This window comes from Natator depressus, chromosome 19 (genome assembly GCF_965152275.1).
Source record: "Natator depressus isolate rNatDep1 chromosome 19, rNatDep2.hap1, whole genome shotgun sequence".
NCBI lineage: Eukaryota > Metazoa > Chordata > Testudines > Cheloniidae > Natator > Natator depressus.
Window position 1 is genome coordinate 11,029,613 of NC_134252.1, and position 121,896 is coordinate 11,151,508.

At 50.5% G+C, this 121,896-nt stretch overlaps 6 protein-coding genes across 13 annotated transcripts; 4 read left to right on the plus strand and 2 right to left on the minus strand.

The window, feature by feature from the left end:
* The first annotated feature begins 1,391 nt into the window (after positions 1-1,391).
* On the plus strand, positions 1,392-19,010 carry LOC141974563 (digestive cysteine proteinase 1-like). Its single transcript, XM_074934350.1, has 11 exons — positions 1,392-1,524; positions 2,797-2,853; positions 4,372-4,464; positions 9,641-9,813; positions 10,498-10,738; positions 11,848-12,049; positions 12,912-13,105; positions 13,613-13,704; positions 14,296-14,457; positions 17,177-17,366; positions 18,276-19,010. Exons 1-11 carry the CDS (start codon positions 1,473-1,475, stop codon positions 18,461-18,463), a joined length of 1,644 nt encoding a protein of 547 aa, XP_074790451.1. The 5' UTR covers positions 1,392-1,472; the 3' UTR covers positions 18,464-19,010.
* A 684-nt stretch (positions 19,011-19,694) lies between these two features.
* Positions 19,695-33,630, plus strand: LOC141974613 (ryncolin-1-like). Of its 6 annotated transcripts, XM_074934450.1 has the most exons (9): positions 22,728-22,742; positions 23,577-23,677; positions 24,811-24,951; positions 26,026-26,079; positions 26,496-26,531; positions 27,761-27,894; positions 28,995-29,124; positions 29,959-30,093; positions 31,881-33,630. In XM_074934450.1, exons 3-9 carry the CDS (start codon positions 24,882-24,884, stop codon positions 32,126-32,128), a joined length of 807 nt encoding a protein of 268 aa, XP_074790551.1. In that variant the 5' UTR covers positions 22,728-22,742; positions 23,577-23,677; positions 24,811-24,881; the 3' UTR covers positions 32,129-33,630. The 6 variants fall into 6 exon arrangements, with proteins under 6 accessions (XP_074790549.1, XP_074790552.1, XP_074790546.1 ...); XM_074934448.1 differs by lacking the exons at positions 22,728-22,742; positions 23,577-23,677 and adding an exon at positions 19,695-19,869; XM_074934451.1 differs by lacking the exons at positions 22,728-22,742; positions 23,577-23,677 and adding an exon at positions 20,741-21,552.
* Positions 33,631-36,806: 3,176 nt separating this feature from the next.
* Positions 36,807-43,275, minus strand: IFI6 (interferon alpha inducible protein 6). Its single transcript, XM_074934391.1, has 5 exons — positions 43,087-43,275; positions 41,776-41,882; positions 38,922-38,984; positions 38,393-38,554; positions 36,807-37,044 (listed from the first exon to the last, which is right to left on the minus strand). The coding sequence occupies exons 2-5, from the start codon at positions 41,846-41,848 to the stop codon at positions 36,938-36,940; spliced, it is 405 nt and encodes a 134-aa protein (XP_074790492.1). The 5' UTR covers positions 41,849-41,882; positions 43,087-43,275; the 3' UTR covers positions 36,807-36,937.
* Positions 43,276-50,441: 7,166 nt separating this feature from the next.
* Positions 50,442-52,394, minus strand: LOC141974756 (heat shock 70 kDa protein 1A-like). The gene has a single exon (XM_074934730.1). The coding sequence runs from the start codon at positions 52,392-52,394 to the stop codon at positions 50,442-50,444; it is 1,953 nt and encodes a 650-aa protein (XP_074790831.1).
* A 9,414-nt stretch (positions 52,395-61,808) lies between these two features.
* Positions 61,809-81,611, plus strand: FAM76A (family with sequence similarity 76 member A). Of its 2 annotated transcripts, XM_074934341.1 has the most exons (10): positions 61,809-61,973; positions 62,533-62,597; positions 64,178-64,232; positions 64,776-64,928; positions 65,990-66,147; positions 67,094-67,180; positions 67,860-67,991; positions 75,655-75,790; positions 76,910-77,011; positions 79,657-81,611. In XM_074934341.1, the coding sequence occupies exons 1-10, from the start codon at positions 61,893-61,895 to the stop codon at positions 79,741-79,743; spliced, it is 1,056 nt and encodes a 351-aa protein (XP_074790442.1). In that variant the 5' UTR covers positions 61,809-61,892; the 3' UTR covers positions 79,744-81,611. The 2 variants fall into 2 exon arrangements, with proteins under 2 accessions (XP_074790442.1, XP_074790443.1); XM_074934342.1 differs by lacking the exon at positions 67,860-67,991 and having other exon boundaries at positions 61,813-61,973; positions 79,657-81,610.
* A 16,438-nt stretch (positions 81,612-98,049) lies between these two features.
* SESN2 (sestrin 2) lies at positions 98,050-120,909 on the plus strand. 2 transcript variants are annotated; one of them, XM_074934307.1, is made up of 10 exons: positions 98,050-98,480; positions 110,740-110,805; positions 113,639-113,836; positions 114,760-114,942; positions 115,440-115,652; positions 116,633-116,783; positions 117,277-117,395; positions 118,095-118,285; positions 118,747-118,891; positions 119,507-120,909. In XM_074934307.1, the coding sequence occupies exons 1-10, from the start codon at positions 98,391-98,393 to the stop codon at positions 119,591-119,593; spliced, it is 1,443 nt and encodes a 480-aa protein (XP_074790408.1). In that variant the 5' UTR covers positions 98,050-98,390; the 3' UTR covers positions 119,594-120,909. The 2 variants fall into 2 exon arrangements, with proteins under 2 accessions (XP_074790408.1, XP_074790407.1); XM_074934306.1 differs by lacking the exon at positions 98,050-98,480 and adding an exon at positions 110,436-110,551 and having other exon boundaries at positions 110,745-110,805.
* Positions 120,910-121,896: the final 987 nt, after the last annotated feature.

The window sequence follows — 121,896 nt, forward strand, 5'->3', positions numbered from 1 at the left end:
TTGTTGTCTCTTGTCTTATTCTTAGATCGTAAGCTCTTTGGGAAATGAACTGTCTTTATGGGTGTGTATAGTGCCTAGCACAACGGGTCCGGGTCCTTGGCTGATGGCCAGATGCTCCCACAATACAAATAGGTTAGTATTAATTCCTGAGGATGCTCTTAAAATCAACAGCTCAAATTTTCACTTTCACCTGCACTGCTGTAAAGCCCAAGTAACTCCATGGACTTCAGCGGAATCACACCAGCTTTACCCTTGGGAACCAGAGCAGAATTTGGCCTGAATTTCTTATGAGCATAAGCATGAGCTGGGAGGATCTGGTCGAAAGAGCAGAGTTCTTATCTCCTTTGTTTGGGGTTCCAAGGAACATACTGACTCAGCTGGCAGTGAAAGTGTTTGCTGGTGACCTTGGGATGGAAACCAGCTGTAGCAAGTGGAGAGAGCGAAGGTTACCTGAGAATTAGTTACTAAGCGTTTTCCCTTTTCTGCATTCTTTATCAGTGCTTGTTTATTCTGTTTTTAAACCAAAAAAACCCACATAAATGGCCTGACCAGCTGTTGCCACTGACTGAAAGCTGAGAGATGAGTCAGACACAAAGTGTTCATCATTTCTCCAAGATCGGGGTTCATGGGGCGTGGGGATCAACCTGGATGCTTCTACAGAGATTCTTAGCATCCTATATTGGACCCCACATATAGCACCAAGACACATTGCCACAGGGGGCCATCGATTTTGGGTGCCCAAGCACCTCAGAAAACCTATGGTGTCTCAAGTTGCCCCCCTCACCCCAACTGATATCCCCAAAATGTCTGCTCTTAATGCCTAGAGAACTGGGTAAGGCCAGGCTGCAGAAGGACAAATCGCATTCTCCTCGACTGCTGGTTCTAACAGCAGATGCAAACAAATTGTGTGGAGGAGAGAAATGAGGTGGGGGTCTTGAAGGAGCAATATCCTGGGGTGACACCACAATCTAGTTGTCTCCGACGCCCATCACTGTAGTACTGAAACACCGGGCAAGTGAGATCTGCACGGTGAGATCCAGAACGGGCGTCGCAGCATGCAGAGATGAAAGCAAAAACGATGCAGCACTGCCAACTTCTAGAGCCTGTTCATCCCCGCCAATGGACAGATCCAAGGCCTTCCAGTTGACAGTCCCCACACACACCACTCCCCATCCCAGGGACGGCATCTTTTGGCCTTGATCTGTCCTACAATGATTGTCTTTCAGTGGGAACATGCTGAGCCACTGCTTCAAACCCTGGACCTGCAGCAGCCAACAGCCTGGGTGCAAAGAAATGACCAGGCCCTTGAATTCAGTTGCATTTCTTGAACCCACCCACGGGGCAGGGCCGACTTTTCCCATTGGTTGACAGAGTGCCGATGATTTACATCCAGCCTCTTTTTTAGGGGGCTTCTGGGAGGTTCGACTTGCAAACAGGGACAGAGGGATTGCCTGGCTGCACGTCCTGCACCCATGGCGATCCTCAGGCGGATGCTGATTCTTCTGTTGTGGAGCTGTTGCTCAGGTGAGTTTATTTCCCTGCTAATCCCGCCCCACCCTGTGTATTGGAGGCTACTGGAAAGGCACCTTTGCTGCCCTGCCGTGAGTGCGGTGCTGGGCCATCTAGCCTAACGCCAGGGTGCTTGGTCCAAGAACCCCGGGAGACGGCGAATGCTCCCTTGTTCATGGTGCTTGCAGTCCCTTCCGTGACTCCAGAGGCGAGGCAGCGTGGGGGCTGCGTCCGACTGTCAGTCTGGGAGCGAGCAGCTGCGAGTCCCACGGGGGCTGTCTGCCTCCAGCAGCCTCTGTAAAGAATCTCCCTTTGTAGCCATGCCCGCCAAGTTCTGTCTCTTCTCTGCCCTGAGGGCCATGGCCTGCCCTGAGGCCAGTGGGACTCGGGGTGTGGTGGGAGTTTTCCCCGGCAGAAAGGGGGGCGGGAAATCAGGAGGGAGCAGGGGGTAGGAACTGAAAAGCCAGGGATTCTCTGGGGCCTCCCTCGTTCTGGCCTGGGGAGAAATATTGCTGTCCACACTAGGTACAATTGCTTGCTGGGACAGAGAGTGCTGACATGAAGCAGCCTCTATCCACCGATGGTAGCCAAGGATTTAGCCCACACCCCAGATGCTCGCTGGCCTCTCTGGGAGTTGCGGGTGCGTGAGATCAGCGGGACTGGTCCCATTGTGCCCTCGGACTTGGTCTGGGGGAGTGGGACACAGCAGGCATGTGAATTAGGCATGGGGTGTAAAGTAGTTAATTCTGGGGTATAGCCCCTGCGCTGCTTTGGGGGGAGGGAGTTTGGGGGGAGGGAGTGCCCTTCCAGAACTCTAGCACCCTGTTCAGGCCATGCTCGTCTTCTCTTCCCTTGTCTGCATGCATAGGTGCTGGAACTAGGGGTGCTCCTGCACCCCCTGGCTTGAAGTAGTAATAAAAACCCAAATCCCTGGCTTCTGCCTTCAGCACCCCCCCCCTATAAAAATTGTTCCAGCCCCACTGTTTGCATGTGAGCCCCAGGGATCTGGGAATAGTTTTGGGAGGTCATATCCCCAGCTCGGGATGCTCAGGGGGTCAAGAGCTTGTTAACAGGTCACCCCACGTGATAAGCCAGCAGAGTTTCCTTCCCACTCAGCTGTCTAACTCACTGCCAGCGGGACTGCTCTTTGCACCTGGCTGGGATAGACACTGTGCACAGCCCCTGCAAAGCTGTGAAGGCTTCGGGTCCTTTCATCTTCCCTCAGCTGGTCTTGGTAGGGAGTGAAGTGGCTGCTAGTCGGGGAATAAGATGACCCTTCTCTTCCAGGAGCCGAGGGCAACCTGCAACCACTCCCCAAGTTTGGAGATGTCTATCACGTTACAGGTAATGCTCCAGGAGGGGGCTTGGCCCTGCGTGTATTGGGGGCTGGGGGGTGTCCCGGGGTGGTGGTGGGGAAATGTCTTAAGGATGGGAATTCTGAGGCTTAATTAGCATTTGCAAAGTGCTTGGAGATCCTTGGCTGGAAGGTGCTGTAGAATCACACAGGGACAGATTTTCACAGGTATTTAATGCAGATAGGGGCCTAGTGGGATTTCCGAAAACGCTCATGTAGGTTTGGTACCTAACTCCCACTGGAAATCAATGGGAGTTGGTTAGGTGCTTATCTGCAGCTGTAGGCACCTAAATATCTTTGAAAATGTGGCCTGAAGTACTTTGGCAGGGCAGAAGTGGTGCTCAGCTCCAAGTCAAGTTTAGCCTGGGGTCTGGGTTCAAGGGTTGGGTGGGGAGGGGGTTAGCTCTTCTCTTGAGATGTCAGACATATCTGGCTTGAGAAATCAGTCCCCTCCAGGTTTGGGATGTGTTCCAGCCGCCAAAGCTGCATAGCTGGGTCTCAGATTCAAATCAGACCGCCCCCTCCCCAGCCACGAAATGCAAAGGAGTGCAGATTTAAGGCCCTAATCCCTACCTGATAGAATACTGTCGTCCAGGTTTGTTCCATCGGTATAGTCTGAAAGACAGTTGCATCTCCTCTATTTACAGGGGACCGGCCGAGGTCTGTGTTTGAATGCCACGCTCCCATTAAGAGTCCAAAGAGTAGGGAGGAAAGTAATTCTGTAGAAGCCATGATATCACCCTCCACAATCAGAGCTGCAGGCTTAAGTGCCACAAAGGCAGGAGGGGGCTGGTGTGTTCCCTCCCCACTGTTCTCATCAGCTTGGTTTCCAGGACTGCTCACATTATGCACTGCAGAAGAGAGCCTTCAGCTCCCATTTCTCAGTGCCCTAGGAAGGAGGTGCATATAATCTTGTTCAACGACATCTTGAAACAACCTTAGATCCCCCCCGTCCCCACCTCTCGCCCCTTTTGGAGCCTGGCAAATGAGCTTTTTTCCCCTCTGAAGTGGTTTGGCTAGGACCCCTATTGAGATGAACTTGCAACCTCCTAGCTGGGCAAGTGCCCTGGGCCTCCTCCCAACGAGCTCTCACTAGAAGGGATGTCTCTGGCCACTGAAATTTACCTCCGTGCTGCCCTATCCCCCCAACCCCACTCTGTCGTGAATTCGCAGCCCTTAACAATGATTTGCACTGCAAGTGCTGAACCATGAAACCAGGTTAGAGAACACTGGGGCAACCCCTTACTTGGCTTTTATACCCTCCCACTAGCTTCAGGGGGAGTTTGCCTGAGTGCAGGGTGAGCCGTGGCTCAGGATTAGGCTCCTGTGTTTAAAATCAACTGGTCGGTTGCTCTTAACTTCCCCTGCATTTGCCCTGCAGCTGGCGAGCCCTCTCTGACCGGATGGGCGGGGCACACTGTCTCTAAAGTGATTAACTGTAAATAAGATCTTGTCCCTCGTCTCTATGGGACAGGCTAATCTGGCTTCTGTCACCTTGTGTCCTGCAGGGGTTATCAGCCTGCCCTATGCTGAAATCAAGGAGCCCTTCGAAGCCTGGTACAACCTGACCGGAGGCCAGAGCCGTATCCAGTATTACCATGGCAAGTTACCGGGGTACTGTTGGGGTAGCAGTCCAGGGAGGCAGTGTCCTTCTCCCCTTACCCCCATTGAATGGATTGCCCACGTCTGGCTGCACAGCAGGGCTCTCTCCTCTGAATGCATCTAGCGCTGTGGATATGTCTCTGTCATAGCACGCCTGGAGAGGCAGCACCTGGGCCAAGGCCCCAGAGGCTAAGCCTAGATCAATTTGTGCTCTGGGGTGCAGATTCATAGATATTAAGGTCAGAAGGGACCACTATGATCATCTAGTCTGACCTCCCGCACAATGCAGGCCAGAGAATCTCACCCATCCACTCCTGCAATAAACCTCTCACCTATGTCTGAGCTATTGAAGACCTCCAATCATGGTTTAAAGACTTCAAGGTGCAGAGAATCCTCCAGCAAGTGACCCGTGCCCCATGCTACAGAGGATGGCAAAAAAACCCCAGGGCCTCTTCCAATCTGCCCTGGAGGAAAATTCCTTCCCGACCCCAGATATGGCGATCAGCTGAACCTTCAGCATGTGGGCAAGATTCACCAGCCAGATACCCAGGAAAGAATTCTCTGTAGTAACTCAGATCCCATCCCATCTAACATCCCATCACAGGCCGTTGGGGCTATTTACCATGAATAGTTAAAGATCAGTTAATTGCCAAAATCATGTTATCCCATCATACCATCTCCTCCATAAATGTATCGAGTTTAATCTTGAAGCCAGATAGGTCTTTTGCCCCCACTGCTTCCCTTGGAAGGCTGTTCCAGAACTTCACTCCTCTGATGGCTAGAAACCTTCATCTAATTTCAAGTCTAAACTTCCCGATGGCCAGTTTATATCCATTTGTTCTTGTGTCCATATCGGTACTGAGCTTAAATAATTCCTCTCCCTCTCTGGTATTTATCCCTCTGATATATTTATAGAAAGCAATCATATTCCCCTCAGCCTTCTTTTGGTTAGGCTAAACAAGCCATGCTCCTTGAGTCTCCTTTCATAACACAGGTTTTCCATTCCTCCGATCATCCTAGTAGCCCTTCTCTATACCTGTTCCAGTTTGAATTCATCCTTCTTAAACATGGGAGACGAGAACTGCACACAGTATTCCAGGTGAGGTCTCACCAGTGCCTTGTGTAATGGTACTAACACCGCCTTATCTCGACTGGAAATACCTCGCCTGATGCATCCCAAGACCGCATTAGCTTTCTTCACGGCCATATCACATTGGGCAGCTCATAGTCATCCTGTGGTCAACCAATACTCCAAAGTCCTTCTCCTCCTCCATTACTTCTAATTGATGCATCCCCAGTTTATAACTAAAATTCTTGTTATTAATCCCTAAATGCATGACCTTAAACTTCTCACTATTAAATTTCATCCTATTACTATTACTCCAGTTTACAATACTTCTCACTATTAAATTTCATCCTATTACTATTACTCCAGTCATCCAGATCCTCCTGTATGATATCCCGGTCCTTCTCTAAATTGGCAATACCTCCCAGCTTTGTATCATCCGCAAACTTTATTAGCACACTCCCACTTTTTGTGCCGAGGTCAGTAATGAAAAGATTAAATAAGATTGGTCCCAAAACCAATCCCTGAGGAACTCCACTGGTAACCTCCCTCCAGCCTGACAGTTCACCTTTCAGTATGACCCGCTGTAGTCTCCCCTTTAACCAATTCCTTATCCACCTTTCAATTTTCATATTGATCCCAATCTTTTCCAATTTAACTCATAATTCCCCATGTGGCACCGTATCAAATGCCTTACTGAAATCTAGGTAAATTAGATCCACTGCATTTCCTTTGTCTAACAAATCTGTTACTTTGGTTTGGCATGATCTACCTTTTGTAAAACCATGTTGTATTTTGTCCCATTTACCATTGACCTCAATGTCCCTAACTACTTTCTCCTTCAAAAATTTTTCCAAGACCTTGCATACTACAGATGTTAAACTAACAGGCCTTTAGTTACCCGGATCACTTTTTTTTCCTTTCTTAAAAGTAGGAACTAAGTTAGCAATTCTCCAGTCATACGGTACAACCCCTGAGTTTACAGATTCATTAAAAATTCTTGCTAATGGGCTTGCAATTTTGTGTGCCAATTCTTTTAATATTTTTGGATGAAGATGATCTGGGCCCCCCGATTTAGTCCCATTAAGCTCCGAGGTTCACTTCTACTTCAGATATGGTAATATCTACTGTTAGGGGGCTTATTCCTTCACCCACTTACTTCCCTGGTCCTTCTCGCATGAACAGAGAGCAACAATATCTGAAGTCCAAAGGTGCAAACAATTCAATGTTTATTGGGGTGAACTTCCAGCAAGCATGAGTCCAGTTTCCTTCCTTAGTGTCCCCCCTTCCCAGCTCTGACACCACAGTGCCTTACACCTGTGTCCCTGTTCCCATTTCTGCCCTAAGCCAAACATGATTCCAATTTTCCCCCCGCCCCCATTCCCTGTTCCCATTTCCCCCTTTAGCAAAACATGATTCCAATTTCCCCACCCCCATTCCCTGTTCCCATTTTCCCCACACACACACACTTCCTGATTGATTGCAGACTATATAGTAAAACTTGAGTTCTGCTTAGCTATACCTTAACCAATCATTTTCCTGAAATCTAACTAACCAATCTTAACATATTGTAACATGATTATTTAACCAATTATATCCCACCACCTTAATTAGTTTACAGCCAGCAAAATTAATTATACAGCAGACAGAAACAATCACAGAACCAGACAGAGATTATACAGACAAACAATGGGGAAATGGGGACTACAGTGATAGAACAAACACAGAAATGAGGATTTCACATCCCAGCTATTGATAAGTGAGTTCTTGCCAGACAGGATGCTATCAAACTAAGTTTCCTTTTACATTTTCTAGGCACTTCCCTTTCCCTGGAGGCGATGGCCATTATCAGGACAGGATTGTATTCCTAACAGCCCAATAGCACCTTCTTTCAATGTGACTAGGTTGGGATGTGAGGATGTGACCGGTCGCTTCCCAGCTTATGGCTGCCTCTGCTGCTTAGCCAAAGGCCTTAGCCTAAGCACAGGGCCTCAGACTGTCACAGTAAGAGAAGGCCCTTACACCAGCAGACAGTGATTTTGATTCTTTCTTTTATACCTCTAGAACTAGCCAAGTGATAAGAATACACCTACATTCTTCGAGTATAGGCCTTTACAGACAGGCCTGAATATCTATATCCTAACATCCACCTCCATATCCTCATTCCCATTTGTCATGCTACCATTATCCCGAAGATCCTCTTTAGCCTTATTAAAGACTGAGGCAAAGTATTTGTTTAGATATTGGGCCATGCCTAGATTATCCTTGACCTCCACTCCATCCTCAGTATTTAGCGTTCCCACTTCTTCTTTCTTTGTTTTCTTCTTATTTATATGGCTATAGAACCTTTTACTATTGGTTTTAATTCCCTTTGCAAGGTCCAACTCTACTGGACTTTTAGCTTTTCTCACCATATCCCTACATGTTCTGGCCTCAATAAGGTAGCTTTCCTTGCTGATCCCTCCCATCTTCCACTCCCTGTAGGCTTTCTGCTTTTTCTTAATCACCTCTCTGAGATGCTTGCTCATCCAGCTGGGTCTACAACTCCTGCCGAAGAATTTTTCCCCTTTCTTGGGATGCAGGTTTCCGACAGCTTCCGCGGCTGTGACTTGAAGTAATCCCAGGCCTTCTCCGCCTTTAGATCCACAAGTCCTTCAGTCCAATCCACTTCCCTAACCAATTTCCTTAACTTTTGAAAGTCACCCCTTTTGAAATCAAAAACCCTAGTTGCAGATTTATTTTTGTTACTCCTTCTGTTCAGTTTGAACTGAATTAGCTCATGAGCACTCGAACCAAGGTTGTCCCCTACAACCATTTCTTCTATGAGGTCCTCACTACTCACCAAAACCAAATCTAAAATGGCATCCCCTTGTCGGTTCAGCAACTACTTGATGAAGGAATCCATCAGCTATCGCATCCAGGAAAATCTGAGCCCTATTGTTATTTCTAGCACTTGTCCTCCCATCTATATCTGGGAAGTTAAAGTCTCCCATGATCATGCAGTTTCCATTAGTGTTCACTTCATTAAAAACAATAAAAAGGGCTCTATCCATATCCAAATTAGATCCCGGCGGTCTATAGCACACCCCAAGCACTATCCCAGGGGAGGCTCTAATAGTTTTCTTCCCCAACATAATTTTTGCCCAGACGGACACTGTCTTATCTATTCCATCGCTTCTTATTTCTTTACATTCTACCTCATCATTGATATACAATGCTACTCCACCACCTTTACCTTTATTTCGGTCTTTCCTAAACAGCACATACCCTTCAATACCGGTAGTCCAGTCATAACTACTATTCCACCCTGTTTCTGCTATCCCTATAATACCTGGTTTCACTTCCTGCACCAGGAACTCTAGTTCCTCCATTTTGTTACCTAGGCTCCTCGCATTGGTGTACAAACATCTTAATTTTTGCTGTTTGGCCTCGGTCACATTCTGTACCCGATTAGGCAAGGTCATTCTACAGCCACTATGACCTATTAGACTGGTATCCAGATAAACTGGGCTTCTAGCGTTAGCGACTATCTGCACCCCCGAGCACAGGATCTGGCCCCAGCATGTTACCAGAGCTGAGGTCCTGATGCAGGCAGCCCCCACAGTGAAGGCCGGGGGCGTCAGAGAGGGAAATCCAAGCCAGGACGCTCGGGCTGAGGCCCACAGTGCACAAGGCTCTGGTTTATGCCGTGATTCTTTGCTAGAGCGCGGTTAACGGCTTCAGGTCACAGCTGCTGCAACTAAATTGGCCACCCTCCCCTGTCCAGCAAGCCTGTTCTCCTCTCCACTCCTGACAGCGGCATGCCAAGTGCTGAGCAGGAGGGGAGCAGGAGGGGAGCACCAGGGACTTGATCCTGCAGCAGTGAGCACCCCATTTACTCCTACTTAGCAACCTGGGGGAGTCCCACTAGTCCCACTGCCGTGAGTGCCGGGGCATGGGAGGTTACCTCTAGCCCCTGGCATGGCCCGCGTCTTCCAAACCCCCGTCACTCAGCACAGAGTGAAGGTCGCCTCTGTTACGCTTCCCCTTGCCCTCAGGGAGGGCGTGAACGCCTGCAGCACTGTTATAGCCGTCTATGGTAACTGTTTGCCCTGGGTGCGTCCCTGCAGGCCAAGTGATCACGTACCAGCTTGGCTCTCTGGAGCCATTCGGCGCCAGTTTCAAGGTGACCCCAGAAACCACAGAAACCGAGGCAAACGTTCGGAAGTGCTTCCGGATCAACGGCACGGCTGGGGATCTCATCAGCCCACAGAGCGTCTTTCCCCGCCTGGACGGCTTCAAGGTGAGCCCATGTCTCGCGGGACCAGCCGAAGAAGGGCCCCAGATGCCAGGCATCCTGCTCGGCGAATGGGCTCTCCTTCCCCCCTGGGAGACCCTGTAGTTACCTCACCCCGCACCATACCACAGGGCCACTGGCCTTACAAAGCGCACGCGCCATGGGGCTCTGCGGCAAACTAGTGCATGATTGAGCCAGCACACCCCTTCCCCTGGCAGCGATGTTACAAGCACAGGGCCAGATCCAGCCCTGCCCTAAGAAAGATGCCTCGCCACTCAAGTTGGTGGAGCTTGTGCCAGGGCTGGCTGGGGTCAAACCGTCCCTCCCAGGGGTGCACAAGTGGAAAGGGGTCCGGGGAAGCCTACCCCATCCCCCTTGTACACCCTGAGCAAGGGCCAGGGATAATCAGCTGAAAGGGGATGGGGACTTCTCCCTTTGTGCACCCCCGGGGAGAATGTCCCCCAAGAGGGGAGGACTGACCCGCGTCTAGACTTCCAGCCACGAGGCGCGAGCTTGGCCTGACTGCTGCACAGCGAGCCTCCGTCCTGCGGCTCAGAGCGCGCACAGCTGCTGGCCAGAAGGCCGTGGGCAGCGCCTCGTGTTTGCACCGCGTAGGATCTCTCTTGTTCCGGCAGTTAACTGCCCCATCTCATTCGGAAACACTGCCCCTCACGCCCGCTGCCTCCCCAGCCCGTGCGGGAGGAGTCCTACAAAGGGCAGCTCTGCACCGTGCTGCAGAATGTGTCCTACTGGGGCCGGAAGAAGAACGTCTACACCTTGTGGGTGGCCAGCTCCGCCGACGGCCCCGTGCCCGTCCACTACGAGATGCGGGGCTTCAACAGCCTGCTGGGCTCCCACTACGACAAGTACGAGATTGACTACAGCAGCTTTGCCCGCAGCTACCCAGCCGGGGTCTTCAGCCTCCCACACGGTAAGCGTATTGCTGCCCTGGTCTACAGGGCTTCCGCCATCACACCCATCACAGGCCTGTAGATCCAGGTGAGACACCGCCCATCCCCTCCATACCATGCAAGCGCTTCTGGCTACAGCAATACCTGGCCACGCCGCAGGCAAACACCAGGCAAAGGGGTTGGTGAATCAAGGGACTTGAAACCGGATCGGTGCCTGTGTGGATGGCACTGGTGTCCTCACAGAGCACAGTCTGTTGGTGAAGCCGTACAGACTGAAAGGAGAGCCCGTGCCATGCAGACCCTGGTTGGCAAATGCTAGATGTGAACGTACTGGCGCTGGCAAACCTTGCACTGGGCAGAGAAGTGTCAACTTTCCATACAGCCCCTCAGCTGGTGTGAAGCAGCATAGTTCTGCTGAGGTCTGTTTACACCTGTGACAGCCATGTGGCCCTCCAGAGCCCGGCTGGCTAACCCGCTAACTGATGCCAGGCTCCAGGTGCCTCAGCTTTTCTGACGCCCTTCTGATGAACTGCCCTGGCCCAGCCTGCGCCCTGGTGTCACGCCATGGTGTGGGTCAGGTGCCGTTACCACAGGCAGTGCCATTGGCTTGCGTGGGGAGGTGGGTCTGAGAAAAAAACAAGCTCCGGGAATTTCCGAGATGATAAAGATGCTCCCCCTAACCAAACCTCCCCATGCTCGACCCTAGGGTTTGAAAACTTAACTGGACAAAAGTCCTAGAAAAAAGCTCTCCATTCCTTACTTCTGACCCAAGGACATGGGGAGGGCCCTCTGTAAGTGCCTAACACAGTGAACAACCGGTGCAGGGCCAGATTCTGCCCTGACCCTAGATTTACACTGATGTAACCCTCCCCTCCCCCAACTCTAAGGGAATTACTTCAGTTTAACAGCCGTGTACCAGCAAAATCTGGCCTACTCCTTACCTATAGGCCAACCACAACTTTATACTGCAGCCAGAAGTGAACTGGTGAAGATGCAGCTTGATTTATGATTGATCAGATAAAGTCAATCCTGCTCTTGATAACCTTTGCCCTGCCAGTCTGCTCCAGGGATAATCTGTGCCTGCCACAAACTTGTCCATGACTGTTGCTTCTGCCTCTGTCCTTTCTAGGTCTAAAATGCGAGCACTGGCCTGGCGCAGGGCCGGAGCACCAGATCCTGGCCAATCCAATGCAGGAATTTGTCGGGAGAATTAGAGAAATAGACAGAGTCCATCACCGGCTGTTCCACCGCTACAAGGAGAAGTTCAGGAAGACGTATAGCACCGAGAAGGAGATGGAACACAGGAAACGAACCTTCATCCACAACATGAGGTATGGAGCTATCTTGGAAAGGACAGGACAGGAAAGGAAAGGACAGGAAAGGAAAGGAAAGGAAAGGAAGAACAAGAGGGTTTGTTTAAGCATCTCAAGGAATGATCCAAAGGACCAGCAAAATACTGGTTGCTTGATAGAAGCGTCTTCTAATCACAATGGAAGAGACTCCTGCCTGGCCTGTGTGGGACTGCGCTGGGGTACTCTCTTGAGAAGGGAGGATGCCTGGTAAACGTGCCCTCACGTATGGTTGGCTGCGTCGTAAGCCTGGAATGAACCCAGGACACAGTTTGAGTGTGATTTTGGTTGCTGTATTTTGGGCGTCCAGCTCGAGAGTTCGGGACACTCGGCCCATGCTGAAAATCCGCCCTGAGCGTCTCCAGCTGGGCACCCAAAAAATCCAGGGGTTGGGGCTGGAAAGTTTGGCTGCAAACCCCTGGCCTCTCCCACCACATGTGGGGCAGCCCCAAGATGAGGGAACTCCCCAGACAGCTAGAAGTGATGCAGGCTGAGTCTCTTGCATGACATTCCCCCGCAAGAGCAGCTTAGAGGGTAAGTGCTAAGGGATGACTGCTCTGCATCACGGCCCGTGGAACCTGACCTAGATACTGTCCCAGGCCCTTCCCTCTTGTTACAGGCCTGAGCTTCTCCGGGCTCCAGACTAGGGGCCTCCAATCAGCTAACCTCAGCAGGTGGGAGGAGGAGGTAGCTTCTTCTGGGATTGCTTCTCCCATGCGCCCTGGCATGGCTAGGAGCCACCCATGCCGGTTATGATTGTTTGGTTTTTTGGGGTTACTGGGTAGCCACAAGGCAGTGCTGCCTGCTGTCCAGCTCCCTCTTCACGGCATCCATCCCCTCCCAGGTACGTCCGCTCCAAGAATCGGGCCAACCTGCCCTACAAGCTGGTGCTGAACCACCTGGCCGACCGCACCCCGGCAGAGATGGCCGTGCTGCGGGGGCGGCTAAAGAGCGGGGCCCCCAACAACGGGCAGCCGTTCCCGTCCGAGGGGTACAAGAGCCTCGTCCTACCGGAGAGCCTGGACTGGAGGCTGTATGGTGAGTGACACATGCCGTGCTCTGCCGCCCATTCTAACCTCCCAGTGGTGCAGCAGGGAGTCCAAGCCCTGCCCAGGGGGCTCTCGTCTGGAGCCGCTGCATATGACAGCCTGAGAAGGGAAACAGATCCCAGAGAAAACTAGCGCTGATGCACTGCACACCCCGGGCACACCCCATCCCTACCTTCTCCTGACCAGAGATCGCGTAACCCAGACTAAGGGTACAGGCCTACATGCCTCTCTAGTGGCCGGGCCGTAGAAGAGATTTGAGTCTCGCGTGGCCTTCACCTAACGGAGCAGGTCTTTTAGCTCAGGCAGTAGTGGTGGCTGTTTTTAGCTCTGAGGGTCCCAGGTTCAAGCCCCACAAAGGGCCAAAGTGGGGTCCGTTACTCTCTGCGAAAAGGAACTTTTCTGCAAAATGGCCACTTTCCCATGGAAGAATGTGGGAAACGTTAAAAACCCCAAACTACCTCACTGCAAACCGTCCTGTAACCCCTTCCCTCCCCAGGCGCTGTGACCCCAGTGAAGGACCAGGCCGTGTGTGGCTCCTGCTGGAGCTTTGCTACCACCGGGGCAATGGAGGGTGCCCTGTTCCTCAAGGTGAGAGCCCAGCTGCCTTGCGTGTCTAGGGAGGGAGCAGTTCAGAGTCTCCGAGGGAGGCTGGGCCATCTGAGCTCACACCCACTTGTCAGGCTCCTGCCACTAGTCTGGATCCTCTGGGCTGCTGGGGTGGAGAATCCACCCCTCCAGCCGAGCTGCACAGGGCTGGAAGTTAAGGTGGGAGCACTGAAGGGGAACATGGCCTTGCTCCATGCCACGGGTGACCTCTGGCGCCTGATAAAGACCAGCTCGGAGATGTGGAGCATGGTGTGGCTGCTAGACACAACATGCCTGGGAAGTGGAGGCCACCCCTCACTGGGGAGAGGAAGCAACGCGGGGGGTGGGGAAAATCATCCTTGAATGGGACAGGGGGCAGCCGGGCATGCTCCAGTGACCCCCCTCTGCTCAGGCCCTGGATGGAGGCAGTGCCCAGAGGGAACCTTTGGTGCTTTTGGCTGGAGGAGGGAGACAACTGACCCCTCCTTGAGCCGGGGGGAAGCCCCATCCCCCCTCTCCTCTGGGCTTTGTGCATTACCCGGGACTCCGGAGCTCTCGGCTGGAACCCTGACTTTCTCCCGGCTGCCCCCCCAGACCGGAGTGCTGATCCCGCTGTCCCAGCAAGTCCTGATCGACTGCTCTTGGGGCTTCGGGAACCACGCCTGCGACGGCGGCGAGGAGTGGCAGGCGTACGAGTGGATGAAGAAGCACGGTGGCATCGCCAGCACCGAGTCCTATGGGCCGTACATGGGCCAGGTGAGCACTGGGCCGGCGGCCGAGGAGAGCACGGAGCCGTTTGGCTTGGGGGAGCTGATGAATTTCTTCACACCGGTGGGAGATTCTGGGAGGGCCTTCAGGACACTGGGCACCCTCGTGTCTGCTGTCTCCATGGGGGTTGAGGGTGCTTCGTACCCTATCTGGGGCATGCACAGGCCACTTCAGCCACTGCCAGGCCTGTCAGAGGCAAGACGGCCTTGTGGCTAAAACACTGGATGGCAACCTGGGTTCAATCCCCAGCTCCACCAGGCTCCCTCTGTGATCACAAGCAGATCGCCCCTGGCCAGACTGAGCAGGGCTGGATTTCCACTTAGGCACAGTAGGTCCATGCCTAGGGGCGCCCTACCTCTCCAAAACTGTGGGCAACACAAAGGGCAGCTGTAGGCAGCAGGGGGCGCTGAAGATGCTGTGCCTAGGGGTGCATAAGTTGCAAATCTGGCCCTGGTGCTGAGCAGCTGCAGCGCCCACTGCCGATGGGGTGCTGAGCACCTCCAGAAAGCAGAACTGCCGCCCTCCTTCCGTGCCTCAGCTCTGCAGCTGTAAAACGGATTCAACCCTGCCCTGCGTCCCAGGCTGGCTGAGATGTTACAGTGACGGGGGCTGCGTCAGTACCCAGACAGGAGAGCGGCGAGGCTGGCACTCCCACCCTGCAGCCCCTCGTGCAGGAGAGGGACTTCTCACCTGTGAGCCGCTCCATGGAACTCAAGGAGATGATGGCTGTGATGGTCAGGGCCTGCGCGACAGCTGTCACTAACTCATCATAACCCTGGCAGTGGCTGGAGCGGCCTGTATAGATCCAAACCCTGAGACTGTTCGGCTGGCGCAGGGTGGGGGAGATCTGGGTGTGATGGGTTGGATCACAGAAACCCCTTTGGGAACTGCCAACTGGTGTGCCAAGACTACTTCTGCCCCTGCTTTCCCTGCCAGGCTGGGACTCCAGCACCCTGTCTTGCCAAGCCAGACATGCCCGTCTGCTCCAACACAGACCCAGGGTCTGAACCATGTGCCCCAAAGCTGCAGACTTAAAAAGTGTTCCTGTCTTTAACACTCAGATGCTCAACTCCTGATGGGGTCCAAACCCCAAATAAATGGGGTCCAAACCCCAAATAAATAAAGCTTATACAGAGTAAACTCATAAATTATTTGCCCTCTATAACACTGATAGAGAGATATGCACAGCTGTTTGCCCCCCCCCCCCCGCCCACCCCCGGTATTATTAATTAACCCAGGTATGTATTAAGTAAAAAGAGATTTTATTAAATACAGAAAGTAGGATTTAAGTGGTTCCAAGTAATAGCAGACAGATCAAAGTGAATTACCAAGCAAAATAAAATAGCGCACACAAGTCTATGTCTAATACAGTAAGAAACTGAATACAGATAAAATCTCACCCTCAGAGATGTTTCAGCAAGTTTCTTTCACAGACTGGAACACCTTCCTAGTCTGCAAAAAGAACAGGAGTACTTGTGGCACCTCAGAGACTAACAAATTTATCTGAGCATAAGCTTTCGTGAGCTACAGCTCACTTCATCGGATGCATCCTTTTCCCCTGGTACAGCCCTTGTTCCAGCTCAGGTGGTAGCTAGGGGATTTCTCATGATGGCCGCCCCCTTTGTGCTGTTCCCCCCACTTATGTATCTTTTGCATAAGGCGGGAATCCTTTGTCCCTCTGGGTTCCCACCCCTCCTTCTCAATGGAAAAGCACCAGGTTAAAGATGGATTCCAGTTCAGATGACATGATCACATGTCACCGTAAGACTTCATTACCCACTTGCCAGCCCACAGGTATGCAGGAAGACTTACAAGTAAAACAGAAAGAAAAGGAGGACTTGTGGCACCTTAAAGACTAACCAATTTATTTGAGCATAAGCTTTAGTGAGCTACAGCTCACTTCATCGGATGCATACTGTGGAAAATATAGAAGATGTTTTTATACACACAGACCATGAAAAAATGGGTGTTTATCACTACAACAGGTTTTCTCTCCCCCCAACCCACAAGTACTCCTTTTCTTTTTGCGAATACAGACTAACACGGCTGTTACTCTGAAACCTGTTATTAAGTAAAACAGAGCCATCTACAGGTAATTGTCCTGGTTAATGGGAGCCATTAAGATTCCAAACCACCACTAATGGCTCACACTTTGCATAATTACAATAGGATCTCAGAGTTATATTTCATATTTCTAGTTTCAGATACAAAAGTGATACATTTATACAAATAGGATGACCACACTCGTACGCTCAAATAAATTGGTTAGTCTCTAAGGTGCCACAAGTCCTCCTTTTCTTTTTGCGAATACAGACTAACACGGCTGCTACTCTGAAAGCTTTGTAATGATACCTTACAAGAGACATTTTGCATGAAGCATATTCCAGTTACATTAGATTCATGCTCATTAGCATATTTTTATAAAATCATATAGAGTGCAATGTCACACTGGGTTTAGTGTTTCTCCAATAGGACCAGTGAAACTCCCTCCTTAGCCAGCGGGAGTGTTAACAGACTGGACAGCCCAGCATTGACTGGCTGCCACTGGGCCAGCGCCTGCCTGGTCTGCTCTGCCATGGTCTCCAGATGGTGCCATGAAGGAGTCTGGGCCTAGGGCGGGAAGAAGAGATCTGGCTGAGGGGCTGGGCTCTGGATTTGACTGCAGTAGCCTTGTCACCCAGTTCTTGCACCTGTCTTTCCCCTCCAGAACGGCTACTGTCACTACAACCAGTCTGAGCTCATAGCCAAGGTCGCTGGCTACATCAACGTAGACCCCGGGAACGTCACCGCCCTGAAAGCAGCACTCTACAAGCACGGCCCGGTGGCTGTGAACATAGACGCCTCCCCCAAGTCCTTTGCGTTCTATGCCAACGGCGTCTACTACGAACCTGCCTGTGGTGAGTCTGGGGGAGCGCGAGGGGCTCTGCTGGGGGAGGACTTTGCTTCTTTCAAATTGGACAAAGCCAGGTTCCCTGTGGGCAGAAGCCGGGGCAGCTACATTGATTCCTGCCACTGCTAGATCAGACCCATGGTCCATCTCGTCTAGGATCCTGTTAATTAATCATAACATCACACAGCTTTGTTCTCATGGTTGTGTTATTTCCCTTGGCCTCCGTGTGTTCTTAAGAGCTCCAGATCTAACAGAGATAACTGCTGAACATGAGACTAGCCGCCAGGGCCAGGTCCTCGAGGATGCAATATAACGTCACTAAACTTAACTTTAAATAAAAATAAAGGCTACGATCCAATCCGCCCAGCTGCCTCAGAGGAAGGTGCCAGAAACTCCCAATAGAACAACCTACACATACAGGGAAGCTTTTACCCTAACCCCATACAGAGAGTGACTGCCTAATGTCCTAAAGCAGGAAGATTCATAACTCTTATCTTTTACTCTACCTAACCTAACTGTGGATGTTCCTTCTCAATGTCCAGTCCTCTAACTTTTGCTAAACTCATGGCCTCCATGATATCATGTGGCAGGGAGTTCCGCAGGCTAATTATGCATTGGATTAAAAGGTATGTATTAAAAATGTTACCTTTTTTAATTCATTGGGCATCCCCTTGTTCCTGGGTGGCATTGACCTTCCCTGCCACTCATTATCTTGCACCCCTTTTTATAGCCCCCTCTTATTTATTCCCCTTTACACGAACTCCTATAAGGCAGTTACACGATGAACATAGGAAGACATGTAGGGTGGTTCCTCTGCGCAGGGCATGGCCTGCTGGCCTCCTCTGCATGCAGGAACCACAGCCCAGTCTCTCACCTCCCAGCAGAGGGAGACTAAATCTCCTCTCCTTTCTCCTAGGAAACAAGAGCACAGAGCTGGACCACGCAGTGCTGGCCGTGGGCTACGGGGTCCTGCAAGGGGAGAGCTATTGGCTCATCAAAAACTCCTGGTCCACCTACTGGGGTAATGACGGCTACATCCTCATGTCCATGCGGGACAACAACTGCGGGGTGACGACGGCTGCAACGTACCCCATCCTGGCCTGAGCGCTGATGCTGTGTGCAGGGCCTGTTCCCCCAGCCTTGCTCGAGAGACCAGCTAGCCCTGGGGAGAGAGACCTACACAGCTGCCTTTGGCTGAGTTCCCACTAGACTCCAGCTATGTGAATCGGCTGGAGGCCTGGCAGCAACTCTCTGGCTGGGGTAGGTCGCTCCCGGAGTGTTGCTTTAATACCCACATATCTTCAGCACCACAACGGGGCTGGTTCCCTCAAGGCCCTGTGAGATGCTGGGTGGCCTCCAAGCTGAGGGGCCCCCTGCGCCTCGCACCACCTCGGCACAGAAGCTCCGCAAGGCGGGAGCCATGCTGATGTGTGTCTATGCATCAGGCAAACCTGCCACCGTCACAGTGCTAATAACATGTCAAGCAGAGAGTGGGGGGGATGGCAAGCCACAGACGCTGGGGGCGGAGGGAGAGCTAGGCATGGCCACTGATGAGTGTTGGGTAGAGAAGCCAGCACTGCTAGGATCTCTGCTACACTGCGCAGCAGAAGGCTGCTGAATGCATGGAGAGCGCCAGGACAATAAACTCTAGGGAAGAAGTTTGCTGTGTCTGTGTGTTTAACGGGGTGGGAGCTGGGGGAAGCAGGGTTTAGCCATGCCTTGCCTCTATGCTGCCCGACATTGCCCCAGGGAGTGGAGCAGGGCACCCGTCCTGCTGGGGGCAGTCGCAAGGCGGGGCACGTAGCTCCTCTGAAACTGAACAGACACAGCCTGTGAGTCTGGGTTCAAGGAAACTTTCCAGAGTTAAGAGGACTTCCTGGGCTGGGGCTGAAGTAGAGGGCTGGGTGGATCAGGTGTCCTCAACAATAGTGCAAGCAAAGAGCAAGGCTCCCAGGAACACACCAGCAGAGCAGGTACAGGCTGGGTTCACCTTAAGGAAAGCCCACCTGTTATCAATTCAAGGAGCGACAGAATAAACATCCCAAGAACATTCCGGTTCTACCAAAATTACTCCCGCCCCAGCTCTACCTGCCACAGGGTCTGGTGCATGGTGCCACTGGTGTGATGAATATCACCCAAACCTCAGCCCACCAGTGGCTGGCTTATACCTGTTCTGGGACTGACCAGAACTTTGCATACAGCTCCCATAACAAGCACTGGGGCCAACCTCCCCAAAAAGGGAAGAAAAACCAATTCCCCTTCCAGCCTCCCCCAGCCTGGCCTGGCTCAGGACAGTAGATTTCTCTTTGCTCCCAGCACCTGAACTTTGCCCCAGCCCTACATTGCCTGGCAGCGTTGCTGACATATTTCCAGTAACAAAGGAACAGTGTGAGCACAGGCTGCAGCGACAGGGAAGCGAGAAAACCGGCAAGCTGCAGTGAGGAGTCCACCCCAGAGCCCCCCTCGTCCCCAAAATGCCCAGACCGACCTTCAGGCTGGTGCGTGCACAGGTGAGCAAAACAAAAGGCAGCCAGGCTGTGGGCCAGTTGCTGCTGCTCTTGGAAAAACAGAAATTCCATGTTTGTTCAGTGGAAACAGACAGTCAGGGATCCTCCCCCAGCCCAGCTGTACAGGTGTGGTGCAATCAATGGAGTAAAATGAGAACAAAACAGCAAGAGGCACCGAGAAGGAAGAAGTGGGGCGTGCACGGGATTTTTTCCAATACATTAGTGGGCAGTTCACAGCTTAGCACCAGCGACAGCTGTTGTATATTGGTAATGGGACAGGATCAAGCAGAAGTTTGTGCATCAGGACTCCTGGGTTCTACTCCCAGCTCTGCCACTGACTCATGCCCGGACTCTGCGTAAATCACATCAGCACCCCAGTCCTCAGTTTACCCATCTGTAAATTGGAGCTTACAGCTGATGAGATTTCTCAGGCTTGGTTAATGTTCCCAGTGGGGATCTCTGGCTGGAGCAGTAGATATTGTGCTGGCTTGGAGGAGAAGTAGCTGCAGTGAGAGCCAGCTGCCTACTCTGGTTTTGTTTCAGACCCTCCGGCAGGGCGTGAAGGGGCAGCAGGGGGATTTTGATTCACGTGGGCGGTGATGCTCTTCCCAGACCAGAAGCCGCTTTGAGATGCACTTTCATTTTCTTCGGAGAGGCTGCTTGTGAGTCACTGTCACTTTCCCTTGAACGCAAGTGAACAGGCAGAGCTGACCGTTGTGAGCGATAAGCAGCCGGCTCTATGTTCCACGCAGCCCACTGTGAAAAACACCCATGGATGTTCCGTGCTGGAGAACATGCCAGGCCCAGCAAACACACCCCAAGAAAGGGGACGGAGGGTTTCATCTGCTAGGCTGGCATCGTCTTTAACACAGGACAGGGGAAGGGGGGCGGATGTTAGAAGGCAGCTCCATGGGGCTGACCCCATGGGAGCATAGTAATCCAGTTCAGGCTCTTTCCCCTGCAGCAAGGGGTCTGACATTGTAGCTCCAGGGACACACACACATCCGCTGTCCTGCATCTTCCTCCAGCGCTCGGCTCCCTGCAATGTTTGCCTCTGCAGCAGGTGAGCCCTGGAGAGAAGGGCAGTGCTACCCATGGCTACTAGACAAGCTTCTCCTACCTTCTCTGAAACCTCCAGGAAGGACTGCATCATAACTCTGAAGGAGGCTGCCCATGTGGGCCTGATTCTGATCCCCCTTGCATGGGCTTTGCACCGGTGTCACTCGAGTGACTTTAATGGAGGGGCTCATGATTTACGCTGCTGGGACCAAGAGCAAGATCAAAGCCTGACCCCCTCTGGCCCCAGAAGGGGCTGCCTCAGTTGTGCCAGAGGGCAGCTAAAGGCAATCCCCCTAGTTCCCCACCAACTGGCTGGTACCATTTCCTCCCTGGCAGCTCCTCCTCCCCCCTCCCTCTGTTCTGGAAGCTCAGCCCTGGTCCAGCATCAATAACACCCCGAAATCCCCAGCACAGCAGAACTCCAGAGGGAGGGGAATTATCCCATACACTGAAGGGCTCCTTGCGCTCCCGCCGTCATCACTGGAGAGGTGTGAACCCAAAGCCACGGCCCTTCAGGCTGGGAGCTCGGCTGAGTGTTTATACAGCTCCTAGCACATTCCTGGTGGGTCCTTAGGCGCTACCTTAATAAACACGTAACCTCTCCAAAGCCAAGCAGGGGCCGGCTGGGTAAGTGCTTGACCAGACTTCAAGGAAATCCAGTTGCTGCAAGCAGTGGGGGGCTAGTGGTGTTGCGGTTGCTGCTCTTCCCTTTGCCTCAGTGCTGAGCCAGTCCCCTGGGGTCCTGGATCTGTGTGGTCATTCCAGATCCCATGGCACTTTCTGCAGGGGTAGGGGTGTTAAGTCTGGTGTCCTGACCCATTTCCAGTTTGCTCCCCTAAAATATTTCCTTGGACATGAGATTTCCTTCACTTCCTGTCCTAAACTCCGCTGTCAAACAGCCACCATGTTCCACCCCAGAGGTGGCTGCATGGGCTGCGTGAAGGGACGCCTGTCTACGTGGTTTGCCAAGGCCAAGGCTGTAGTGAAAGGTTCTTTACAAGTTCCAGATGTTAGATAGACAGATGCTGTCCTTGGGAATGACAGGCACCAGAGAAATGTAATACTAATACCTCCTGGCAAACCGTCCTTTTCACAGCGGCTTTGGGAGGGAGGCAGGAAAGCATGTGTTACCCATTTCTCAGATGGGGAAAGAGAGACACCCAAGGCTTCTCAGTGAGTCAATGACAGAGCCAAAATTAGAATTCAGGTGCTCTGGGGCACCCAGTCCTGACCTCATTCCTGCGAGCCAGGCTGCCTTTCAAACAGGAATGAACTTACCAACCACCAGAATGCAGCCAGCTCTGGGGTGGAGTACAGCAGCTGTTCAACAGCATGATCAACGCCACATAACAAATCAGGACAGGAAGTTCAGAAGAACCCTCCAGCTGCTTTTGAAAGAGCCGAGGGGATTTCGTTAGGCCGAAGCGCAAACAGAGGCTCGCTGATAGCGCGATATTGCACGCCGCCCATGGCCATTTGTTTGGCTCCAGGAAGTAAGCCTGTGCCTAGCTTTCGGGAACCTCTGAGCCTAGCTCTTGCGCCACATGCTCATTGGGAAAGGCTGGCCCCCGGGCAGAACAGGTGTTACACAATACAGGTGTTTGCCTGTCGTCGGGACTCCTAGCCGGGAAAGTCAGCAGGGTATATAAGCGGCAGAGCAGTCCCGGCTCCAAGAGGCACCCCGAGGGGTAACGGTGTGGGGCAGTGGGACAAGATGAAGTCTTGCAGGGGCCTTCTCTGCGCCCTGGCGTTCCTGATGGCTGCTGCTGCCCCCAGAGCGGGCTTTGCCCAGGAGACCGAGTCCAGCTGCTGTGCACGTGAGTAGCTGGGGAGCTGAGTCCAGGGCCGAGCTGAGAGCCCGTGGCTCCCATTGAAGTCAGCGGGGGCTGGGGGTACTCAGCACCCTTGGGGATCCCTTTGTGGGGTTTTGTTCTCCAAACCGGGGGCCAAACTCAGTCCAATGCTCATGGGCTCCAGCAGGGAGCAGGCTCTGAAGAGGAGCTGCAGCGGGACATTGCCAGGGGAAGCTGCATTTCTGAGGAGCTCCCCGTCGGACAGGCAGGATGCTCCCCGCCCTGAAAGGCGAGGCAAAGCCCCCTGGAGTCCATGGAAAGGACCTGACCTGAGAGGGGTTTGGATCAGAATAATGGTAAGGAGGTGGGGAGACACCCACAGCCTCAGGGGTGGAGTGCGGGGAAGCTGACTGAAGGGGTTTGTTTAAGCAATCCCAACCCTAGCTGGAGCAGAGGTTCATGCATGGCTGGGTTTAGCAGTGCTCGCCTCTGTGTCAGGCTGTCAGCCTCTCCCAGCCGGCAATTAATCCCTGTGGGCTGGGTTCCCTATTGCTGGTGCTGAGACGCTAGGAGACCTGGAGGGATGGGCTCTGTCTGGGGAGCACATAGACACTGCCCAGGAAGTAACTCCTTGGGGCAATGCGTGGGGGACATTTTGCCCTTGATAGCAAGTGTCCTGTCTAGAGAGTATCAGCTGTGGTCACTGTGATCTAACAGGCAGAGGATGAAGCAGGGCATCAGGACCATTCCAGCTCTAGCCTCAGAATCTCTGTGTGGCCCTGGACAAGTCACTGACTCATTCTGTACCTCAGTTTCCCCATCTGCCAAATGTGGCTAATGATACTTCTCTCCCTGAAGTCAGACACCAGCCTCATCCTCCTTGGCCTTTCTCCCTCCTCCTCAACATTTGCCCATCCACACCACCACAAGGAGCACCGCTACATTGATCATGTGACCAGGTGACAGCACCCCAGCCATGTTTGTCCTGCCTCTCCCTTCCCCCCCCACGCCCCCTCTTAGTCTGGGTAGGACCCTCACCTCCTCTATGCTGTTAAATATTGCTTGGGAGCCCACTGGGGCAGGGAAAGTCTCATTACTTGGTTGGAGAGGTGCCTAGAACATCTCTGGGGGCTCAGAAAATAGCCAGAGGTGTTGTGATGAACTCATTCCCACTTTCCAGCGAGATCCAACTCTCTCCCCTCCCCCAATACAGTTTGTAGTTATTACTTTAAACTTTCTAACATTTAAAATGGGCAGATTGTCTCCTGAGTTGGGAGCTTGGTCGATGCGCACAGGCAGGGATTGATCCCCAGCTGAAATCTGAAACAGGGCCCGACCTCTCCCCAGCTTCTCTATATTACTGTCCATATCAGATGAGCAGGGTGATATCTAGGGGTGAAAGCACAGGCTGGAGTCAGGAGAACTAGGGTCTATTCCTGGCTCCACCACCCGTTTGCTGTGTCAGCTGGTGCCAGGCACTTAGCCTCCGTGTGTCTGGGTTTCCCTCAGTCTGCACACTGGGGGTTCAGGTTTAATTTACCCACATTTGCCAAGTGCATTGTCACCTTCTGGTGGGGGGGATGTTTAATTCCAGTCTTATGGGCGGGGGCGGGGGGGGAATCTCACCCTTGGACTATCACTCCTGACCAAGCTGCTTCCTTCCAGTCACCATGGCCAACTACACCCCTAAGCCAACGAGGGCAGAGGTCTGGGCAGACTTCCCAGCCCTGACTGTTCAGTTTGGCTCTTCACGCTACCTGCCAAATCCCAGTGTCACATACTCCTTGTACATGGGAAATTGCAGGGCTCCTACCAGCAAGTCAGGCTGGGGTACCAGATATGGACAGGCTACAGCGCTTCCATCACGGAGGGAGACAAGAGATGTGTTCCCTGTAAGATACTTGAATACGCGCCCCGGTCTGCCTGGTACCGCCCAGGTTACACCTAGTGGCTAAATGTGATCATGCAGTTTCAGCATCCCCCCAGGTGCATGAGCCTTTCCTGGGGTCACTGTTACCGCTAACTTCAGGACTCCACCATCACACCGCGCGCTTGCTCCCCTCACTCCAGCCTGCTTCTCTGCCTCTTTCAGAGCTGAAGGGATTATCCCAGTGTGGAGCAGACAAGAAGATCTTTTTCCAGGGCCAGCCAGGGATCCCAGGAATGCCGGGCATGCCAGGGACAAACGGCCTACCTGGGGCTAAAGGAGATCCAGGCCCTCAAGGGCCCCCAGGTGAGAAGATGCTGTTAGGACTCAGCAACCACAGCCTCAATATAAAGCAGGCCAGAGGTTGTTCTTGCTCTGCCCAGCCCTAGTGACAGACATATGTATCCAGACAAGACAAAGAGACTGGCAGACTCCTTGTGAATGCTCGGGCCCTAACTCAGCTGACAGGCAGGGCACAGGCTCAGAGAGTCTGGGGAGCACGTTGCCAACCTGCATTTCAGAGGAGGAGAATGGAGAGCAGGAAATCAGCTCACGGGAGGCAAGCAGGACACTGCTTTGAGGAAGCTCACAGCCCTAGAACTCTGCACCAGAACAGAGTGCTCCTCAGGGACACACACTGGGGAGTCGGAGCGGCTGGACTGAGGAGCCTATCAGGCCTTGCGAGGGAAAGCAGCTTTTAGATTTGGGTTATATTTCAGCATTTGCAGGGAAAGTTTCAGACAGGTTTGCACAGTCCAGGTTTGAGTTCTGCAGTGCAGTCTGAGCTCTCAGGCTTGTGTTACTATTAACATTGATCATGTGTATTACCATAGGTCAGAGTGGGAGGGGGCTGGGGGCTGTCCAGACAGTCCCTGCTCCCAAGAGCTTACACTGTGAATGGACCAGAGAGGCAGTGGGGACAGAATAATGCGCAGGAGAAATGTCAAAGAGCTGGCAAGGAGCCTGTGCCCAGCAGATCTTGGCTGGTTGTCTCTGCTACTAAAATGCTGACACAATATCCCTTCCATGAGCGAGTGAACCATGTACGCAGAGACTAGCTGGGGGTGAGAGATGTGGCACCTTGGCCTACCCAATCCTTGGCCTCTGGTATTTTTTCTAGCACGGACACCCCTGTCCGCTGGGAACTGGACTGAGCTGCTCGCTCATTTCACCCGAGCCAATAAATGGTACCCACTGGGGCTGAATTTGAATCCATGACCTAGAAGCAAAAGGCTCCGTGTCCCCTTAGAAATCCCCATCCAGTCTGCTCCCCTCCCACAGCTCCCCAGCCGCATTGCCTGGCTTTAAAAGGCTGTTGTCAGGTAGCTCTAAAGGCACAATAAAGGGAACCAGGTCCATGCCTCTGCTCTCTTTCCTCAGGCGAGAAGGGCTCCCCTGGGGCAATGGGGAAGGCTGGACCCAAAGGAGACAAAGGTAACTTCAATGGGACTCTTTGGGGGAGGATGGGATGCAGGATTGGGCCCCCTGGGAAACCTCACAGCTCTATCCCCTGGCTGCACCCTGCTAACTCTCTTGACATGTCTGGACTCCTGCCTGCAAACTGGTCTGAGTGCTGCATTCCCTGGGCTTATCACCTTCCCCTCTTCTGCTCTGGAGAAGAGACATTGCCACTACCCCACTGGGAAGAAGGACTCAATGGCTGGGAATGAAAGCCTGGCCTCACAGAGGTCCACATTGGTGCCAGCACCCCCTGCAAGGCCCTTTCACCACCCCGAGGTGACATTTGAGAGCCACCCTTCTCCAGAGCATGTGGCAACCTCTGCCCTCTCATTACTGCCCAGCTGCCACACGCACCCCTCTTACCAATGGCTGTCTCTCTCTTCCCTCAGGAGAAACCAGCAGTTCTGCCAGCTCTCAGCAGCAAGGTACATGCCTTCCACAACCTCAAACCCTACCCTCGCGCACCAACACGGCTGTGAACACGCAGATGCCACAGGCCGTCCATGGGGATCAAACCCGGGACCTCCCACACCAAAAGCACAGACTGCTACCACCCCAGCTACAGGAGTAACTCCATCAGCTGCAATTTAATAGCATACAGTGAAGCCACCAAGTGAGAGTCCGGCCTCCCCCAAACAACATCCCCACCAAACACAGCTGCCCTGGCTAAGGCCATTTTCCTTCCTTTTCTCTTGCATCAGTTTACTCCTCCAGAGACCCAGAGCATCGTTAAACCCCAATTAAGGCCCCTCAAATGCATTTACTATCAGCTCCAGCATGAAACAGCCAGGCAGCAGCTAGTTCATTCCTCACCCCACCCTCACCACCTGCAGTTCTGATTTCACCCTCTGGTGTTTATTCAGTCCAGCTGGAGAGAACCCCCCCCAGCTGAATCACCGCTAGGGGCCAGCTCCGAATTTTCGCTGGGCACCTGCCTTTTCTGTGAAAAGAGCTGCTTCAGGGACACCAAATGGTTTCCAGAATTTTTGCTTCAGTCAAAAATGAAAACAAAACACCCCCTGACAAAACATGTCATTTTGACCCTTTCTAAATGAACGCCTGGATTTTTCGGTTCACACTGACTTCTGTGTCTCCAGATTTCCTTTCCTTTTATTCAGGACAGCCAAACGTTTAAAAAGGGTCAACCTCTAAACACAGGACCAACTGCGGCCTCAACAACGTGGCAGCAAATCCTAACCAACCTTCTGTTCCACCCAATCTGAAAACTTCTTTGACTTTTCAATTTGCCAAAAAGCTCCAGAAATTTTTCATTTTCAGCCAGTGAACAGGGAAAATATTTGCCCGGCACTGAGAGTCCCTAACCGGTGTGTGTTTATCGGTCAGCCTGCAGATGGCTGTGAAGGCCAATGTCATTCATTCTTCCCACTGCTCGGGGTAGGCAGTAGGCACCACATAAGATCCTTCAGTGGGGAGACAGCTGTTTGATGTTCACGGAGATCATCTGAAGGAGACTCACTGGGAGACACCCCCCGCCCGCAGCTTCAGCAGCCAGTTTGGGCCCTGCCAAGCTCCCTGTGTCATCCAAGACAGAGTGGCTGGTGCTCTGGGACCCCCATCCCAACCCCTGTGTCAGATTGAACATTCCTAACTGCCTTGTCCATAACGAACTCACCCAGCTGGTGTTTCCCCCGAGGGGCAGGTGCCAGGAACTGCAAGGAGCTGCTGGAGCAGGGAGAGGGGCTGAGCGGCTGGTACCTCGTCCACCCCCAACCGGGGAGGACGCTGACCGTCTTCTGTGACATGGAAACGGATGGCGGGGGCTGGCTGGTGAGTCCTTCTACTGACGGGGGCAAGCAGGCCAGGGAGGAGAGGATGCTGGAGGAAATACACCATTGCACAGAATGGGTCTGTGACCCCTCTAGTGACCAGTCCACATGCCATGTTGAAGACTCTGCTGCAGGTCCCGGTTTGGGGAGTTCAGGCCAGACTTTCAGACGCGCTCGTCTCGCACGTAAGCACCAGGTAGCCAGTCTTTCCAAAGAGCTCAGCACCTTGGCTGTTGTGGGGGGCTGAGACTCCCCGGAGTCCCCACCAGAGCCCAGGCCACGTTCTTTATAACATCCTCCCGCTGTTTGTAGCACACAAGAGGCTCTCCAGACAGAACAGACAAGGGAGGCCCTTTTCTCTCTCTTTCCCTTGACAGGGAGGGAAATCAGAAAGCAGAAATAAGGGCCGTCTCTTCAGCAGTCCTTCTGCAACCAGCCTTTTGGGGCTGTCTTTAGTTAGGGTCTCACTCCAGCCTGGGGCACCCTGTTTGACAGCTGGTCACTGCAGGGGCAGTGAGGCCAGAGACTGTCTCCCGCTTGGCTGATCTGTCTGCGTGGTCAGCACTCTCAGGGGCATAGCAGTGTTCGCCCTGTTCACCGCCCCTTCCAGGGCCCTCTTTTCCCTTTCTAAGCTCCCACCCGCCCCCTCCAGGCAGAGCAACCCTTACAGATGTGCCTCCTTAAGGGCTGAACAAGCCCAGGAGAGCTCATTAGTCTCCTCTCCCCCAGAGCAAGGGTGTGCTCCCTGGCCCCCGTCCCAGCTACCCAGGGCTTTGAAACTCTGGCTGTCAGCGATGCTACAGGAGCAGTGGGGTGCTAGTCCTTTCCCCCACGACAGGCACAGGGCTAGAGGCAGGTCTAGGGGTTGATCCCTGCTGGTGCCCCTTGGCAGTAGGCACCACATAAGATCCTTCAGTGGGGAGACAGCTGTCTGGTGTTCACTGAGATCAGCTGAAGGATGGATATTGGACCCGCTGGGAGACACCCCCCCACACACACAGCGTCAGCGGCAGGATTGGGTCCTGCCCAGCTCCCCATGTCATGCCTGGATTGCACGCAGGGCTCGCTGAGTTTGGGCGTGACTTGCCTCTTGCCTTCCAGGCGTTCCAGCGGCGACAGGACGGGTCGGTGGATTTCTATCAGGGCTGGGAGGCCTACAAGAGAGGGTTTGGAAACCAAGCATCGGAGTTCTGGCTGGGCAACGACAACATCCACCTTCTCACCCGCTCCGGTAAGGAGACTTCTCACCACCCAGCTGAGAAGGGAGCAGTCACAGGGAGAGAGCAGGGGAAGGCTGGACTGAGGCGTAAAATCACTGACTTTAATAGAGCTACCCCAGATCTACCCACGCATAGCAGGGATCAGAATCTGGCCCCGGGAGTTAACACGGAGGAAAGACTTTTCCTTATCAGCTTTGAAACCGACCCATCGCTGCTGCCCACGCAGCCAGTTCAGTTTGGCTCTAAGAGTAAACACAGCACGTACCCTTCTGAGCGCGCCCCTCCTCCTGGGACAGGCCGCTAACAAATCACCCTCTGGAAAGAAGAGAAGTCCAGCCTGCAGCAGCCAGAGGCCAAACGGCCATTTGTAGGGCTGGAGCAGCTTGTCTGCCCCAGAGTCTAAAGGGCCAGCTAGCCGCAGAGCATGCTGGGGTGGGTTCCTAGAAAAGGGTAAACCCCAAACAGAGCTCGGTGTTACCTAGTGAGCTCCAAAAGGAGACAGCTCAGAGCTGGTGTGATCATGGTGTCATCATGAAAGTCCAGACCCCTTTCAGACATTGGGTGCTTCCTGGGCTTAGTTCCCCACCTTGGCATCACAGCCCCTAGCCCCTCCTGTACAGCGCCCTAAGGCACCAGCCCAGGGGAGATTCCCACCTCCATTTCCTCCAGGGTTTCCCATTCTTGTGTCCCCAGGCTGCCCCTAACCCCCAGGGGGACTGCATCTTCCCACCGTGAGCATAGCTCCCGCTCCCACGTTGTGGGAGGAAAAGGTGTTGGTCTCGGGCCATGGCCGCTCTCTCCAGCAATGCCGGGACCTTGATGCCTTGCTGTCCTTTTGGCCTCAGGGACCTACCAGCTGCGGATTGATGCCAGGGACTTCAATGAGTCCAGCACGTTTGCCAAGTACACCAGCTTCAAGATGCTGAGCGAAAAGGAAAACTACACGCTTGCCTTGGGCTCCTACTTGGATGGCACCATGGGTGAGTTGCCGAGTGACTTCCACTCAGGCCTGCCTGCTGCTGCAGGGTGATCAGGGGCCAGCTAGCGGGCACCCCCTTTGCTATTACATTCTTCGTCCCCTCCTGAGCAGAGACTGGCAGCTGTGCTGCAGTGTTTCAGCTCGCTCTCGTGGCTTTGCCCTCTATTGCAGGGTGGAGGCCCTCAGACCAGTGGCCTCTCCAGTGCCTGAGCCCAGATCTTCAGATGGGGAAGGCTTAGTTCCATGAGGCTAGCTTGTCACCAAGGGGCAGCCTTTCCCTGGAGTGAGGGCAGCTGAGGATCTGTCCCTGAGCCTGCAGTCTCCCCAGGACCCTCTGTCAGAGCATTAAGGACAAGGGTAACAGAGCAAGTCACAGAAAAATCAAAGCAGCTGCCCCACCGGACCATGTGAGAGGAGCAGTGAGAGCTGGCAGGCAGAAGGGACTGTTACAGGACGGAGGTGCATTTGCAGGGCTGGATGGGGGAGCCCAGCCCTGGAGAAGAGGAGGAGGGTATGTGCAGGTCAGGACACCATTAGCAAAGCTGGGTGGGGGAACCACTGTCTCTGGATCCTGTCAGTGCCCTCGCTGCCCCTCGCCTCCATGACCGTTTGCGAAACTTTACAAACTTTACAAAGTCGAGGAAGCAGCGTCGGTTTCTCACGGTTATGGAGGGTCCGCCTGCACATGTGGGTGGGGCTGGCCTCCTGCTACTGCCCCGCCGGGGGTCCTGGGTACGTACTCGGGCGGCTAGCCATGCGACTACTTCTACTGTACTACCTCGAGCAAAGCTAGTGTGCCCCTCCCTGCGCCGGGAATCCCGGTGCGCAGCTGCTGTGCAGACGTCCTCTAAGAGTTTGTAAGCTACTGACTGGATTTCTCGGTCACAAGGATAACTGGCTGGGGGAGACGCCTCGAGTGGGGATAGGCTGCTGGGGTTATCACATAGGAAAGCCGCCACCGGTGGTTCCCAAGGGGTGGATAAAATACCAGCTGTGCGAGGCTGGGGGGCAGGGCTAGGATTCCTCAGCCCTCCATTGTGACTTTGTGTCAGCACTGATGAAGGGCCCCAGCCTGCCCCCACCAGAGCCCCTGCACGTCCACACACCAGGTCCAGCCGGGGTGGTGTCTGAAGGAGCATCCCCCCTCCCCCCTGCATGTCCACAGTGCTTCAGCCCTGGCCTGGAGGGACCAGCTCTAGGAGTGGAAAGGCAGCCCAGTGTCCATGGGCCGCTCAGGCCTTGGCTTCTCTGCTGAGAGTTTCCAACTAAAACTGGTGGAGGAAGGGGAATTTCTTGGCGACTTTATCTGGAAAACGTAACAAAATTCATCTAGTGAATGTATTGAGCCAGTGCTAGTTCCAGCAAGGGTGTGAGTGGGGCTGGGGGCTCCAGTGGTGTATGGGCACCGCCTGTCTCCTGTGACCCACCGAACTCATTTCACACCAGACAGCCAGGGGAAGGACTAGGGCCTTATTCTCCATGGTCCCTGCACCTTGGGTCTGCACTTACACCAAAACACTGCAAGATCAAACCAGTGTGAGCCTTTGCACAAGTGTAAATGACTGTGCAAGGTGGGAATCAGGGCCCCATATGTGATACTTCCTACTAATGACTAATAATAGGTAAAGAGACATGGGCTGGATTTGAACCAGTGACCTAGAGGCAAGACTCTTTGTTACGACTCCAGCTAGGGAAAGCCTTTGCCCTCATGCGAAGGCCGTGAGTTTGGCATGGAATGAAGAAGCTGCAGGCCAAGCCCTGTGTATATTTGCCTTCTTCCCCTTGCAGGAGATTCTCTCTCGGGACACAACAAGCTGGGCTTCTCCACACAGGACAAAGACCATGACACCTTTGGGGGCAGCTGTGCCACCCTCTACAAAGGCGGCTGGTGGTATGGGCAGTGCCACTCCTCGAACCTCAACGGGCTGTACCTCAAAGGTGAACACAGCTCCTACGCCAACGGGATCAACTGGTCCACCGGGAAGGGGCACCACTACTCTTACAAATACGTGGACATGAAAATAAGGCCCCAGTAGGCAGCCTCTCTCTCTGGGGACTGGGCTGATGCTACAGGGAACCTTCCCCAGGGACCTACTGACGGCTGAAGACCCCTTTTGCAGGGCTAGTAAACTGGGAACTTGCCATTAGCTGCGGTACTGCAGACTGCAATTCAGTCTCCTCTCCGGGCTTTAGCCCTGCAGGTGGTGTCCCCCCAGGGGCTAAAGCAGGAGCACCCCCCCAGCTCCTTCTTTTCCTTGGCTGGCCCAGTGAGAGCTCTACCTACTTAAACCCCTGCTTGTCCTGCTATAGGAAAGATGAGCTGGGAGTCAGGACTTCTGGACACTTTTCCCACTGACCTGCTGTCTGACCCTGGGACAAGTTGCTGCCCCTCCCTGCCTCAGTTTCCCCCGGCTGTAAAATGTAGGTGAGAATACTGGCCCATCTCACAGCTCAATATAATTTGCAAAGGGCTCCGAGATCCTAGAGTGGGGGTTGCTACAGAAATGCAAAGTGTTACTTTATTGAACGCTGGCCAAGCAGCAGAGAAATTGCCTGCGAGTTGAGCTGTACTCAGGCTGAATGCCAAGCTACTGCAGCAAAGGCCCTTTTGATGAGCCCACACTGGTATTTTACCGTTTCAATTAGCCAGTTTTCACCAGGGCTTGGCCTCCACAATGGGGGTCAAATTTTCAAGAGACCTCTGTGCAAAGTCTGGCCCTATGAATTGCAGAGGGAGCGGCTGACATCTCAAGGGTCTGGCCCCTAGGGAGGGTGCTCAGAGCTTGAGAATTTACCCAGTCAGCCTACACCCCACGGTGATTTGCAGGTAGCTTTGTATTTCTCTTTTCTTATTCTTTGGAAAAATAAAGTGCCTAAGATGTTTAGAACACGTTTTCACCCAAAGCTTTATTCAGTCCCTCAGCACAAGTTTTTGGGATTGAGACTCAACATGGTTTACATTACGGAAGGCTGCACGTTGTCTCTATGCGGCACTGCTCAGGCCAGGAGAAAAAAGGAGAGCGATGAAAGCCTTTTCCAGTCTCGCTGGTTTCTAGGGTCCCGAACGCAGAATGGGCAAGGAATCTCCCTAGAGAAGCTCTCGCTGTAAGCACCCTTGTCATAAATATAAAGGGAAGGGTAAACACCTTTAAAATCCCTCCTAGCCAGAGGAAAAACCCTTTCACCTGTAAAGGGTTAAGAAGCTAGGATAACCTCGCTGGCACCTGACCAAAATGACCAATAAGGAGACAAGATACTTTCAAAAGCTGGGAGGAGGGAGAAAAACAAAGGGTCTCTCTCTGTCCGGGTGATGCTTTTGCTGGGGACAGAACAGGAATGGAGTCTTAGAACTTAGTAAGTAATCTAGCTAGATATGTGTTAGATTATGATTTCTTTAAATGGCTGAGAAATTAAGTTGTGCTGAATAGAATGGATATTCTGTCTGTGTGCCTTTTTGTAACTTAAGGTTTTACCTAGAGGGATTCTCTATGTTTTGAATCTAATTACCCTGTAAGGTATTTACCATCTTGATTTTACAGAGGAGATTCTTTTTACTTCTATTAAAATCCTTCTTTTCAGAACCTGAATGCTTTTTCATTGTTCTTAAGATCCGAGGGTTTGGGTCTGTGGCCACCTATGCAAATTGGTGAGGATTTTTACCAAACCTTCCCCAGGAAGTGGGGTGCAAGGGTTGGGAGATTTTTGGGGGAAAGACGTTTCCAAACAACACTTTCCTAATAAAAAGAAACCCAGATAAACGTTTGGTGGTGGCAGTGGAAGTCCAAGGGCAAAGGGTAAAATAGTTTGTACCTTGGGGAAGTTTTAACCTAAGCTGGTAAAAGTAAGCTTAGGAGGTTTTCATGCAGGTCCCCACATCTGTACCCTAGAGTTCAGAGTAGGGAAGGAACCTTGACAACCCTCAATGCACCCCCAGAATAAGAATGAAAGGGTGAAGTCCATTGAACGGGCTCTGTCTTAAACCCCAACCGCATCTCAGATCATTTTGCGAGAGAAAATGTTTGATTGCAACCCGCAGGCGTCACATCATTCGTTGTAGCGTTTAGCAGCCCAAGCCATGCCCCACGAGCCCGTTGGGCCAGGCGCTGTACAAACAGCAAAAAGACAGTCCCTGTCCCCAGGGGTTTACAATCTAAGTTTAAGACAAGAGACAGCAGAGGGGAGGGGAGGTGTAAGTAAACAACGAGGCAATAGCTCTCATTAAGATTGCAGAGACTTTGGCGGGTCCATTGGGTAGCGTTCACGTACTGTATGCTTGCTACTTTCCTGACAACAGGTACAAACAAGGGGCCAGATTCTCATCTGCTAGAATGGTTTAACACCAGAGTTACAGCGGCATAAACGACAGCAGTCTTGCCCACGATCCCTAGGCTTGGGAGTTTATCATTTGAAAGGAGAGGGATAGAGGAAGGGTGAGCTGCAACAAAAAAATGGCAGCTAATGCAGCAGTGATGTTTAGCGTCTCTTAATAGCTCATCTATTTAAACAAGCTACGCTACATTGTTCACAATCCTCTGGGGGGCGGAGATTGAGCTTCCCAGTCCTCAGGGGAATCACTATCTGTTTTCTACGGAAACCAAACGAGTATTAAGGACCCTTGGAGCATTCACTCCTGTGGCAGCTCTGCCCTGTCTCATACAGGGCCTTGGGCAATCACTAGAACTGAATACCTTGCAGGGAGTCATACCGTAAACTCCAGCCTTCCCCAGCTGCCAGAGCTCCTAGTGTTTGGAGTGTGCACGAAAGCAGGTGGGGCACTTCTCAGAACACAGGAGATACAGTCTCATTAGGGACAGAGAAGACCCCGGAGAACTCCCAAGATGCTGGGGTTGTTGGAAAACTTGCCAGGTGAATGATTCATTTCTCTATCTAAACTGCACTCTGGTTTCTGAAGGCGAGTCATCAGCAGGGTTTATCTGGTGGGTGCTCCCATCAGAGCGAAGGCGGGGGGGCGGGGCGGGGCTGCTGTCGCATTCATTGGCAGCAGTGAAATGCCTCGGGTGAAGGAGTGTGGCTCTATGAGGTCTGCAGGATTGGGCTCCTGATCAGCCATGCCCTTTGGATGCTGAAGGGTCAGGACATGAACAGTTCAGTGGCCAGGCCAGAGAACAGGCACTCACACAGGCCGGAAGGGCCACCACTCCAGTTATGAGGAGTTGGTCCACGTGGTCTTGCACTGAAACTCATGTAAGACCCTGTGCGTGGCTAGGGACTATAGGCGCCGCTGTGTAGAGAACAAGGAATATTAGCCACTCCACTGGTAGCGACAGACAGGCAGGGAAATGATCCTGCCCTGGAGTAGCTACAAACAAAAAACTGAATCACCTTAAGGGCTGCATAGGTGCCCTCAGGAAGGGCCCAGGCTCACCAGTGGAGAGCGCGGAGGGGTAAATGGGGGGCATTGCCCCCCTAACTATACGAGGCAGAGGCATTCACCTCCTACTTCCTCCCAGTGGGAGGGAGAGGTGACGCCAGGAGCTAGATACCCAGCCCCTGTGATGAAAGGGACACTGATCCGCAGGCACAAGGCACCTGGGGAGGAGTTGCTCCCCCCCAACCCTCTTGGTGGGGCACAGAGGAACTTGGGGGAGGGCGTGAGCGGGTTACACAGGGCACTTACCTGTGCTGGTCAGTTTCCCTACATGGGCAGGGCTGTGTTGAAGGGGAGAACAGCGGTGACCAGTCCTTTTCAGTGAGCAGACTAGAGCCAGGCAGCTGCAGCTTCCCAAACCAGGCGAGTGCTCAGCTGCAAGTCCCAGCTGGGAGGGGGCTGGGGAGAGAGGGTTGCTGCTGGGCTGGGGGAGCTCTGAAGTTGGCTGTACTCCAGGGGAAGAAGCCTGGAGCACACCTTATTATTGCCAGGCAGCAGCTCCATGCACTGTTTAGAGCACTATAGGAACCATGTAATTCAGGGAGCCATGGGCACGTCCTCTGTAACTCATGCTGCTGCTGGCGTGGTGAATGATGGACATACATCATGTGTTCAACATGACTATCCAGATTCCTGTCTGCAAAGGTTTTTTAAATTTTTTCCTCTGCCTGTCCCTCACTCCCCAGCCCAGAACGGATTAAACCCCATAGCCACACTCTGTTCAGGCACTTTCTTCAGGGACTCTCCAAAGCTGCTTCCCCACCCCGCACTACCTGCCCCCATCACTCCATGGGGGAGGGTGGGGAAGGGTCATTGTGCAGGGAGCTGCCCTCCCCCAGTCCACCTAACCCCCATGCATTCAGATGCCCCCCCAGCACCCAGACTCACCCTGCTGTGCCCCAACCACCTTCATCTGGACCCCCCTCCCCACAGAGTCATAGAATATCAGGGTTGGAAGGGACCTCAGGAGGTCATCTAGTCCAACCCCCTGCTCAAAGCAGGACCAAACCCCAAATTTGCCCCAGATCCCTAAATGGCCCCCTCAAGGATTGAACTCACAACCCTGGGTTTAGCAGGGCAATGCTCAAACCACTGAGCTATCCCTCCCCCCCATTCCCATTCCCATTCCCCCTGCACCCGGAATCCCCCAACAAGTCCCTATGCATCCAGATCTCCCCTCCTCTGGGCACCCCACCGAGCAGCCCACACCCGGATTGCCCAGGGGGCTGGGGTAGGTATAGCTTTGTTGCTCAGGCGTGTGGATTTTTCACACCCCTGAGCGAAGTAGCTATACCGCAGTAAATGGGTAGTGTAGACCTGGCCAAACATGCCTATTTATTTCAGAAGGAATTACATCAAACACCTTCATACAGAAGTCAAACTACACCTATGCCCAGGCTCGGTATCAAGAGCCCAGCGGTAGCTTTCCCGACAGCCGGCGAGAGGGGAAAGGGGATTACTGCTTCTTGGACTTCCGTTTCTTGCCACAGATGAAGTTCTGGTGGGCAGAGTAGCCCATCTTGGAGCCAATCGATCCCCAGGCCATGCTGCCTGCTTTAGCCCCTGGAAAGAACAAAGGCTAGGGAATAGCCAGCGCAGACCCCAGTCAATCCAGCGGTGGACTGGGAACAGATCCAATGCCTGCACTGTCCAGGAGAGAAGCCAGCCTGGACTGTCGATATATTAGGGAGAGTCACAGGTCTGACCTCACCTGTTTCACGAGCGGGTGTCACGACTCCTGGCTTCTGTTCCTGGCTCCACTGTACATGACCTGGGGCAAGTGACTGCCACTCTGTCTCTGCTTCCCCTCCCACCCTCTGCCTTGGTTATTTAGAACAGTAACTCCCTGGGGCAGGGGTTCTCTCACTATACCGGTGCCACACGTAGCAAGAGGGGCGTTTGGTCTCAGTTGGGACCTCTAGTAGTAAAAGCCCCCGCCCCAAGTGCCACGACTCCCAGCCCCCTGCTCTTCTTACAAACCACCCCCCATCCTAGCGATCCAGAGGGAAAGAGGCAAACGAAAGGGGAATAAGCTCTTTAAAAGCCCACTCTGGGTTTGAAGTGTTCCTTGCACAGGGCATGTCATAAATATAAAGGGAAGGCTAACCACCTTTAAATCCCTCCTGGCCAGAGGAAAAACCCTTTCACCTGTAAAGGGTTAAGAACCTAGGATAACCTCGCTGGCACCTGACCAAAATGACCAATGAGGAGACAAGATACTTTCAAAAGCTGGAGGGGGGGAGAAACAAAGGCTCTCTCTGTCTGTGCGTTGCTTTTTGCCGGGACCAGAGTAGGAATGCAGGTCAGAACTCCTGTAAAGGGCTAATAAGCAATCTAGTTAGATATGCGTTAGATTCTGTTTTGTTTAAATGGCTGATAAAATAAGTTGTGCTGAATGGAATGGATATTCCTGTTTTTGTGTCTTTTGGTAACTTAAGGTTTTACCTAGAGATATTCTCTATGTTTTGAATCTGATTACCCTGTAAGGTATTTACCATCCTGATTTTACAGAGGTGATTCTTTAACTTTTTCTTCAATTAAAAGTCTTCTTTTAAGAACCTGATTGCTTTTTCCTTGTTCTTAAGACCCAAGGGTTTGGGTCTGTGTTCACCTATGCAAATTGGTGAGGATTTTTATCAAGCCTTCCCCAGGAAAGGGGGTGTAGGGTTTGGGAGGATTTTGGGGGGGAAAGATGTTTCCAAGCAGGCTCTTTCCCTGTTCTATATTTGTTGGACGCTTGGTGGTGGCAGCAATAAAGTCCAAGGGCAAAAGGTAAAATAGTTTGTACCTTGGGGAAGTTTTAACCTAAGGTGGTAAAAATAAGCTTAGGGGGTTTTTCATGCAGGTCCCCACATCTGTACCCTAGAGTTCAGAGTGGGGAAGCAACCTTGACAGGGCACGTCCCACCTACCGAGGCTCTGGAGCGTGGCCACGACTCCCCCTGCAGGCACGCCGCCTCCTGAACTTATGGCAGACCAGCTCATCAACCAGGAACCCACGGACTTGGCTGCTATGCCGGTGGCCTGGAACCCCAAAGCACCCACCAGGGCTGGTCCTCCGTACATCAGAGCAACTGGAGCAGAGAGACACAGATTAGATCAGAGGCGTTTCTGTTTCAGCCCCCTTTCGAAGCCCAAACCGCCCTGCCCGAGTGAGGCGTTCACCACAGAGGAGGAAGGCCCTGTTTGGTTTACACGGGGTCATGTAGCACGTTAAGAACTGTCTGCAGCATTAGACTTCAGCTGCTCTCCCCTCCCATCCGTGCCTTGTGCTGTGAGAACTAACAAACTCAGCACATACACATGCTCACTCTGCTACAAAACCATCTACTATTACCCTGGGCTGTATGGATGGGACTGCTCCAGAGTCATGCACCTTTTCCTCTGCCCCCTCCCTCCCACGCCCCCGGCCTCCATTGGGGAGGGGCATTAATAACTCACCTCCGCCCACGACCATGTATGGGAGAGCATCTATTAATGTGCAGCCATCCTCCTCTTCATCATCTAAAGAGATGGGCAGAGAAACAGTTTGAGCATTACTGGGACTTCTGGGTTAGAGAGGACATGTGAGGGGGGGCGTTTGTGTTTTAATGTTTGCTTATTTTTGCACATCCAAAATAAGAAGGGATTCTGGAAGGGGGAGAGGGGCTTGTTTAGGCCACAGTCCTCCAGTTGGATCCATACACGGGAACACGGACATTCAAGCAGAGCCCCCAGTGACTTCTCTGGGAGCAGAGGGTAGTGCCTTAGATTATAAACTATAAGAGGCAGGGGCCTTGTCTCTGTGTTTTCCTGGATGAAGCAGTGATCTAAGTGCTGACCCATCGGGCCTTTCAGCCAGAAAAGGCTACAGTTAAAGGTGGGCTCAGATCCTGTAACTCTTGCGCGTATTTATCACAACACAGCCTTTAATACCACAAATAACACAGTAGCGTACGACTCCCCCCCCCCGCCCCCTCCCAACCTTTGCGCCAATTCCCTCTGCTCAGGTTTCTGTACTTGCCACACTGGTCCAATCAAAGCCAGGTTTCTCTGGAACTCCCAGAGGTGCATCTAAGCGAGGGCTAGTTCCACCCCCAGGGCCCGATCCAGCGCTCAGATCCGTGTGGGTGCAGCAATCCACTGGCAGGATCAGGTCCCAGAGTTCAGCATTTTATGGGTTTCACGTATGGCACTGCTCTACAGAAAGGTCACAAGAGTATTTTCTCCACCCCTCTTCTTGCGCTCAGAAGGAGATGAGCTGTGATTCGTCACCAAAGAAAAACCATTTAAAAAACCAACCAACCAAATGTTTGGGCAGAGGCCAGATCTGGAAAGTCTGAGGAAGCTGGGAGCTCCTGAGAAGAGAAGTCTTAACTAGAAACCTTAGCGCTACTAGGCCACGTATAAGACATCATGCAAGCCTATGAAGCTATAGCGATGATAGCGGCTAGCACACAAGCATCCATTGTGCACACATGGGAGTTTAGGGGTCTGCAGGGAAGACAGCAAGGCCTGCCCAGGCCATGGGGACTCACTTCTAGGGTAGGGAATGGCAGATTGCAACAAATTGCAAACTTCCTCTGCCGCCCATGGCAAGGAGAAAGCAGATGCGTGCAGTCACCAGCGCTGTCTGTCGACGTAGTGCCTGGCCCCAGCACGGATTTTGATTTGGGGGGGGGGGGGCAATGGAAATCGGGGGCAAAGCTGGACGTGCACAAGTCCATGGGGCCGGACGAGTTACATCCGAGAGTGCTGAAGGAATTGGCGGCTGTGATTGCAGAGCCCTTGGCCATTATCTTTGAAAACTCGTGGCGAACGGGGGAAGTCCCGGATGACTGGAAAAAGGCTAATGTAGTGCCAATCTTTAAAAAAGGGAAGAAGGAGGATCCTGGGAACTACAGGCCAGTCAGCCTCACCTCAGTCCCTGGAAAAATCATGGAGCAGGTCCTCAAAGAATCAATCCTGAAGCACTTACATGAGAGGAAAGTGATCAGGAACAGTCAGCATGGATTCACCAAGGGAAGGTCATGCCTGACTAATCTAATCGCCTTTTATGATGAGATTACTGGTTCTGTGGATGAAGGGAAAGCAGTGGATGTATTGTTTCTTGACTTTAGCAAAGCTTTTGACACGGTCTCCCACAGTATTCTTGTCAGCAAGTTAAGGAAGTATGGGCTAGATGAATGCACTATAAGGTGGGTAGAAAGCTGGCTAGATTGTCGGGCTCAACGGGTAGTGATCAATGGCTCCATGTCTAGTTGGCAGCCGGTGTCAAGTGGAGTGCCCCAGGGGTCGGTCCTGGGGCCGGTTTTGTTCAATATCTTCATAAATGATCTGGAGGATGGTGTGGATTGCACTCTCAGCAAATTTGCAGATGATACTAAACTGGGAGGAGTGGTAGATACGCTGGAGGGGAGGGATAGGATACAGAAGGACCTAGACAAATTGGAGGATTGGGCCAAAAGAAATCTGATGAGGTTCAATAAGGATAAGTGCAGGGTCCTGCACTTAGGATGGAAGAATCCAATGCACCGCTACAGACTAGGGACCGAATGGCTAGGCAGCAGTTCTGCGGAAAAGGACCTAGGGGTGACAGTGGACGAGAAGCTGGATATGAGTCAACAGTGTGCCCTTGTTGCCAAGAAGGCCAATGGCATTTTGGGATGTATAAGTAGGGGCATAGCGAGCAGATCGAGGGATGTGATCGTTCCCCTCTATTCGACACTGGTGAGGCCTCATCTGGAGTACTGTGTCCAGTTTTGGGCCCCACACTACAAGAAGGATGTGGATAAATTGGAGAGAGTCCAGCGAAGGGCAACAAAAATGATTAGGGGTCTAGAGCACATGACTTATGAAGAGAGGCTGAGGGAGCTGGGATTGTTTAGTCTGCAGAAGAGAAGAATGAGGGGGGATTTGATAGCTGCTTTCAACTACCTGAAAGGGGGTTCCAAAGAGGATGGCTCTAGACTGTTCTCAATGGTAGCAGATGACAGAACGAGGAGTAATGGTCTCAAGTTGCAATGGGGGAGGTTTAGATTGGATATTAGGAAAAACTTTTTCACTAAGAGGGTGGTGAAACACTGGAATGCGTTACCTAGGGAGGTGGTAGAATCTCCTTCCTTAGAGGTTTTTAAGGTCAGGCTTGACAAAGCCCTGGCTGGGATGATTTAACTGGGAATTGGTCCTGCTTCGAGCAGGGGGTTGGACTAGATGACCTTCTGGGGTCCCTTCCAACCCTGATATTCTATGATTCTATGATTCAAAGCGGATTTTGATTTGGGGGGGCAATGGAAATAAGCAAAAATATATATACCTATAAACTTGTCAGCAGAGCCACTGGACAGAACCAGACACACCAGGAAGAGAAGCTGGGATTGCCGCCACATGGCACCCGAGTGGGGTTTTCTTCCTGATAGGCACCTGCAGGTATAAAAGTGACACCATCCCTCTGCCCTGCTACCAATTGGTCAATTGGGAGAGGGAGGAGTGTGCGCGCACCATTGCCCTCTGCTGGAGATGACAGGTAAACTCTAACCTTCCCCAAAGGGTCCCCAGCCCCTCACCTCTCAGAAGGGTATTCCACAGAAGATACCACAAACACACTGGAAGAACAAGCTGTCCATTCCCCAGGATTAGGGGCTGGGCATTATGAGCCAGGCTCATGTCTCATAGTCTTTAAGGTCAGAAGGGACCATCATGATCAGGTAGTCCAGTGGGTCTCAACCTTTCCAGACTCCTGTACCCCTTTCAGGAGGCTGATTTGTCTTGCGTACCCCAGGTTTCACCTCACTTAAAAACTACTTGCTTATAAAATCAGACATAAAAATACAGAAGAGTCACAGCCACTCTGTTACTGACAAATTGCTGACTTTCATTTTTACCATATAATTATAAAATAAATTGATTGGAATACAAATATTGTATGTACATTACAGTGTGATACTGTTTGTCACGCGTGAGTCTTGTCTGAAGCCTGAGCCCCAGGCAGCAGGGCTGAAGCACGTAACTTAGCTTCACGGGGTCCCCTGTGGCATGGAATGTGGGGCAACTGCCTTGCTTGTCACCCCCTAATGCCAGCCCTGCACTTGCAACTCCCCTAAACCTGTCCCGTGACCCCCCTTGGGGGCTGCATCTCCCCCAGTTGAGAAACATTGATCGAGATGATTGAGTGCCCCCTGGAATACCTCTTGAGTACCCCAGGGGCACCCATGCCCCGGTTGAGAACCACTGATCTAGTCTGACCTCCAGCACATTGCAGGTGACAGAACCTCACCCACCCACCCCTTTAATGGACCAGATCCCCCAACCTCTGGCTGTGCTATGGAATTCCTCAAATCATGATTTAAAAACTTAAAGTTTCAGAGAATCCACCATTTATTCAAGTTTGAACCGGCAAGTGACCCATGCCCCATGCTGCAGAGGAAGGCAAAACAATAAACAAAAACAAAACCCCAGGTCTCTGCCAACCTGCCCCAGGGGAAAATTCCTTCCCAACCCCAAATGTCACTTCTACGAGTTTAAAATCCTAAATTCTCTGCTCAGTCCACAGTCTCTCTCTCCAGCTCAATGCGATTACCTTGCATTTACCCTGTTACTGAGCAGAGAGCTTGCGCCTCCTTCTTACCTTGCACGGCTTTACCCAGTAGAGCCGAGGACAAGCCACCACCTCCCTGCAGATCAGGAGGCAGAGCTGCTACAGGACACAAGCCAGCCAGCTGCCCCTTTTTATCCCTATCCCTTTGCTCCACCCAAGCTGGGATGGTCCCCTGTGCAATTCACCTTCTCTTACCCTGGGGCTGTCTCATTTCTCCTAGTTTCATTTCTCTCATCGACAGCCTCTGCTAGAAACACAGAAATGAGTCTAGGAAACTGAAACTTAAGCTTAAAGGGACCTCACGCATTTAAAAAGCACACATCTACTTACAAACATTTTACCTCCTATGGTACAAGCCACGGTCACTAGCACCGGGCGAGAACATCTCCCCCCTACCCCCCTTACTTCCAGTTTGTTCCCTTTGGACCTGGCAGCTTCCACTTCCCCCTTTCGCACCTGATCCTGCAAACTTTTACCCTCGCACATCAGTGCATGACAGTCCGTCAGTCCCCCAGAACTGGACACCCTAACAACAGTTGGGGTGGAGGCTCCAGCCACAGCTACTCGAACGGCCGCAAAAGCTGCCTCCCAACTCAGCAGTGGGAGCTGCCCCTCCAGCCCCACTGCTGGCAGCTGGGAGCGTCCCTTCTCCAAACCACCAGCAGCATTTGGCTGTCTCTGCAGACAAACTTCTGGGGGGACCTGCAGTTGGGGGGGGGGGAATCATTGTAATACTTGTAAACAGCATAGGGTGACCAGACAAAATTGGGACGGGGTGGGGGGTAATAGGAGCCTATATAAGAAAAAGACCCAAAAATCGGGACTGTCCCTATAAAATCGGGACATCTGGTCACCCTAAACCAGCATCCGCGTGATACGGCGTCGCTGGGATGATGCACAGTCAGCCTGTCGCGCTGTCTCTGCAGGCTACGGTCCCTCTAGGGCATGCGCTTGCCCGGCCCTGCCCGCTGCGCTCAGGGCCCGGGGTGAGGGGAGGAGCTCGGGGCGTGCCGAGCGCCGGCGGCTCCTCCAGCCCCAGGGCAGCGGCGCGGAGAGGAGAGACGCCTCGGCCCCGGCCCCGGGGCTGCAGCGGGGCCCGATGTCTGTTCCCCGGCCCCGGCCCCGGGGCTGCAGCGAGGCTTGATGTCTGTCCCTCCACAAGCCCTGGGGCTGCAGCAGGGCCCGATGTCTCTCCCCCCACAGGCCCCGGGGCTGTGGCGGGGCCAGATGTCTCTCCCCCGGCCCCAGCCCTGGGGCTGCAGCGGGGCCAGATGCCTCTCCCCCGGCCCCGGGGCTACAGGGGGGCCCGATGTCTCTCCCCAGGCTCCAGCACCGGGGCTGCGGCGGGGCCAGATGTCTCTCCCCCCCACAAGCCCTGGGGATGCAGCGGGGCCAGATGTCTGTCCCCCCCACAAGCCCCGGGGCTGCAGGGGGCCAGATGTCTCTCCCCCCACAACCCTGAGACTACAGCAGGGCCAGATGCCTCCGCCCCCCCAACCCTGGGGCTGTGGCCGGGGGGGGGGGGAAGAGAGAACTCCCCCAGCCCTGGGGCTGCTGCAGCTAGGGAGAGAGCTGTGGGGAGTCCTCTCTCCCCGCCGCAGCCCCGAGCAGCCTGCACCCCAAACCCCTTATCCCTGGTCCCACCCCAGAGCCCACACCCCCAGCCGGAGCCCTCGCCCTCTGCACCCCAGCCCAAACCCCTCGGCCCCACCCCCACCACAAATCTCCTCCATGTTGGTGCACATAACAGCATTCATTCCACACACGGATGGGAAAAAATTAGAGGGAACATTGTCTGCAGGGTCACTTTAACTAATGGCTTTTCTTTTCCTCGGGCATCAAATGACAGTATTGACCCAGGTGCCTTTTGTCCACTGCTGAGCTGGAGAAGAAAGACAAGGTGGGTGGCGGAGGGGGCGGGGGAATCTTTTATTGGACCTGGCTGTCTGTTGGTGAGAGAGACCAGCTTTTGAGCTTATTCAGAACTCTGGGAAAGGTACTCAGGGCGTGTCAGCTCCATAAAAGGCGGAACAGATGGTTTAGCATAAGTAGCTAACTCCTATATCAAGGGACCATTCAAGGTGAAGTGGCCAGTTAACCCCTCTACAGTCATAGGACAACATTATGAATTTAAGCTCCCATTCATAACTTCTCTAGTCATTAAAAATCATGGATTTAAAGTCACTGGATTTATGCTTTATTACAACAATCGGTAACCCACTAACCCCTCTTTTTTGTCCGATGACTGGAGACTGGACAGAGCTGTACTTTCAGTAAACTCTCTCAGGGTGGTTAAGCCCTGAAACAAATTGCCTAGGGAGGTTGCGGAATCTCCATCATTGGAGGTTTTTAAGAACAGGTTAGACAAACACCTGTCAGGGATGGTCTAGTTATTACGTAATGCTTCCTTGAGTGCAGGAGACTGGATTCGATGACCTATTGATGTCCCTTCCAGTCCTATATGTCTCTGATTCTCTCCTGACCCTGGATCCCAGCTCTTTTCCACCTGGCTTCATTGCATCTGTGGGCTGTAAGAGCAGGAGACATGGAGGCACATGGTGGGCTCCACACAACCATCCCAAGACAACTCCAAACCAGACAGACAGACAGGTCCAGATTCAGCTGGTCTGGGAAGGACATGTCGTGCTCGTGAGTGCCCATGACCTGATGTGACAGATACTATGGACACATGGAACCATCAAAATCTATTGCATCAACTTGATGTTACAGGTATATTTATTGCCTAGTGTCAAGGTTCCTTCCCCACTCTGAACTCTGGGGTACAGATGTGGGGACCTGCATGAAAGACTCCCTAAGCTTATTTCTACCAGTTTAGGTTAAAACTTCCCCAAGACACAAAATTCCTCATATCTGGGATTCAGTATGCTGCCACCACCAAGCGATTTAACAAAGAATCAGGGAAGAGACCACTTGGAGACGTCTTCCCCCAAAATATCCCCTCAAGCCTTACACCCCCTTTCCTGGGGAGGCTTGAGAATAAACAAGATGAGCACACAGACCAGCCTTGGGTTTTTAGGACCCTAAAAACCCAATCAGATTCTTAAAAAACAGAACTTTATTAAAAGAACAAAAAAAGATAAAAACAACTCTGTAAGATTAGAATGGAAGATAATCTCACAGGCAGTCAGATTCAAAACATAGAGAATACCTCTAGGCAAAACCTTAAGTTACAAAAGGACACAAAAACAGAGATACACATTCCCTCCAGCACAGCGAATTTCATAAGCCAAAAACAAAAGAAAATCTAACGCATTTTCTAGCTAGATTACTTACTAACTCTATAGCAGTTGGATTGCTTGCTTTCTTGATCTGTCCCCGGGAGAGGCATCACACAGACAGACAAAGCCTTTCTCCCCCCACTCCCCCTTATTGGTCAATTTGGACAGGTGCCAGCCAGGTTACTTGAGCTTCTTAACCCTTTACAGGTAAGAGGATTTTGTCTCTGGCCAGGATGGATTTTATAGCACTGTATATAGAAAGGTGATTACCTTTCCCTTTATATTTATGACAGCTAGTGATTAGATTCCTGATTCAATGGGGGAATTACAAGGTTTCCCTGGGGGGCCGGGGAAGAATAATGCCAATCCCTAAGGCAGGTTACAAGTCTGGAGAAGTTTGGTCCTGGGGAAGTTGCATAGACTGGTTTGACCTCGCTCATGCGGCCTAGCAAACAAAGAACTGAAAACGGTATAAAACAATCACCCTGACGCAGACAGAGGGGGCACTCTCAGATCTGAGCTAAGGACCAACATGAAACTGTGATCAAGAGAGACAGATCCTGCAGGAAGGGTCTGAAGTATTTTAATCTCCATGGGGAAGATATGCCACTGCCTGGTAAGCTAGACCTGCAAATAAATGCTTGCTTTCCTGGTATGTTTTCTCTGAAATCATCATCTCCTTTCTCTGAAATGCTTCTGAATAAACAGTACTTTGTTCTAGAACTGGCTGGTCCCTGGCTGACCTTGTCACTGCCTCTGAGAGAACGGGACTGCAGGGGCTGAATTAAAGTCAGGCCTGTTGAGGTGATCACAGTGAATTGCAGGCTGCCGCAACCTGCATGCTCCATCTGGAGGGAGTGGGTTGCAGGACCACACTGGGAAAAAGGTGATGGCTGAGGACTAAGTGGGACACCCTTGTCACAGTATTTGGAGTGGCTCACAACTGTGAGTGCCAGCCTCAGGGCAGACTGTCAGAAAACGGGGCAGACACCCCTACCTGGTGGTGTGTTCTATAATGAGATTTCAGCAAACCAGTAACAAATGTGAGCTCCTGGATCACTGTCCCAGTCTTATCATGGAGTCACAGACTGTCCCCTTGATTGTCCAGCCTGGATTGTCACCCAGACAAACCAAACTTAGTGATAATGGTCACTTAAACCAAAGTTCACACCACATCAAGTTGCTCCGAGCCCCAAGAGACAGGTCACTTACCGTAGAACAATTGGTACTCAGATCATACACCAAAGACAACGCTAATAGTCAATTCTGTAGTAAACTAACTAAAGATTTATTAGCTAAGAAAAGGAAATGAGCGTTATTGAGAGGTTAAAGCGGGTAAAATATATGTACAGGTGAGTCGCCGTCTGTAATTCCAAATGGTGGCAGTGATGTAATAAACTGCCAGTTTCCCAAAAGTCTTGTCAGGGTACCCAGACTCTCTCAGGGGATCTCTGCTTTTTATGTGGTACACTTCCCTGTAACAGTCCATACGGCCCAGAGCAGAAGGATCTTTCCTAGAATCCACCTTTAAAGCTTTTTCTCACAGAAAACAAGCTGACAGCAACACTACTCATGTGGCTTTTCCTTTGATAAAGGTGAGTGAGGAATGCACTTATTTAGAGTCTCTGACCTCCAGTCATCACACACAATGGCCACTTGCTTTGACATTAGCCTTTGCTTCATTTGCATTCCACAAAGCTTCATTTGCATTTGATGGGTTATTTAGTTACAGGGTATACATAGTATAAATGTTTGTTATTGAATTACAACAGGATACAGATACGTGGAAACAATGCAGGTAACTTTCCACTTGTTTTCATGAAGTTTAAAGACCCTATACACTTCCCCATTTAACAATCACTTTGATCTACACTAATAAACAAGTGAATTGGCCTGAATACCCTCTGACATGACATGGTCTGCCAGCATCACAGCCCTCAAGGAGGCCACAAAGGGGTCAGAAGTAGAGCTGGGCCATACATTTTCAGTGAATAGTAAATACACCAAAAAATACATTTTTAGGCCACTGAAACGCATCACAAATTCAAGTTGAACTCAGTGAATAGCTTTGGCTGGAAAAGAGCTGAAAACATCTAAATGGTTTATTTCTGCCATTTTAAAACTAAACGTTGCAACTTTTAATTTCAAAACAGTGCTTCGTTTTGAAATTCAGATAATTTGAAAGAAAAAGAAAGAAAGAAAGAAAGAAAGAAATTTTTTTAAAGGGTGAAAAACACCCTAAATGAAAAAGGTTCAAAGCAAACCAAAAATATTTTTTCCACCTGGATTTTTTGGTTCAAACCCCAAACTAAAACAACTCAGTTATTTGCTCTGTTCCAGTCACAGGTGCAGTTATCTTGGGGACTGTGACAGCTGAGTCCTTTTCTCTTCTTCATGGAGAAAGACTTGACTTTCTTCTAGCATTAATCTCTGGATGGAGGTATCCCAGCCCCTCCATCAAGAACCTGAACTAGCTCTCATCTGTGGGTTAGTCCATAACCTGTCCTGTGTCCTCCTGGACACCAGACCAAATGGCCCCAAGAGAGACGAGGTCTAAAACAGTTTTTGTGCTTGGCTGGTTCGAGGTATGCTTTTTAACTGATCGTTCTATCAGTACAACCTCTAGTGTAGAAGCGGGTATAAGTGTATTTCTACCAGAACAGTATTCCTCTTTCCAAGCACGAATAAGCTTTACTAGTATAAGACACCTTTATGCTGGAGGTGAGCAGGGATTGTATCATTTTAACTGTCCTGGTATAGTACACCTTGTACATTGACAAGGCCTATGTGACCTTCTCTCTTCACCAGCTATAAGAATTTTCGTGTAGCTCAAGCAGTAGAGGGCTGTCATGTAGAGCTCATGACACCAGGGTCCTAGTCCCCGCGCTGGAAAGCATGAGAGTCATGCCTCAGCCCATCGTCCTCCTTTAAAGAACAGGCCTTCACCACTTGAGAGATGGATCTTCTTTCAGGGTTAGGATTCCACCCAGCAGAGGGCAGCATAGTATTTCCTTGCCTCGTTTCACGCTCTGTTAGACCGCTTTACGTTATTTTACCATTTGCTGTGATGATTCTGAAATGAGCTCTTTCCTCATTCACAGCAGGATGCTAGCTTGAATTCATGTTCTACAGAGAGCAATGATGGCTCTGCAGGAATAATGCAGAGTGCAGGCTGTATTTGCAAAGTACCTTGGGAACCCAGATTTCCAGGTCTTTTATTCCCTTGACTGCCGTCACTAAAAAACTATTTTGGCTTTTAGAGATCATGAATCTCAGCCTTTCTTTGAAGGTATGAGTTTTGTATTTGTCACAGAACGTACGGGTGAGTTGACAAGTTTTGTGGGTTTTTTCCCCAGACCTAGTAATTTTGGCGTATTATGGTAGAAACTGAAGGGATCCAAAGGTAAGTAGCTAAGGAATTGTTTTGGAGGCCTGGACAGACTCAACCGGTTTATAAGAGATATAGGCTGTTTAGATTACAGAGGAGACAACTAAAAGGGGATATATCTGAAAAGACATGTATCTCCAGAGTCAATACAGATTTACATCTGGGTAGCAGATCAGAATCTGTACCTAACTATTTTGACTTAACTGGAGTTATTTCAGATTTACCCCAGTGTAACTGAGATCAGAATCTGCTCCTTACTCAGATAGCTTCAATGGAGTCACTTCAGATTTACCTAGCATAACAGACTAGAATCTCTCCCTAAAATTTGGAAATGTCTAGGTTATCATTTGGAAACGAGACATTTTCTATAGGTTCTACATTAAACACACAAACCTGTTCAAAAGTCCCTATACAATTGACAGACTGTGACGCCAAGGCTAGTATTTTGGAAGGAGTTTAAGGAAGTTAAGTGCCCAACTCCCAGTGAAGTTCAATGGGATTTGGCACCTAACTCTCTTAGGTTCCTTTAAACATCACAGCCCAAATACATCTGTGGCATACACTCCATGGAGCATGCTATTTGCCCAATAATTAGTAAATGCACCTGTACAGACATGTATGAGAGGCAGAATTTATTGAGGCCGATGGTTGTAATTCATGAAAGGGTCCCAATTATGAATTGGCTATATCAGATGGTAAATCCAGGTAAATCAACAGCAACCAGCAAGCCTAGCTTCCTTGGTCCCTGCTAGGACTTCCTATGGGTAGATCACGGTGGTAGTTTGGGTAAACTGGAAAGTCCAGCTGCAAGTGGTGACCACGAACTTGCTTGGTTTTGTTCTGTTGATGCCCGTGGTGCTGTTACTTAGGCGTTTAAGTCCTGGGAGGGAGTTCCCCGAGACCATTTTCATAGGGCCTGACCTCCTCCTCTTCAACCATCCAGTTGGACTCAGCCAGGAGAAGGCCAACTGACATTTCTCCATCACCTTCTTCTTCGCCTGCAAGGTGAAGTAGTTAAGGATATCTTCCGAGGTCCGCTTCACACTGAAAGCGCAGGACTGAAGGTAGTTCTTGGTGGCCAATTTCCATTTCTGTGCCCTGTCCTCAGCTTGGTATTTCTCAGCCTCCGCCGCTAACTTCTGTATCTCCTCTCTGCTCAGTCGCCCCTTGTTGGCATTCACAGCAATGGGGTTGGCATTGCCGGCAACTTTGTCCAGGGCAAACACAGTCAGGATACCATCTGCGTTAATATAGAAGGTCGCCTCCACCAAGACCATGCCACGGGGGGCGGGGGAAATGCCATTCAAAAGGAAATGGCCAAGCAGGTGGTTCTCCTTGGCAGTAGCTCTCTCCCCTTCATAGGCACGTATGAGCAGGTCAGGCTGATGGTCATCGAAGGTGGTGAAGGTCCGAGTTACCACCGTGGGGATGGCAGTGTTGCGTCTGATCAGGGTGTGCATCTTCCCTGCGTCTGTCTCAATTCCCAGAGACATGGACACCACATCCAGGGCAAGCAGGCCCCTTGTGACCTCTGACCTCTCTCCGATCAGGATGGCGGCTTGAACAGCAGCCCCATAGGCAACAGCTTCATCCGGGTTCAGGCTTTTGTTCAGCTGCCGGCCGCCAAAGAAATCCTGCAGCAGCTCCTGGATCTTGGGGATGCGGGTGGAGGCGCCCACCAGAACTACATCATGGATCTGGGCCTGGCTCAGCTTTGCATCCTGCAGCGCCCTCTCCACGGGCTTCAGGGTCCCTCGGAAGAGGTCGGCACACAGCTCCTCGAACTGGGCCCGGGTGATGTCTGCGTGGAAATCGATCCCTTTGTACAGGCAGTACAAGTCGATACTGGCTTTGGTGTTGGAGGACAGGGTGCGCTTGGCTGCCTCGCAGGCCCTCCTGAGCCTCCACACGGCCTTTCTGTCCTTGCTGATGTTCTCCTGATGTTTCTTTAGGAATTCGTCTATGAAGAAGCTCACCAGGCAGTTGTCAAAATCATCCCCTCCCAGATGGGTGTCCCCGGAGGTGGCCTTCACCTCGAGGATGCCCCCGTCAATGGTGAGGACGGAGACATTGAAGGTTCCTCCACCCAGGTCAAAGATAAGCACGTTGTGTTCTCCATTGCTAGGGTTGTCTAGGCTGTAGGCAAGGGCGGCGGCTGTAGTCTCACTGAGGATCCTCAGCACATTGAGGCCGGCGATCGCCCCAGCATCTTTGGTGGCCTGGCGCTGGGAGTCAGTGAAGTGGGCTGGTACAGTAACAATGGCATGGGTGATGGGATGGCCCAGGTAGTCCTCAGCCATCTCCTTCAAGTTACCCAGCACCATAGCAGAAATCTCCTCTGGGTAGAAAACCTTCTCCTTTCCCTTGTATGACACCTGCACCTGGGGCTTCCCTTCAGCTTTCACTATCTGGAAGGGCCAGAACTCCGCATCTGCCTGCACAACAGGGTCCTCAGATGTTCGGCCAATCAAGCGCTTGGCACTGAATATGATGTTAGGAGAGTTGAGGGCTGCCTGGTTCTTTGCCTCATCCCCTATCAACCTCCCTGTCTCAGTGAAGGCAACACAGCTGGGCGTGGTGCGGATGCCCTGGTTGTTGCCAATTATTTCCACCTTGCCATCTCGGAAGAGGCCTACGCAGGATTTAGTGGTGCCCAAGTCAATACCAATTGCTGGGTGTTTCAGTGCAGGCTTGGGTGAATTCTTCTCCATGACGTTACACTCTGCCCAAGAGGGATTCTCTTCATAGGCTGGTAACCTCTCATAAAATTCCCCTCAGCAGAGCTGGTGGTAAGCCCTTCTTTGATTCAGGTTTCCCTCAACAGGGCGAGTAACCTCAGGGCGAGTGCATCAGGTTCTCCTCAGCAGGGCTGGTGGTACCCCATTCCCTGGGTCCCCTCCCACTCAGCTGTGCTGGGAATGGCAGCTCTTCCTCCTGCTGCCTCTCTTGATCAATGCAGTCTGCAGCCCCTGCATACGCCTTGATGACCTCACAACAGACATGTCACAATACAGTTGAAGGCCTTCAGCCAATAACAGCAGAAACTATGTCCACTTTACTTACCATGGAGTGTTCTCTTGATTATCTTAACAACCATCCCATCACGGGGGTTGGCATATGATCATGATGAGGTGGGAAAGTGGGTTGCTCAAGTCCCTAAATCCTAACTCAATTCCTTAACAAGACCAGCTTTCCAGAAATAAATCCAGACTAGCCCCCAGATTGGAACGTGTAGATCAAAGCATCATAAGCAAGTGGCTCAGCACTTTCTGGAAACCAGGCCCCTTTGAGGTTCCTCAAGTTGTGCACCTCACTAGTCACTTTTGAAAGACTTGATCTAGGGTTTTAATACTCATACTCTTGGGGGAAATGCCATGGGATCTTTTCAACCAGACACATTCCAGTCTGGAGGTCAGGTATTAGGATGATGGAGTTTGCTAACGTGTCTAGCCCAAGCCAGCTAACTCCATTCTTTCTCCCTAGATTTCAACTGGATTGGGTTTTCTCCTTGCCCTAAACGGTTGCACACCATGCCATGCCCCACCCCAGAGGCAGCTGCGCTTTTGCTGGGTGAGTGATCTTTGTGCAGCTTTGCTGTGTGATTAACAGCTACCACACTTCAGCCCAGAGGTGGCTGCATTTCAGCACTGAATGATGATCTCTGGGAAACATTTTTTATGACTTGCAAAAAGCAAGTTAATTATTCACAAAGCACTGGACACAAGGAGAGTCAGAAACTGGAAATATCTGTTCATAAAACTTACAGAAGCAACTGACGGGCTATTGAAAAACCCTACAATGTGAAAGGGAACAGAAGCTGACTCAAGCTTTCTTTGGCAGCTTCTTGTACTCCCCAAACCTCCACACAATTTACTCTTCAAGCTGTTGGTCATAAACTTCCAAAAACAGACTCTATGGAATGGGACAGAGGGTTATTACAGCACCAGTTCCAATCTGGCCCCAGTTTAGGAAGGCTGGCTGGCTTGTGGGCGGTTGAGGGAAATGAATTAGAGAGCCTTTCACTTTTAGGCTGATATTGGTTCCAATCCAGTTTCAGGTGAGCTGGGGGGGAGCTCCACCATAACAACATTTTTCATACGTCATTTGAGCCATCCACTCAGCAATTTTGGCTCCGATAAGGACCAAACAGTTCTTTCATCCAACAGCCAAGCCATCCACTGCTGCACGCTGGCCACCCTGGGGAGATCTGAAACAAGCCTACCAGGTTTTGCAAGATAATAAACAAGCCTGAATATTCTACTTGTGGAGTTGCACTGGGAGACCCGTGAAGCAAAGGCACTTTTGAATGCTTCTTATTGAATTTCCTGCAGCAGCAGCATGGCACCTTTGTGAACACTGCCATTCAGCTGATCAAACATTTTTCTTTAGTGATTATAGCAGCTGTGACAAAGAGCACGGCAAAGAACAGGACACCCGTTTCCTCAGCCAGGTCATGAGGTTTGGCGGACTTCATTCTGTACTGCCATGCAGCTTTTCTAGTCAAGTCCTTTATTCCTTGCATCAAGCCAGTTTTAGTCTTTACATTTTTGCAGGTCGTGCCATGTTCCAGCAAACTGGACAGTCATGTTTCCCTACATCTACACGAGCCCCTGCTCCCTATGGAGAATCACTGTGTTTATCAGTGAGGAGTTGGAAAAATATCATTGTCTCCGGCTTCCTCTGCCAGTCTTTTAAGAGATCTCTGCTCTGCCTCTTGTTTTAGCCATGATAGTAACTTTTCCCAGTCAAGAATCTCCAGTCAAGCTTTATCATTCTCTGTAAAGCGACAAGTTTCATTATTGCTCCTCCACACTGTGTAATTATCTGGTAGTTAAACTAGTCATTGAGATAGCTAAATACAGCAGGACCTCCCTAATCTGCACACCTACTTCCCACAGAGGGTATGTCTACACTACCCACCTTAGAGCTCTCCCGGCGATTTAAAAAACCCAGCCCGAATAAGCGGTGGTAGCTTTACCTGAACGACAAAAGTTTTAGTGCTGCTCAGTGCTAAAACTTTTGTCGTTCAGGTAAAGCTACCACCGCTTGCTCGGGCTGGGTTTTTTAAATCGCCGGGAGAGCTCCAAGGTGGGTAGTGTAGACATACTCTCTGTGGGAAGTAGGTGTGCAGATTAGGGAGGTCCTGCTGTATTTAAATCACAACGGTTTCTCCCCACCCCTTCATAGGAAAGATTCAAGACCAGAGCATTGCAGTGAGGCCCTCAAATTTCATTTTCACTACGTCCATAAAATATGCTAAAGAACATTTACTAGTATTTTATAAAGTGTAGTGAAACCTCAATTCTCCAAAAGTTTCAGGTATCCCTCACTGGAGTGGAGAGCAGTAGGAAATTATGCAACTATGTGCAAACTTGAAATATTGAACCCAAGAATCAGACAAAAGTATTGTGCATTCTTTGTCAAGATGATCATAAGCCCTGGTCTACACTAGGACTTTAGGTCGAATTTAGCAGCATTAAATCGATGTAAACCTGCACCCGTCCACACGATGAAGCCCTTTATTTCGACTTAAAGGGCTCTTAAAATCGATTTCCTTACTCCATCCCTGACAAGTGGATTAGCGCTTAAATCGGCCTTGCCGGCTCGAATTTGGGGTACTGTGGACACAATTCGACGGTATTGGCCTCCGGGAACTATCCCAGAGTGCTCCATTTTGACTGCTCTGGACAGCACTCTCAACTCAGATGTACTGGCCAGGTAGACAGGAAAAGAACTGCGAACTTTTGAATCTCATTTCCTGTTTGGCCAGCGTGGCAAGCTGCAGGTGACCATGCAGAGCTCATCAGCAGAGGTGACCATGATGGAGTCCCAGAATCGCAAAAGAGCTCCAGCATGGACCGAACGGGAGGTACGGGATCTGATCGCTGTATGGGGAGAGGAATCCGTGCTATCAGAACTCCGTTCCAGTTTTCGAAATGCCAAAACCTTTGTCAAAATTTCCCAGGGCATGAAGGACAGAGGCCATAACAGGGACCCGAAGCAGTGCCACGTGAAACTGAAGGAGCTGAGGCAAGCCTACCAGAAAACCAGAAAGGCGAATGGCCGCTCCGGGTCAGAGCCCCAAACATGCCGCTTCTATGATGAGCTGCATGCCATTTTAGGGGGTTCAGCCACCACTACCCCAGCCGTGTTGTTTGACTCCTTCAATGGAGATGGAGGCAATACGGAAGCAGGTTTTGGGGATGAAGAAGATGATGATGATGATGAGGTTGTAGATAGCTCACAGCAAGCAAGCGGAGAAACCGGTTTTCCCGACAGCCAGGAAATGTTTCTCACCCTGGACCTGGAGCCAGTACCCCCCGAACCCACCCAAGGCTGCCTCCTGGACCCAGCAGGCGGAGAAGGGACCTCAGGTGAGTGTACCTTTTAAAATACTATACATGGTTTAAAAGCAAGCATGTGAAAGGATTACTTTGCCCTGGCATTCGCGGCTCTCCTGGATATACTCCCAAAGCCTTTGCAAAAGGTTTCTGGGGAGGGCAGACTTATTGCGTCCTTCATGGTAGGACACTTTACCACTCCAGGCCAGTAACATGTACTCGGGAATCATTGTACAACAAAGCATTGCAGTGTATGTTTGCTGGCGTTCAAACAACATCCGTTCTTTATCTCTCTGTGTTATCCTCAGGAGAGTGAGATATAATCCATGGTCACCTGGTTGAAATAGGGTGCTTTTCTTCAGGGGACACTCAGAGGAGCCCATTCCTGCTGGGCTGTTTGCCTGTAGCTAAACAGAAATGTTCCCCGCTGTTAGCCACAGGGAGGGGAGAGGGCTGAGGGGGTAGCCACGCGGTGGGGGGAAGCAAAATGCGACCTTGTAACGAAAGCACATGTGCTATGTATGTAATGTTAACAGCAAGGTTTACCCTGAAAGAGTGTAGCCAGTGTTTTATAAAATGTGTCTTTTTAAATACCGCTGTCCCTTTTTTTTTCTCCACCAGCTGCATGTGTTTCAATGATCACAGGATCTTCTCCTTCCCTGAGGCTACTGAAGATTAGAAAGAAAAAAAAATGCACTCGAGATGAAATGTTCTCCGAGCTCATGCTGTCCTCCCACACTGACAGAGCACAGACAAATGCGTGGAGGCAAATAATGTCAGAGTGCAGGAAAGCACAAAATGACCGGGAGGAGAGGTGGCGGGCTGAAGAGAGTAAGTGGCAGGCTGAAGAGAGTAAGTGGCGGGCTGAAGACAGGGCTGAAGCTCAAATGTGGCGACAGCGTGATGAGAGGAGGCAGGATTCAATGCTGAGGCTGCTGGAGGACCAAACCAGTATGCTCCAGTGTATGGTTGAGCTGCAGCAAAGGCAGCTGGAGCACAGACTGCCACTACAGCCCCTGTGTAACCAACCGCCCTCCTCCCCAAGTTCCATAGCCTCCACACCCAGACGCCCAAGAACGCGGTGGGGGGGCCACCGGCCAACCAGCCACTCCGCCACAGAGGATTGCCCAAAAAAAAGAAGGCTGGCATTCAATAAATTTTAAAGTTGTAAACTTTTAAAGTGCTGTGTGGCATTTTCCTTCCCTCCTCCACCACCCCTCCTGGGCTACCTTGGTAGTCATCCCCCTATTTGTGTGATGAATGAATAAAGAATGCATGAATGTGAAGCAACAATGACTTTATTGCCTCTGCAAGCGGTGATCAAAGGGAGGCGGGGAGGGTGGTTAGCTTACAGGAAAGTAGAGTGAACCAAGGGGCGGGGGGTTTCATCAAGGAGAAACAAACAGAACTTTCACACCGTAGCCTGGCCAGTCATGAAACTGGTTTTCAAAGCTTCTCTGATGCGTACCACGCCCTCCTGTGCTCTTCTAACCGCCCTGGTGTCTGGCTGTGCGTAACCAGCAGCCAGGCGATTTGCCTCAACCTCCCACCCCGCCATAAACGTCTCCCCCTTACTCTCACAGATATTGTGGAGCACACAGCAAGCAGTAATAACAGTGGGAATATTGGTTTCGCTGAGGTCTAACTGAGTCAGTAAACTGCGCCAGCGCGCCTTTAAACGTCCAAATGCACATTCTACCACCATTTCGCACTTGCTCAGCCTGTAGTTGAACAGCTCCTGACTACTGTCCAGGCTGCCTGTGTACGGCTTCATGAGCCATGGCATTAAGGGGTAGGCTGGGTCCCCAAGGATACATATAGGCATTTCAACATCCCCAACAGTTATTTTCTGGTCTGGGAATAAAGTCCCTTCCTGCAGCTTTTGAAACAGACCAGAGTTCCTGAAGATGCGAGCGTCATGTATCTTTCCCGGCCATCCCACGTTGATGTTGGTGAAACGTCCCTTGTGATCCACCAGAGCTTGCAGCACTATTGAAAAGTACCCCTTGCGGTTTATGTACTCGCCGGCTTGGTGCTCCGGTGCCAAGATAGGGATATGGGTTCCGTCTATGGCCCCACCACAGTTAGGGAATCCCATTGCAGCAAAGCCATCCACTATGACCTGCACATTTCCCAGGGTCACTACCCTTGATATCAGCAGATCTTTGATTGCGTGGGCTACTTGCATCACAGCAGCCCCAACAGTAGATTTGCCCACTCCAAATTGATTCCCAACTGACCGGTAGCTGTCTGGCGTTGCAAGCTTCCACAGGGCTATCGCCACTCGCTTCTCAACTGTGAGGGCTGCTCTCATCTTGGTATTCATGCGCTTCAGGGCAGGGGAAAGCAAGTCACAAAGTTCCATGAAAGTGCCCTTACGCATGCGAAAGTTTCGCAGCCACTGGGAATCGTCCCAGACCTGCAACACTGTGCGGTCCCACCAGTCTGTGCTTGTTTCCCGAGCCCAGAATCAGCGTTCCACAGCATGAACCTGCCCCATTAGCACCATGATGCCTGCATTGGCAGGGCCCATGCTGTCAGAGAAATCTGTGTCCATGTCCTGATCACTCACGTGACCGCGCTGACCTCGCCTCCTCGCCCGGTATCGCTTTGCCAGGTTCTGGTGCTGCATATACTGCTGGATAATGTGTGTGGTGTTTAATGTGCTCCTAATTGCCAAAGTGAGCTGAGCGGCCTCCATGCTTGCCTTGGTATGGCGTCCGCACAGAAAAAAGGCGCGGAACGATTGTCTGCCGTTGCTCTGACGGAGGGAGGGGCGACTGACGACACGGCTTACAGGGTTGGCTTCAGGGAGCTAAAATCAACAAAGGGGGTGGCTTTACATCAAGGAGTATTTCAGGCAGGACTTCACAGAGGGTTCCAATAAGAAATGGTGCACCTAAGTTATTGTTCTTATTGAAACAAGGAGGTTAGCCTGGCCTCTGATTGATACATGGCTACATTTACCTCGCTGCACCTTTTCTGTGAGTGCCTGCAGTGTGACCTAGAGGAATGAGTCCCCTAGACAGGGGAGGAGGCAAATGAGTACAAAACAAATCTGGTCTATTTCTTGTTTTGATCCACTCCATCTATCTTTTACATCTTTGGCTGGCAGCAGACGGTGCAGAAGGACTGCATGCCATACACATCTCATGGCTGCTCGGCAGAAGACAGTGCAGTAGGACTGCTAGCCATCCTCATCTCTTGCCTGCCCAGCAGAAGATGATGCAATATGACTGCTAGCAATCAGTATCGCCTGCCCGCTCACCATAAGACAGTTCAATAGGACTGACTGCAGGACTAAAGAGAATGACCTGGTCAAGTCACTCAAAATTTAGTCCCTGCGCCCATGTCTGCCCAGGCGCTCCCAGCCGACATGGCCAGGAGCACCTCGGACATGACGAGGACGGCTACCAGTCGTACTGTACCGTCTGCTGCGAGAAGGCAATGGGTTGCTACTACTGTGTAGCAATGCCGTACTGCGTCTGCCAGCACCCAGGAGACATACGGTGACGGTTACCTGAGCGGGCTCCATGCTTGCCGTGGTATGGCGTCTGCACAGGTAACTCAGGAAAAAAGGCGCGAAACGATTGTCTGCCCTTGCTTTCACGGAGGGAGGGAGGGAAGGGGGGACTGACGATATGTACCCAGAACCACCCGTGACAATGTTTTAGCCCCATCAGGCATTGGGATCTCAACCCAGAATTCCAATGGGCAGCGGAGACTGCGGGAACTGTGGGATAGCTATTCACAGTGCAACGCTCCGGAAGTCGACTCTAGCCTCGGTACTGTGGAAGCACTCCGCCGAGTTAATGCACTTAATGCACTTAGAGCATTTTCTGTGGGGACACACACACTCGAATATATAAAACCGATTTCTAAAAAAACGACTGCTATAAATTCGACCTTATTCCGTAGTGTAGACATACCCTAAGTCATTTTCTTTACAGCTGTTACTCATAATACTGTAGATCCTCAGAAAGAATTTTTAAAACCCAACCTACACGGCACTTTGGTTTTTACATTTCTGTCAGGTAGGACAATGATACTCAAATAAATCAGTTTCACTTTCAGATTATTAAGTGGTGCAAAATTTTAGGTTTCAAACACTACAGTGGAATGTTTATTCATTTAAAAACTGCTTTCTTTGAAGTCTTAAAATTAGAAAAATTTCTACTGGGTCTTTCAGTTTTATAAAAGCTTTCTTTTGAAAAAAATATATTTTGGGCCAAATTTAAATTCACAACACCTGATCTACATCCATCAAGATGGCATATTCTTGCTGGTTAATTTTTATTATTAAATTAAAAGCATTTACACATTGTAATGATTTGTCCTTGTACTGCTTTAGTAATTAGAATTTCTAAGGCCAGATTTAATAATTTTATTAAGATGATGTTAAAATTAAAAAAAATGGTACAGAATTTAAGCGTAGAAGTTTCTGATTATCAGGGAATAATGTACAGATTATCAAGTGGTGTGAAGTTCGGTTTAGGATCAGGTGGTGTAAGGAATACATAATCTGCAATATTCCCAATTGGGGGTCAAAGTACAGACATTGAGCTATGAGGGTATGTTGTTCATATAATGGCTATGTTCAGGTGTGGAGTACGAGTGGATACGATGATGAGGATGGATTTACCCTCATTTGGTGAGATGTAATGTTCAGTGAGTTTATGGTTCCAGTTCATATGTCCTGATTCCCCAGCAATTGTTGAAGCTACACCCTGTGCAAACTTTTAGTGCAGACAAAGAAAGTTGCAATTTGCAACGCTGGGCCTTCTTACCCAGACTTCACACCAGTGGCAAACTGCAGTTTGCTTTGTTTCAGGCTGGCAAGTGTGCAGCTATTTTGGCAGCTAGCCATCAATTGCTGGAATTCCCACCACAAAGAAAGCGCAAGTCTCAAGGGTTTTCACATGCAGAATCCTGCCTCCCTTTCTCCCTTCTCTTTTTCTCAGACCCACTTTCCTTCTGCCTTTGATGTATCTACACCCATCAACTTCCTCTCCTCTGCCCCCAGGTCTCCGTCCACACTGCCTCTCACACAGCTCTCCCCATTGCCTCTGCTCCCCCCACACCTCCAGTGCTACTGCCTGCATTATGGTAGCACTTCAAACCCCACCTTGTGCGTCTCCTCCCCCGCATTTACCCCCAACTCCCCCTTCCCCTCCCCCCATCTGCTCCCCTCTTCCTCATCCATCTGCCCTCCCCCCCATCTGACCTCCTCCCCACATCTGGCCTCCCCCTCTCCTCCTCCCCCCACATCTACCCCCTCCTTCTCCCATCTGCTCCCCTCTTCCTCATCCATCTGCCCTCCCCCCCATCTGACCTCCTCCCCACATCTGGCCTCCCCCTCTCCTCCTCCCCCCACATCTACCCTCTCCCCACATCTGGCCCCTCCCCCTCCGAAAGCCTGCAGACCCAGCCAGGCTGCCTTCATTGATTCTAACTGATCTCCCCCACTTCCGTTCTGGGTCCTTCCGGCGCGCGCGGGGGCTTCTGGGACACTTCCGCCTCTGCGACACCTCCTCCCCTCGCGTGAGCGGCCGGATGCTGGAGGGAGCCCCCGGGACGCGCCAGGGGTGACGTCACCGCGCCGTCCACACCCCGGATGGGAGAACTCCCCGGTGACGTAAACGCTCCCGCTCTCCCCAACCCGAAGGACCTCGACGTGCCCCGCCCTCTCAAACAGGAGTGGCACTCTGGGAAACCAATGGGCGCCGTGAGACGGCTTTGGGCGGAGCGCCGTGCCCGAGGAGCGACGTTAGCGAGAGCCAATGGCGGTGACGGGTGTGGCAGCCCCGCCTCGCGGCTGCCCGACCGCCCGTCCCAGGTTAGGCTGCGCCTGTCAGTGGGGGCGGCGGGATGGCGGCGCTTTACGCTTGTACCAAGTGCCACCAGCGCTTCTCCTTCGAGGCGCTGAGCCAGGGGCAGCAGCTGTGCAAGGTCCGGGGGGATGGGGGGTCCATGGGAGGGGAGGGGGGATTGGGGGAGCCCTGGGAAGGGATGGGGGCCATGAGGAGGGGATGGGGGCAGGGGGAGGAGTGGGGGGGATTGGGGGAGCCCTGGGCAGGGATGGGGGCAGGAGGAGGGGATGAGGCCCTGAGGGGAGTGGGGGAGGGGATGGGGGATAGGGGGAGCCCTGGGAAGGGATGGGGTTATGAGAAGGATGGGGGCAGGGGGAGGAGTGGGGGAGGGGATGGGGTCACAGGGAGGGGATGAGGCCCTGAGAGGAGTGGAAAGGATGGGGGCCCCTGGGGGGAGGGGATGAGGGATTGGGGGAGCCCTGGGAAGGGATGGGAGGAGTGAAGGAGGGGATGTGGCTCTGGAAGGGATGGTGCCCCCTGGGAGGAGTGGGGGGCGGGGATGGGGGCTCTGGAAGGAGTGATTGCCATGAAGAATACTTCTGCTTTGTCCAAGGTGTTCTGTTGTTGTGTTTGGGGGGGACTGTTGAGTCTTTGGGGAACGTGTGTGGTAGAAGCACTAACTCTTCTTTTTGCTGCAGGAGTGTCGAATCGCGCATCCCATTGTCAAGTGCACGTACTGCAGGACCGAGTTCCAACAGGAAAGGTAAATTTCTGCTAAGCTTAAACACTGGACAATAAAAAGTAGTTGGCATCTGCTTCTTTAATACACATCCAAAATAGTCCCACTTCAGCCTCTTGATTCTCTCAGCATGGTTCCTTTTTCTATGTGTGAATTTAGCATTTACTGACAGCCCTGGAAACTGAAATTTTCCATAGACTATGTACAGCAGAAGCAGTACCGGTACAAGCTTCACACACACTGGCCCACTAAAGTATCTTAACCTGATCTTTAGGTATCCCCCATAAAGACTAAGGAGACAGTTTGGTGGCTTTGGGAGTTCTGCTGAGAAAAGCGAACATGGTATGTTAGTGCCAGTTGGGGCAGGGTTTGTAATGTGGGAACAAGACTGAGAGCTACCAAACTAATTTCACATAAGCCAATGAGCAACCATCTGTTGGTAATAGCTTTGGGTAACTAGTGGGCTATGCTGTTTATGAACTGGCAACCTAAAGGTGAAAGGCTTCATATCCTGTTACCAAAGCCCTGAGCCATCCTTTTTCTCCGCTCCTGTTTTCTGTTGCAAAATGTTCCTGACGCTAAACTCCTGTCCTCCTCTCCTTCCACCGGTGATTCTTTGTGTGCATAACCCATATGCCATCTGTTTACAGCAGCCCATTCCTTGAAACCCTCGTCATGCCCCTTGTGTTGCGCCTTCAATGATCCAGCACTCTGTCATATGTCATCTGAGTGCTTGTAGGGGGGCCAGTGTTGTGCCCCTTGATGAGGCTCTAATCATAGCCCCAATCTCTGTCAGGCAGACGCATTCTGTGCTCTTGATTTTGCAGCATGGTGTGTGGCATTTCTTCCTGGGCGGTGCTCAGCTGTATCTTTCAGTGAAGTGCCTGGGTGCTCCTGGAAGCTGTTCCCCTTCTCTCTTTTGGCATGCAAAAATGATTCTTATTCTCTATGCTGTAGCGTAAATACCTGTCTTGTCCTTCTGCATTTGCAGTAGTAAACATGGTTTTCTGCTTGGTTTTAATTTCATTTTTGTGAATATATGAAGAAGAGGGACCAATGATCCCAGCAGCCACTGAGCATATTTCATGCAGGCAGTGTGCAAGGTGGTTCCGTGTTTTCCATCCTGCGGATTGGGGTCAATGAACCTCAGTCCTGATCTGCATCAACCCTGCTATTCTAGTGCTTGCCCTCTCCGGTACTGAGATTATCACTTGTGCCAAGTCATGTAGTTTGATGCTGGTTAAATGTCTGCTGCAGATTAGCTGGTGACCAACTAACTCATTTTGTTGGTGACCATAATCCCAATTGAGCAAATACGTGCATAAATTAAAGTCTGAGGTCTTAATTAAATTAAAGGGGCTGCCTTATGAAAATGTCGTCTTTCAATAATACCTCACTGTGGTAGATTTATCATCACCAGGCAGGGGTAGCAAATACATTTTATATAAAAGCCACTAGTGAACATGAATACAAAAATCCTGCCAGGAGAGTTGTATGGTTAGGGGAAATTTAGCGCTCAAGCACAGAGGGCTTAATCTGTATCCAGATATTGCTGACACAGTTATACTTCATTCTTGCTTTTTCTTAATCTTTTGTTTTAATAGCAAAACCAACACAATATGCAAGAAATGTGCTCAGAACGTGAAACTCTATGGAACGGTAAGTGCCGGGGACTCTCCCGTCCACCCTCATAATTATAATGCTAGGATGCTAGGATGAGGTTTGAAGCTCAGGTCCTGACCCCTTGTCATTAAAGATCCCATGGCACCTTATGCAGAAGTCAGTATAAGTTCAGGTATCCTGGCCAATCACATATACTGCAATTAGTAGTTTGGATGCCTGATCCCTGGTTTATCTAGATCAGTGGTCTCCAAACTTTTTGGATCGCGCACCCCCAAGGCCAACTCTAGGGATGCAAAAAAAGAAGAAGAGCTGCCGCCGGCGTGCTGCAGAAGACGGAGCAGGGAGAGCCGAGCTGCCGCCGGCGTGCCACCAAAGAATCAAAGGTCCAGGAGCGCTCCTCCTGCCGCGCACCCCTAGGGATGGTCTTGCGCACCCCCCACTTTGGAGACCACTGATCTAGATACATGCACAATTCTTGAGTCACTATGAAGATGGGACTGTTTGAGTGATAGAAAAATGCACATGTGCCATGTATTTACAAAGCATTGCTAACCCGTACTGTATCTGTCCTTTTTAAAGCCAAAACCATGCCAGTACTGCAACATAATAGCAGCATTTATTGGCAACAAGTGCCAGCGCTGTACGAACTCAGAGAAGAAGTATGGGCCACCTCTCTCCTGTGAACAGTGCAAGCAACAGTGTGCATTCGACAGGAAGGATGATAGAAAGAAGGTGAGTTTCTATGTAAAATGGGGCTGGAAAGGTGAAAGAACTAACCACAGTAATAGCCTGTTCATCTTCTGCACAGAGTCACAGGATTTCAGCAACAGTAACGTGTCGGCTATAAAGTATTTTCTGGCCAGCTCAAGAATTTACATTTGCAATGAGAGATGTTAAAACACTAAGTTCATTGGATTACTTTATATTTTTAGCACCATAGTTCCTTGATCCGGTCTTTTTCTGAACTGGACTTAGTGTAGGTGCACACACAAGTGAAAGGGACCCCACTCCAAAATGGGTGGTAGAAATAAAGGGAACTTCACATACTGTGAATTGTCCCAAAGGTAAGCATATGCATAAGTCTTTTAACATGGGCCCCAGGCCTACAGTTTTGGATGGTGTATAAGTAGTTCCCACCATCTGGACAGAGCCCCTTAGAGCAGTAGTTTTCAATCTGTGCTCCATGGACCTGTTGATGTCGGCCGGTCTATGTCTAATCCTTAAGGTTGTTGAGGTTGTTGTTACGATAGGACAGTGGTTCTTAACCTGTCGGGGTCCGCAGACTATGCCTAAGATTTCCAAAGGGATCCGCACCTCCATTCAAAAATGTTTAGGGGTCCACAAATGAAAAAAGGTTGAAAACCATTGAAACAGAGTATTAGTGTTCGGGTTCCTAAAGCATGTGCCTTGGAGTCCAGGTGTTGACCTTTGTGTTTATAAAATTCCGAATTGCACAGGATGTGATTTCTTGCTTTAAAATGTCATAGGGAACATGTGATATAAACAATCCAAGAAGTGTCAGCTCAGAACAGATGGTAGCTGTGCCAAGTTTTTATCACTGTGACTTGCTGACTGCATCGCACTGGCAGTGTTGAATGCAGTCAACACCTTTTCTAACCACATCAGGGACCCCTCAAGTCACTGCATGTGTGTTGTTTGTGACTGCATACCTTGTGTCTGTAAATCCTGAGCATGGTTGATCTGAAGTTGCCATCAGGCTACTTGTCTACTCTGTGCTTGGGATGTGGGGAGGAAGCGAGAGAAAATCCTCTGACTCCCAACTTGCCTTTCAGGTGGATGGGAAGCTGCTGTGCTGGCTGTGTACGTTGTCCTACAAACGGGTCCTACAGAAGACCAAAGAGCAACGCAAACATCTAAGCAGCTCTTCACGGACGAGCCTGCAAGAGAAGGAGCAGTTCAGCAGGCTCAGCAGTGGCAGCCACTACAACAGGTAACTTGCATGTAAATGCTGCAAATATGCTCCGTTCTAGCACTTTCCTCCCGCAGGAGGGCTGACTGCTTCAAACTCATCAGACCCACTTCCAGCAAAAGCGGGAGAAGTGTCTTGGACCTCACTACTGCGTAACTGGGGTGACTTTTAACATCGTTATGCATCTTTTTGCATAAAGCCTGGATAATTCTGACTTAATGAATATGCAAACCCAGTAGTTCTAACCTAAACTCCTAATAGTGTCACAACACTACTCAGTGAGATCTGTTTTACAGAATGCTTACTGACACGCTGTTTTCTCAAATAATTAAAGCTGCATTTGTCAAATTAATGACAGAAGTGCATTAATTCATTCAGTAGCCTTGCTCTTCCAGGTGGCTGAAACTGGGATATAAAAAAGTGAAACGACTTGTCCCAGATAACACAGCAAGTCAGTTGGCAGAGCTAGGACTCCTGACTCGACCAATAGACATGTTTCCCCAGCATTCAAAATTGACTGACTCAGATCAAACACTGCAGCTGAGATCACCTGGGAGACTCTTGATGATGATCCCTAGTTTGAACATCTGGGGGCTGCTGCTCAGGTATTCTCAGTGGGGACTTAGGATGAGCTGATCCTTTTCTGTGCATTGTGGAGTGTATTACAGTTCTTGTTGACATTGGGTCAACTTAGATTTATCTTTAAATATATGGTTTTGGACATAGAATGTTCATGTGCCCAGAAGTTTGATTGGCACATTGTATAAAATAAACTCTGGTTTCTCTTTAAGGAATTATCTTTTATTTGGCCATCACTATGCTTGGAGCTCTCTTCTCTCTAAGCTTGTTGTGAGTGTGCTTTAGTGGGAGATGGTATTTATCTGTGCCTCTTTCTTGTTTCCAGACAGTCTCTGATTCACAGGCCTTTTAGGTTCTGACATGTATCTTCATTGTTTTTCCTTCATAGCCAGAAAACCTTATCCACCTCCTCTATTCAGAACGAAATTCCAAAGAAGAAACCCAAGTTTGAGGCCATATCAGCCAATGGTGACAGGTGAGCCAGTTGGTTGGGAAAGATGCCAGTGGGTGGTCTCATTTAAGTTTGTGTAAGAGAGAATTCAGTGCAATTAGCAGGATGCTTATATGACAGAATGGGGCTCTCAAACATTGGTACTGCAAGGGCTGCATTAGCAGCTTTCTGGGACCCCACAGGCCAACCCTACCTAGCACCTAAATGTACACTTGAAAATCAAAAGATGCCCAATGTTTGTACCTAGTAGAAACTGCTTGTTGGTTGAGTTCACCAGCAGTTACAACCTGCAGCCTGGATCAGCTTTATCCTCACCCTGCAATGACAGGGGAAGGGTGGCCACAGGCTGCGTGATGGGCTCTGGTCTGCAGTTTGGGCTAGAACATTATCTGTTAGACTAAAAGCTAGGCTGCAGTCAGAATAAAGAATAGAATGCAGGGAGACAATCATTAGATGAGAGAATATAGAGAGAAGTCTTATCTCCCCCCGTCCTGTGGGAGGGAAAGTGATAAACAGCTTCCTCTGAACACAGTGGACTCGATTCTGCCACTGCTATATGCATGCAGTTCCCATTGACATCAGAGCTTGCATGCAGCAGAACGGACCTCACTAGCTATATAAGGAGAGAGTGAGATGGATATTTTTTTTTTTACACTCTTGTACATGCATATTTTCATTCCTCCCTTTCCTCTCTGATTCTCAGCGTTCCTTCCTCTCCCGAGATGCTTTGCCCCCCTACCCAGAGTGCCCCGTCCGTGTTGGTGCAGTGGGCTGCTTCCCAACAGAGTCCCGGTGCCCATCATTATCCTGTTTCTCAAGGCACTGACGTCCTGAAGTGAGATCACCTATCGTTTTCTCCCACCCCCGGTTGCCCTCCTGCCCTGGGAATTGTCTCACATATGGAAACTGTCCCCATCGATGGCTCTTCTTCCAAACTGCATTGAATTGGGAATATAGAGCACAGCATAGGCTCATTAGTGCCAGAGAGTCTTATTAAGTCTGTTGAAGTCACTGGTAAAGTGCTCACCGTCCATCTCAATTGTTCATCATTTAACTCCAAATCACCTCTGTCCTAAGGACACCTGTTAGCCCATTGTCTTTGGCTATTGATGTAAGAAATGCCAAAGCATGAAACTGAGTTTAAAGAATTCTTTAGGATGTAGTGGTTGTACAATTCTTTAAACTGAATTTAATGCTGATTGACAGGAGACTGAACACCACCTCCCCCTGGCCAGAGCAGGTACAGCACAAGCAGTAGTGCTGCAAGCTGCCCTCTACCTTGACCTTTAGGGTGCGCTATTCCATCTTTGGCACCTCTGCTGAGGCTGCCAGCCGTGTTGTAGGGCAGTGCCACTTGTGATGGTAGAACTTTTTAAATATCTGCTCGCTAGGAACTGGAGTGAGCTCCTTTAATTCATTTCACATAAACTACCGAGCAGCCATTATCCGGTAACAAACCTTGCTCACACGTTATCTGGAAGCAAAAAGGCTCCATGCCCTAATACGAATTCCAAGTCATCCATTCAAAAAAAAAAACTTCGCAAATGATAAATAAATCAGATTACTTCATTTCAGTTTACTCTTGTACCATATCTTGTTCTCACTTGAAAGCCCTGGTAGGCTGTGATCCTCACCACAAACTTACTCTAGTCTTAGGGAAATCCCATTAATAAGTTATACATAATTATAGCTGCTGCTCCTAAGTTCCAACAGTGGGCTGTGTGTTGTCCAAGACATAAGTTGCAGCCATTTTAAATCTATGTGACTCTGTTGCTGTGGGGCAACAGTCACCCTTAGTGGCTAGTGAAGTTTAATCCTGGGGCTGTATTTCCTTGTAGATGTTCAAAACAATAGTTAAATTCTATGATGCAGCTGCCCCTATCTTTAACTTAGAGGCGTGGCCCACAAAGACTGCTTCTACATGGGCGACCCCTCTGTGTTACAGCTGAGGGCAGCTGCATCTTTATGCAGAGTAGGTGCTAGCCTTGGGCTCTAGGCAAATTGCCAATGCAGCCTAGGCAAAATTTGTGTGTTCTTGGGCTCAGTGACTTGGTAGCAACCCCTTCGTGGTCCAGCTTATCTCTACTCTTCACCTTTGTTGGCTTTCCATCCTGGTGGATGCAGATGGGTACTCCTCTGGGCTTCATAGGTTCGTGTTTAGTATCTCTGAGTCGATGATTATCATGTTCTGTCACACGTGTATTGGGGATTGTTGAGTGACATTTGAGTTATTTATTTTAAAAAGTCTCATTCTGGAGTTTTTATGGTTAATTTGGAGGATGAATTCTACTGCGCAGGGAGCGGAGAGGCTGACTGCACTGGCAAGAGCTGGGCATAGCATAGGCTGAAGTTAGGTATCATCACCACCCAGCTCTGTCAGGGCAACTCAACACTGTCCTGCAACAAATTCTACCTTACTGAGTCCCACAACTCTGATGTTGGACCTCACTCAGTTCACTGCTCTTCCACTCGTGGGTCCCAAACAGCTCTAATGGTGTGTTTCCCACCTTGACTTGAGCACCTGTTGCTAGTCCAATCCTGAGCCACCTCAAACAGGTGTGCCAGAGCACCTCAATCCTGGCCCACTGCACCCAGCCCATAGCTTCTTCCTGAATAGAGGCTACCAAATGTGTGTCACGGTTCAGGTCAATTGCACCTGTATTCCCCCTCCATGATTCCTTAAGAGCACTGACTCTAGGCTTCCAACTCCACAGCTGTCACCTGTCTTGGGCAGAGACCCATGTCTTTCTCCTTCCTGACTGGGTTTTGCCAGGCTGCACAGTTCCCTGCCTTCACTGTGATATCCCCAGCAAGCCAGGCTGTCTAACCAGGTCAGCATCTGCATTTTGCTCGAAGGTGAAAACATTACAGAGAAAACACATTAAGAACAATAAAAGAACCTACATGCATGCTAATAAGCTTACCATAGATCACTCCCCAATTCCAGCAGAGTCTCTGGTGGGAATTTTCCCCATGGTTACAAGTTGATAGCAGCCTTAGCTCAGAACTAGCACACTCGTGAATAGTTTCGTCTGTCCTCTCCTTGGGCCTTTGATCTTGAGACTCTGGGAAAAGGTGATCAGCAGACAGTAGTCCTCTCCTGGGGCATAGCTTTAAAAGGCTGGGGTTTTGCATTGTGGTGGTAGGGAATTTGCATTCATCTCCCACTAGAGATTCCCCTGGCAAACCACTTTGTCCCAAAAATTCTTGTCAAGTACATTGTTCAGTACAGTCCTTCGAAGTGCATAACATTCCCAGGGTTCACATAATCTCTTTCCCCAAGAGAGGTTACATGCAGTCCCAGCCCACGATAATACATAATCTTTGCATTTAATACAATGGACTCCCAAGTTATTTAAACTTAATTCAATAAGGTTTTTCAAGGATATTGCATGAAATTGCCATATTTGTCTCAATGTGGTCTTACAATATAGACAAATGTTCACAGTGGATTAGATTAAAACACCCGCACTCCTTTCACTTGTGACCACTGAAGGAGTCCAGTTCCAAGACATGAAAAGCTGACTCACTATACCCCTGGGCCATCTCTTTAGCACAGAAAGATCATAAAAACCTCTATCTGATCCTTGTTGGTGAGCCCTAAGACACAAATTTGTTCACCCATATTGTCCTGAGGGAATACTGAGCAGTAAATGCTATTAAATAAAAATATTCCCACATGCACAAAATTTCTGTGCTTATACTTAAAGTACTCAGTTTGCAGGCATGGAGAGGGTGGTTTGGGGTGAACTGCTTCTTCTTTGATGTAGTTAATTCAACCTTAGGCCAAGCTACTACTTCCGTTTAGAAAATATTTGTTTAAGCAGATTTTTCATAGTTGGGAGGAAATTTCTAAGTTATTTTTAGTGTAATTTGAACGTTGACCTTGACAACGTCCCTTGACAACCAGCCTGACTTTAGTAGCAATATCTCCAAACAACTGAGACATCATCCCTGAGAAAGGCATTGGTTGTAGGAAAGGAGTGTCACACCCTGAATTGGGCCCTCCCTAAAGTGTGCAGGGATCATTGTACCACAGTTTGTATATGTCAGGGGTATATTTTGGTTGGACTTCTTAAGAGGCTCTTTTTTACCAAAAAAAAGTGTTTTATTGTTTGTTTTTCAGTTTTATTTCTAATTTTGTAGCTAACTTTGTAGCTTCCATTCCTAACTTGAAGTTAGGGTTTGAGAGTCACTCAAGACAGGGAAAAGAAACCCTTCTCCTATTGACATGACTTTAAAAAAGTACCCTCTCGTTTTTTTTTTCCACCTTGAAGTAATTGCAGAGGCATGTTACAGCAGTTGGATCTCTGAGTACCAACTGTATGCATCCGATGAAGTGAGCCACAAAAGCTTATGCTCAAATAAGTTGGTTAGTCTCTAAGGTGCCACAAGTACTCCTTTTCTTTTTGCGAATACAGACTAACATGGGTGTTACTCTGAAACCAGAGCACCTGATTATGCACACAGATGAGATAGGCAGATGCCTGGCCACTCTGAAACATACACACAGTTTGCACCTGCATAATTACCTCCCACTGTCTGTTTCTAGGCACCAAACTCAAGGGTGAGTTGAGGCTCTTTTTCAGTTTGGGGCATCTGTCTTTACTTGTGACTTGCCAATATTTGTTAATGATGCAATAGGATGAGAACCTCTCTTTAAAACCATCTCAAAATCTCTCCCTTTAGTTCTCTGCTGAGGGGAGCAGATGGGTCTTTCTTCCAGTCTCCTCTTCTGCCTTAATAAGTTTTCTTGGCCAGGAGCAGACCAGGGAGTGCAGAATTTCATGAGTGGGTGGCCATGGGAAGTCTGAATCTCCTGGCAATGTTTATTACGTTGGGATACAGCAGAGGATTCATGAAGCAAATCTTGGAACCATTAGTGATTATCTTCAAGAACTCTTGGAGGACAGGTGAGGTCCCAGAGGACTGGAGAAGGGCAAACATAGAACCTATCTTTTAAAAGGGGAACAAAGACCAGGGAATTATAGACTGGTCAGCCTGACTTCAATATCTGAAAAGATACTGCAACAAATTATTAAACAATCAATTTGCAAGCACCTAGAGGATAACAGGTCGATAAGGAGCAGCCAGCGTGGATTTGTCAAGAACAAATCATGCCATATCAACCACATTTCCTTCTTTGACAGAGTTACTGGCCTAGTGGATGGAGGGAAGCAGTAGATGTGATATATCTTGATTTTAGTGAGGCTTTTGACAGTCCCATATGACATTATCACACACAAACTAGGGAAATGTAGTTACTGTAAGGTGGTTACACAGTTGCTTGAAAGGCTGTACTCAAGAGTAGGTATCGGTGGTTCGCTATCAAACTGGGAGGATGTATTTTTTGGGGTCCTGCAAGGGTCTGGTACTAGTCAATATTTTCATTAATGACTTGGATAATAGAGTGGATATTATACTTATAAAATTTGCAGATGACACCAAGCTGGGAGAGGTTGTAAGCGCTTTGGAGGACAGGATTAGAATTCAAAATGACTTTGACAAGTTGGAGAATTGGTCTGAAATCAACAAGATGAAATTCCATAAAGACAAGTGTAAAGTACTACTTTGTGCATTTAATCTTTTTTTCCTCAATTACAAAATGGGGAATGACTGGCTCAGTGGTAGTACTGCTGAAAAGGATTCAGCAATTATAGTGTATCACAAAATGAATACGAGTCAACAGTGTGATGTGGCTGTAAAAAGTGCTAATATCATTCTGGGGTATATTAACAAGAGCGTTGTATGTAAGACATGGGAGGTAATTGTCCCACTCTACTCAGCACTGGTGAGACCTCAACTGGATGACTGTGTCCATTTCTAGGTCCCACAGTTTAGGAAAGATGTGGACAAACTGGAGAGAGTCCAGAGGAGAGCTACAAAAATAATAAGAGTGTTAGAAAACCTGACCTGTGAGGAAAGGTTAAAAAAAATGGGGCATGTTTAGTCTTGAGAAAAGCAGACTGAGGGGGGACCAGATAACAGTCTCCAAATATGTTAAGGGCTGTTATAACAATAGTTCTCCAGGTCCACTGAAGGCAGGACAAGAAGTAATGGGCTTAATCCACAGAAAGGAACAGAGATTTAGGTAAGATATTAGGGAAAACTTTGTAATTATAAGGATAGTTGAGCACTGGAATAGACTTCTAAAGGAGGTTGTGGAATCCCCATCGTTGGAAGTTTTAAAGACCAGGCTGGACCTTTCGGGGTGGTTCATGTTTCCTTGGTCCTGCCTCAGAACAGAGGGCTGCCCTTGATGACCTCTCAAGGTCCCTTCCAGCCCTGCTTTTCTATGATTCTATGTGCCCCTCATGGCCAAGGAATGGAGTAGGATAGGGAAGGACTTACTTGTAAACAGGCAATTCAGTGAAGAAACTTTGCTTTCCCCCCACAGAGAGTATCTTAGTTTTTGCTCTCCTCTGCTCCCTCTCTCCCTCAGCATGTCTGTGTGGTGTGTGGAAGCCTGAAGCTCTTGTTGAGAGAGTGGAGATGCTAAGAGTGACATTACTGCATTGTGCATATGTATAAAGGTGCTGGAGGCTGCTTTGCTTCCCTCACTCGAATCTGGTACCTGTGTGTATTATTGCAGAGAAGTAGCACATTACAACGTTCTGGGATGCAGGCTCTTGTTAAATGCTCCGTATAAACAAAGACTGGTCATGTAGAACATTATGGGTGTTAACCCCAGCCAGCTGACATGCAGTTAAATACATCTTCTTGTCAATACCAAGCATTCAACATCATGTTAGTTAACGTGTTCTGTGACAATAAGACTTTCTAATGCAGATAAACCTCCACAGATCTGCAGTATTAAGCTTCCCTTTCCTCCCTGGCCAGGATTTCTTTCCCATCCCAGCATGTCCTGTTACTTTTATGACCTGCACAACTCCATTCATTGAATTTCTCCCTTTGGATTCCCAACAGGGACACTTCTACCCCACACACACCACGTAAGGGAGGAAAAGCCTTTCTCCATCACATCCCAGAAACCCTGTCCCATCATTCAAACTATGTCCAATTAGATTCTGTTTTTTCAAAGTACTGAAGAAACTCCCTTGGGAGGTAGGCAGCAGATATTCCCATTTTACAGATGGGTAAACTGAGGCACGGGTGACTTAACTTGTCTCAGGCCACAGACTGAGTCAGTAACAGTTACATTAATAATCAGGTGATCGTTGGCTGTCAATGCACTAGGCCACACTGCATTTTCCTTAGACTCTACCAATACTAGGGCCGAATGCACAGTCCAAATATATGACAGGTTTCAGAGTAGCAGCCATGTTAGTCTGTATTCGCAAAAAGAAAAGAAGTACTTGTGGCACCTTAGAGACTAACCAATTTATTTGAGCATAAGCTGTAGCTCACGAAAGCTTATGCTCAAATAAACTGGTTAGTCTCTAAGGTGCCACAAGCACTCCTTTTCTTTTTCCAGATATATAGTCCAGGTGAGATACTTGCATTATTTATTATTAATTTTCAAATAATTTATACAGCAGCAATAGCATGTAATATTGGGAAACTATTCCTTAGCACCAAGGGGTAACTGTTAGACATATTGTAAAGACAGACTAAACAGTACAGAAGGTGGTGTCTAGGTAGATAACTTGTGGCAGGGACCATCTCTTTGTTCTGTGTTTGTACAGTGCCTAGCACAACGGGGGTCCATGACTGGGGATCCTGGGCATTCTTGCAATACACACAATATGCTTTACCAGAGACGGGGACTGTGTGCGTCTTGCCCAAACAAGCTGTCAGCCAGCCAGCTAGATTCATAGTGTCTGAGGGTGTGTCTGAGGCAGTGTATATCTTCCCTTCACTCTTTTTCTCTTCCTGAATAGTCTTTGATGTGGTAATGAAGCTTTTCTCCAAATCATTGTGCCATGGCTGGAATCAAAATACAAAAAGCCCAATGCATCTCTTCCTGTTTTCCCCTGAGATAACTTTGGCTGTAACCTCCGCATGCTCTTTCTATTGTTTGTTTAAGTTAGGGGGTTCATTTGTTACTTTTTCCTGTTCCATTGTTTATCAGGGCCCTGATTTGCATTTAGTGAAAGGTTTTCCCCCCCACTGCCATGGACTCCCTGTGACCTAAAGAGGGTTCCTAGGTGATTGCATAAAGTTTCATTAACTCATTAATTGCTTTTCCATACCTCTTGGTTTGAAAATGGATAGTTTCCATGCAAGTAAAGATGGTCTCAGATACTAATGGTTGAAAACATCCCTAACAGTCCCCCCATCCTTTCTTGCTGAACGCTTAATATTAAACTTGTCAAGATACAAATTGTATTGCATATCAGGACATCAGCTATCCTGCCATGTGACTATCTCTGAATTCCCATGGTGTCTGGTTACAAGATCGTAGGTAACTTATGTAGCCTTTGAATGGATGAGGTTATTCAGATGTCGCTATCTGCGATGTCATCTGTGAAAGGGCTTCCATGTACTGGTGAGTAGAAGAGTGTGTGATGAGATTCTTTCTCTTCTCTCTCTTGCAGCTTTTCTCCAGACCTTGCCCTGGACTCCCCTGGCACGGACCACTTCGTTATCATCGCCCAGCTGAAGGAAGAAGTGGCCACTCTGAAAAAGATGCTGCACCAGAAGGATCAGATGATCTTGGAGAAAGAGAAGAAGGTACAGCCCTGGACCGCTTCCACACACAAACTGCAGAATGAATTATGAGCCACTTACTTAAAGTCTTTACCTTGCACATTTGTACAGTGTCTGTCTGTTAGCCTTGTGGAAACCAGCTAACTCTCAGGTGGGTGTTGTCTGCAAGCTGGTTAATTTCCAGGGTTAAAGAGCCAGGCACTGTGGCAGGAAAGAAGGTGGCTTTCTGGCTGTTTGGAGGTGGGTGGGCCAGGATTGCAGAGAGGATCAAATTCTGACCATCCACTGCCACACAATGAAGATTTCCCCTTTTTCCTTTGCCTTGTACTCCCAGTATGCCCAGCCTTATGTGCTGCCAGTTCTTGATGACTGCTGGAGTCCAAGAAATGGCAGTAGGCAGGTAGGTTGCATGTGGGGTTGAGTCCAAGAAAGCCCATAGCTGCTCTGTGTGCATAGGTAGAGCAGGCAACGCTGAGACAAGTCTCAGTCCCAACCTGTGGCACCCCCTGCTTTGGCACTTCTGAGTCCCAGGCAGCTCTGCTGACGCACCTCAGCTCTGGCTGCTTTCACAGCATGGTGTGAGAATCCTCTTTCTTACTCAAAGTATTCCTCATAATAGTCACACCTTACTTAGCACGCTACAAATGTTAATTAATCCACTTCCACAAACCCCGTTATCAGGTGGGTAAGTATCATTATCTCCATTTGACAGAGAGAGAAACTGAGGCACGGAATGGTTAGTGGCCTATTGGTGCTCAGCAGGGCAGAAATGAATAAGAGCTATCAGAGCTCAGCCCCTCTGAAAATCAGGCCGCAGATTAATTGCCCAGAGTCACAGAATGCACTGGGGTTACTAAAGATACACCCATGCTGGGGCCCTGTCTGGGTCCCACCTTTGGTATTAGCCTCAGCTCTTGGTGCATGTCCTCTGGCCTGCAGTTGGGCAGTAAATGTTCTGAACCCTCCTTGGCCTACAGGATCGCAGTGTTAACCCACATGGTGCCTCTCTGAATGTGTTCCTTTCTCCAAGGTGGCTTCTACAGAGACATTTTCCAGGGCAGGACATCTGTTCGGGGTGAAGGAATCTGGACACATCCCTTTTCTCCTCACTCATCCAAAAGCTGCTTGCTTGTTTCTCCTTAGATCACAGAGCTAAAGGCCGACCTGCAGTACCAGGAATCCCAGATGAGGGCAAAAATGAACCAAATGGAGAAGACACACAAGGAAGTCATGGAGCAGTTACAGGTGATGGCATTTCTATTCTAATGTGCTGGGTTGTGATCTTCGCAGGAGTGACTGAGAACACTGCCTAGATCAGAACACTTCTCAGGCTTCCACCCACCCAGCTCTGCTAATGCCTTTCAGTCCTGACCTGAAGTACTGCCTGTTCGAATAGGACTTGGCCCCCACAGTGCTCTGCCAGGGCACCTGCATCCTTCTAGCCCCCCGCTCGCTATTCTCTTCCTGGGCTCAGTTTTATTGTATCCTCTGCAAACTGGATGGGAACCATGAAACACATTTTACTTATTACCAAAGTCAAGCTTGAACCCAGATGTCAAGACTGTAAGGCCTATTTATCCACCCATTGCACCACCGAGCTCCTAATTTGATTTATTAGTTCAGTAGCCAAGGAGAACAAAGCCTAACAAACAAAGGATAGTGCTTTTTGTTAGACTAAATAGATATAATTGTAAAGAAGTCTGTGAGCTTGTAGGAAATGTCCTTTTTTTTGGTCAGGCCATGAAAACAGTGTATATCGGCAGAGGTAGATTCTGGTCTGCAGTAGGTCAAAAGAGAATTGGTTAAAAGAAATCGTATATGGGTGCAAAGTTCATCTCCTTAATTACTCTGTCTGGCATTTACAATCAGCTAAAGCTCTAACTATGAGGGGAAAAAAATAAAAAACAAAGGTGTGGATAAGACACAGCAGAAAATGTTCTTTCCCCATCACCACATGCCCAAGTTAATTATTAGGGTGGGACAGGTTTTTGTAGATTACAGTTGCTGTCAGAAATCTATCGGTGCTTGTGAGTTCCTGTCCACTATGCAATTTCTTAAGTTGTTTCTTAAGTTATCCCAGGCTTCGAGCAGTCATGTTATGGATGGGATTGAGACACCTTTTAGAACTGAAAAATTCGGAGGCTGGATGGCTTGTGGGGCTGGTAATGGAAGTCAGAGCCCATAATCTCTTACCTTGTCTGTTTGAATCTTCCCAAGTGACCCAGAATTGTTCCCCTTGCAGGCTCTTAGGTGACTTGTGTAGAATGAGTTGACATTCTCATTCCAGTTCCTAGTAGGCAAATGTTCATGTTACATGTTGCCACAAACTGGTTGCCTTTGTTGGCAGTTTCAGCAGAGAAGCCAAGGGGGACTGAGCTTCCTTTTATCTCTTGAGACAGTCCCTCCAGATCAGGGCAGAAGCACATCTGTCGGGCACAATGTGGGGAAAGCTGTCAATCCAACACCTTTCAATAGCACCAAACTTGCTCCATTTTAAAATAAAAGAAGAATCAAATAACTGAACTGGCTGGCCCTCGCATACCTGCCATTCCTGGGTAGAGAGGTGTGTGTGTTTTATACTTAGCACTAAATGAGACAGCCCAGAACTTGGTCTTTCCAGTGTCTGAGTGTAAAACTTCAGCTAACATTGGCAGAGGTTTTGGAAACTGTTTTTCTCCAATGATTCCAAAATAAAAGTTCAAATGGTAGCAGTGATAGCAGGTACCTGGAAACGTTCATAAGATTCACTTTAAAAAAAAAATCTTAAATGTCCTGTTTTTTCTGGGGAAGCTCAGGTTTGTGTGAGTGCCTCTGTTCTTAAAAGCTTGAAGGAGGCAGAAGAAATTCCTTTCTGCTCTAGCGCTGCATACGTGTAGCATCCATTCTCTTGTTTGTAATCCATCTGCCCAGGGCAGCTGGAGACTTGGCTCACACAAGTTCTCAGCTGTAGGCAAGGGTCATTCTAGCACCCTGCATGCCCACTCAATGCAGTTTGCAAACTGAACCAGAAGAGCCATGTCTGGCTTTGCATACACAGCCCTATCATTAGTTTGTGCTGTACCAACAAGATAAGCAGAAGGCCAGAGAATTTGGAGAGAGGTGATTCAGAGGCTTCGTAGTAATACAGTGGAGCCTTTCACTTCTAGTTGCCTGGTTTGAAGCCAGTCTAAGTTAGTAGTGACTGAAAGTTGTTACCCGCTGGCTGTTTGGTGATTGATAAGAAATCATCTGTCTGATCTCTTGTTCACTGAGACCTGGATTCATGTCACAGAAATCACCAGTGCAGTAATGCTTCCTGGTGACATTGGCAGCCTCAGTAAAGAGGCTGGGAGTGAAACAGGCCAGGAATATTGATAGAGCCACTCACCCCTAGAGTTGGTCAGAGTTGAAGAGGATTTGGGGATTCAGTGTGTGCGGGGGGGAGCTTGCACTGCCACTACCCATCCTGCACCTTGTTCTGTGGACTTTGGTCTCCAGAGCCGTTAATTCAGCATTTCTCACAAATAAAAAATGAAAGGGGATGGGGGAAGGAAAGGGAAGTTTCTCAGGCAACTCCCAGTGGAATTGAAAGGGCCCTCCTATCTTGTCTAATGAAAAATCACTTAATCTGTTGTGCTTGGTGATGGAAGCTGATTGCCTGCAGCACTTGGGAAGGAATTCCCCCCTTCTCCCATTTAGGTTGGTCAGGTACATTGGCATTTGCCTGTCTCTGCAGCGTCAGGTGTTGCCAGCTGGTGGAAATGGAATACTGGCCTTGCTGGTGTGATCCAGTACAGCAACTTCTACATCCCTTTTGGTCTGTATGCAGGAAGCCAGCTGTGCCTGTCTAGGTAGTTCTTGAGTAACAATGATCCACGCTATTAAAATACCCATTTTCACTGTGTTTCCAGGCCAAGAACAGAGAACTCCTGAAGCAAGCAGCTGCCCTATCCAAGGGCAAAAAGCCTGAGAAGTCAGGAGCAATAACCTCCCCTTAAAACAAAAACAAAAACTGGGAGCTTCCCCAGCATTAACCCAGGAGGCCTGTCTGTTCGGCTGGAATCCAACCTCAGTCTTGTTACTATCCTATCGCTATGGACTCGATGGAACGCCTGGTGTGTGTTGCCTTTCGACAGCATGGTTGAGTGTGTCTGGTTTCAATATCTGTTGAATACTGTTATATAGTATAGTGATCCACAGGGAGCAGTGCCCCCACACATCTTGCTGTCCCCCGTGCCCTGGAATGAATGGTCTCCAGAAGAGACCCTGTTTGGAAAACAGGTATTACCACTGCCACTTCCTACATTAGAAACCAGGGATCCTGTGATACTGGAGACCCGTCTCTGCAGTTTAAAACCTGCTGGTCTGAGGCACAATCCGTTGTTGGCTGGTTTTCAGGCTTACCAAGAGCTTTGGGGGCACGGTGAGAGCTTTATTTTCAAGTGTTTTGTTCCTTCTTTCAATGGAAGCTCTTAAATCGCCTTCCCCAAAGGGAGCAGGAGGCAGCACGCCGATCTGCCTGGAGCGGTTACGCTACCTTTCAAAACCTGTTCCAGAATCCAGGCTATAGATTTCTCTTGGGTTTTTAAAATATTGGCTTGGCAAACCTAACTGCCTGTTTTGATAACTTTTGGTTTGAGAGTCTTACAGAATAATTGTGCATAACCATATGGTGGCCCTGTGGGGCTCTGGTTAGTGGCTTGGGCTAATCTAACTTCTCTGGCACGGCCTTCTGCAGTAAAGGCAGAAGGAGAGCTTGAGGCTGTATTAGACGCGCTCTCCCCTCCCAAGTCCCGGATCAAGTTGATCCTTTTATATCTTCTCCTCTCCACCCCACTTCACTAATGTCAGATGTTACAAGAAGTGAGTTCAGTCAGGTCAATAGTGACACAAAGTAGGAAGTGCTTCTTGGGTGCTGGGCAGAGAAGCCCCCAACCTCCATTCCCAACAAAAGCCAGCAGGATAAAAGAGCTGAGAAGGTTCTCTGCTTTTCTGAAACAATTGGACTTCAGAGGCAAAGAGGCCATAAACAGCTCCAGTAAGGTCAGCTGGAATGTGTACTTCCAACCCACCCTCATTAGAGGAGAGCTGAGCTCTGCAGCTGTCTGAGCCCTGCCCTCAGGGCATCTCTTAGAGGGGGAAAAAAGCACTCTGCCATTAGGGGGAAATGCGCAGATGGGCTCTCAAGTCAGCAGGTTCCAGGCCAGGTTACTCCATGGAATCCCACTGGCCAGCCCTATTCACACAAGGTGAAGAGAGAGCTCAGGGGTTAGAGACCCTACCTCGGGGGGAGTAGGGGAAGGAAACAACCTTAATGTAGACAGGCACCAAATGGAAAGAGATGAGACACTGACCCTTTGAGACAGGGCTAGCTGCTCTAGCTGGGTTTTTATTAATCTTTTAAGTAGAGAGTTGCAATTTTTTTTAAGATGAATTTATTCAATGGCACTTTTCAGATGTTAGCTTTGAGCGTGGAAGAGCACACTGAAGCATCAGATACTGTCGTGTGGTTTTTGTTTTTGTTTTTAAAAAGACTTTAGGATGCTAAGAAATCTTTGCACTCTGCCAGAGTGTGACAGCCGGAAAAAAAAAAACCCCACCTAATTTTATACTTCACATATTTTTAGAAAAAGTCTGAAATGTATCAATAGGATTTTTTTTAAAAATGGGGGCTTTGCTTCTTAGCTTCCCTCAGGACACAGAAATAATAATAGAGGGAGAAGGGCCTTGTATATACAATGTTGTTGTTTTTTTAATTGTGACACATTGATCATGCAACTGAGTAGCTGATGGTTTGTAGTAATAACGTTGTTTCTTTGTATGTTTGTAATAATGGAGATTTTAAAGGGATGCTTTGATTTGTACAAAACTCTGACAAACGTTAAAAGTGTTTTAAACAAAATCCTCTTGATCTGTGTGATATTTTATGTTTGCCTTTTTTGGGCTGAATCCCTAAAAGGCATCCTTAGCTCTCACCTGGGAATGATTTGTCTGCTGATCCTGGCTGTGCACCTGAAGCACAATGGTGTAGTGGTGCTACTCATGGGTGTGGGGTGTGTGTGGAGAATTGAACAGCATTTTGTTTAATTCGGCTTTCTTGTATTTTGGCTTCTATCTTTTAAATTCTCACAGTCAGGAATCAGTGTCACTTAACCAGTTACATCCACACACTTCAAATTTATCCCAGATGTGCCAGTCAAGAAGATCCTCATTCATTTTGCTTCTCCAACCAGAATTGCTCCATGAACCAAAACTAAACAGGGAGCAGCACTTGATAGGAAAAAAGACCTAAAGGGTAGATTTTTCAAGGTACAATAGCAGATGCTTAATGACCATTTGTGCCTCTCCTCCTAGATCATCTGTTAGTAGGGCTGGTCGAAAAAACACGTTTTTGGTCAGGAGAAATTCCAATTCCACAAAATTTAATCTGACAACTGAACATTTTCAATTTGGAAACGCTGTCACAGTGCACCGTGGGAGGAGCTGTGTGGGCGTCCCCTGTGTGTATTCTCCTCTATAGACTGGACATCCATGATGGGCTCTTAGAGGGGGAAGGCGGTGCACATGGGAGGTGTAGTCTGTCCACAGAGCCCAGCCTGTGGAGAACAGGGACATGAGGCAATCAAATTACTGCTTGCATTGAGCCATCCCCACAACATTTCCATGTTTTCGGGTTTGTGTTTTGTTTTTCAAAGAAAAATCCTTTTTTTTCTCTCTCTCTCTTCAGAAAGCAGGCATTGTAAGTGCAAGGTTTCACTGTAGCTAAAATCCATTTTTCTGTCAAAACAGTTTTAATGAAAACTGACCAGCCCTGGCTTTTAGGGGGTAAGTGCAAAAGAGTGTGATGAAAAAAGAGAGATTGACCATATGAACTGAAATATATTTAAAAATAAATTGGAGGTAGCTTGGCCCAAAGCACCACAGCCTGGTCTCATGTTATTGTTCAGAAGCAGTTGCCATCACAGCTTTTGAACCCCATAGTGGGCAACACTGATTACATCCTAAAGCACTTGGCCATGGTCCACCTACCTTAGTGAAAGGAAAATGTGTGTGTTTTCTTTATGGCAGCTGTCAGGTCTCAAAGCCCTTTTCAAACAGTGTGACTTGCTGGTGGGGGAGGGGGAGAAACTGGACACATGCTCAGTTTTCCCCTCTTATATGTTTATAGAAGTCCTGAAGGGGTTGGGTTTCTTTTTTAAACGTACAGTATGTTTTTCAACTGAAAAATTTCAAAATTGTTGTATCTGGTTTTGCTGGAGCTCCAGTGCTCTAAGCTGGCTGAAGGGCCCTTTAAATCTGGAGAGAGAAGGTAGTTTATGTCCAGGGACTAATTGTTGGATGGTTCCCTATTAAGGATGACACAAGCAAAAGAAAACCACAATACAGCAATAACACTTACCATTTATATGGTACTTTCTAAGTTCTGTGTAAATGTTATTTTATCCCTGCCTGCACCCAAGTTATCCCCACTTTACAGCAGCTAGGAAAATGGGTTGGTGAATTCGTTTGCTCAAAGCTACATGGAAAGTCAGTGGCAGAGTTGGGAATAAAATGCAGGACTCCTGAGTTCTGATCCATTGCTCTGATTCCTAGACAAGCACTCCCTTTCAAAATCGCCATCCTGCCTTTCAGCCTATAAAGATATAGGGCTTGTACACACTAGCACTTACGCTGGTATAACTTATGTTGATCAAGGGTGTGAAAAAGCCACCCCTCTGAGCGACGTAAGTCACACACACCTAAGCACCGGTGTGTACAGCACTATGTTGGTGGGAGAGCTTCTGCCGCCAACATAGCTACCACCACTCACAGAAGTGGATTTAGTATACTGACATGAGAGCTCTCTCCAGTTGGCATAGAGCAGGGGTGGCCAACCTCAACCTGAGAAGGAGCCAGAATTTACCAATGTACGTTGCCAAAGAGCCACAGTAATACGTCAGCAGCCCTGCATCAGTTTCACTCCCCGCTCCCAGCGCCTTCCACCTACCAGCAGCCATGCCGATCAGCGCTTCCCTCTCCCTCCCAATCAGCTGTTTCCTGGCGTGCAGGAGGCTGGGGGGCGGGGAGAGCGAGGGCACGGCAAACTCAGGGGAGGAGGCGAGAAGGGGTGGAGCGGAGGCAGGACCTGTGGCAGAGCCAGGGGTTGAGCAGTGAGCACCCCCCGGCACATTGGAAAGTTGGCACCTGTGGCTCCAGTCCTGGAGTCGGTGCCTCTACAAGGAGCTGCATATTAACTTCTGAAGAGCTGCATGTGGGCCACCCCGGCACAGAGCATCCGCACTATCAGCGCTGCAGCAGCATCTGGGACGCTGCTCCACTGTAGTGATTTTGGTGTCGACTATCCCACAGAGTGAGAATTTCATGGGGCTTATCCTCCAAAGTCTTTGGTGCTTCTGAAATTTCGACCCACAGATCGAATAAGAATTTAATAGCTCCTGGCTACTAGCCCATACTTCCTTCTCCAAAACTATGTAATCACCAGTCAAACAGATTTAGGGTTCGTAATTGCACCTTATAGCATGAGTTGGTTTTATTTCAAAGCTTTCTGAAAAGGTTCTCTAATTTTTTTTTTTTGGTAGAAAATTACAATCATTTGCAAACAATTGTCCCCTCCTCCCTTAAAAACAAAATTAAAAAACCCACAACCAGAGTTACCCTCTCCAGAAACAAATAAGGAAAGAAAGAAAGAAAGAAAGAGCGGAATCCGTCTGTAATAACCGAGCAAGAGAGAGGGCACGGCTATCGCCTAACCGGTGTATTGCATTGCTTTATATGTGATGCCTGAATGAACTCCAGCTTCAATCAAAAGTCCCATTGCAATTGCATATAGATGTATAAGGGAGGCAGTGTAGCTTAGTGGATAGAGCACTAGCCTAGGACGCTGGTTCTATTCCTGGTTCTGCCACTGCCCTGTTGTGTGATCTTAGGCAAGTAACTTCGCCTACCTGCCCCCCCACAAGTGTCTCAGTTTTCCCATCTGTAAAACAGGGATAACGATATCTTCCTCTTTTGTATAGCACTTTGAGATCATCTGATGAACGGTGCTAGATTATTATTTATTCATAATTATTTACATTTAAATACAAAATATCCTGGCCATGGCTCTGGGCACCCTGGCAATGAGGTGGAACCGCAGCCTGCACATGTGAATAACCACCTAGTAGCATAACAGCCTTTGCTCACAGTAAAAGTAAATTAGCTCTATCAGCTGGTAATTTCAAGCAGAAAACAAAACCCCTCCCATTCTTGGAGCACTGCCTAAAAGCCCAAGCAAACAGATGGATTTTGCAACTGGCCCTAAAGGTTAACAGATTTGGGCTACTTTGCCTTTTTAACCTATGATCTCAGAACATTTTACAAGCTTCAGTTAATTACGCTTTATAACTCATCCAGGAGGTAGGTAAGCATTATCTTCATTTTACAGGCTGGGAAAGCGAAGGACAAGAGAGGTGAAGAGATTTGCCCAAGGCCCACAGAATGAGACGTTGGAATGAAACCTTAGAGTCCTGGTTCCCAGTCCCATCTACTCACCAGATGTCTTGATGTCCATTCCTGCCTTTTGATCTGTAAGTCACTTTCTCATAGTATGCCATCAGTCAATAATGAGGCCTACTGCTCCTGTGCTGGTGCCTTACCCTTCGAGAGACATGAGGGACCCTTCCTTGTTGAACCCCAGCTATTTCTTAGCCAAGACTCCTTTTCTCAAAAGAAATCTCTTATTTCAGAAGGTCCATGCAAAAGATTCGCAGTCTGCAGCATCAGGAATACCTTCCATTGTGCTTACCAACATAAGGACCAGCAGTTACACTTCAAGAGTACACAGTCAGTCAGCCTTCCTCTAGCTGCCGCTTAACGCTCCAACACAAGCCTTATCTACGTTAGGGATTTTTCATCAGTGCAAACCCCCTCTGACGTCTGTCGACTGTCTACACTAGGGGTTCCTGCTGGTGCAGCTGTATTAGTGACGTTACACACGTGTAACATCCGTATAGCTAAGCCTGGGGGTCTGATTTTCAAATGTGCTGAGCATTGGCAGTGCCACTGGACTCCAGTTAGAAATGTAAGTGCCTGGCACGTCTGAAAACCAGGGTAACTGGTATTCGCTCATGCCGAAGCACGTTGTGCAGCCTCGGGTACGGTTTGTGCTTCTCTAAAGCTGGAACTTTTCATTGCCTCTTTTAATGGCTCCACTAACGCTCCACATGTTCTCCAACCCTCAGATCATTTTGCTGGCTCTTCACTGCACCCGTGTCAATCCGTTTTAAACTGTGGTCACCAGAACTCTATGCAGTATTAGTATGAGTCTCACCAGTGCCATAGACAGGGTAAAATCCAAGTGCTGCGCTGACTCCCTCGTCCCCTGTTTATACAGCCCAGGATTGCATTAGCCCTTTTTGCTTTGAGGCATAAGATTGCTGAGGAAGAGGGGAGATGTTACCCGGAGAGCGAGTGTCTCCCCACGGCATCAGCTGATGTTGAGGATGCTGGAACGTCTGCTTCCCCGTGCTATGAATGCTCTGCACAAAGAGGGCTGCAAGTCCCAGAAGGCACCTGTACTTTCTCCAGGGACTCCTTTTACCTGTGCAACCCCGGCTTTGGCTCCGATCAGCTTACCAGTCCAGATGGACGGGGGAGCGATAAGGTTGCATCAGCCAGATATGCTTTCACAGCCTGCCCAGGCCCAGCCTGCTCGGGTCTGTCTGTCTGCTTTGCAGAGCACTCAACACACGTCTGGCAGAGCTGAGGAAGGACTGTGTCTCCTTGGCTGCGGCATCCTAACCAGCTGGCTGATGGTCTGAGCAAAGGGTGGCTGGACAGGCTTGGTCCGTTATAAGGAAGTGGGACTGAGAGCTGCAGATTTGGAAACTCCTTGCGGGGGTGGGGGAAAGGCCCCAGGCAGGACGGGAGAACTAGCACGGGCTGACTCTAGGGGCATCAAGCACCCACGTGACAGAGGAGCTACTTTGTATCTTCCCTGAGCCATGGTCTCTTTAAGATCCCGTTTGCTTCCCCGTGGTTGTGTGCCAGCATGGCAGATGCTGATGTGCAGCCTGCTAGAGATGCTGTGGAAGGAGTGGTCGCTGAGCCCAGTGCCCCATCCTGAGGAAAGCAGGAAGTGGTGGCATGGAAGGATTTGGATACTGGAAGATGGGTGGGGCTGTACAGCAGAGGAGAGGGGACCAGAGGAGTAGCAGTGGATGCCCTGGGGCAGGCACTGCTGAACTGCATTCAAAGTGCCTGCCCTCTCCAGAATGGGCCAGTGAAGGAGGAGCCAGAAGCACAATCGGGTCTCCACCAGGTGTTGGTGCTGCTCCTTGGACTCTCTAGGAGCTGCCCATTTAGCGAGGTCACAGAGAAAGGCTCCCAGATGCTGCAGACTGCCCAAGTAAGGGTCCAGGCAGGCAGGCAGGGTCCAGTGGAGCTGCAGTACTGGATTGGATACCACCTTCTAGGCCATGGGGAAGAATGCCTAACAGGCAGCTGAGTCAGTGTCATACACACCACCCACAAAGGGCACCAGGGCTAAGCGGCCCATGAACAAAGATTCCCATTCCTAGTAGACTTGTCCATATCCCACCCCCAAACCCACCCCCATGGTTGGCCCTGTCCTGTCAGCCTCAGCAAGGAGGCCAGCAACTGTGTCGACAGGGAGAATAAACCACCCTGCCACCCCTCATCCAGAGGAAGCCAGAGTCTTGGGCTTGCCCTTGTTGTCATTGTTTTTCCCTTTTTGTGAGTGCCCACCTGGTGCTGTACACCAGAGGGCAAAGCTGATGGACAGCCAGGTGAATGGCAGGGGGGTGGCACACAGCATGCATGTAAAGGGCTCAGGGCAGTAGCAGCTAAAGATTGTGACCTAGTAGCCTGAATACAGGACTGGGACTCATGAGGTCTTGCATCTTAATCCCAACTCTAGCAGTGACTTGCAACCCTTTGCCTTAGTGTCTCCCTCTGTAGCATGGGGTGATGATGCCGTAGAGAAGGGGTTGTGTGGGGATGAATGAGTCAATGCTTTAGTGATAGAAGGGGCCCAGTAGTGCTGCCCTGCCGGTCACCATCCTGAGCACCAAAATGTGCAGCCTGCATGTTAGAGGCTGCTGGTCTCTGTTACTGGGTAGCAAGGGAGGTTCGATCGGGCCTTTGCCAAGCTTGTCAGCATTGCTGTAAAGCAAAGAGCAAACCGAGTGAGTCAGGCAAAGCTGCTGACAGCCCAGAGCAGCTGGTAAATGGGAGGAAGCAACACAAACAGCCCAGGAAAAGTGCTGAGGTTGCAGGTGACCGATTTTATGCCTCTAATTGGCTGTGGATGGATCACCAGAGGCTAAGGAGCGGTGGGGGTGTCTGGTGCCCCTCCTTATTGCTGAGTTTATTGCTCACATGTGCTACAGACCGGCCTTGCTCAATCTGTCCTGCCTCTCTGCTAATCGGGAGGGGGGTGGTTTGTGTTTTGGCTCTTGTGTAATAAGCTCTTCTCTGTAGGCAATTGCATGCATGCAGCCTGTCTTTTCAGGACTGTTGTAGGCTCTGAGCAACTGTCTCAAGCAAGGCTAGGTCTCTCGTGGCGTTTGCTTCAACGTTTTCTGATTAGATATTTTTTTCTCAAATATTTTGTGTTGTCTGCAAGTGTCTCTGCTGAATTAAATCACCAGTGTTGACCTTTGTTTCCTGTCCCAAACAGTTGCATAATCTTTTTGTACGCTGTTCAACAGCTGGTGCGTTCTGCCCCAGAGGCGGTTGCATTCACTGCTAGGTGAAGTGAATTCTGGAAATCAAGAACGTGTTTCAGTATTCATTAGGATAAAAGATGCTTTGTGAATGGGATATGTTATTAAGTGATGGATCCATTGAACCAGTGAATCAGGCAAAGATACCTGGGTTCTTTTCCTGGGCTGACCATTGACCTATTCTGTCTTTGTGGGCAAGTCACTTCCCCCTCTCTGTGCCTCAGTTTCCCTTCCCATCCTTTGCCTATCTTGTCTAATTAGATTGTAAGCTCTTCAGGGGAGAGACTCAGTATAGCACATAGCACAGTGGAGGTCAGGTCTTGGAAGAGGGCTGCTTGCACTATTCTAACAATGAATGACAGTTTCACTTCTGTGGGGTTGAGTTTTGTAAATGCTTATGTATCAGGCAAACAAATCAGTTTCACTCTGGAATGGGGAAGCCTTTCCTGGATTTCAGGGCGCGTGGACATGGCCTGTGTGCTGCCACTTGTCAGTGCATATTATTTCTAGGGCTGTCAATTAATTGCGATTAATCGCACTTATAACAATAGAATACCAGTTGAAAATTATTAAATAATTTTGGATGTTTTTCTACATTTTCAATATTGATTTCAATTACAACACAGAATACAAAGTGCACAGTGCTCACTTTATATTATTATTTTTGATTACAAATATTTGCACTGTAAAAATGATAAACAAAAGAAATTGTATTTTTCAGTTAACCTCACACAGGTACTGAAGTGCAATCTCTTTATCCTGAAAGTGTAACTTACAAATGCAGATTTTTTTTGGTTACATAACTGCACTCGAAAACAAAACAGTGTAAAACTTTAGAGCCTACAAGTCCACTCAGTCCTACTTCTTATTCTGCCAATCGCTAAGACAAACAAATTTGTTTACATTGATGGGAGATACTGCTCCCTGCTTCTTATTTACAATGTCACCTGGAAGTGAAAACAGGCGTTTGCATGGCACTTTTGTAGCCAGCGTTGCAAGGTATTTACATGCCAGATATGCTAAACATTTGTTTGCCCCTTCATGCTTCAGCCACCATTCCAGAGGATATGCTTCCATGATGATTATGCTCATTAAAAAAATAATGTGTCAATTAACTTTGTGACTGTACTTGTTGGGGGGGATAATTGTATGTCTCCTGCTCTGTTTTACCCACATTCTGCATATATTTCATGTTATAGCAGTCTCGGATGATGACCCAGCCCATGTTTGTTTTAAGAACACTTTTTCACAGCAGATTTGACAAAATGCAAAGAAGGTACCGATGTGAGATTTCTAAAAATAGCTACAGCACTCGACCCAAGGTTTAAGAATCTGAGAGAGATGAGGCGTGGAGCATGCTTTTAGAAGTTTGAAAAGAGCAACACTCTGATGCGGAAACTACAGAATCCAAACCACCAAAAAAGAAAATCAACCTTCTGCTGGTAGCATCTGACTCAGATGATAAAAACGAACATGCGTCAGTCCGCACTGCTTTGGATCGTTGTTGGGCAGAACCCATCATCAGCATGGAAGTATGTCCTCTGGAATGGTGGTTGAAGCATGAAGGGACATATGAATCTTTAGCGCATCTGGCACGTAAATATCTTGCAACACCGGCTACAACAGTGCCATGCGAACACCTCTTCTCACTTTCAAGTGACATTGTAAACAAGAAGCAGGCAGCATTATCTCCTGCAAATTGTAACCAACCTTGTTTGTCTGAGCGACTGGCTGACCAAGAAGTAGGACTGAGTGGACTTGTAGGCTCTAAAGTTTTACATTGTTTTATTTTTGAATGCAGTTTTTTTGTACATAATTCTACATTTGTAAGTTCAACTTTCATGATAAAGAGATTGCACTACAGTACTTGTATGAGGTGAATTGAAAAATAATTTTTTTTGTTTTTTAAGATGCAAATATTTGTAATCAAAAATACAAAGTGAGCACTGTACACTTCGTGTTCTGTATTGTAATTGAAATTAATAGATTTGAAAATGTAGAAAAACATCCAAAAATATTTAAAATAAATGGGATTCTATTGTTGTTCAACAGTGGGATTAATAGCGATTAATTTTTTTAGTCGCTTGACAGCCCTAATTATTTCACACTGTCATTCTGTGAGCCAGTAAGGCACAGCCTGAGCTGGCAGCTGAGCCAATCCCCTGAAGTCAACCACAAGGCCCCTGTGTCCCCAGGCACCTTGGAGTTGCAGCACAGACCATCCTCCCCATGACATTTGCCTCCCTGGGCACTGCACCCACAGTGAGAACATTTATGCCCTCCCCTTGCCCCCTTGATGAGAGAGCTGGGCCCGCTCTGTCCCTCTGCAGCCAAAAATCCCTTCACCCACCACGGAAGTGCAGCCAGCTCTGGGGTGAAAAGCTGCAGCCAGAGCACAGGAAAATGGGCAGGGTAAAATTCTGGCTAAAAACCCCAGGGGAAACCTCCCTGCTCTGATCAGAAACCTCCCAGGATCTGTATTGTCCGGATGGGGTGGGACGGGACTTGGGTTTGAAGAAAGCACCTGGAAAATCACACGCACGCAGTGAACTCCACATGACTCCACTTATCAGCCTTTGCCAGATGAAAAGCTGAGTCGACCCCTCGGCGGCATCGTTTGAACCCGTGGTTCCAGCGAGTCTAGATGGCTCATACCTGCTGCTCAGGGAATAGCCACCCCACTGGCCTGTTAGCTAATGACCCTTGGCTCTGTAAAGCAGTGGAAAACGTACCACACATCAAAAATTCTCTTCCCCTGAAAGGGTGGCTTAGCGAACGGTCGTTAATTATTACTCCTATTGTATTACACTTCCCACATGTCTACACTCTGTGCCTGGACTGCCTTGGCAACTGGGAGCACAGGAGAGCCAATGACAGAGCTGGCAAGAGCCTGTTGGATCCTTCAGTGTATACATTCAAACCTCTCTCTCTCTCTCTCTCTCTCTGTCGGACACAAAGTGATGGTCAATGTTGAGCAGACTGCCTAGCGCTATGTAGTGAGACGTGGGACAGAACTGCACAGGGGTGCTCTGGAAGGCAGGTGCAGAGGTCGGTCCCATGCTGTCTGGCAAGGAGAGCAGGACACAGAGCATTGCTGAGTCAGGTTCTGAGTGCGAGGCACTACCACTCCTTGACCCACTGATGGGAGGCAAGGCGGCTGTCTGCCCCAGCAGCCTGAGAGGTCAATCAACCAAAGCAGGGAGGTTGAGAAGCCCCTTGTAGGGATCTCAGGCTGCCTCTGTTGCCTCCTGGCTGGATTTTTGTGCCTGTCCCAACAGAAGCCCTGGTGGGGGAACGAAACAAGAACCGGTGTCATTATCACCTGGAAAGCATTTGCAGGCAATCTCATCTGGCCTCCCACAAACCAACGCCTGCTCTCCTGAACGCACTGGGCAATTCCTCACCCAAGCCTGGAGCCCTGTATCAGGTGGGGGCTTGGGGATGGAATGAACCTGCAGGATCTGCCCTGCTTCTCCTGCTAAATTTGCTACTGGCGTGGGGGCAGGGAGTTGGACAAAAGAAGGAGCTTGACAGTACAGCACCTGCCCAGTGATTGGGAGGAGCCCATGCAGGATGATGATTCTGAATTATAATTTGTATGCACACATAACAAAAATGGTCCCTGCCCCCAAACTGCTTACAGCCTAACAGGTGGCTGCAATAAATGAGCAAGGATGGTAGAAGGTAACAGTGAGAGGATTATGATCAGCTGGAGGTGAGAGTGCACATGCAGGTTAGAAGCAGCTTCTGGGACTTGCCTGTGCACTTGGTCCTAAAGCCAATAAGGGATGGATAAAGAAGGGGGCAGGAATAGACAAGGAGCCAGAGATCAATATTATAGGGGCCAAAGAGATGCCTGAGCGATTGGGAGGAAAGAAACCTTTTCAAACGGGATGCAGTGTTCTAGGCAGCTGCAGTTGCAGAGGAGAAGGCTCTCGAACCAAGATGATCAGTGTATGAAACATTGGAGGTGTGGTGTGAGAAGGATTGGGCAGAGAGCAGGCAGGCTTCAGGCCCTCAGAGGGAGCACAGAGTAAAGTGAGACCAAGAGCCTGATTCTGATCTTCCATTCTGTTTACACTGGGCTTTCAGTGGAGTTACTCCTGATTTACACCAGTGTAAGTGAGAGCAGAGTTAGGCTCAAGGCCGACAGGTAAAATTAGAGCAAATCCATGGTTTGTGGCCTTGGATAACAGCAGCCTTTGTGTTTGCAGGTGGGCATGGCAATGTATCTCTTCTTGATCTTCAGGTGCCATGCAGGTCTGTGCGTTTCCAGGTACAGGTGAAAGCCAGCAGCAATTGGCCTATCTCCTCCCACCTCTGCACATAGTGTGCTTCTAGGGGCCTCAGGCTTGAAATACCCAGACTCCCTGGAGCCAGAGGTTCAAATCTCAACTGGGTCAAATCAGCCTGATCATGCTTGTGTGGCAGGTGGCTTCTTTTGTGTGTCTGAGTGTGTGGTGATGGGGGTGTTTGCAGTAAATTGTTAAAATGCAGTGTCTTGTCTTGTCTTGTCTGCTCTATGAGGATGTTAATGATCCTGGGGCTCTTTCCATAGAAGGAGGGGGTTTTACCAGGTGCCAGAACATCTCCTCATGCTGCTGTTAGCTAGCGGGGCTTGTGTGCTTTGGAACCCTGCCCAAGGAAGTAGCACATCCTGGCAACATGCTGCCCTCCTATAGCACCTTCCACCAGAGGCTCTCTGCTTTGCAAGCATTCATGAATGAGGCTTCACAGGCCACCATGCTCTGTGTGGCAAAGGGTTACCACCCCCATTTCACAGATGAGGAAGCTGAGTCACAGACAGGCAAGTGACTTGCACAAGGCCACACAGCAAGTCAGTAGCAGAGTCAGGAATGGAACCCAAGAGTCCTGTCCTCTAGCTACTAGACCACACATCCTCCCTCTTGGGCTTGTTGGTAGCTGGGCTGGGAAAGTTACTGAGGGTGGGCATATTGGGAAGAGAGGGTTAGGGGGTCTGCTCTGCTTGCTAGGGGAGACAATGTGACACAGGGGCACAGTCCCAGACAAGCATGTTAGTAGGCTGCTTGGGGGAGAGAGAGGGCTTTGGGAGCCAATCAAAGGGGAGACCTGCTCTTTTCCCCCCTTTGGTAACAGCTCCTGGGGCCCAGGAGGCTGTGCTGGGATAATAGTGGAGATGCATGCTCTCATTAACCAGGCTAAAAGGAGAAGCAGCTCAGGGAGCAGGCTGCATCCCAACCTGCTGCTGCTTGGGGCTTTGTCCAAGTCACCGGGTACACAAGAATCCCTAGCGCTCGGTCCAAGTCACTGGGTACACAAGAGTCCCTAGCGCTTGGTCCCAGTGCTAATTGCCTCAGCGTCCCCCGAAAGCCCAGCTGCTGCTCAAGGCATCTGTCACTCCTGGGCTCCAGACAAACAGCCGAGCTGGTCACACAAGCCATGCAAGCCTCCTCCTCTGACCCTGCGCTGGGGTTAATGAACCTGGGAGAAGCTGCTCCATCCCTTTGCTTTTGCTGCACATGCATACAGCCTTGTAGCGTGGTGGAGGGGGTGAATTGCTGTGAGCTGGTGGTAAGGCTCCAAGGGGAAAGAACTGTTTTGGAGCCGGTGGTGCCCCCTCCTCTCACGCACCAATGCTGTCCAGGCTTAGCAAGGGCTGGCTAGGAAACAGTCCAGGAGAGCTGCAGGGGTACAGGATCTGTAGAGCACAGTGTGTTGAGATGATTCTGATCTCCCTTGCGCCAATGTCACCCTGCTGACTCCTGACCTACTCTGGTATGAGGGAAGCCGATTTCCTGCCTTGCCACCTCATGTCGCCATTCAGCCTGTGAAAAGTGAGTGTGCAACAGCACCATTGGTGTGAATAAGTGGTGAACTTTACACCCTCTCTGTCCAGGTGTAAATGACGAGACAGGATATGAAGCAGGGGAGAAACAGTTTCTGAATGTGCAATTTGCTCATGGATCGATGCTTTGTCTCTGCTGGGTGCATTGCTGCCTGGAGAAATGGGGGCGGCATTGTGGAGTTTGCCTTTGAATTTCAGGCTCGAATCAAATTTTGCCAAGGCTTGGGCTGTTCAGATTTTTTGGTTCTGATTTGGGACTGAGAGATGAGTCCGGACTGAGAGATGAGTCCAAACTGAGAGATCTGAAGCTCTGGTTCTGGTATGGAACCATTATAAGGAGAGGCCCAGCCTTCCCCAGAGTCCAGGAGGATTTGGGTCTGGGGCTTGGACTTGGCTTCATCGCAAGTCACGTGCAATTTAAAAAGGCGAGTTAAAAGGGCTCTGGCCCCACTGTTTGGCCTCTCCAGATTTTAAACCCTAGAGTAACATGGGAGGAGTTGGACCTGATGGATTTACAAGAGAGAGAAGAATCTGGCCTCCCTGACTGCACTGGTCAAGTGGCTAAGAATGCTCAACCTTGCTACCATGATCTGAGCTGCAGTGTGCACAGGTCTGAAGGGAATGGAAGGCAAACTGGGGTCTCTTTGCACAGAAAGGTGGTTAAAGAGCACAGAACATTGTCAAGCCAGAGTTTTGCAGTAAAGCTGCAATTGCAAAACGCTGCTAAAAATAACACTAGTTGTGTGTGGAGCTTTATCAGCCAGAGGGAAAAAATCAGTTTGACTGTATAAGCTGCAACTGCAAGCTTCCTCTTTTCCCTTTGTTGTGCTCCTTGCAGGCACTGGCTGAGCGGCCTGCAGTCTCAGCCAACCACGCTCTGCTGTTCCTTCTTGAGCTGCCTATCCATTGGCTGTCCTTGGAAGTACCATTAGCCAAGGTGCAAAGACATATTTTCACCTAACTGGCAGGCGTTTTGGATTGGAGCAGGAGGAGGCTGTTGCCAGGCAAATACAGACCTGTTTGCGCAGCTACTTCTGTTTTCTGGACTTTGCCATGTGTGGCTCTTTCTTGGCACTATTGTCTGGGGCTCTTTCTTTTGTAGAAATTTGGTGTTTGTTATTCAAATCAACGGGGGTGGAAATCAATAGGGGCTGCACCAGGGTAGCTGAGAGCAGAATTTGGCACTGCGCTTTCTGTTTGATTGTTCGATGAAATGACGGACCAAGTTTATCTCCGGCGTAGCTCCATTAATAATGCTGCCAGTTGTTTGGCCTTGTGTGTTGCTTATCAAAATCTGTGCCCTAATGTAGGGATGATAAGCCATGTCTAAGACATATAAAGGAACAGGGATGGGGTGATCTACTTCCAGTCTCCGATGAAGTGAGCTGTAGCTCACGAAAGCTTATGCTCAAATAAATTGGTTAGTCTCTAAGGTGCCACAAGTCCTCCTTTTCTTTTCCCAGTCTCTAGTGGATACATCGAAAAAACATACAACTCAATATGAATGGAACACAGGATAGCAGGGGAAGCTATAAGGAAGGGCTATGGGAGGAGGGGAACCCAGGACTCTGACTTGCAGCTCCCCCTTTTATTCCAGTCCTGGCTTCCCCTCCTTCTCTCTGCTACTACCCCATAATCCTTCTTTGTTGTCCTCCCCCACACTGTGCCATTACCTCGGTGAACAGCATCAATTGTGCTGACCAAGCAGCACTGTTCTGTCAGTGCAGCTGCACCTACACGGGGCGTTTTGTCAGCACAAGTGTGTCGTTAGGAGGTGTGGTTTTTTGCACACCCCTGACTGACAAAGCTGTGCCCTAGAAGTGTTAAGCGTAGATGAGGCCTGAGTCCACGCTGGTGTAAACTGATGTGAGAGGAGAATCAGGCTCAGTATGCGTGAATGTTAATGTCCTTGTGGGCCTTGAGTTCCTTTTCCTGATTCTCCATTGCCCTACACCTGGAGCTGCCATATAAACGCGTGCAAAAGTGAGCGGAAACGCTACTGTTCTAATTTTGTAGCATTTTACATCCACTTTGCACTTGTGTAAACAGCAGCACAAAGGCAATGGTGAATGGGCGCAGGACACCTATGCGGCGATTTCTTCTCTGCACGTTCAGAAATCCCTTAGGCCAGAGGAGTTTGTGATCCGGGATCAGCCCTCTGAATCCACAGGGAACAAATGTTCTTTAAAGAGAGCTAATCTTTGAACCCCCGTCATCACCTCTCTTTATCCCTGTGTTGTTTTTCTCCTGATTGGTGGTTTTGCACCATTCAAGAAAAATGTACCAGTGAAAAAAATTTGTTGATTAAGCTATTTTCTGTCCCCACCTAAAGGCCAGTCGGGCCTTCAGACTAGGAACCTGGCTTGTTTGTGCTTCCACAAATTCACTGACCCTGAATGGGGCTGAATTACACCCGTGCATTGGAGAGAGGAGTCGGGCCCTTCGTGTTTGTTTAAAGTTATTTCCTTTATTTATTTAGAGTTTGTTTTGATTTTCGTCTCTGTGTTTGGCAGTTTTATTTGGCTACGGCTCAGGTTTCTTTTATTAGCCTTTAAAATGTGGACTCAGGTTGTGTTTTGCCAGAGGCTGGGAACGGGCGACAGGGGCTGGATCACTTGAGGGTCCTCTGTTCTGTTCGTTCCCTCTGGGGCACCTGCATGGGCGGCGGGTAAGGGAGGCTGTGCCTCCCCAAACAGCCAGGCATGGCCCTGCCCACACTTCGCCCCCCAGGGCACCGCTTTGCTGGTGCCACTGGACTCCAGGGGCTGGAGCCACACCGCCCGCCTTCCCAGGGTTAGGGGGGCTGCAGCGGCGCTGCACGCTCTCCCTTCTGGCACTCCAGGGCTGGGGGGATGCGAGCACTAGCCAGCCTGGGGCAGGTGCCAGTGGCTGCCATGGGGTGGCTCTGGGTTCCAGGGAGGGGCAGAAGGGGTGGGGCCTTAACTGGAAGGGGTGGGGCTGAGGGCTAGCCTCCCCCAGCCAGCAGTTCACGCTCTGCCCATGGGCACCTGTCATTGGCCACTGTGGGAAGATGGGCTACTGGGTTAGATAAACCTTTGGTCTGACCCAAGTCTGGCCGCTCTTATGTGTTATCTTTAGATAGATCAATCAATCTTGGGGGTGAGGGCTGGATGCTCAAAGTGCAGGGACGGTTACAAGGGGTCATAGATCAGGCCAAAACATATGTTTAAAAATCTATTCAGGTCACTGAGGGATGCGGGTCAAGCAGTTATGACCAGATTATGACCCCCCCCCCTCACTTTTTTCAAACCACTTTAAACTCCGTACATAGGCAGGTGGCTAGATTTTGATCTCAGGAACATGGATGCACCTTGCGAGAGGGACCTTTTACAAATACTTTCAAAGGTAAGGGCTTTTTTCCTTCCCTGTTCCTCTCTAACCTTCTCTCATCCACTCCAACCCTCCCCCCAAGGAGGATCAAGTTTTATCTCAGGATATTCCTCCAAAGAAAATTAAGAAATCCCGTGGTGAGGGCGGCACTAATCCGATGCGTGTCTTTGTTGCATTCAAATTGCCGTGTTCAGCCCTCGCTAACAGCCTGCAAAATTTGCACCCACTTCTCTTCCAAGGAGATCGGCTCCGCACCAAAGTAGTAAACAGCGATTGAAACTCGCATTCCCAAAATCCCAAGCGGCTCTGTCCTTTCCTATTGGAGGAGAAGTTTAGGGGGCTGAGTCATGGCTCTGGAGGAGGCTCCTCCTCCTGTGAGGTGATTGGATCCGTGGGCCGCCGCTGGCTGCCGTTCCGCCCGCCTGGAGCTGTATGAGAGAGCAGCTGGCGGGGGCCGCGGCCGAGTCGCGGGTCAGTGGTCCGTGCGGTCGCGCGGGTTCTGCGCGGCTGGCTGGGTTGCTGAGCCCTGGGGCGCTCTAGAACGCGGATGCGCGCGGACGTTCGGCCATAGAACCCCGGGGCCGCGACCAGCTGCTGTGACGCTGACGCCTCCAGGGGCTGCCCGATCCGCTATGCACCTTCAGCCTCCGGACAGATAACGCGATCCCGGAACCGAGCGCTGGCGCGGACGTCGCAGCACGGCTCCCCCGTCCCCCCGAGTGCCGCCACCCCAAACAGCACCATGATTGTTGCCGGCTCCGATGGCTGCGGCTGCACGGGCATCAAGGGCTATTTACCCTGCGAGCAGTGTGGTGATTTGAGGGCTAAACAGGTAATGGAAGAGGGAATACCCCGGTTCTTGTTGTTGTTGTTTTTTCCGGGAAGGGTCTTTGCTCATTTTCCAGTCTCCTCCTCTCCTCTGCTGTCCCGGTCTGTAATTTAGGAGCTGTTTACTTTTCCAATCTTAACGATTTGGGGAGGGGTGCGCTCCAGATCCAGCCTGGTTGCGTAAGGGATTCTGTAACATTTTTGACATGGCATAGTACGTTTTACCCCAGTTGCATCAGGCGGTGGACTGGGGGTGCAACAGGGGCGTGAGGCTGGCATACCAGTGACGAATATGGGCGCACTACCTGGGGTGATGAATCCCAGATCCGATGGGCAAACAGCTTTGCAGTGTCTTCCATGTGTAGTGAGGGGAGGTCTGTCTGTCTGTGTCTCTCTCTCTCTCTCTCTCTCTCTCTCTGCCTCTTTGGAGGCAAATCAAAGTTTCCATTTGACTTGCTGTTTGGCGAAGAGGGCGCAAGTACAGACATGTCCCAAACGGTGGGCCAGTCATCCCCCGAAGGGGTTAACCAAGAAGTCTCAGGTTAGGAGGGTGTGGGGATGGGTGGCTAGCTAATGTGGCAGCAGATCAGGGGGCTGAGACCACTTTTAAGAATCACTCTTACTGACTTCTAGGAGAATAGCCCCTTCTAAAGTTGACAGATAAGTAGAAGCAGAATTAAAAAGTAACTAACTAACTATACCTTCCCTTCTCAAAGGAGTTTTCCCAACCCCAGTTCCATCTTTTATTATTTTATTTTTATTGTTTTGAATTTCCTGGCTTTAATACATCTGGGTCACTTTGAAAAGCCTGGCAGGGCTCATTAAGATTTTCTTTAGCTTCCAGCCTTCACTCCAGTTTAAGAAAAGGATCCCCCCTTCCCCCATCTTTTCCCCTCCTTCAGAGATGTGAAGGAGATGAGTCTGCTCCCCTGGGTTACAGAAACCTCCCTTGACTCTAAACTGCTAAATTCTAAATCGTCATTCTCAACCTCCTTTGGGTTCAAAATGGCCCTTTCATAATATTTACCCACTTGGCTCTTGGGCAGGGAATTTTATTACCTTAAGGCACAGCTGCCATCTTCAGTGCCCATATTCAGTGGGGCCCAAGTGCATGCAGAGCCCTCCGAATGCACTTAGCTCTCTTTTGCTAACGCGGTGGGACCACCTGTTTGGAATTGTGCAAAGAGGTGCTCCCAAGAAGTTAAAATGTGGCTTGCCCCTTGCAGGGTGCTGAGGACAATACAGTAACTAAAAGCTTTCTTGAGGAGGGGGCGGGGTTGCGTTTCATGGCCCTGAGAAACTTCCGTGGATTAAAAGGCCACCCGCTCTCAGTTGTCTGAGGAGAGAAGTGAATTAAAATAATCTTTTGTTTCAGGGGAAATAAACGTGGGGAAGAGGCAGGTGCAGATAAGAAGGGCAAATAGAATAGAACAGGGTTATTGGGCCCTGTGCAGTTTCTCTACTTGGTTTTCGTGCACTCTTAACTGTTTGGCCCCATCTGGGCACCTTGGGGACTTGGTGGTTGGTTGGAGGCAAACTCTGTGTGCAGTAACCTACAGCCTAAAAAAATGACAGAAGCTGGGAGGGGAAACCGAGGCATAGAAAGGGGTAGAGGTTTAACCAAAGCTGCACAGCAGGTTGGTGCCAGAGCAGGGAATAGATGACACAATACCCACATTTCCCAAGTGCCAGTCCAGTGATTCTTGGCACACGGCTTTTATCATTCTTGTCTCGCTAGTAAGGTCTAGTAGTTACATAGAGAGACCTTGGTTATTTCCAGGCACTGTGCTTGTTTCTGAAGATGGCAGAATTGAATCCTCTTGTGAACAGAACTTCATTGTGCGGAAAACGTTTGTGTCTCATGTAGACCTGGATGGGGGTGGGCAAGAATACAAGCTTTCTCTTCCCTGACCTCTGCTAGGGAGTATTCAAAATAGATTTTCATTTATGGAGGAGCTTGGAATTTGGCGCTAATCCACAAATGGTTTGGGACTTGGGAGTGGTATAGAGAAGCAATCACTGTGTCAGATCCTGAAGTGCTGTGAATACTAGTATTTAGTGCTTCTAAGGCTTTATTATTAATCATGTTAATTGTGCAGTGCCCATTGTGCTAGGCGCAGTACAAAGTAGCAGACAGTCCTTGTCCTGAAGCATTTACAATGTAAATATAGGTTTCAGAGTAACAGCCGTGTTAGTCTGTATTCGCAAAAAGAAAAGGAGGACTTGTGGCACCTTAGAGACTAACCAATTCACTAACTATAATTGGTTAATGTAAATATACTAGACAGACCCAGGGTGGGGAAAGAGGTAGACCACCCAAGAGGAGTGAACAATGTCATGGCAGCAAACTGTGTGTTAATTCCATGGTTTTTGTTTTTAAGGTAGGTTAGGTAGGATGGGATGAGCTAAGTGGAAAGAAAAGTGAAGAGGGAGGGGACATTAATGGAAAAGGGGATGGGGTCAGGGGTTGCAAAGTGCTTTAGGAACACCAGAGAGACAAGGTGGGTGAGGTAATATCTTTCACTGGACCAACTTCTGTTGGTGAGAGAGACAAGCTTTCAGGCTCATACAGCGCTCTCCTTCAGGTCTGGGAAAGGTACTCCCAGTGTCACAGCTAGATGCAAGATGGAACAGATTGTTTAGCACAAGGAGTTTGCACATATTGTAAGGGACCATTCAATTTAGAGTGGTCCGTTAACACCTCTGCAGTCATAGGAGAACAGAGTGGGTTACAGATTGTTGTAATAAGCCATAAATCCAGTGTTTACCATGAATGGTTCCTTAGAATATGTGCTAACTACTTACACTAAACAATCTGTTCTGTCTTGCATTTAGCTGTGACACTTGGAATAGCTTTCCCAGACCTGAAGAAGAGCTGAATGGCTTGAAAGCTCTCACCAACAGAAGTTGGTCCTATAAAAGATATTATCTCACCCAGCTGGTCTCTGTAATATCCTGGAATCCACAAACTGGGGGTCATGACCCCTCAAGGGGTCGTGAGGGTATTACATGGGGGACAGCCTCCAACCCCAAATGCCACTCCACCTCCAGCATTTATAATAGTGTTAAATATAAAAAATGTGTTTTTTAATTTATACGGGGGGGGGGGGGGTTCGCACTCATAGGCTTGCTGTGTGAAAGGGGTCACCAGTACAAAGGTTTGAGAACCACTGATTCTTCTCACAGACATCCCTGCAAGGTATTACCCTTTTCTACAGATGTGGGGGGGAATCAGAGGCACTGTGGCTATCCTGATTTCCCGCAAGACTGCAAAGCAAGCTGGTGACAGAGGTGGGAATGGAACCCAGGATTCTGTATGTTCAGGCATGTGGTTTAATTACTAGAGGATGCTTCATCTTAACAATACTAATGCAACTCTGAATCTGCCAGTCCCATGGGTGGCCCATCACATCCCTTCTCCTCTAGAGGTTAGCATCTTCCTCGCCTTAAGGCCAATGCACCAGCATCAGAGCTGTTCAAAACTGTGGGAATTTCAAAGCTTCAGCAAAAACCTTGCCAAGTTTTCTGTCTTTCAACCAAATACATTGCGGGCTGAAATCTTTTGAATTTCAGAATGTTGACAATTTAAATGGGGGGGGGGGGAAACCCCTATTTTACAAAAAATAGGGACACTTTCTCCTGGACATTTTTGCTATTTCCCCTCCTCTTCCCCTGCCCCCACATCAATCAACTCTACTCCAGACATAGGGGGATTGGGGCTCCCACTCAGAAGCTGTGGAGTTCTGTCCCCAAATTAATACACTGTAGCTTTTAAGTAATAATGTAGAGTCCTAGAAAGGGAATGGAGTTGGCAACCACTGTACAGCGGTGAAGAACCTACATCAAAAAATTTATCCCACATGGTTAGGGTGCAAGATAGGAAAAGCTGTATAAGAATGTTTAAATAATGAATATATAACAATGAATCTGTTAGTGTAACGCTGATCTCTGCAGGTTAGGATCAGAACTGCTTAGCTGTCTGTCTTAGGCCATGTACTGCTACACCCAAAAGAGATGCCCTTTCATCTCAACTGTTAAGGGTAGGAGGGGCTGAGTTCTGTGCTTCCTCAAATACAGTGAAGCCATCCTTGTATTGGGACTAATATGCAATAGTGTAGAATTTCATGATCTGCACTTTTAAAGCACCTTTCATTCTGAGAATTCATGGACAGGAACTAGGCTGCCCCAATGTGCTGGCATAGTGGGCACAGGTTCTGTAGGGTTTCCCTTCACCCCTGGAGATGCAGTCACCTCTGAGTTGGAACACAGCCGTGTGCACGCTGACCTTAGGTAGCGGTTCAGGCCTACAACGAAAGAATACTGTAACCAGCTGAAATGGCAGGTGGGGAATTTTTAGGGAGGCAGAGTGCAATGACCAGAGCAGGGATACAGCAAGGACATTTTTTGTGAAGGGGTGAGGAAGTGTCAAGAGATTGTCTAATGTTCCATCCGATTCATCACTATGTCTGAGGCTAGGTCGACCACTGACTTCGGTATAACTTACATCGCTCAGGGGTGTGAATAAGCCCCCCCCCCGCCCCCCCCAAGCGACATAAGGTACACCCACCTAAGCACTGATTTGGATGGGAGAGCTCACCCGCCAACACAGATACCACCTCTCACAGAGGTGGATTTATTATGCCAACGGGAGAGCTCCCTCCTGTCAACATAGAGTGTCTTCACCAGGGGCGGTGCAGCTGCGCGGATGTAGATTAGCCCTGACTTTCCTATCACTGCTCCCATCTCTCCGGATTCCCATCGGGATCCCTTTTTTTTTGTATAAACAGAGCCATAGATAATAAACTGGTTTCCTGGCCCTGGCAGTAATTCTGTTCGCTTAATCTTTTGGTGTCCTTCTCAGGCATGCTCTTTGCCAATACCTCACTAAACTTTGGCAGTGCAGACACACTACAGTTCATCACTTGGCACCAGAGTTCCCACCCCCCGTCAGACCATTAGCTCTTGTTGCTGGGTGTTCTGTCTCCAGGAGCACCAATGCCAGATCTTTCAGTTGAGGAAGGGACTCTGTGCTCCCAAGTAGTTAAAGCACAGGGCTCTCTGGAAATCAAGAGGCCTGGCATAAGCTGTTCTTGTGGTCTCAGGCAAATCAGGACGGTGGCTCCATGTCTCAGCTTCCCCTTTTGTCGAACAGGGGTAATGCAGTAGAGGGGGTAATGGTGTGAGGATTAACTGGCCAAAGGGAACCATAATGCACCAAATTATTAATAAACACATGAAACTAACAAATCGCTATGTTCAGCATGTCTGAACAATGGCTACAATGCAGCATTACAGGTGACTAGTAAAGGGTGGGTGCCAGCGGGGGGGAATTATGCTGACATCACTGGTGGAGGGTAGTTTAAAATAAGTACAGCTGATGGTCTATTGGTCCTTCAAGGTATTTTGTTTCATGCCATCAGAATGCTCTCCTTCTGAAGAGCCATCTGGCACCTCTTACTGGGTGTTAACACCTCCTGGGGTGAAACATGCAGGGTCAATTGCATCACAGGAAACCTGCTTGTTTGTTTGTAACACCAAGCAGCCAGATGCAGAGGCAGCCTTGTAAATAGGGAAGGAAGAAGGGACAGGTAGTCCAGAGGGGAACTGCTGCTGAAGGGGAGATCAGGACTGAACTAGGGGTCTGCGAAGAGGGGTCTGGTGGAGGAGAGGGTGAATTGGGTAGTCTGGCTGGCTGGGCTGTAGGAGATAGGTGGGAATATGATAAAGGTGATTTTGGAAGATGGGGTCTTAGTTTTTCCTTTGCTGCTTAACTGCCTAGGACAGGTTGGTCATCAATGAGTGAGCCAAAGTGTATTAGTGGGATGCTTCTTGGAGGTGGGATCACTGGAGCCGATCTCCCTGTATATAAAAGCTTTTGACCTACGGCTGAGGAGTACATCCAGAGCAGATTGCTCCTGGGCCCTTGGCAGGGGAAAAGGGGGTGCACAGAGTGTCTCTGGTGGGCCCTTGGGTGATTACAGAGGGGATTAATCCTTCCTCAGGGTGTCTCTTTTTCCTTCCCCTTCCCTTTTTGCCTGAGCGAGTTGGTTTTGGGGATCATGCTGGGAAGGGCAGGGGCTTGCTGTGTTTCTGGTTTTTTGCTGGGATTTTCCATGGGAACCTTGGGGATCAGGTGCCCAAGTCCCACTGGAATTCAGTGGGATTTGGAGGCCTAACTCCCTTGGTTGCCTCTGACTAGCCCAGTTGTTGTCCTGTGGACCATACAGACGCTGATCACCGCCTCTTCCCCCATTGCCCTTCTTAACTTGTCTGTCTCCAGCAGCTGCTGTGCAACTGGTGGTGCTCCAGGCATTCAGAAAGCTGCCAGCAATGAGTGAGACATGCCAGCCTGACCGTGTAACTTCCTGTGTCTCAAGGAAGTGCTGTAATTTGATTGGCACGATTGCTTTGCTGCAAACATGAGCTCCTGCCAGACTCCTCTTTGGGCATTTGGCAACCCATACCCTGGAATGTACAGGTGTAAACCTGGCGTCCTTGGATTCTTGAAGAAGAACCAGGATTGGCAGAGATCACTAAGTGGCATCTGTTTCCCTGTGGGCACATTGCATCAGTTAAAATAATAATAATAATAATAAAAAAAAAAGTCCCAGGATCATCGGCCAGAATAAGCCTATTAGCCAGGCTGGGCAGGGATGGTGTCCCTAGCCTCTGTTTGCCAGAAGCTGGGAATAGGTGACAGGGGATGGATCACGCGATGATTCCCTGTTCTGTTCATTCCCCCTGGGGCACCTGGCACTGGCCACTGTCAGTAGACAGGATACTGGGCTAGATGGACCGTTGGTCTGACCCAGTCTGGCCGTTCTTGTGTTCTAATTTCCCAAAACTATTCAGTCATATACAGGCCACGTTGGATCAGAACTATGCTAACTGCAACCACCTTGCACCTGCTTGTTGCTACCAGGATTTGTTTCCATGACCAAAGTGGACAGGGGGTTTTGTTTGTTTGTTTTTTTGTTTTTTAAAGAACTAGTCTGCAGAGGACATCTGTCCATGAGAAATATCTAATGCACCTATCACTGGGGTATGTAGCTATTGATCAACAAAAGATCAGAAGAGGTATTGAGGGGTTTGTAGATAGTTGAGAAATGGATACAATAGGTTCCTCCTGCAATCAGATGATTGGAGAGGAGTTATGGGTAGAGTACTTCACGCGTATATGTTGTTAAAATAAACCATGGCTGGCTGATCTGTTTGAGGATGTGGGGCAGATCAGAACTAAGGCCTCAGTTTCAGTGAAGCACTTGAGCGTGCACTTAACTTCAAGTCCCCGAGCAGTCCATGGAAATCAACTGGTCTATTAACCTGTGTAAAGTTCTGCATGGGATTACGTACTTTGCTGAATTTGGGCAAAGGGAAATAAGGGATAGCTTAAGGACTTGTTTGCACTGAGACTTTTGCACCGGTGTAACTGGCCAGGTTGCACTAGACTCGTGTGACTTATACTGGGGTGGCTTATGCTGTTACAGCTTACACCAGTGCAAAAATCCCCAGTATCAGACCATCCCTTGGAGGAAATGGTGTAGGAAAAGTCTAAAGAAGTTCTGAAAGGTCTGAAGAATGGTAAATGAGCTTGCAGGTGAGCTGGAGGAACTGAATGTAATGAACTTCAGCAGAAATTGGGTTAGTACCTGGAAAGATATTTAAATTGACGGAAATACACAGTTGAATGATAAACATGAAGGGATGGAAAATAATCATACTTTGCTCTTCAGTAGTGCTTTTCATCAGTAGTTCTTGAAATGCTTTACAAAGGTCAGTGTCATTACCCCCATTTTACAGATGGGGAAACTGAGGCACAGAACCATGAAGTGACTTGCCCAAGGGCGCCCAGTGGGACTGTGGCAGAGCCCTCTTGGGCCACTCAGTCTGCCTCCCAAACAGGTTCAAGCCCTTCATGAGAACTTGTTTCCTCTAGAAATAAACACAACGCTGGCCAAGGTGTGCTTGGGAGCAACCCTTTGCTCTTTGGAGGTCAGGAGAGACTCTTGCTGACTGGCATTTGCAGTAATGGGGTTTATTGCTCAGGGTGTGTTTGCACCCTTGCTTCGTTCTACTCGCTTTGTCTAAAGGTGCCTGACTCGGGTGGTGTGTGGCTAATGGTTTTTTCTGCGTGCAGTTTTCCTTAGAAATATCAGGGTTGACTGGTTGCTGCAGGGCTGGGTGGGTGCATGTGTGTTTGTTAGGAGAGGAGTTTTGTGAACTATCCCCTTGAGAGAAGGGGCAGGGATGCTGAATCTTTAACAGGCAGCCTTTTTCGCAAATGTTTGTTGGGCACTGGAGTTACCCAGTGGTGGGGCTTCCCACTTACCTATGCCCTCTCCTCACAGTTTAATCATTTTGAATAAAATCTTTTCCTCTGCTCCCATGTCACAAGGGACTGAAAGCTGGGGAACTCCATGAGTTCTCTGGTCCCCGTAGAACCTCGAGGGTAGACGAGCGGTGAATTTCCAATGTGCAAAAAATGAGCAGGATTTTTTCTCTTCCAGCGTGTCCATTATAAAGGGAAGGGGGGGGGGGGCGGGTAAGTCCAGTTTCCCTCCCTTCCACCGTCCCCTACATGTCTGCAGGTCTCTTTTAAAGCTATTTCTAGCTATCCCAAGTCCCTGTGTGATGTGGCCCTTTGCCCCTCCAGTCCATACCCTTGTTTTTAATCCTAGAGTCTGCTAGGCAAGATTGCTGCCCGCAGCAGGTAACGTCACTGTGAACTTTAGTAACCCGGGTAGGCTGGGATGACAGCCTGGTGTGATTGGCTGACTTGAATGTCTGGTGACAACCAGCAACCTGGTTCAATTAGGTGCCACAATGTGGGCTAGTTCTCTCTTGGATTGGCCTATCTGCTTCCTCTTCTAGATGCTCTATGCCTGCTGTTGTCATTGGGCTTTGCTGTGAGCCTGCCCTGAGTCCCTCTGAGCTGTTACTTGTGCATCTGCGAGGGGTGAGGGAAGGCAAAGCTTAGCCTGCAAAAGCACCATGCATGTGCCTCTCGGCAAGGGCTTGGCTTGGGGCCATCCTGTGCAGTGTCCGCTCGCAGTCCGCCTGTGTCTGGAGGTGGAAGCTGATGAACCCTTTCATTCTGTCTCCCCCAAAGGCAACATGTCCCATCTCCTCAGGGGGCTGTAGGAAGGCAGATGGGGGTGACTTTACCATGGAGCGGATCAGTTCCATGCTAGGTGATATGCAGACTTCTGGTACAAGATGGTTCCCTCCTCAGGGAACTTACAGTCAAAGTTTGGGTTTAAAGAAAAATGCTTCGCTCTGTTGGTTAAGGCTCGGGGAATGAGGAGTTTGTGGACAGTCTCTTCACTGATCAGTTCCCCATCTGTGAAATACTCCCCATCTCATGCAGATAATAATGCTCCCTTTCCTCCATCCTCTGTTAGATTGTGAGCACTTTGGGGTAGGGGCTGCCTCTCACCTGGTCTGTAGCTCATAGCAAAATGGAGCTCTGGTTTCAGCTGGTACCTCTAGGCGCTGTTGTGATCCAAGCCATGTATTTCCCCCTAGGCTTTGAAAATTGGTACACGAATAAGATGCTGTTTGTGTGAAAGAGAAATGAGCAAGTCTATTTCACTCCGTTCCACCCGTGAAACTACAAAAGAGAGAAGCATGGGGACAAAAGTACCATAGAGCAGAGTGAGGCAGCTTTAAATGAGCCCTCCTCCTTGACATCTCTAGTTCTTTGCTTCTCCCTCACCCTTTCCCAATGCCCTCACTCTCCTCCAGCTTCAGGAAATTGCCTTTTAAATTTTAAATCCCCTCCCAACTGCAGCTGGCCCACTGTCATGGTGGGTTCAACCCAGTGGCACAAGTGGCTGCAACAAGGTGGAGCTTTACACCAAATGGAGACGTTTGTGGCTTAATTCTGGAGCGACTACACCAAGCCTTTGGAATGGCTCTATGCAGCAAGGTGGGGACAGTCACCCTGTCTGCCCAAGATGTAGATGGGATGTGTTCCCCTTGTTAGAGATCCTTGAACCACAGTTTCAGATCTCAGGGTCTTTGCCCTCCCAAGGAAAAAAGAAACAATTGGGTTCAGTGCAGTTTACTGTGTGTGGGAAGAGGCTGAACCGGAGTTTCTGTCTGTTTGAAATCGGTGCTTAAAAGATCTTTGCAAAAGTTAAAGGGCTTTGCCCAAGAGCTCTTGCTTGCGGCTTCAGAGTAGCAGCCGTGTTAGTCTGTATTCGCAAAAAGAAAAGGAGTACTTGTGGCACCTTAGAGACTAACCAATTTATTTGAGCATAAGCTGAAGTGAGCTGTAGCTCACGAAAGCTTATGCTCAAATAAATTGGTTAGTCTCTAAGGTGCCACAAGTACTCCTTTTCTTTTTGCTTGAGGCTTGTTTGTTCTCCCTTTCTTCCCCGTGCTCTGTGTGGCATACTGTCCTCCACCCCAGAAGTGGCTGCATTTTAGGGATGGTGTCTGTGTAGTGTGAGTCACTCCTTGTCGAGTGACTCCAGTAATGCCACTGAAGCAGTGGGATGCAGCCACTAGGCACTGAACGGCCCGTCCTGATCCTGCTCACAAACACCTACCCCTCCCACACGTACCCCTGGAGGGCAACGGCAGCAGTCACCGGAGCATTAACCATGTGTACAGCTGGAGGAATCTGCTACTGAAAAGCAGCTTTAGGGACTGAGAAGCATTTGTTTGGAATACACTGGTGTCCTCAGTGAAGCTATGCATCCCCCCCCTCCCCTTGCAAAAGCATTAGCACCCTCTGGTGCTAAATACCTTAATTTACCTAAAGCATCCCCAGCTATGGCAGCTGATGCCTGTAACCATTCAAAGCTAGCTGCTGCCTGGGGTTGTCTGTGAGGGCCCTGTGGCTTTGGAGTTTGCTTCCTCTTAGTCCAAAATGGCCCTACGGTGACCTTCAGGGCATTAGGGAGGGAAACTTGGGCTTCTGCATTGCCTGGCTTGTAGTCATTGGCTGTTTCACTCTAACTGCTCTGCACTTACGTTTGGGGGGATTAATTTTCTGGTGTGTTCCTTGTTCTGTTGGTCGAGGGCTCCTAGCACATTTGGATGAGGACTCTATTCGTGTGCATTCAGAGCTCACACCCAAACCCCTAACGACTGCAAGCTAAACCCCGTTACCTCTGGATCCCCTTCACAAATAGCTCCCCCTCCTGCAAGCTGCTTCTAACTTGATCCTCCAGACGACTTAAACCACCCTCGCTTTCACTGAGCAAGACCCGCTTCCCTCAGCCCCTGGCCCATGTAATTCAGAAGCAACGTACATGATTTCTCCCCGCTCGTCGGCAAAGATTGATGGTGGGATCTGGGCCTGGCAAGTTTCACCATCAGTGGCAAATGCCAAACCTGAGTGGTGTTCTGACCCCTCGTGCTGGGTCGCAGTGCCATCCACTGCCAGCCCAGACACGAGCAGTTCTGTGGGTGCGTTTGAACCCACGTTAAAGCCATCTATCCTATCACATCTCAGTGCCTTGATTTCCCTCCCCTCACCCCCTGCAGCGTGCTCCAGGTAACCTAAGACCCAACACAGCATAAATAATTAAAATCACTGGACGATTCAAGTGAGCAAAGTGCATCTTGTAATGCCATTCTGCTCTTTTCATTTGTGTACTCATGGGTTCAATAACTCAGCACTGAACTGGCTGCTACAGTATAATCTTCCACCTTTAGATTCCCTTCTCTGTATCCTGAAAATCGGGGGAGCAGGGAAAAAAGCCCTCTAGTTCACTGAAAGGTGAAATGCAATCGAAGCTGTCCTGATGTCAGGCTAGCTCTGTGAAGCAAAGCTTTCTGTGTAACAGAGTCAGGTTATTTCATCAGGCAGCACAAGTGGCCGTTACACCAGCCCTGCTAGGGGATATCTCCTGAAGCGTTTCTATCAATCTTCCACCTCCTGGCCAGAGGCATCATGTGGGCGTGTGGCTGGTAAATTGCAGCACCCCTGCTGGGGCGGCTGGCTCACGTGGAGGTGTGCCTGATGCAAACCCACTTGGGGGATTGCTGCAGGATTGTCTGGAGGAGGGTGCACAGAAAGAGCAGCTCTGGATACCTCATCAGACAAGTCCCCAAAGTAGCCAGGTAACTGCATGAGTCACCCTTTCCCATCCCACTGCCTTCACCTAGGAGGGAGGTGCCAGCTCTGATTTGTCCCCCCTCTGGAGGGAAGGCAAGCAGCTCTCACCCTGGCAGGATTGGGACATCCCCGGTTTCTTTCAGCACCACACTGGGCAAGGTCTTAAAGTAGATTCCTTTTTTTTCTTTCCTAGGACAGAAGAATAAAAATCCCCCGGCAGCTGGGAAGAGGCCCAAGTTCCTTCATCCCCGTGGAAGAGGTAGGATATGGGGGCTTAAAGCAAATTGATTTCTCTCTGAGGCTCCTGGGGGCAAATGTGTTCCCCACTCTTCTGGGCTGGGGCCACAGGGGAGACTGGAGGTCTGATTTCCAGCCCCTGCTTGCCAGGGTGTGAGAGCTCTGGAGGAAGTGATCTGTTTGACTGCTTAGTGCGTGGGGGTGGTAGGGTATCTGTTTGATCCACCTGGGCCCCCCAACCAGCTGAGCAGCGTGGAAGAGGGTTGGGAAGGAGTCTGTCCTTGTGGATCAGTGCCGGTGGGGATACCTGGCTGTACAATAGATTGGAATGGGAGCCGTTGGGGGGGAGGTGGTATAAGATTCCCCTTAATTCGCTTTCTGACCACCCCTCCCACCACGGCCAGTCGCTCTCCAGCACGTGGGATGGTGAGAGTCAGGGAGGGGTGGGGGAAGCAGCAAAGCACAGCCCTGGTGCGTGGCACGAGAGGGCCCCCTGTGACAGCAAACCCCGGGCCCGCCGGGAGGGAGAGGTTCTTGCTTGCCACCTGCATGGGGCTAAAGGTCTGGCTGTGTGCTGAGAGCAGAAGAGTGTGGGCCCCTGTGACCTCTGGCTCTCAGCAGGCTTCCCGGGGCTTCTCCAAAAAGATGGAGACCTGCCTAGGCTCCTGTGCCAGGGAAGAAAGATTTCTTCTCCAGTCCCCCCCCACCCCCGCCCCCCATGTGGGGAGGCACAGGAGGGGGGATCTTTGTGCTGCTTCCACTGGACGTTTCTGACCATCTAGTGGCTGGGCAGGGGTCTGAGTTATGACCCGGATTTCTCTCTCAGCCTCCCCCTGCATTCGCTGCTCCACTGTGCCTTGTGTAGAAACAGGGCTGTCCCCCTTGATCCCCAGATGGCAGGCACAGCTAGGTGTCGCTCCAGTCAGGTCACTCTCTCTTCCCACTTGGGGAGTGGGGGGCTTGTCGATATCCTCTAGGCCAGGTGTTTTCAACCTTTTTCTTTCGGAGGCTCCCCCGAATATGTGTTAAAAACTCCACAGCCCACCTGTGCCACAACAAAGCCAGGCTGGTGTTAGGGGGCCCCATGCCACAGCGGCCCCCACAAAGTGACATTGCTCAGGCTTCAGCCCCACGTGGTGAGGCTCAGGGCCTCAGGCTTCAGCCCCACATGGTGGGGCTTCGGCTTTGTGCCCTAGGCCCCAGCGAGTCTAACGCTGGCCCTGCTTGGAGGCCCCCCTGAAACCTGCTCGAGACCCCCTCGGGGGCCCCAGACCCCTGGTTGAGAACTACTGCTCTAGGCAAAGAGTGTTCCCTAGGTGTGCTCGCAGGCCCTTCGGAAGAGCTGAGTGCTTGCTTCCCGTGGCTCTGTGCAGCAAGAGAGGGGCTTTCCAGATCACCCCGCTGCATCGTTGCTTCATTTGTCCAGCGACCTTCACCATGCTGCTCACAAACAATGAGCTAATTGCAGCCCAGCTTGTTCATGCCCCTCCAATTGCATCATCCGCCTTTCTAGCCCAAGGTGGGGGCCGAAGGAGGGTGATTAAACAACTCCTGATCTCCCTGTTATGAGACCCAGAACTGCTCCGGTTCTGATGCCCTCTGGGCAGGGAGCCACCTCCTCCTGATTCAACACTGGCCCCGCTGCAGCTTCCAGCAGGCCTGTCAAGCTCTGGCGGGCATATCGCTATGTTCCCGGGCTGGCTGCACGGAAAGTTTCTTCTACCACTGACGTCAGGGTGCAGAGCTGGGCACCCGCTACTCCTTATCAGGACTCTCTTGTTGTTGTAACCCGTTGTAACCCGGCCTGCCTTGTAACCCGGCCTGCCGTGTGCTGGGGGGTGTGGCGGGGGAGGAGCCGGCATGCGGAAGGTGGGTTGAACAAACAGATGTGTTGCATCAGCTGGCAGAGCGCCAGGCCTGCTGCAAGAAACAGATCGAGCCCTTCTCGAGCTGGGTTTCTATTGGTTCCTCCCCAAAGCCCTGGGGAGCCCTGAGAGGTGGGGCAGTCCCGCTGTTAACGCAGCCAGTGCTGACAGCCCTAGGAAGATGAGACGGGTTTGCTGCTTGTTGCCTGTAGGTGCCGCGGACTGCAGAGAGGAGAGCTGGGCGACAGGCTTGCTCCAGGGCACGCAGCGTGGGTGGCTGAGCTTGGCACTTCCTGGGGCCTGGCTCTGCCCTCGGACTCTGCCTGCCTTTGGCTATTATTCGTCCATGTTTGTATTGCACCTAGGAACCTCAGCCCTGGACCAGGCCTCCGTTACGCTAGGTGCGGTACAAACACCCCAAGAGTCAGTGCCCGAGGGAGCTTGCAATAAAAGGGTATTAGTTCCTCCCGGCTTTATAGGGTCTCTTCCCAGGACTGCCACGGCTGACTTGGCAGGACTCGAGGCACGTAGCTTACCCTCTTGTCTAATATGGGGGTGACTGGTCCTGACCTGGGGGGCTTTTTGGCCTGACAGTTGTAACGTGCCTCTAGGCCTGTAGATAAAAGGAGCTGCCAATGCAATCCCTAGCGCTCTGTAAGAACTAAGTGATGTTACTGTGTGCCGAGCATTGTTCTCCATGCTTGTTACTGAAAAGCCCCAAAACAAAGCCATTGTTCCCTGAAGCCCAGACCTCCTGAACTCCTGCCCCCGCCGGCTGTGGGGCAGCTGGAGGGTTAGGGGGCAATCAGTTGAAATGACCCTGATGCAAGCAGTGCCCTCTGGGGACAGGCCTGGACAGTTAGCTGGGAAGCTTGTGCTGTTAGCACTTGGGTTGGGGCAGTTGCCTGTCTGACCCACATCGTGTCCCATGATAAATGGGGCTGGGATCCTCCTGGGGCAGATGGATTCTCAGCGTCTTTCTCCCCGCAGATCCTGCAGGAGGGCATGGAGAGGGCCCAGCAGCAGCTCTTCATTGAGGCGTTCGTCTCCACGGGCAGGGTGGATAACATCACCATGGTGATGGGGCTGCACCCGGAGTACCTGGCCAGCTTCTGGAAGACCCAGTACCTGCTGCTGCACCTGGATGGGCCCCTGCCTTACCACAAGCGCCACTACATAGCCATCATGGTAAGTGCCTGGCGGGAGGCAGGCACTCGGGTCCTGTGGGCCAGGGCGCTGCGGGGAGGGATGGGAATGGGTGAGTATCTGAATGCCTGTAGGAGAACAGTTCATGGTGCTTTAGGGGGTGGAATTGGGAGCAGGGGGGTAGAACTGAGCAGAGGTAAATCTGGGGATGCATATCCGGAGCAACTTGCTAAGCAGGAGACGGATTGGGCCCTGGCTAGGGTCTCCTTGGGGTGGGGAAAGAGACCAGAGGAAGCATCAGAACTGCCCTGGCTTGAGTCCATGTAAAGATTCCACTGGCCAAAGCACTCGCGCGCCGTTCCCAAATCCCTGAAAGCTGAGCCTGCCCTCAGGAAAACAGATTCCATTCTCCCTGCAGCCCTGTCACATTGCTAAAGGCCTCTCCATAGTAACAGATACACCTACCTGGAACAGCCCCCGCTCAGGACAACGCTGTTGGGGATCTTCCTAATCTGATCTGCCCGCCCCTTTCTGTCCTGCCGTGAGCATTCATATCGTTAACGGTGTTGGTGTGCAAAGTATTGTGGGCATCCGAGTTGGCACCCAATGAAAAGAACGGGGCAGCTCATATCGCTGCCCTGTCCTGTCAGCTCTCGGCAGATGCCCCCGGGTCAGTTACACTTGGATCCCATATGGAAGGTTTTCTTTATAACCAGAGCAGCTAGAGACCAACTTTTCCTCTCATTAAAAAGACTGCTGAGAAGCTGGAGAACAACTGAGGTCTGTCTGTGTCTCCCCCCAATCCATCCCACATCCCAGGCTTGGGGACATGCGGCCCTGGAGACTCTGCAGAAGGGAAATGCCCTGGGCTGACCTGGGTCGGGGGAGAACCGGCTGGATGAAGTGCTCTCTCCCATCTCAAATGTCCTTACCATAGTCACCGTCTCCTCTTCCCTCACCCCTAGGCAGCAGCCAGGCACCAGTGTTCCTACCTGGTTGGCTTCCACGTGGCAGAGTTCCTGAAGGTGGGTGGGACCCCAGACTGGCTGCAAGGCCTGCACTGTGCCCCCCAGAAACTGAGGAACCTCAACGAAATCAACAAGATCCTAGCTCACCGGCCCTGGCTTATCACCAAGGAGCACATAGAGGTGAGTGCCCGGGGAGGGGAGCTCTGGTATGTGCCCAGCAATAAGCAACCCGGGGGAGGGCTGCTTTTCACTGCTGGGCCACAGAAAAGCGGGAAGAGGGGAAAGGGCAGCTTGGTGTTGTGCTCGTACCTGGGATGTGCTGTCCTGAAATGAAGGATGCAGAGTGCTGGGGGAGAGGGGCCTATGGCTCTGGGCTCTCCTTCAGCTGAGCGAGCTGCTGCATTTCCCGGCTCGTAGGGAGGGAGGGCAGGAATGGGGAAGGCGCACCACCCTTCTGAAGGCCCTTCCTGTTGCTCTCCTTCCTCCTCCCCCTGGTGATTCTGCGACCAGCCGACAGAGAGGTGCTGACACAGGCATGGGGGGGGCGAGGACACAAGGGGGCTGAGGGTCTGCAGTGGTCTGTGCCCTGCTCCCCTCTATCAGCCCTGCGGGATATACTCGCCGCATGCGTCCCCTCTGGGGAAGAGCTGACTGGGGAATGTGCGTGCGTGTTTCAGGCTCTCCTGAAGACGGGTGAGAACAGCTGGTCCCTGGCAGAGCTCATCCAGGCCCTGGTGCTCCTCACACACTACCACTCGCTCGCCTCCTTCGTATTTGGCTGTGGCATCAACCTGGAGACGGACCAGGATGGGGGGCATGCCTTCCAGCCGCCTTCGCCACGCAGCTGCGACAGCAGCCCTGCCTCTGAGGACGGTGCAAGTGGCTCCAGTGTAAGTCGGGGGCCCTCGAGCGTCCCTCCTGTCCGTGCAGAGCTGGTGTCTGGTAGAGCCGTCCCCCCAGCCACGGCAGAGCTGGGATGGGGGTTGCAGAACACTAGGGGTTAGGGAAGGGGTTTCCTGCTGCCGCGTGGTGGTCCCGTCATGGGGTGGATGGGTTAGGAGCTCGGCCAGTCAGCTACCAGTCATTCCATGCGCTGGTCACGGCAGTTAGTTCCAGAGCCTGGTGCGAACGACTACCAGGGAGGGGGTTACATCTGTAGCCCTGCAAATCCTTCCCCAACCAAACCCCAGGAGAGAAGGGCACCCCAATTCCTGCTGAGATTGCAGCAGGCTAAAGCCCAAGCTGGCTCTAACCCAGCTGTGGTGCCTGCCCTGCTGATGTGGCTTCTTTGTGGCCTCTCTTACAGCCCCAGAGAGGAGCATCCGAGGGCTGCCATCCACCGTGTCCTCCTCACAGTGTAAGGGTGGATTGGGAGTGGGGCTTAGTGAGGAGATGGAGACGTGGCTGGAACCTTTTTCACTGCAGCTATTCGGAGTGGTTCAGCAACCTATAAGCAGCATGGGGAGGCAAACCATAAATTAGAGCAGCCCTGGGACTGCTCTAAGTGACACTGGAGGTGTGAAGGTGACTTGCCCCTTCTCTTGGGCTGTGCCTTCTCTGCAGTCCCTCCTTAGGGGTGTAGCACAGAATCTAGCCCACAATAGGTAGAGGCACAGGGCCCTGGGTCGCACCTGAGTAGTGTCGGGCACAGTGCCAGCTTGGCATAACACCGTAAGGATGAACGTAGCCCCAGCAAACATCCCATTGCCAGCAGCCGATTGCGCTGGATAACAGGCATGTGGTCCCTCCAAGGGCTCCTCTCTGCACCTACATAAAGGGGGCGTTTTGTCCTTGGAATGAAGTTGGGTGCATCCCTCTCCCAGCTGCCGTTGGTACTGACCCTGCCCGCTCGCTCTCTCTCCGTGTCCAGGGCAAAGATGCCATGCAGGAGGTGGAGGTGCTGATGGAGAGGATGAAGCTGCTTCAGGAGTGCCAGCTGGAGGAGGAGGGGGTCACGCAGGAGGAGATGGAAACCCGCTTCGAGCTGGAGAAGACGGAGAGTTTGCTTGTGGCCCCCTCGGGTGAGGAGGGAGGACGCGCCGGGCAAGGGGCAGAGGCACATGTCCCAGCGAGGTCCAAAGGCTTTCGGTGGCTCTTCTGCATTGGCCATAGTCTGTCACTGGCTTAGCTTGGTGGGGTAGGAAGGACAAGGCCTCTCTGCCACGGTGCTGCTGCGTGATGCTCAAATGCTGTCGGGGGAGGCAAGGAATCCTCCCTGGCGGGGCTGCCAGCAGCTCCCTCCACACTGGCTCTGCTCCCTGTGCTGGGCACAGCAATAGCCCTGTCACGGATTCCTGCTGTCGGATGTAATTATCTCATGGGTAATTGGTGAACAGTGCTGTCTGAGCTAATTGCACCTCCCATTAGGGCAGATCATGGCAGCGGGTTTGCTCTGCAGAGTACTGTGCCAATGACTCAAAGCTCAGGAGTAACATGGGAGGTGGCTCTGGGTCTTCTTTGCCACGGGGCCTCGATAGGCACTAACGTCTCTGTGGGCTTTTGTTTTCCATCCAGTCGACATTGCTGAGCACGCTCTGCCTCCCAGCGTCCTGTGCTTCGTGGAGGATCCCGAGTTTGGATACAAGGATTTCACTAGGAAAGGAGAGCAGGCCCCACCCACCTTCCGAGCTCAGGTACCTTCTGTGGGCTGCTCGCTGGGGCTCCCCGATACAGGCGCCCGGCGGCCACGGGAAGGGGAGTGGGGCGGAGCGAGTGTATCGGGGTGACTGCACGCACTTGTCTTGCTCTTGGCCATTCCAGCCCCTCTGTCTCCCTCCTGTGGCTGAACCAGGGGCCTGGCCACCTCTGCTGCTGCTCCTCCCTGCAGGTGAGGCACAGTGGGTGCAGAGCAGAGGTGTTCCCAAGGGTGACGGAGCTGGAGCACTGAGCAGGCAGCAAAAGGAAAGTGGCTTGCGTTGGGTGCCCAGTGCTTGGGGCTGGGGCAGAGTAAAGCAGTGACGCAGCCGACCGGGGCATGCTCTGATTCTCCTGCCTCCTGGGTCTGCAGGGCTGCCGAGCTCTCTCCCCTACAGCCAGACGTGTGGTGTGCAACGTCCGCGGGGCACAGGAGCAGCAGGACCATCTGATCCCGTTGAGGGCTGTGGGGCCATACTTGGGGCTGGCAACCGTCTGTGGGCCTGGCTCTGTGTTGCCATCACCAGCCAGTCCCTTTCCGGGGAGCTGTGTCCTCTGCTTCAGGCTCCTGTTTTCTCAGGAGGCCTGACCCCAAGTCCACGGAGAGGCTCCCACTCCCGTGGATGGGGTACTGGGCCAGGCCCTTCGCTCCCCTCAGGGGTTTTGGAGCCTCTGTCCCAGCATCCTTCTCCTTGCAGGATTACACCTGGGAAGACCATGGCTACTCGCTGATTAACCGCCTGTACCCCGACATGGGGCAGCTGCTGGACGAGAAGTTCCAGGTTGTCTATAACCTGACCTACAACACCATTGCCATGCACAGGGGGGTGGACACCACCATGCTCCGCAGGGCCATCTGGAATTACATTCACTGTGTCTTCGGCATCAGGTAGGTAACTGGGGACCCGCTGAGCCCACAGTGCCCTGGCCCTCAGACACACCCACTTCTCCCCTCTCCCTCTTTCCTTGGTTGCCCCAGGCCGGGAGTCTAGAGTCTCCAGCTCAGCTATTATTGGAGGGTCCCTGGGAACGGGCTCTGGGGCCTGGTTCGAATCCAGCCAGTGGGCAGCTGTGACCAAAGCCCTGCCCATCTGCAGTAAGCTGGTGGTCTTTGTCCAATTACTCTGGGCACAGCTGTGTGTGGACGGCCTGCCTGGGATCACCTCGCTCACAGGCCCTGTCCCTGCAGTTTGGGATGGAGACCCATTGTGATTGGGAGGGCAGCGGGGAGGGGAGCAGAGGTGCCAGGGCTGCTGGAGGGGGAGGGAAGGAAGGCAGGAGGAGCTGGGCTGAGGCCCTATGGCCCTGGTCTCCCCTGAGGGTAAAGGGGATTCTCCCCTCCCCTCCTAGATACGACGACTATGACTACGGGGAGGTGAACCAGCTCCTGGAGCGCAGCTTGAAAGTCTACATCAAAACCGTGGCCTGCTACCCAGAGAAAGCCACCAAGCGGATGTACACCCACTTCTGGAGACACTTCAAGCACTCCGAGAAGGTGCGTCCCCTCCCCTCCCCGGCGTGGGGGCAGCCCTGGCGCCAGGAGCTGGGCTAGGCACTGAGGTGGTCTCCTTGTATAACGAGGGGAGTGACTGAGGCAAAGCCGAGCAGCTTGTCACAGCCACGCTGGTCCCAGCCAGGGCCAGCGCTAGGCAATTGCTTAGGGCCCCGAGCAGCTCGGCGGGGGGCTGTTAATTATTAATGTCGGGGGGGGGTGTCCCTGAAACTATTCCTGCTTGGAAACTATTCCTGCTGATCCAGGCCCCTGTGCTCATCCTGCCCTCCCTGTTGTGGCACTGGTGGGGTAGGGGGTCCCTGCTGGAAGATCTCCCCAGATCCTAGCAGTGATCCCTCTGCCCAGTCCAGCGCTCAGCCTGTGGCTTTGCGGGAAGCTGTGCGGGGAGAACCCAGAATGCACCAGGACCATTGTGCGGCCGCGCACTGTGGGGAGAGGGGATCCTCCTTCTCTGCAGCCATCCGTTTGCTGTCCCAGGCTCTCCCCAGCCCTGACGGAGCCCTCGTGCTCCCGCCTCCTGGCAGGAAGTGGAGGCGGCAGGCCGCATTGTCGCTGCGCCTCGCCTCGCCTCTTGAGCACCCTCTCCTTCCGTTCCAGGTGCACGTGAACCTGCTCCTGCTGGAGGCGCGGATGCAGGCGGCCCTGCTGTATGCTCTGAGAGCCATCACCCGCTACATGACCTGACAGGGCTGCGCTCCCCACGCCCTGCCAGGGCCGCGCCTCGCTGCGGGGGACAGGGGAGCCTGACTTCACCGACGGGGGTTTGGGATCCGTCGGGAAATACTCTGGGCCCCTGGAGCGAAGGGCCGGGGGATTCCTTCCCCCTCTCTCCCCGGGGCCAGTAAACACCAAACTGCTCAGCCCCTTCCCTGTGTAATGAAGAACCATCTCCGCCATGCCCAGTGTTCCCACGGACGCTGCCCGGCAGGAGCCATCCTGCGCCCTCCCTGTGGGGCCTGTCAGCCGGGCTCCACACCAGGACTCTTGCTGCTGCCTTGAAGCAGACGTGCCTTTATAGTGTTTAGCGTGTCACGAAATCAGACTGAGCTCCCTCCCTCGCTGGTGGCTGCTGCCCCCTCTGTGCCTGGCATGACCGTCCTGAGGCCGGTGACCAGTGCAGTGGGCAGCAGAGAACTGAGCTGCCGTGCCTGGGGCCAGGGCGCTGCTGAGGGGAAGGGCCTTGCTTCGTACCAAAGAGATCTCTGCCGGCAGGCTTACCTGGCTACCAGGAACGTGCGTGTCTCTCTCTTCTCCCTGCCCCCATGGCCCAGCGTGGCCTCTCCGCGTGTGTTGCCATAAGACTGGGAGCAGTCCTGCCGGGCACTGGCCATCTCACACAGGGGCCAGTGCGGAGAGCCAAGGGCACAAATTCAGCCAGCCTCATGCTGCTGCCACGGCCACCACACTACGTGTCGTCTTGGCCAAGTGCCCACTGTTCCTGCTCTCCAGAGCTCTGCTCCATGGAACGCCTCTGGGCTGTGGATGGAGGGAGATCGGGGCACAGGTGGGATGCCCCTGTCTGTGTGGCTGTTCTGCACAGCGCCTGCCTCAAAGGGCCGGCAGGCACTTGTCCTGGTAGGGTAACCTGAAGCCCACACCCTCGTGCGCAGTGCTCAGCCCTGCAGACACCCCGGTCAGGCCATGCGGTGGGGTGTGAGCCTCTCCGCCCTGGCAGGAGAGTTTGGGCCAGAAGCTCCTGCTGTCAGGGCCTGCAGGAGAGCCCCTGTGGCTGTGATCCGCTGCATTGCTGAGCCCCCCGAGGAACAGGCCACAGGAGCACCCACAGGTGTCTCCAGTTCAGGGCTTGGAAGTGCCCAGTAGAACCAGGTCTTGCCCGGGGCAGAGGGGGACAGGCTGCAGCAACCTGGATGCCCCGGGCGAGTTTGTCTGGCACATATCCTGTGCCCTCATGGTCCATGGCATGTGCAGCTCTGGCTCCCCTTCCTCTGCTCGGTGGGGGGGACATGGGGTCTGTGCTGTGTGTGCAGAGAGCTAAACAGGGTGACTTCCCCCCCCCCCCCCACGGAATGTGCATCTCCCCCATTCCTAGCACCAGGCCACCCTAGCAATGCACAGAGGTTCGAAACTGAAGGAAACTTGGAAGCTGCTCTCTCCACCTCTTGCTACTTGTACCTGGCTTCGTCCTGAAACCAGCCTCATCCTCTCGCCCCACCCGCCTCCGTCCCCTCTCCTGAGTGTCCCACGTTTCAGCCCCCGCATTACCTACGTTCCTCCCACGTCGGGCACCCCCTCCTCTGTCCCGCTGAAATAGCCCTTGCTCTGAGGTCTAGGAAGCAGGCGGTGTCTGTGCTGCAGGTCGGGAGCATACACCATGTGATGCTTTCTGAACAAGGCCTTTTTCTTTGTGCCCATCGTCTTGGGTCTGCTTTGCACACAGTGTCCCGTGTCTGTTCTTGGTAGGTCGAGAGGGCCTGAGGGTAAATTCACCCCATAGCACTGCTTAGGCCCCAGTGGGGCCTATGTCCCACTTACCACCCTATGTTCTGAAGCAGAACATAAGTGGTACATCAGCCTAATACTAGAAACCCTGCATATAGGTGAATTTCCCTCCTCTTGCCAAAGACAGAGGGACCATTTGCCTCTTGCATGCAGCCATCCCGGATGGACTCCGCTCCACTTTGGACTCCACACCGGCACCAGCCATTCGTTGCAGGAGTCAAACTGGGTGGAGATTTTCAGGGTCTCTCTTAATTGCTGTCAATATTTTGATTAGCTAGAAACACAAACCAAATTAGCCTGACTTGATGACCGCTGTAAGAGAGACTGCAAAGAGGGCAAATGCTTCTGGGATGATGTCCACTTAGAACCAGGCATAGAGGAATTGAAACTTTTGACCCGGGGGCAGATCTTCTCTGGTCACCTTTTTTTTTGGAAAGCATTACACGGTACAGGATATAGCGTGTGTGTTACATGCTGCATTGTAAAGCAAGGACTATGTACACGCACTCGGGGTACAGTGCATGTGT

What these genes read in the sequence shown, in the direction of transcription:
- IFI6 (XM_074934391.1), bottom strand. Translation starts at nt 41,848, where the DNA reads ATGTGGCGGCAATCCCAGCTTCTCTTCCTGGTGTGTCTGGTTCTGTCC. An exon ending in CTCTGCTGACAAGTTTATAG is followed by an intron (nt 38,985 to 41,775) that starts GTATATATATTT and finishes CCATCTCTTTAG; the next exon opens with ATGATGAAGAGGAGGATGGC. An exon ending in ATACATGGTCGTGGGCGGAG is followed by an intron (nt 38,555 to 38,921) that starts GTGAGTTATTAA and finishes TCTCTGCTCCAG; the next exon opens with TTGCTCTGATGTACGGAGGA.
- LOC141974563 (XM_074934350.1), top strand. Translation starts at nt 1,473, where the DNA reads ATGGCGATCCTCAGGCGGATGCTGATTCTTCTGTTGTGGAGCTGTTGC. An exon ending in GTTGTGGAGCTGTTGCTCAG is followed by an intron (nt 1,525 to 2,796) that starts GTGAGTTTATTT and finishes CTTCTCTTCCAG; the next exon opens with GAGCCGAGGGCAACCTGCAA. An exon ending in ATGGGCCGTACATGGGCCAG is followed by an intron (nt 14,458 to 17,176) that starts GTGAGCACTGGG and finishes TTTCCCCTCCAG; the next exon opens with AACGGCTACTGTCACTACAA.
- SESN2 (XM_074934306.1), top strand. Translation starts at nt 110,451, where the DNA reads ATGCAAACCCACTTGGGGGATTGCTGCAGGATTGTCTGGAGGAGGGTG. An exon ending in CAAGTCCCCAAAGTAGCCAG is followed by an intron (nt 110,552 to 110,744) that starts GTAACTGCATGA and finishes TTCCTAGGACAG; the next exon opens with AAGAATAAAAATCCCCCGGC. An exon ending in ACTTCAAGCACTCCGAGAAG is followed by an intron (nt 118,892 to 119,506) that starts GTGCGTCCCCTC and finishes CTTCCGTTCCAG; the next exon opens with GTGCACGTGAACCTGCTCCT.
- LOC141974613 (XM_074934445.1), top strand. Translation starts at nt 22,640, where the DNA reads ATGAAGTCTTGCAGGGGCCTTCTCTGCGCCCTGGCGTTCCTGATGGCT. An exon ending in AGGCCCTCAAGGGCCCCCAG is followed by an intron (nt 24,952 to 26,025) that starts GTGAGAAGATGC and finishes CTCTTTCCTCAG; the next exon opens with GCGAGAAGGGCTCCCCTGGG. An exon ending in CTACTTGGATGGCACCATGG is followed by an intron (nt 30,094 to 31,880) that starts GTGAGTTGCCGA and finishes TTCCCCTTGCAG; the next exon opens with GAGATTCTCTCTCGGGACAC.
- FAM76A (XM_074934341.1), top strand. Translation starts at nt 61,893, where the DNA reads ATGGCGGCGCTTTACGCTTGTACCAAGTGCCACCAGCGCTTCTCCTTC. An exon ending in ATATCAGCCAATGGTGACAG is followed by an intron (nt 67,181 to 67,859) that starts GTGAGCCAGTTG and finishes TCTGATTCTCAG; the next exon opens with CGTTCCTTCCTCTCCCGAGA. An exon ending in TCTTGGAGAAAGAGAAGAAG is followed by an intron (nt 75,791 to 76,909) that starts GTACAGCCCTGG and finishes GTTTCTCCTTAG; the next exon opens with ATCACAGAGCTAAAGGCCGA.
- LOC141974756 (XM_074934730.1), bottom strand. Translation starts at nt 52,394, where the DNA reads ATGGAGAAGAATTCACCCAAGCCTGCACTGAAACACCCAGCAATTGGT.